We start from the raw sequence: 144,179 nt of genomic DNA on the forward strand, positions 1-144,179 counted from the left end.
AGTGAAATATGAGCTCCGTAGATCAATTCCAATAGGCGTGACTTGTCCTTGAAAACACTGAAAATTAAGCCTTTTTTGACCGTAAAGAATATCAACATTCTTTTGAATATTTATTAAATTTCAATGTCAGATGCAAAGGTGTTAATTATAATGAAAAGAATAATAATGATGATGATAAGAATAATAATGATGATAAGAATAATAAGTGTTATTATTATTATCATTATCAGCATTATTATTATTATCATTTATTTTCCAGTTTATTCCAATTTTGTCCCAATACATGCGACTTCGTCATCTGATTATTCATCACCAATATACTATTTTTCACTTTGAATGGAATTTGAACAATGGTTACAATTTATATACCGATATATCTGTTAACTTGTAACTGTAAAGCCTTATAGTATAGTGACAGCAGCGTTGTTACTTGTATAACCTTATTAACTATATGCAAACAAGAGTGGCCTCTGAAGTTGTTTACTAGTGCAACTCTGCTGGTTAGGCACAATCCGTCATGGTTTATATTACACTGACAAGCTGAGAATTCCGGTTACTGCTTACAGTGACAACAAACCTCTGTCTTTAAATGTTTGTTGAAAGAAGGAGTGCCGGTTTTGAAAGGTGGACAGTGGATTGAAACCTTGCTGCTCTACACAACATGGCTAACTATGACATGTCTGAGTCTGGATCTCCTTTGCCCCCCGAGGCCTATTGTCCCCTGTGTGCAGACACGCTGAGGGACCCCGTCACCATACCCTGTGGAGACACCTATTGCCTCGAGTGCATCAAGGTTTTTTGGGACCAGTTCGACCACATGGGGGTGTACAACTGTCCTCAATGCCGTTCCACCTTCACCCCACGCCCTGTCCTGAGAAGAAACGTCCCAGATGTCCACCATGAGCCCAGGAGACAACTGCCTAAGCTCACCCCTTTCCCAGATCTTTATCAGGAATCTTTCTGTGACTTCTGTGTGGGCCGTCGTCAAAAAGCAGTCAAGTCCTGTCTCATGTGTCTGGCGTATTACTGCGAGACCCACGTCAAACCGCATTATGAGTCCTCCACGTTTAAAAGACACAAGCTGGTGGACGAGACAGGGCATCTGGACCGGAAGATCTGCCCTCACCATGAGAAAGGCCTGGAGCTGTTCTGTCGCTCCGACCAAATGTGCATCTGTGTGCTGTGCACGGTCAGAGAGCACCGCGGACACAACATCGCCTCAGCTGAGGAGGAGCGCATCGAGAAACAGGTACAAACCTGAGGCCACCACATAAACCTCAACATTTCATAAAACAAATGTGTACATGTCATTCTCAATTTCGCTGCTGACATTTTGTGAAAAAATAATAGTCCACACACATCAGAGAACTGCCTGCAGAGAAGAGATTGTGGATTAGATATATCTTTATTCATTGTTTCTTTATTTATTTCAATTTTCAAATTTAAAACATAGAACAACATGAACATCAAAACAAGACCAGATTTGAGAACCAAAAGAGAGAGAAGACAGCCAACTAAAACCAAAAATAAGGCACAAAAATGAACATCCCATTTAGTCCAAAGTCGGGCAAATTTGTTTTAAAATTAAGTCCAAATGTGTTTTATTTTATTTTTTGGTCTGTCCAGTCCTCAATCGTCGGCGCAGTTTGTGTAATTAATTTCTTTGCGATGGCCTTTTATCCTGCTTCCAGAAGTATATTCAAAAAACATCCATTTATTGTATGTATGGTAGGGTTTTTTTTGGCCAAAATACATAGTTCTGATATTGAGTGGGATGGCGATGTCAAAAACAGTCTGCAGTACCTTGTTCATTTCAGACCAATATTGACTGGATTGTCCCAGATCACATGGCATTGGTGTGCCTCCTGGCAACCACAATTTCTCCAACATTTAGCATGTCCGTGTGAATAGTGAGCGCTCTGACATGGTGTTATGTAAATGTGGTGCAGGCCGCAGCGTCGAGAGTTCGATTTCAGCTCCGACCATGGCCATGGTTTTGTTTAATTTCTTGGTTATAATAACTCCTTATTTGTAAAGATCTAAACAAAACAAAAATTATTCTTTCAACATACAAAATATTTTTATTTGATAATCTTTTTCAACTTAAAACAATATATATATAATATACATATTGTTTTAAGTTGAAAAAGATTATCAATATATATATATATATATATATATATATATATATATATATATATATACCTTTTGTTATCAAATAGTCAGTGCTATTTGGTACATCTTTGTAGTCTAGTTGATTAAATAAAGTTTTAAAAAAAAATGTCCTCCAGATGATTCAGCCGTTTGTCATCTGCCAGAGGCCTGTACAGGGACCTCCAGCATCACGTTGCATTAAATATTTTTCCATTGACCTTCATATTCTGAATCACACCAGTACAGCAGTGCTTTGATTTGAGCTGAAATAAAATTATTTTTCACACAAAGTAAACCCCAACCTCCTTTTGCTTTCGGTAACTATAACATTTATATACACATTATATAATGTTCTTGTTTTCCTTGCATTGATCCACTTCCTTTTACAGTGTGATTAAATCTCCTGTTAAAAATAACCAGCTGCCTCTTACATTGTTTCGTCATTAGAAAACACTGGTTGTGACTCAGACTCAGGTTCAGCATCTGATGCAAGAGAGAGCAAAAGAGCTACAGGAGCTGAAACACAACGTGGATCTTCTCAAAGTAAGCTTTAAAACGTGGTTGAAGGCAGTTGAATTTCTCAATAAGTACTAATGGACTAAGTGTTCTGTCTGAGACATACATCTGTGGCTCCCTCTGTTGGTATAAAGTCACATTGCCTCCTGTGTTCAGAGCACAGCACAGCGGGCCCAGACAGAGAGCGATAAGACTTTCCATGAGATGCTGCAGGCAGTGGAGCGCTGGAAGTCAGAGATAAACCAGATGATCATGTCCAACATGCAGGCGGCCATGTTACAGGCCGACAGCTACTTGGAGCGACTGGAGCAAGAGATCATGGAGCTGCAGAGGAGGGACGCTGAGCTAAGGCACATTCTGGAGACTGAAGACAATATACACTTTCTACAGGTACAAACTAACTCATCTCATAATCAAAGCATTATTATTGGCCTACCATACAACAATATGATTCAAATTGTGTTGGTTCTGCACAGAACTTCCCCACTCTGTGTGTTGCCCCTGAACCCATGGTGCCAAAGGTTCTCATGAACCCACAGTTCTCTTTTGGGGACATCAGTAAAACTGCCATGGACATGAAGGAACAACTGGACGACATCTGCAAGAAGGAGCTCAGCAAGATCTCAAAAACAGGTCTGAGGTCTTTTCAGAGAACCAGCAATAGTGGGCCAATATTATACAACGTGTTTAATGCAAACATTGTTATGTAGAGTTATTGCTGATTGTTGCTACTATTGACACTTGGCATTGCATATTTTATAACTTCTGTACATTAGTGACAATTGTTCTCTCTATACTATCAACAGTTAGCGAAACTCCAGTGTATATTCTGCTGCCACGAAATGGAGAAAAAAGAGTAAAAAGTAAGTGAAATAAATATATGTTTTTTCAAATATATTGTCTATATTAAATACAGTGTAGGATAAGAAAATACAAAAACAAATATATATAACAATAAATAATATTCACTGCTCTCAGGTCCCTCAAAAGTGGACTTCCAGGAGCCAAAGACAAGAAATGACTTTTTAAGATGTGAGTAACGTAGCCTTTCGTGTAATGTCCAGTCAGAGTACCTAACCTGGTGATTACGTATTTGCGTTGTCCCCGTAGACTCCTGCCGGCTGACCTTTGACCCCAACACAGCATACAAAGAGCTGGTGTTATCGGAGGGGAACCGTCGCATCACCAGGAAGAAAACAGCTCCGTTCTACCCTGACCACACCGAGCGCTTTGATGGCTTCTCCCAGGTCCTGTGTAAAGAACCTCTGAGCGGGTTCAGGTTCTACTGGGAGGTCGAGTGGAGCGGCGAGTTCTCTGTGGGCGTGGCCTATCGCAGCATCAGCCGTAAGGGCAAGAACTCCCACAGCCTGCTGGGATACAACGACAAGTCCTGGAGCCTCCTGTGCTCGGACAATGGATATTCCGCCTGGCACAATAAAGTGGATCGAGACCTCCTCAATGCCCCCCGGGCCAGTAGGATTGGGGTTTACCTGGACTATGCGGGCAATACTGTTTCCTTCTACGCAGTGTCCGAATCTATGGAGCCCATACACAAGTTCAAAGCAGCGTTCTCAGATCCGCTGTTTGCTGGCTTTGGAGTGGGGTCGTCAGTGTGGCTTTGTCAGCTTAAGAATACTTCATACTGAGCTAACGTGATGTCAGGGTAATTACAGTGAAAGACACCATGAATATTTTTATTTTTTTATTTGAAGAGGTTTAGTTACTCTAAGATGGCCTAAATTGTATGATAAGATTATTCAGTTAAAGCTGGGGTGCAATCGTTTCTGGATCTCGTCCTTTGCTTGGCTTTAGAACAGCTTTTTCAGACGACACAAAGTAAAGATGTTGCACCACCCAAGCTCCGCCAATTAGACATGCTGCATGTGACACCTTCGGACTCAGTGTTGCAAAATATTATGGGTAACTAGTGTAACATTGTAAAAATAAAGATTCAGTTGTACTCGTCTGGACAAAGTTTTTTTTTTTTTAAACAAGATGTTTCGACTCTCATCCAAGAGTCATTCTGAATCTGCTGATCAAGTCTGAGAACTCTGATATTTATCCTACTCCGAGCTGCGTAAACCCTGCCCACTGAGCAGATACCCGGTCCTGTTTATCTATTTGTTTGTACTGTTTTCAAATGTTCTCTGAAAGTAATCTTCTTTGTTACAGCCCTGTATTGGCCATAGAAATACGATTGTTTGCTGCAGCTCCCTCTTCACTGATGAGTTCCTAATTAGCATCTGAATGGCTAGAGCTGATGCCGTCTCATGGCTTCAAAATGCGGCTGTATTCGGGGAACTTTAAACCTCCATTTGTGTTTACTGTAACCTACCAAAAGACAGTAGTACTCAACTTGGTCGTGCTAAAGACAAGCGTACCAACAGTAATGCAATGTAATAATGATTATAATGTTGACTACATGTGACAGGTGTTGACATGGTTCAGTAAATTAAGTTTTGAATCACAAATTACTCTTTGGTAGTTATCTAAGTTTAGAAATAGAAGCAACCCAGTGACTGGCTGTGTTCATGGTCCGTTTTAGGCTAAACTCCATGTAAAGGAAGTTTGTCTTTGTAAAAACGTCCTTCACAGTAAAGACAAAATATTAGGCAAGGCAAGTTTATTTGTAGAGCACAATTCATACACAAGGCAATTCAAAGTGCTTCACACAACAGGAAAAAAATGCATTAAAATCACAACGACATGACGGTACTCACAAAACAGTTTAAGAAATAAAAGAGGAGAGTGCAAATAAAAACGTTTCAGTCACACGCAAACAAAACTGTTTAGATTTGAACATTGTCAGTGTGGATTGGTGTATTGTATGTATGTGGTTCTTTGGTAAGAAGGTATCTTGTTACATTGATTCCACATTATCCATCCATCCATCTTCTACCGCTTTATCCGGGGCCGGGTCGCGGGGGCAGCAGTCTAAGCAGGGACTCCCGGACTTCCGTCTCCCCAGACACTTCCTCCAACTCCTCCGGGGGGATCCTGAGGCGTTCCCAGGCCAGCTGAGAGACATAGTCCCTCCAGTGTGTCCTGGGTCTTCCCCGGGCCCCGAGATACTTGAACTCCTCCACTTGGACAAGGACTCCCCACCCACCTGGATTTCCGGTTGAGAACCATGACCTCGGATTTGGAGGTGCTGATTCTCATCCCAGATTCCACATTATTCTAAGTATTATTGAACAGGACAGTACAAAGTGCTGAATGTGTTTACCACCAACAGAACAAACTTCATCCTCTAAGAGTAATAACTCACTATAAAGCCAGAGATATGACACTCTATTCCAGGATATTTGAATAGTGTATTTAGAATGTGTCTGTATTAGCAGCATCTGCACTTTGTTGTTTTGGAGTATTTGAATAGGCAAAACAGTCATTTACAGGTGCCACTTGGCACAACCTCGCACCACACCGGTCATTCAGCTGGAAAACATTGTTCAAGAGCCTAAAGCTTTGGAGATACAAGGTAACTGGAACACAGGTAATTATTTAAATTTGATGAGACTTGTTTCATTCCCTTCTGAAATTGTTGTTGTTCTGGTTACAGAAAACAATGAATTTCACTGAATCGATTGATATCATTTTAATTGAGACTTTTAACTCATTCAACTTGATGACGCTGCCCCTGAACTGCTACATCATCTGGCTGATGTGCACTGGAACAAAGAGGACCATGGCATCAGATATGTTCTCCCTCAATTTGGCTTTGTCTGACATTTTCTTTAGTTCCAGCTTAATATGGATTTTTGTCAACTTTCAGACCGGCAAGTTTGAACACTTTAAACCCTATCTGTTTTCACTGGGTTTCCTGTTCACTGCCAGACCGCTTTTCCAAACCTGCATCTGTGTGGACTACTACCTTGGCGTTATTCACCCTGTGTATTTTCTGAAGTATAAACCGCTTCATTACAGAATGGCTTTTTGTTGTGTTGCTTGGCTCGCCATCTTTGCCTCCTGCATTTATTGTTTTTTTTGCTTCCTAGATAGAGTTTCTCATTTTTTATTTTTCATTCAGAATATGCTCTTTCTGGCCACTGTTGTTTTCTGCTGTCTTTCCGTTCTCAGGGCACTGAAAAAGCCAGGGCCTGGGGAGAACATTGCAAACCAAAGCAAGAGCAACAAGCCAAAACAAAAAGCCTTTCGGATTATATTTTTGATCCTTATTTCCATGATAATTGGTTTTGTTTTTTCTGTTGTCCCGATCCCGTTCCAGTGTCTCATGAGTTATGCTAAATACATCCAGGTGATAACCATTTGTATAGCATTGTCTTTGACCAGTGGGATTATGCAACCACTCCTGTACCTGCACAGGGTCAACAAACTCTCCTGCTTTAAGAGGCCTTGACTTTGCATATTACTCATTGATTATACCATTTTGATTTTCATATACCACTTTATCTGTCATTTATTTTCTTGTTGAAATACATGTTTCTATTCTGCCGTTTATGAACTGTGCATTGGAATCCTGGGATCGTGGGACAAATACATGTTTTCATATCTAATAGGAACAGACTAATTTATACTCATATTGATGTGTCCATTACATAATCATACAATCGACAAATACATTCACATTCTTTTCACAAATATCTTAGCTTTTAATGTATGGCGTGTTCTTGTGGTTTATATTTATATATCTAGAGAATAAAAACATTTTTTGTTTAATATTTTAAGAAAAAGGTTTTTGTTTTAATACATTTATGGTGTGAGTTATAATTTAATTTTGTATCCACAAGAAAAGTACTGTCTATTTAAGTATATTCAATAAAGGGAACTGAAAATGATATTTGTCTGAATCGTTTTATTTTGAAAAATGTTTTCTACTGAACTTATTCTACAGTGAACAGTTGTACGTAAGCTTGAAGACTAAGATAGAATTAAACTCACGACATCAAATCAAGTGCACAGTTCAGTTTGGAAAGTACACCGGTGCTGCTCAGCACGTAGACAACCTGACACGGAAGACGCTTGTTCTCCGATCGTTTCTTCATCTGTGTTATTTTGAAAACCTCGTACGGCGGAACGAGCACTTCCCTCTCCGCGTCTGCGAGTTTGGAGTAAATGGAGATGTCTGCTCCTAAACACGTGGTGATCTCGAAACAACTGGAGTCCCCAAACCGCGCCGCACTGGGATACCGCCCCATGGACGTGGAGGTGAAGGAGCCGAAGCGCACCGGCTTGTTCAGAGCGTCCCGGCTGAACAGCGCCCCCACCCGGCGGTACACGGTCATGCAGCGCGCTGGCTCGTCCCTGCGCGCGCTCAGTTTCTGCACGGCGACTGTCAGAAAGTAGTGAAGTGCGTGGTATTTGAAAGAGCTCTTGTACTTCGGCCCCTGCGTGCGCACTGCTTTGTTAAAATCTAAATAAACATTAGGTTTGTCCAGGGTATAAACGTAAATAGACATGATCTGTTCTTTGCCGAGGGAAGTTGATGGTCTTTTTCCCCGTTTGTGACCCCACATTTTGTTGTAGAATTTCTCAGCCTCGCGCCAAGCAACAGTAAAATTATTTTGTACGAGTTTTTTCTCAATTGGCAGGTATTGCTTTCTAATTGTAGAGTCCATTTTGTCTTTGCAGCCGCTGTACATGTCGTCCACAGCGTCAAGACTCATGTCCAAAAGGAAGGAATCAGGTTGAGATGGTTTCTGTAACAGTTTAATGAAGCGATCAGGTTTCAGAATCAGAACAAGGTTTATTTCCATTTGTCAATGAACAAAACTCAAACATAGGAACTTGTCCTGGTGATTCGGTGCAACACAAACAACAAAACATTGAACAATGAATAAAAAACAGCTACCAGATATATAAAAAAAATAAGTAAAGTAAAGTTAAATTAAGGTTAGAAATAGGCATGATATGTACATCATACATTACATTAAGTGTAAAGATGGACCAGAAATTACCTGTGCAAATCCCGTTATAGTTTTGTGGGACAAAAGTAAGGCTGCAAACAGTGACCACATCTTCAAAGTCTCCAATATCTGCACTCAAACAACTTCCAACCATTGTTAACTAGAGGTGTACAGTCAACAAACGGGTGTAGTTACAGATTTAGACGTGTGGGGGGAAAAGGTATAGCTTAAAGGCAAAATATTTAAAAATGAATGTTACCAGTAGCCTGCAGACAAAAGCAAACAATCATAACTATTGGAGCTTATGTGAATGTCATGATTATGTTCAGTCACATACTATCTTATCAGTAGTATTTAAATATAATGTCAGTAGTTTCCTCACCTCACAGTTGAGCCCATGTGCTGCAGTGTGAATCAGCTGAAGGTCCTCACCAATCATCCATCAGTCCTCCCAAAAACAAACCTGCAAAGAGAGAATCATTATCAAGTGTTTTCTCACGTCTAAATCATTTACGCCTCAATGTCATTTTCTGTGGATTTTCTAGTCATCAGTGTTCGCCTGTATTTTGTTTGTATTAAAACTCTATCATAAAAACTCAAATAAAGTGCACTAAACTTTATAATGACTTTTAAATAATAAAATTACTACAACAACAACAAAAAAAGAATACTTAATGAGGATAAAAAAGTTAAATTAAATTTTATATATATATATATATAAAATTTATTACATATATATATATATATATATATATATATATGTAATACAAGAAGATAGAATAAAAAAACAACATAATAAAATAAGATAAAATAAAAATAATAATACCAAATGAAATAAGATAATTATACTTGATATTTAATTTTAGTTTCTGATGACATATTTCTGCTGGTCAGAGTCATGTCTGTGACTAAATAATTTCCACTTAATCAGTAAGTAATTCTGATTCGGATTATGTGAAATTGTCGTCTTTTATAAAGATTTGGTTCCAAACGGGTGATTTTTGTGCCCAAAAGATATGACAGACCTTTGATCATTTGCTTTTGTGACTCCAAATGGGGAAAACCAATGGACAAAAAATGTTTACCATACAAATAAGTGAATTGTGTTTATATAATTTATACTTTAAGTCTATAAATTGTAATTGAAGTTCCGTATCTTATTTCCCTTCTTATGGTTCCCTGGTTTCAGTCTTGTTGAGGTTCACGTCTTGGAGCAGCTCTAAAATGGCCACAGGCAGTTCCATAGTGTTCCTGGTGGCGGTCATGGTCGTGTGGGACAGTGCTCACAGCTTCTTGCCCCTCTTCTCTCTGAACGGGAACTCCACCACTCACCGGGACATCACCAGACAGGCCGTCCTGAGGAAGACCGCAGAAGTGTGCAAGGACATCGCAGCATCTGAGGGTCGACCCTTCAGCCTCTCAGTTAAAACACTTATTTTATCATTTTGCATTTTACTTTATGCTTTGTTCAATTTTTGCTTTTGCTGAAAGTGTTGACAAACTGAGCTTGCAGTAATCTCTTCTGTAAATCAATAACTAATAACAATTTATGGAAGGAAAATATATCTTCCAGTAGCTTTGTAAAAACATATAGATAGTAAGTAGTAAGTTCTTATCAACTATAGATATTTTAAAAAGTGGTCATTTTCTGGGGTCTTGATAAATATAATTATATAAATATATATATAACTAAGATCACATAATAACATTGAATAAACTGCAATAATGTATTCAGAATTATATTCACTTGTGATTGGTTAAATCAACTGCCTCTCAAAGTTTGACAGAGGCTGACCAATAGGAGTGGATGTGGAAAAAGTAACTATTGTGTTTAGGTCAGGTTTTTATTTTTGAGTGTATGCAACGAGCTCTGATAAGATGTGTGACATGTTGTTTTTTCAGATTGACAATGCTCTGACAGTGGAAAAAGTACAATCTGCGTGTTCAGGAGACTCCACATCAGTCCTGTCCACAGTCATGTACCACACGTCCATATCCTCCATGTACTTCAGTAACGCGCTGGTGGACCTGGCCTATGCACTCAGCGAGGAGCATCACTTTGATGACGAGACATTCAAGGGAGGAAGAGAGGTCCTCACCTCAGGTTTATAGTTGAAACCATTTCAGAATCATTCAACCATCTACTGTGTAATAAGAATCTAATCATGTTGTTTTTATGTCGATAGATGTGTCTGCAGTCAAAGCGAGTGTGAAGGAGGAGAACTTCATAGCTGGGAGGTTTGCTTTGGGACGAGCATGTCACACTCTTCAGGTACAAACTTTAATTAATAGGCCACAGAATTAGTTTAGCTGCCCCCGAAGAAACAGACAGAGAAGAATGTATTATACCACCTATAGTAAAGCTGTATTTTGTACATTGAATACTTTCATTTACAATCTACAATATACATATTTATTTTAGTATTCTATATACGCTCATTAATCACAGCTTGTCTTTGCTTGTGAAGGAATTCTACAGTCACAGTAACTGGGTGGAACTGGGAAAGACGTCTACCTACAGAGCTCTCATCGCACCAGACCAGAGCCTGGAGAACCTGGCAGGTGAAGCTTATGAAAACATGTCACTGTGACTGACACATTCTGTCATCATTTCATGCCCTGATGCACGTGCAAAGTACAACGACTTTAATAACAAGTGGCTGCAGTGGCTGCACAGTGGCTGCGCAGTGGCTGCACAGTGGCTGCACAGTGGTTGCACAGTGGCTGCAGTGGCTGCACAGTGGCTGCAGTGGTTGCAGTGGCTGCAGTGGCTGCAGTGGCTGCAGTGGCTGCAGTGGCAGTGTCCTTGAATGAATTCACATGCATTTGGACGCCCTTAATATACACATAAAAATCAATCATCTTTTTTTCAATTACACTTAACTGTAGGACCAAATGTGGCCACATGTCGAAACTGTACAAATGGGGATTGTGCCAACAACCTCTTGCCCGATCTTCTGCAACAAGGCCTACTCACATCTGGATACTTCAATATCTTCTCCTCAGAAAAACCTGCCGGTACTTTCACTTCTCCTTAAGAGTTAATTGGCTCATCAGCATTTTTGCTCAATGTTTTCACTGTGTGGTTGTAGGTAAATGCAGTCACGGCGGGTCCTTTGATAAAACCAGTAAAACAGACCCCACAGGAGGCATCAGTAAGGACACAGTGGACTCCAGTCATGGCAGTCTCCATCAAAAAGCTGCAGATCTGGCTGTGAATGCCACTATCGAGCTGCTGGAGGACATCAGGGTGGCTGTGGGAGACAAAGACTTTCTCAGGTTCAAATTTTATTTACAAAAAGAGTAAAGACATGAGGAGTAGGTTGTATTTATGTCACTAGTTGTAGAAAACCATGTTATGGAATGCGTAAATATACTTAACTCTTTTGGTTTTGATTTAACCTTTTGAGATTTGAAATTTGTTGTCATGGCAGGTTGATGGGCCTCTCCCAGTCCACCGTTCTGTGCTTCGTCATCGACACCACTGGCAGTATGTCTGACGACATTGCAGAAGCAATAAAGGTGTCTTTTGAAATCATCGACAGTAAAAGAGGAACGCAACAGGAGCCGTCTGCTTACATACTGGTGCCATTCAATGACCCAGGTATGACAGCGGCTGATTTTCCTCATTACACACTCAAATCAGACTCTTTCTACTCAAATCAGCTGTTTAATTTACTGGTGTGTGATTGAACGATCCCCACAGGGGGTGAGGTAAAATATAATTTTTTTGTCAATATTCTACCAACATCAAACATATATTCTCTCAAATGCATAAATTGGATGCGTGTAGTCTGCAGCCTCTGATTCGAGTGTGTTAGTGTGGCCCAGGACCACAGTTTGGTCTGAATCCACCATGGATTTGATTTACCATCTTCAGATTTTGCACCACCAGCTCCTTTCTGAAGGATACGTTAGAAAAACCTGCCCCGAGTCCCCACTGCCCCACCCACATGTGGCCTGTGACGCCTGTGACACTGATCTGTTGACATTGGACAGTGTAAACTTGTACCTGAGCCCAGGTGGAAGTGTCTATGAAAGGTTTGGATGTGTTTTCTAGAGCCTGATCAGAGAGTGGGAAGTCTGAAAGTCTGAGTAGTCCATATGCAATTTTAAACATTCTTCTTACTGGTTTTCCAACACCAGAGGAAATACCTGTGTTTTTCATGGGGGGAACATTAAAGGGTTTTTAACAGTTAAGCACAGTATTCTAACTTTACATACAGTATCTTTGAAACATCCATGTCAGAATCAGAAAAGGTGTATTGCCATCGCTAAAGAACATAATTCACAAACATAGGAACTTGCTTTGGTGATTTGGTGCAACATAAAACAATGAAGAATGATAAAACAACCTATATAAAATCAAAAAGGGCATGCATTAAAGAAAAACAACATAAATCTGCTCTAGGATGAAAATAAAAATAGGCTTACTATGTACACACAATGTACAGTTGAATTTACAGATGTAGTGCAGAAAGTGAACAGTGCAGTGTGTGAGTGAGTGATTAAATCAGTTATATTATATTATGAATAATTATATATCCCCTCCCACCTCTGATAAAGCAAAGTTCAGCCTGGAAGACTTCTCCTGCTGCCTGAAACCTGCCTCTGACGCCCTGCTCTGCTCTGAACTGTTACCGCTCGTGTTAAACTCACCTGGTCCATTCAGCAGTTCGACTCGCACAGCCTAGCATCACATTTAAAGTCACATTTTCAGCACCACCAGAGTCCGCTGCACCACCTGCTCACCGTTCCCTGCCGGGGTCTAAGCGCCAAACCTAATGTATTTATCATTTTATATTACGTTATATCATTCTCAGTTGTATTTCATGCATTATTTTCCAAAGCATATCATCTTCATTTGAGTCTCTCCGGGTTGACATGTGAATTGTGAAACTATTTCATGGTTATACAAAAGTGGTGATAATTCCTTTTTATCCTTTAAAAATAAAAACAGCCATCATGTATTAAATACCTTTATTCATATCAGTCTATTTTGAAACCACAGTGGAGCTTTTACTATTGCCACCCAGATGGTGTTTACCTTCTTGCATTTGTCTCCTCCAGGTGACCTTCATGTTGACAGATGTGCGGGCCTCGCGCCGGCGCAGGAGCGTGCAGACCAGAGCGTCCCGGGCCATGAGCCAGGCGGACGCTCAGCTGTATCGGGACCTGGCCAAAGCATCCGGAGGTCAGGCCATCGAGGTCACCAAGTCTGACCTGTCTGCTGCCACTACAGTCATAAAGGACTCATCTGCCAGTGCAGTGGTGAGCTGCCTTCGACCTGCAGGGGAAGAACATGGACACATACATGACAACATCCCACATAGGGTTGGGTGATATGCCTAAAGAACAATACCACAAATTCTTAAAGCTAGGTCACAATTTCGATTATATCACGATTTGTGTATGTATATAGTGCCTTTAACAGCTAACTCAAGTCGTGCTCACTCTTCACTTGTGATTGGTTAAACCCTCTGCCTCTCAAAGTATGACAGAGGCTGACCAATAGGAGTGGGTGTGGAAAAAGTAACTATTTGTGAGTACAGTACTGCATTAAACAGATAATTACAGATAATTACTGAACCACAATATGACGATATTGACATTGACACACATTGACCAAAGTGCGACAATAATAACATAAAAACTATAAAAACAACACTGTCAACATCTCAAACTGTGTCAAAAGGGCCAAAATGAACACGCAATGATTCAAAATACAGCTACAAGAGGCTTAATGCTAGACAGTATGTTCTGGAGGTTTGATGATCTGCCGGGATCGATCATTTGAAGCATTAGAAACATGGTCAAGTTTAAAGTAAGGGTTTAAAGTTTAAGAATTGAGCCGTCACGTCCGTGCCTCTCAAGCAGATGATCCTTTGTTTCCTTTTATGGCAATATTAGAGAAAAGCTTATGACAAGCGAAACGTGAGATACAAATCATTTAAACATGTTTTGTATGGTAATGTTTTTGTGTGCGTGGGTGCTTCCAGGTTAATGTGTTCCAAGTGGTGAGCAATCCCGGAAAGCCGAATAAATTTAACTTCACCGTGGATGGGTCGACAAAAAACCTGACCCTCTACATCACTGGCACCTCATCTCTCACCTTCAGTATCTTCAGCCCGTCAGGTAAACGCCGCTTGGTCAAGTCATTAGGAAATGTCAAGCAAATCATTAAAAAGTTGACAGCTTTTCTGACACTGTAGGTGCGTCTCAGAGTTCCAGCGTCTCCAGTGGGCCTCTGGCGTCAATGACCACAGCCGGGAACCTCCGCCGCTTGAGCCTCAACGCTGACAACCAGACGGGATTGTGGGAAATTGATGTCAACTCCAACAACCCCTATTCTGTTAAGGTCATAGGTCAGTAAATGTGACTGATGATGAAATGCAGAGGGGAAAGCTGGGTCCCAGGATCAGAGACGTTCACTTTAAAAATGTGTTTTCGTGTTTCACTAAATTACTTTCTGTTAATTAAACTGTTTAACTGTAACTGTAGAGTAACTTGATGTGTTTGCTTTGGATCGACAGAAAATCAGATTAGAAAAATATTACATCAAATCTTTATTTAAAGGCCCTTACTAAATACACATAAACAATGCACGTTTTCTTTCACCAGGTCAGAGCTCAGTGAACTTTATTTATAACTTGGTTGAACCCCACGAGGGAAGACACGGAGACTACAGCTTGAAGGAGGGCCGCCCGCTCACTGGTACGAAGCCAACATTATATCCCATTTTCTGCATCTTCACATCTTCGTTTTGTCTTTCTATATTGGTAGTGAACCTCAGCTGTCTTTAGGTTTCATATTGTGGAAAAACACTGTATAAACGGCTTGGTTCAGGTTCAACTATCACACAATATGCTGTAGAAGGAACAATACAATGCATCTTCGACAATTTGCGTGTTTGTCTCTTCATAGGCGGTAATGCTACAGTGTTGGTGACAGTCACCAGTGACGCAGTGAAAATCACAGAGGTCAGACTGTTCGACAGCTCTGGGCCCACGGAGGTCAATGGGACACTGCAGGCATGTTCAAAAAGAATCCAGTAATCCACAATGAGATCATTCAAAATCACGGTCTGATTGTTCAGTTCAATCCACAGCCGCAGAGCGATGGGAACATCCTTGTGACCTTCAGTAACATCCCAGCTGGAGACTTTGTGCTTCTTATAAAAGGAGAGAACAGCACCACCACCAGGGCAACACCGACTGGCTTTCAGCGACAAGCATCCACTCAGATAAAGTCTTCTAGCATCTCAGTCACAGTAAGTTTAGGGTTAGATATGCACAAATCACAATTTCAAATCCAGTGAGTTTTGATTGTGCTTCTTAACATAAATAGTCTAAATGTTTTGCACTCATTTGTTATTTCTGCTGTGTTATATCAAGGCCCAAGTGAACAGCACCTCCATTGAACCAGGCTCCTCGCTCTCCATCCCTTTCACCGTGGCCTCTATGTCCAATGGGGCAGTAAATCCAAATGCTTCCGGGACGTTCACGGTCAAGGCCCAAAATGACCACAGCTACACCTCCAGTTCACCCTCCTCTGTCACCGTAAGCGAGGGCAGGGCCAATGGCACGGTCACTATTACTGCCCCGTCCAGCGCTTCATCAGGCACAGACGTGACCCTGACCATCACCGCTCAAGACTCTTCTGCCACCGACATCAACTTCACGGTGCTCAGGTTTTCTGTGGCTGTAAAGGTAGGAACATCTTCTGTCAATGTTTTAAGTCCTCCAGCAGTCATTCTGTGTCGTACAGAAGGCAACGTTAAGCTCATTTTTATACCACACAATTCATGGGTTTTGTGCAAATTCTTTTCTGATTTGAAGGACTTTGTGAGGACAATTCCCCATTCAAAAGATGTATTATTTTTGATTTGAAGTGTGTTATTTTGCCTTTGTATGACAAGTCCTCCTGGTCCTCCAACAGTCCTTGACATGCAAACTCTCCTTATACCTGAAACCCATGAATACTTCCAGAATATTCATGTTTACAGCTTCCTGCTATATGTATGCAACATTTTGAGGACATTCAAAAGATACATTTTGTTATGTTAAATCTTCATGGCAACAATCCTAATTTTTCATCATTCATCAGCTGAAAGCCATGTTCAGGTGAACTGAGACATGTTTGTAAAATGTGTAAATAGCTTATTTGTCCATCCAATTGTGTGCTAATAGATTGTCAAGAGTTGAACTAAAACCTGGTATGATTCATAGTGCGCAGAATAGTTTTATCAGAGTAGCCCGCTCTATTGTTACTATTCAATTATTTAAAACTATTATTCTGTTAAAAAGCACGAACACTGGAAATGTGAATAAAATAGCTCGACTATGTTGTATTATTTTTGTTTTACATTTAGGTCTCCTAATACAATTATTCAATAAAAATATATATATATACATGAAGACTATAGACCCATGGTTCTCAAACTGTGGTGCATGAGCTTGTTGTGGTGGTACTCAGACTTCAGTTCAGTTCAGTTCAGTTCACATAGACTCAGCCGTGCAGGTATAATGTTTTAAGAGTGAAGACGTTTTGCCATCCAAGTCACTTCTTCAGTTCCTCTAGCTTCAGTGTAGTCAGCGCCTCCACTTCAGACATATATCAGGCAGTGACCAGTTCTTCAATTCAAGTTATTTTTGTAGCGGGCGGTTCTCTGTCAGAGGAACTGAAGAAGCTACTTGGATCACTCTTTACACTTTTATTCCAGTTAACAGAATGCAACTTTTTTTTTACTTTTTCTTGTGCTACTAATTTAGAGTTGTTGTTTTTTCTCCCTTCTTTGTAGTAGATCCGTTAAAGACCTGGTTTAAATCTGGTGGTACTCGGATAAGGCTCTTATGTCCTTAGCTGATACTTGCTGTGAAAAGTTTAATAACTGCTCTGTTATAGATTCGTTTGAACTCTCTTGTAACCCTCCACACGTGCCTTTGCCTCGTCCAGGTGACAGACGTGACCCGGCCGGTGTGTTCTGTGGTCAGCACGACGGGGAACTGCTCCTCCTCTGTGTGCTCCTCCTCCCAATGGGGGCTCACCGCCAACATCAGCGACGGCGTGAATGGCACGGGCGTAGACAGCGTGATCGTGCGCCAGGGCAATGGGACCCTGAACACCAGCGCCTCCTCGCCGGGGGGCGTGAACATCATCGTGGCCACGTACAGCGCCTCCTGCTGTTCAGAGCGTATAGCTGCGGATTCTGGATAAAGTCGGGAACGTGCAGCTGTGTACCGGACGGCCCAAAGCGGCGACGACGACGACAGCAGCCCCGGCGACCAGCACGCCAACAAAAACTACGACAAACTCTACAGCCATTGGTTTGCATTCAGTGAGTGTCAGGCACTCTCTGTGGGTCAGTCTGCTGCTGTCTGTAGTTTGGTGGCTTTAAAAGAATTGATAAAAAGGAAATAATCTAAAATGTTTTGTCAATTTACAGATTTATGTATATCACTTGAATCAGGGGATGTGATCTGTCTGAATACACAAGTTCTGCAGCCTTTAAGCAAGGTTCATATTTCTCAATTTGAGGGTGAATGGTTCTCCAAATTGTTGTATTTGATTGTACCTTTATTACCATGCGATGAAAGATTATTTTGTATGTCACGCCACTGCTCTGTGAACTTTATCCACGACCGTACCAGTCTTAATAAACCTAGAGCCGATCTTCCATTGTCAAAGATGTTTTAATGGGTATTGGGTACAAAGATTAAATGAAGTTTATACACTTGCAATCAATAATTTTCAAAACAAAGTGATGGAATAACAAACTTTAATTTCTCCATTTCCAAAAACATGAGAACCATAAACAACGAAGGAGCAGTAAAAATATAACCAATAATCTGTGGAAGAACTCAGAACAGCTTCCAGCAGCCAACAAGAATGGTACTTTTGAGAACCAAGCAGACTTTTTACAGAACAAGATCCAGCAAAGCAACAGCCGTGGGAAGATAAAGGGCAAGGTCAAATCAAATCTTGGTCCTTTCATTGGGGAAAAAAATACAATCAAATTATCTATTTAACAAGACAGGCAATCACAAAATCAAAACTACAAAATAGGAATTTAAAAACCTGATTGTTTCTACATAATTAACCGGTTAACACTAAAAACAGCCACCTTACTGTAAAGAAACACTTTTAGAAACACTACTAGAGGATTTTTGCCACGCAAGGTCGCCAGGGTCAAAGTGCATCACTACGATGAGAAGAGGTTTGAGAAGAGCCAAACTTCATAGATACAGACACTTCATTCTACATCAGAGTCAAATAATTGTTCTTTCTTTTCTTGCACACATTCATGTCACAGGTATGCAACACGTTTCATAGTAAGAAACCTACAATAGTAATCATTAACGATTTGTACAATACTGTGTTACTCTTTTAAACAGAGCAGTGCTTATACTGTACACAGCTAGATCATTTGCATGAGTTAATAGCCTGTGTAAGAGTATTTCTGTGTTCCTGACAACAGAAATAATCAGCACTTCAGTTCATCTGCAAAGTTAATAGTAGCAGACCAGTAGACAAACATTATAACCACCTATGATGCCATGCACGGTCATTTAAATCTGTCCATAATTCAGACAATTGAGTGTTGAATGCAATCCCTGAACTCTGATCATTGTAGAAGGAAATATACTGATACTAATATCACTTCTTTTTGCCAGTTGTGACAGAGACAGTTGGAGACGCCGTTGCTTCTTTGATTAAATGAAATACTCCATGATCTGCTTATGCATTTACCTGTCAGTGGTTATAATGTTTTGCCTGAGTGATGTATAGGGGCCATCAACCAATTATACATATGTTATGGTAATGAAAAAAGCTACAGTCAGAGAGTAAACAGCTACAGGTTTTGTTTTAAGCAAAAGCACGTGAGAAACTGTACAAAATATGAACAGTATTGATTATGGCGAGACTCATTAAGTGGCTATCATCTGACATAGGATATTGTTCCAACAGAACTGTACGCTGACACATTCCTTCATTGTCAAATAAGGTGTCTGGAAACGAGTGGAAAAAGTGCAAAATGCATTTAAGTTCAAATGGAGGAACTCATGCGTTTACATGAACTGAAGTAGTAAAAGTTAGCCCTGTTGCTTGACAGCCTGATGATGTGATATGATTGATTTGAGGAGTATTTTGTTGAGGGGTATTTTGGTAATCGAATGTAAATGAGTTAAATGCATTTGACTTTTCAGTTCCTACACTAAAACTGATTTGGTTTTTCTGTGTGGACGTTATGATACACAGTTGCATGCAGAGGCACAGAGTTGAGCTTGTAGGTCTAAGGTTACAGTATATTGTCTGGACATGCTTACAGTTAAGTTCACTTTCCTATCAGGCTATAGACAATATAGAAGGAACTTGCAAAGTTGGCATTCACTTCTTCATACTGTAGCACTAAATACTGTACCAGTCCATCCAATTTACAGTATATACACAATTATCATGGAAAATAGCTTTGATTCCATGCAACACTATTGTTAAGAGTTTGTTGTCTCAATATTACACACATAGTTTATGTGGTTACTGTAAATATACAGTTAAAGTCAGCTCATGACCACTGAAATTTAAGTCATCTTTCACTACTAAGGACAACGCGCCAGAGAATGCCCTTCCACCTGTTCGTGAACATTTAGGCAATTTTTAATTTTTGTAGAATGACATCAAATAATACTTGCCCAGTATTCAGTTCAGAAAACACTGTATAAAACATTAAAACAACTCAATCTACATAAAATTGAACGGCCATGCTATAACCACAAATGAAGATTAGCCTCACAGTTGTGATCTACTGATAAACAAATGTTCCAACTTTACTAATGTATAAACATTCAAGTGTTAATCTGACTGAACTGGGTTAACTGATGAGGTATAAAATGCAAAAGATACATCAGTATCCCTGCCTTTTCAAACGTAAGACAGCTAGTTGGGGATACCTGAGGATTTATTAAGGATTGTAATAATATTGCATCCTTTTATGTCACTGATTTCAGATTCAAAATTGCAATCTGATCAGTTGCCCTGGTTAAATGGCAAAAATAGCAGGTAACTTGGCTGTACTCCAATAATTGATCTAAGACTACAAAACTGTACTACCATCCTATTCTATTCAGTATCACCAATTTCAACACAGTCTTCATATACCGGTAGTAACCACTGACTGAAAAGGGACCATGCTTAACAGTCATAGATTTGGGCACATTGTCAGCAAATGTGTTAATAAGAGTGCCACTGTCTCTGTGGCATTAAGGCAACTACTTCATAGTTTAAAAGCTATAATGGTAATTAATAGCTCAGAAGGGGATGTTACATAAAATAAAATATAATAGGCTGGACTAAAAGGAAAGCAGCCACATGAGGGCAGCTAGATTTGCAGCTGCCAATGGATTAAAAGACAAAGATGAAGACTTTTGAAGAGGTTATCTTCTGGATGGAGACACATTTAAGAAGAAGACTTTGAGCACTGGTGTGTTAAGTTGGTCTCATGAAGCTACAAAAAGAAAGGGCTAATTAATGATGAAGAAGACTCAAGTCTTATTTTACTCGCTCATTTCAGCCAGCTCACAGCTGGAGGACGGAGGTGTGGATGGCTGGACGTGGTTTGAAACGGAGTTGGGAGCCAGAGCGGAGACTTGAGGGACACTAGACGGGACAGGATCAGGCAGGGTCAGTGTTTCTGGAGCTGACTTTTTGCGTGGCCGATCCTTGGGCACAGAAAGGGACTCGGGTGCGTCCGTGCACATGGGGGTGGTGGGGGCACTGGCCGGGCCAGTCAGGGCGCAGGACGACAAAGGAGTCTCACTGATGGATATCGATGGTGGAAATATCCCGATTTTCTGGTTGGTGGCCTCCTGAATGGTACGCTCAAACTCTCGGACCTCATCCATCGTCATGTCTAGGGTGAAAAGACAAGCAAAAAGGTGGAGGTTTTGTACCATTTAGATACATTTACAAGTTCAAAATTTACAAAAAAAACTGTACACAATAAATAAATACAATAAAACATGAGAGAATGTATACATGCGTTCAGCTGCTTCCTTCTACCGTAACTATATCTTGACTATCAAATTTAATGCCATCTTCAAATCATTCACTCTAGGAATATTTGATATACTTTTTGGAGCCACGTTTTAATCACATGTAAGAAATTGTTGAAGAGTAACAAGACGGATGAGGATGATGAAAAGTTACACAATCGCTGTAACACTGGGACTCCCATAATTAAAACAATTTAAAATACCCTATAAAATCACTTCAACATGGACATATTTTCTCCAAAACGGCCTGAAGTAATGGCAAAAAAGACAAAATGAAATGACATACGCTTGCTTTGTCATGGATCTCTATCTCATCCAGTGAAGATGTGTTTGATGTGGAATGCTCTTGCTGTTCAAGGCAAACTTTAATGTTGGTTTTCTCGTGCATTTGTCTCTCGTAATCCCGAACGTCATCCAAAGTCATATCTGGAAGAACGGGCAGGTGTGGAATGGGGGTTGAGATTTTGAAACCGTCATACTTTTTTTCAATTTAGGGAAAAGGAGGGGTCACAATCAAGGTTAATCCATGCGTTGATATATAGGTTTGGCTCTACGGAAAGTTAAATCCAATGAAAGAGTGACAGATCCAAACCGCAGAAGTGAGAACACCCATGTATTAATAAAAGGACACTAAGAATCAGAACGGTGCATAGAAAATGTGCCCACTGTGCCCATAGAAGAACATAAGCTTCAGATTAAGAAGCCAGTCGATGAGCAGAAAATAGTAGAGCCATTTGGAGAGAGAAAAAGAGAAGAGGGAAAAGAGGATGTGATCTCAGCTCAAGCTCTCAAGTCCTAACTGTAAGTGATCTTGACACATGCTTTTTTCCTTCTCGGGTTGAAATCATGCTCTGATTATTCTCTTGATTTCTGCTTGAGGTCAGTTATAAACACATTAGTTTGAAGAATTGTTAAGGCGTGGCTGTGAATGCTGGCATGCTCAATGAAGGTGGTGAGGAGGACGGACGCAGACGAACGGATGGAGTGATTTCATGCCAATTCACAATGAGTACAAAAGAATATTCACTTTCTCTTTCGGTTCATACTGAATAAGTTAGAAAATACTCACCAATCCATTCGTCCACCCAAGCAAAGGCCTGTCTGTGACCCAGGAGCAGCACATCTCTCACCACCTACAGGCGACACACAAAGTATTTTCTAATTATTTCATTGTTTTTCCCGGTTGTGCAAGTTTGCAGTAGTAGTAGTTGTAGAAGTAGTTATTAGTAAGTTGTAGTAGTAGTAGTTATTAGTAAGTAGTAGTAGTAGTAGTAGTTATTAGTAAGTAGTAGTAGTAGTTATTAGTAAGTAGTAGTAGTAGTAGTAGTAGTAGTAGTTATTAGTAAGTAGTAGTAGTAGTAGTAGTAGTAGTTATTAGTAAGTAGTAGTAGTAGTAGTAGTAGTAGTTATTAGTAAGTAAGTAGTAGTAGTAGTAGTAGTAGTAGTAGTAGTAGTTATTAGTAAGTAAGTAGTAGTAGTAGTAGTAGTAGTAGTAGTAGTAGTTATTAGTAAGTAGTAGTAGTAGTAGTAGTAGTAGTTATTAGTAAGTAGTAGTAGTAGTAGTAGTAGTAGTAGTTATTAGTAAGTAGTAGTAGTAGTAGTAGTTATTAGTAAGTAGTAGTAGTAGTAGTAGTAGTTATTAGTAAGTAGTAGTAGTAGTAGTAGTAGTAGTAGTAGTAGTTATTAGTAAGTAGTAGTAGTAGTAGTAGTAGTAGTTATTAGTAAGTAGTAGTAGTAGTTATTAGTAAGTAGTAGTAGTAGTAGTAGTAGTAGTTATTAGTAAGTAGTAGTAGTTATTAGTAAGTAGTAGTAGTTATTAGTAAGTAGTAGTAGTAGTTATTAGTAAGTAGTAGTAGTAAGTAGTAGTAGTAGTAGTAGTAGTAGTAGTAGTTATTAGTAAGTAGTAGTAGTAGTAGTAGTTATTAGTAAGTAGTAGTAGTAGTTATTAGTAAGTAGTAGTAGTAGTTATTAGTAAGTAGTAGTAGTAGTTATTAGTAAGTAGTAGTAGTAGTAGTAGTAGTAGTAGTAGTAGTAGTAGTAGTAGTAGTAGTAGTAGTAGTAGTAGTAGTAGTAGTAGTAATTATTATTAGTTAGTAGTAGTAGTAGTAGTAGTAGTAGTAGTAGTAGTAGTAGTAGTAGTAGTAGTAGTAGTAGTTATTATTATTAGTAAGTAGTAGTAAGTAGTAGTAGTAGTAGTAGTTGTAGTTATTATTATCAGTAAGTAGTAGTAAGTAGTAGTAGTAGTTATTATTATTAGTAAGTAGTAGTAGTAGTAGTAGTTATTATTATTAGTAAGTAGTAGTAGTAAGTAGTAGTAGTAGTAGTAGTAGTTATTATTATTAGTAAGTAGTAGTAGTAGTAGTAGTTATTATTATTAGTAAGTAGTAGTAGTAGTAGTAGTAGTAGTAGTAGTAGTAGTTATTATTATTAGTAAGTAGTAGTAGTAGTAGTAGTAGTAGTAGTAGTAGTAGTAGTAGTAATTATTATTAGTAAGTAGTAGTAGTAGTAGTAGTAGTAGTAGTAGTAGTAGTAGTAGTAGTAGTAGTAGTAGTAGTAATTATTATTAGTAAGTAGTAGTAAGTAGTAGTAGTAGTAGTAGTAGTAGTAGTAGTAGTAGTTGTAGTAGTAGTAGTTATTATTATCAGTAAGTAGTAGTAAGTAGTAATAGTAGTAGTAGTAGTTATTATTATTAGTAAGTAGTAGTAGTAGTAGTTATTATTATTAGTAAGTAGTAGTAGTAGTAGTAAGTAGTAGTAGTAGTAGTAGTTATTATTATTAGTAAGTAGTAGTAGTAGTAGTAGTAGTAGTAGTAGTAGTAGTAGTAGTAGTAGTAGTAGTAGTAGTAGTAGTAGTAGTAGTAGTAGTAGTAGTAGTAGTAGTTATTATTATTAGTAAGTAGTAGTAGTAGTAGTAGTAGTAGTAGTAGTAGTAGTAGTAGTAGTAGTAGTAGTAGTAGTAGTAGTAGTAGTTGTTATTATTATTAGTAAGTAGTAGTAGTAGTAGTAGTAGTAGTAGTAGTAGTAGTAGTTATTATTATTAGTAAGTAGTAGTAGTAGTAGTAGTAGTAAGTAGTAGTAGTTATTATTATTAGTAAGTAGTAGTAAGTAGTAGTAAGTAGTAGTAAGTAGTAGTAGTTGTTGTTATTATTATTAGTAAGTAGTAGTAGTAGTAGTAGTAGTAGTAGTAGTAGTTATTATTATTAGTAAGTAGTAGTAGTAGTAGTTATTATTATTAGTAAGTAGTAGTAGTAGTAGTAGTAAGTAGTAGTAGTAGTAGTAGTAGTAGTTGTAGTAGTAGTTATTATTATTAGTAAGTAGTAGTAAGTAGTAGTAGTAGTAGTTATTATTATTAGTAAGTAGTAGTAGTAGTAGTAGTAGTAGTAGTAGTAGTAGTAGTAGTAGTAGTAGTAGTTATTATTATTAGTAAGTAGTAGTAAGTAGTAGTAAGTAGTAGTAGTAGTAGTAGTAGTAGTAGTAGTAGTAGTAGTTGTAGTAGTAGTTATTATTATTAGTAAGTAGTAGTAAGTAGTAGTAGTTGTTATTATTATTATTAGTAAGTAGTAGTAGTAGTAGTAGTAGTAGTTATTAGTAGTAAGTAGTAGTAGTAGTAGTAGTAGTTATTAGTAGTAAGTAGTTGTAGTAGTAGTAGTAGTAGTAGTAGTAGTAGTAGTAGTTATTAGTAGTAAGTAGTAGTAGTAGTAGTAGTAGTTATTAGTAGTAAGTAGTAGTAGTAGTAGTAGTAGTTATTAGTAGTAAGTAGTTGTAGTAGTAGTAGTAGTAGTAGTAGTAGTAGTAGTTATTAGTAGTAAGTAGTAGTAGTAGTAGTAGTAGTAGTTATTAGTAGTAAGTAGTAGTAGTAGTACAGAAGAGTTTAAAGATTTTTTTTTTTTAATTGGTCAAATAATAACCACTTAGTTACAGTGTGGTTGCTATGTAACATTTATGGCGTGACCTTTATAGCCCTGTCCAACCAGGACGTACAATTATGAAGTTCACCAAAATTATCAAATAAGAGAAAACGAGTCTTAAAATATAATTATGTTAACTATGTTTAAGTAACATTTGTAGATTAAACTCTCAAATGCACTTTAAGCTATACATGTATATATTGTGATTATAGAAGTAGTATATAATATAATGTTGTATTCTTCTCCCTGACCTTGTGCACAAACTGCTCCACCCGTGTCTGCAGACCCCACACTTCAAACTTGACCGTGACCAGTTTATATGAACACATGATGGGCTCCTGAGTGTCCCTCCAGCCCTCCTGGAGAATGCCCCGTGACGTCTTCTCCGATTTGAAGTAACGCAAATCCTACAACGAACAGCAGAAATGTCTTGCAGTTCGTTTACACATAGTTATTGTTTGTCAAACTGTCTCCCAAAGCGTACGTATTGAATTACACAATTTCACCAGGACAACTGAAAACCTGCATATAGATATAACGTTTTAGTGTCAAGAATATCGTTAGAAGAATCACCATTTTGACTGAACAGTGAAACCCTTAATTGTCTTTATTTCACCAGTCCAGCTTTATGAAATCAAACTTTCTGAATGACAAAGTAACAATCTTAACAAACACTTAAATAAATACTTGACATGTAGTCTAATTTTTTTGAAGGTTTGACTGAACTGAAATTACTCATTGTTGCTTCCTACAATTAACATGATAATAATGTTGAGTTCTTAGTTACATTATGAATCACAATTATCGACTAAATGGATAATTTTGACATCCCTACCTGCATAGTTCCTTAAACAATACCTCAAACGTAGTAGAGATGAGAGACGCTTACCTCAGAGTCTTTGTAGTAGCGCTCTGGGATCTCATCATATGCAATGTCAACAAAACAAATCTCCCTGTCTTGGTCCTTCAACTCTGTGTCGAAGATCTGCAAAACAATTTTAAAAATCAACATTTGTCTTGGTGAGCGTCAAAAATAAATCTCTTTACAACCAGCAGAGGGCACTCTAAGCCAATTCGTTTCATCTGTTAGCACACTTTGATAAGAAGCTACTTTACAGAATTTGTAAACGTAAAGATCCATTACAACGGAAACCTGCCCCACACAATGTACTTAAAGTTGTGAACAGTGTTGGATAATGATCTTGAATATTCACCCCGCGCACACACACAGCGTCAAGGACATAGACCACGTGTGTAATAGCAGTGTCAGAGGCGCCTAGATTTATGAAGCATTAACTGTTATAGCAAAGGCAGTCCCAGGGAGATAAGTCGCCTTTTTATCAGATTTTTGCGGCATAATATTTCTGTGTTAAATTGCACGCGGTAGATATTGGAAGAAAAATGTAACACACAAAGAGAAAGCATTATAGAGTTACAATTAATAGGCTTATTGTTGCACAGGGCGTTATTTTCCTGCTGACCTTGTCTACACATCAGAATGCAAACAGCATAACATTCATGCAAGTAATTCATGGTCAATTAAATTACAGCAAGGCCACAGTATATTGTGTTTAGGAGATGCTTATTTAGTGTTTTGCTTGGACTGAAATCGTTGCTGTAATTTTGAAATGAACAAATCTAATGCATGCAAAAGCCTTTGTTGTGGTACGATCTAATTTTGGTGTCTGTGCATTTTAATATCTTCTACTTTTCCCATGTGTTTTATAATGCAGAAGCAATGCACTGGCTGGTGCAATGAGGTGACATGTCAGTGCATATAAGAGCAGGAAATCGAAAGAGTGAGTCGTGAGAGCTGCAGAGAGAAAGAGAGAGAGACAGAGAGAGAAAGAGAAAGAGAGAGAGAAAGAGAGAGAGAAAGAGAGAGAAAGAGAAAGAGAGAGAGAGAGAGAGGCACAAGTGGAGGAGGTAAACGCTGACAAGCAGCAGATAAGGCGTGACAGAGAGGGGGACTGTGGGTATGTGTGTGTGTGTGCGCGCGCGTGCGTGCGTGTGCGCGCTTATACAAAGCAAGAACACGATGTCACAATGTAGAAAAAACATGATGACGACAACACTATAACATTAAAAGTATATTAATGGGAGAAAATAAGCACAGACAACTGGGTGAATGTCGATGACATTTTGATGAAAGATTGTACACTGCTTCTAAAGCAGTCTTGAGAGGACATGGGCACATTATAGCCATAGTCTCTGAAAAAAGAAAAAAGGGAGAAAAAGCTAAAAGATCTGCAACAAAAAATGTAATTGTTGGAGGAAAACCATGTCAAGTGTGTCCTAAAATGCTACAAGATATAAAAAGATAAGAGGAGAAATTAATGATGAAGAAAATGCTATTTACCAAACAAAGATATGAGAGTGGATCAAAACGTTCTAGTACTAAGACTATAAAACAACTTTTTTTTTTTAAATTCCAGACGATATTAAAAGAAGATGATATAAATTCCTTTCTGGACACACTCAATTTGCCTGTTATGTCAGAAGAATGAAATAAAAAATCAAGAGCTAAAATTACTGATTTTGAAGGCGCAATCAAAAGATTAAAGAACAATAAATCCCTGGGGAGTGATGGGTTCACCTCAGAGTGGTATAAAGCTTTAAAAGACACACTTACTCCTTTCCTTTTGGCACCTTTTAACTGGGCACTTAAGAAAACTCAGACCGAAGCCATTATGTCTCTGATACCAAAAGAAGGGAAGGACCGAATGGATTGTGCCTCATATAGACCCCGTGTCACACTTACACGCAGAAAAATAGAACAGGTCGGATATATATTTTTTTTCATTTCTATCGTCCTTGAGTTAATGATACATTTTAATTTGTTGATAGATTGATGATGATCATGATATATGTTTAAACTCCCTGGCAGTGTCCTTTCAGATCCTTATCTTCACAGTCTCTGGACTGAATTACCTCATATGATTGAGAGTACGCCAGCAGAAACATAAAGTGAGTAATTGATTAATTAATTGCTTCATTTGTAATGCTACAATCATCATCAGTTTATATACAGGCTATGCAGCCTTTACTTCTTGAATTTCAACACATTCAAAGAAGCCTTAGTTGATGAAACATTTTCTCATTTTTTTCAATTTTTTAGATGGATATTAATATATCACCTTGTCTTCTCTTGTGTTATATGCATCTATCATAACGTCCCAGTGATTCACCGAGGCAGTCTTTCCATCCGTTTTTACATGACTTTGTGATGAGACACTTGTGCAGGGCACACAGAGGGATCTTATAGAACTGGCACAGCCCTGGCACTCTGACATTTCCCTGATATTACACACTATTATACACTAATGTGTTGGTCTCATGCCTTGATACATTTCAAGCCATTTGTCTACCACGCACAACTATTTTTTATACTGGGGCAATGGCAATGCAGCCTTTCATTGGATGACTAATGTCCATATAAACTGCAGAGTGTAATAAAATATAGCCAACTGCCTAAATTAAATTAGTCTATCCAACAAGTGGAGAAACTTTTGGCAGGAGCGCAAAGCTTCTGCATAGCTGGCTGTATCCCTGTATTTCTGTTAGGTCTAGTTGCCAAATGGTGTTATTCATGAAGCATCAGCGTTTTACTTGGTGCCATACGTTAAAATAAGCAATTAGAAATGGCATGTTCTATATAAAAAATAAAAGGTTTCACAATTTAATGCAATAACGCTTACGAAAGCACATGGATACTTACATTGTCGTTACTGCCTTTGTTGTCTTCATATTTGGTCTCTATGTGGATGGAAAACTTGGGTAAAAATGAGCACTGCAAAAAAGGTTAAAAAAAAAACAAAAAAGTCATGACTACAAACATGTACAAGATGTACACTTGTGACTAATCCTTGCATGAAATAAAGTGAGTCATTTTAGCTCCCACATAAAAATGGTGACAATAAGACATTCCACTGCTGTCACAACACTGCCATCCCATCCTTTTATTTGCAGTGATTCACATACATTTGTGACGGACAAATTAAACACAAAAAGATATACTCACCGTGTATTCTTCCAGTTGAGATGTAAATGAATAACAAAACAATAACAAGTTTAGTTAAAACTGTGCCCTCAACATCAGATAGCACATTTAAAGGAGGAGAATGATGTCTGTGGCAAGAGGTGACACTGACCTGTGATGGTGTAAGGGTAGTAGTTCCAGGCTTTCTCCGTCACATAAAAGATTTTGGGCACCACGGCTCGAGCCCAGCTGGGTAATTTACTGCAGAGGTGCACAGACAGACACAGAAGAGAGAAAAGAAGGTGAAGAGGAGGATAAGATGACTTTGGCTTGAGCTTCTACAATCAATGGATGGGCGTTTTCACATGTAAAAGGAAAAATCTGCTCTCAGGGATGAATTGTGAGGATGAAGTGTAGAGCGGTTTGATTCATGGAGAGATGGCCCCGAGTACAGATGGTATTGTACAATCCAATTCCTAAAAAGATACTAGAACTAGGGCTGGGCAAGATGGCAAAAGAATTACTCTTTCCCATGTATTGTTGGATCAAATGTTGATTTTAGTCGTCGTTGAAATTTCAAAACTGCTTTTACTAGAAATTGAATGAACATACTAATGCCATTAAATAAAAAAAATCTAAATAATTCTTCTGAACTCTGCTCCAAATAACATACCAATACTGGCAAGGAATATGCTTTAGATCTGTTGATTATAAAACCCAAGCTGATTACACCCATTTGAATATGATTTGATTGATTATTTGCACAGCCTTAGAGGACATCGTGGGTCTCACAAACTCCAAACTACTGTATTTATGTACTCGGTAGGAAGGGATGGGCAACGATATTGACAAAAATGAATATCTCAATATTTTTGGGGAGTTTCCCGCTAATGATATTCAGGCGATATTATGTCAATCCAACAGAAATGTGTTAAAATGTCTTGTAGCGCATTAGTTGGGGTTTAATATTAGACAGATATGAAATATTTGTAAAATGAATCACACAATTGTAGAAATATCCCCTTATACTTATTTGAAAGTAGAATGTTTTACTATAAACCATATAAAACATAAATAAAACGAATGCACAACAAATCCAACGTTCAAGTCCCTTTTACCAGAACCAAAGTTGATCAAATTTGTCAATTTCCGAAAGAACTTTAACTTAATTCAACTTGAATTAATTCAATATTTTCCATTCGTCTCATGTCTGATGAAATGTCCTTGACCGTTGGTGAGGTTTGAACAGGTGGTTATAACGACACTGAAGGATAAGAAAAATCTGTAGACAGTTCATTTTCAGACCATCGAAACCTCACTGTCGGCTGTTGAATCTTCATCAAATCTGCAGGCTTTGACTGACAGGCCAAACGGTTTCCTGATCTGGACAGAAGTGGCACGCCCAGCATGAGGGCCGAGTAAAAACAGTCTTGGGCGTTGTGTTGGGTCTTTCTCTAGTTCGCCCTATTCCTCCTTTTCCACCTCTTCTCTCGCTCTCGATTTCCCTCTATCCCTCAACAAAAGACATCGACATTCCACCCACACTTCCATCTGCTGATTCCTGTGCTTGTTCCCTCCTTGTTCTTTTAAAAGATCTCCGCCACAAAGCTGCTGTGATGGAGCCCACGTTGCCAAATGTGCAAGCTAAGTGGGCGGCAGCTCAGCATTTTCACACAAGCCTATGTTAGCATTTGGTATTAAAAAAGTAGTACACATGGTAATTGCGTCCAAGTCATCACCATCATGCCATATCCAATCTCGAATCGCTCAATGATGCTGATACTGTGTGACTAGAGGGAATGGGCAGGTTTTTACAGAGAAAATGAGTCTGGACGTTGGCAGACTGTGAGCATGTCCAGCCCGAGTCCCTGATGGTTGATTCAAACGTGTAGCATTCCCATAGACAGATGGACTCTCATTGAACAGCTCTGCGTGGTGTTTGGAATGAAAAAAGTATATTTCTTTAGTTTAGCATTTGGTTCAACTGTTAGTTTTTTTGTTGAACCATTGCAAAAGTTAAGAGCACAGAAAAAAGGGTTGATAAGGGAGAAGATTTTCTACTTTAGATGCAAAATTAACTCATTATCAACATACAAAAATCAGTGTTGAGATAAAATTCCAATTGTTGATATAATGTGTACGCAAATTTTAACCATGCTCAAAAGCAATTCATGGGTTTCAGACATTAGATTTCTTCCTGAATTTAATATGTATAGCAACGGTCCTCTGTTAGTACAACACAATATTTTGGGGTGGCTGTAGCTCAGTGATCGAGTGCTCTTCAGCCTTGTAGAGTCAGATCTACCAGGAGAGTGGACCCACAGGTGCGATCGCAGCTGCCTCAGGTGAATACTGCCGTTGTGTCCTTCGCCCATAGTGTCTGGTGTGTGAATGGGTTCCTTGATGTAAAGCGCTATGAGTGCCTTGACGGTAGAACGGATATATACATGTAACAGTTTTTATTAATAACACAATTCAAATCAAAATATGATATATTTTGAATGGGGAAAGGTTCTCACAAAATGATTACAATCAGGAAGGAATCATTTTCCTGAAACCCACAAATAGAATGATATTAGTAAGTCAACAAGCTTTACAAAAAAAATTAAAATGCAATAGTTTCCTTGCTCACTCTGCTCCACTGCAGAGCACATTTGTGCTGACTCACTAGAATTGGTTTTGAGTCGAGCGAGTGCTGACGCAGGTATTTGTGCTCAAATGATCTTCGACATTTCTACATCCATACTTTTCTTTTTAACACCGTTCCGTCAAATCCTGTTGCAGTCACGCATTGTTACTTTGTGCTTGACCTTGTGTCTTTGATTCGCAGAGTTTTTAAAATGAAGGTCATATTACAGAAAAATGCAACTTTCTGGTGATAAAATATAGGACACATCCAACATAACAATTTCTGAACAATAAGACAAGGCCTTTCTATCATAGGTTATTTTGTCTGAAAAAAACAGGATATACCCCTGAACTGGAAGTAACTCAACAAACACAAATGGACCAATGCTTTTGACAAACTGAGGGTGATGTGAGTGGAGCTGGCTGACCTGTTGAGGTAGACCCGTTTCTCTGTGAACTGTCCTTGGCCGTGGACTGGATCCTCAAAGGGCTCGTTCTGCACCACCTCCACACCTTCTCCTCTGTCACTCTGCTCGTGACTGTGTTTGCTGATCATGTACAGCTGACCGATCCGGTACTGAAACACAAAACAGACACATACATTTACTTTAAAAACGATAAAGACAAGTTTAATATCACAAAATGTATTTAGTCATTTCCTCAATTCAAGTCCTCAATTCAAAACAATGCATACAATATTACAGACAAATGCATCTACAGCGCAAAATCACAAAAATAAATAATTCTATGGTCATCAAAACCATAGTTTCTTATGCACAAGCTGTAGTTCAGTCATGTCCCATGGGTTATTTCATGTGTAACATAATTAGATAATCTTTGGTGTGTTTACAGTGGAAAGTAAAAGGCCCAATTGCTGGAACAAGCCTTTTGATGAAATGTGTAATTGGAGCTCAAGTTGATTAATGTTTATTAATTAATGTCCATATAATAACATTGTCTTCATTTGACGCAATAGAAAGGTCTATTTAGTCCGTAATCTTCACAGGATCTGGTGCACAGTCTGTGAAGAGCAGGAAGAAACACATGCTAAATAATGAAAGTTGTCAAAGGAGAAGGGATCAAGGGCTTTTAGAGATGGGAAAGGTGAGTAACAACGACTGATTAGAAAAAGAAATTAATAATTTCCACTTGGACCACTTCAGCCAAATTCATGTTATAAAATACTGTCATACCTTTGAACAATGTAGTTTTTTGTATAAATCCAACATCTCAGCTGACTGAAAAGATTGGGACTGATAATTGAGCATGTGTACCATTTATGACAAAGTATATATCATAGCAGACAGTAAAAACTGGGCTAGTTCTGATGCTTGAGAAGTTAAGGTTTTTATTGTTGGAGTTTGATTGTTTTTTATTATCGGCCAGATACAATATGGTGTATTTGTCACATCACTGTCAAAAACTGTACGCAATAAAATTGCATACACATCATTATACATTGTCGGTGTAATCCCTCATTCGTCCAGGCGTGTTCCATAGTAGAAAAAGCTTCAGTTGTAGTCATCTGGACTCAGTTAGAAAAAATAGACGTTTCGACTCTCATCCAAGAGTCATTGTCAATAAAAGAATTTAGATCGAGAACTCCGATATTAATACTGTTCTGTGGTAAGACCCGCCCATTGGGCGGAGCCTTCCTGAAGTAGCAAGAGTTGTTTGTTTCAACAGAAACTCCCCTCTTGTATCTACCGAGCTAGCCTATTCAGAATTTTAATGGGCTATTAGAATCCTCTTTGTCTTTGTGAGACCCTGGCTCAACCACCCTGAGTACCTGATTAGCATCTAAATGTCTTTGTCCTGGTCCTCTACCTTTCCAGGGGTTCAGTATCCCATTATGTATACCAGGAAGATTGAATCTTAGCCCTCCATTTCTGTTTAAAGAAGGTCTTTCTTTTTTAACAAAAATAGCTTCCTTGACTCCTCTTTCAAACCATCTTTTCTCCCTGCTTAAAACCTTCACCTCACCGTCTTCAAACGAGTGATTAGAGGCTTCAAGATGGAGATGCACGGCACTCTGAGGTCCTGAACTTGTATTTCTTCTGTGCTGATAGAGCCTCTTGTGTAGAGGCTGTTTCGTCTCACCTATGTAACGTACTTTACAGCTTTCTTCACTGCATTGGATCGAGTAAACTACATTGCTCTGTTTTTGAGTCGGCAACTTGTCCTTAGGGTGAACCAGTTTTTGTCTTAAAGTGTTGCCTGGTTTAAAATAAACAGGGACTTTGTGTTGTCTAAAAATTCTCTGCAGTTTTTCCGACAGTCCAGACACATAAGGGATAGAAACACCCTTCCTTCTCTGTTCAGTTTCCCTTTTGTCCTGCTTCTTTGTTCTCTTCACTCTGTTGAGGGCCCAAGCGGGGTAACCACAGGCTGAGAGGGCATTTCGGACATGTTTTTCCTCTTTCTTCTTGCCCTCTGAGCTGGTGGGCACACCTTGAGCTCTGTGTTGTAGGGTTCTGATCACTCCCAGCTTGTGCTGTAGTGGATTTAGTTCGGGAACTCGAATCTGTAGCCAGGAAACTAGCAGACAACAGGAATCACTTGAGGTTCAATCTTAGATGCAGACAGAACAACATGATCCCGAAGAGCCTGCAGATCAAATCACCGGTCAGAGGACACAGAGCAGAGAAGATTTGGAGAAGGAGCCTTATGCAGATGCTCAGTGAAAGGATCCAGGAAAACAACGTCAGAATTGATAAATTGAAAGACAGAACTGGAACTTTACAGGAGAAATTAACCAGCATACTCCCTGAAGAAGTTTTCAAAAGAGTGCTGAATTTTACACAGACAGCACAAGAAGCACAGCACAAGAAGAGCAAGGAACGCCAGATCAAGAAGTTCAACATTCTTTTGAACAAAAAGAATGCAGGTGAGGTCGAGCTAGACATTAGAACTGAGACAGACAAATTAGCGACCAGCAAAAACAATTGGATTAAGAACCTATCAGATCGTGTTCTGACACAGGCAGAAAAGGAGGTGCTCTCTAAAGGGCTCAACTTTTCTGTCACCTCTAAACACATCCCTACAGAGGACTACATCACAGCCACTGAAACGGCAATTAGGAACAACAAAATGACTGAATCGGAGGCTGCAGACCTGAGGTTACGTGTCACAGCGACTCTGAAGTGTGCCAAACCACCTCCTTCAAATATCACATCTGAAGAGAGAAAAGCACTTTCAGCACTAGAAAAAGATCATAGCATCAACATCCTCCCAGCAGACAAGGGACGTTGCACTGTGATTCTCAACGCAGCTGATTACGAAGCCAAAGTCCACACCCTCCTCGAGGACACGACCACATACGAGCGCTTGAAAAGAGATCCGACCAGTGGCTACAAGAAGAAAGTGATAGACTGTTTACAAAGGCTGGAAAAAGAGGAAGCGATAGACCGGCCTCTGTATTACAGACTGTATCCTGGTGAAGCCATGCCCTGCATTTATGGCCTTCCAAAAATACACAAAAAGGATGTTCCACTCAGACCCATAGTGTGCAGCACAGATTCTATCACTTACAATGTGGCCAAGCATTTAACAACTATATTGGCTCCGCTGGTGGGGAATTCGGAACATCATGTGGAAAACACGCACAACTTTGTGAATAAAGTGAAACAGCTCCAACTGGACCCAGATGACCTCATGGTTTCATATGATGTTGTGTCCCTGTTCACCTGCATCCCGACCTCTGATGCAGTAGCAGCGGTGAGGATCAGACTGCAGGAAGACACCACCCTACAGGAAAGGACCAAACTGACACCTGAACACATATGCAAACTGTTGGACATCTGTCTGAACACCACTTACTTTCAATTCCGGGGACAATTTTACAGACAGATTCATGGCTGTGCCATGGGCTCGCCCGTCTCTCCCATAGTGGCCAACCTGTACATGGAGCACTTTGAGAAGAAGGCACTGGCCTCATTCTCAGGCATAGCCCCAAAACTGTGGCTCCGCTATGTCGATGATACGTTTGTAACAATCAAGAAACAAGAGCTGGAAACCTTCTCTGATCACATCAATGCTGTGGACCCACATATCAGGTTTACAAGAGAAGACGCTAAGGAGAATCGCTTGGCCTTTCTTGATTGTTCCACGATCAGAGGAGAGGACGGGAAACTCCAAATAGAAGTATATAGGAAACCTACACACACGGACCAGTATCTGCTCTTTGGTTCCAACCACCCACTACAGCACAAGCTGGGAGTGATCAGAACCCTACAACACAGAGCTCAAGGTGTGCCCACCAGCTCAGAGGGCAAGAAGAAAGAGGAAAAACATGTCCGAAATGCCCTCTCAGCCTGTGGTTACCCCGCTTGGGCCCTCAACAGAGTGAAGAGAACCAAGAAGCAGGACAAAATGGAAACTGAACAGAGAAGGAAGGGTGTTTCTATCCCTTATGTGTCTGGACTGTCGGAAAAACTGCAGAGAATTTTTAGACAACACGGAGTCCCTGTTTATTTTAAACCAGGAAACACTTTAAGACAAAAACTGGTTCACCCTAAGGACAAGTTGCAGACTCAAAAACAGAGCAATGTAGTTTACTCAATCCAATGCAGTGAAGAAAGCTGTAAAGAACGTTACATAGGTGAGACTAAACAGCCTCTACACAAGAGGCTTTATCAGCACAGAAGAAATACTAGTTCAGGACCTCAGAGTGCCGTGCATCTCCATCTTGAAGCCTCTAATCACTCGTTTGAAGACGGTGAGGTGAAGGTTTTAAGGAGGGAGAAAAGATGGTTTGAAAGAGGAGTCAAGGAAGCTATTTTTGTTAAAAAAGAAAGACCTTCTTTAAACAGAAATGGAGGGCTAAGATTCAATCTTCCTGGTATCTATAATGGGATACTGAACCCCTGGAAAGGTAGAGGACCAGGACAAGGACATTTAGATGCTAATCAGGTACTCAGGGTGGGTGAGCCAGGGTCTCACAAAGACAAAGAGGATTCTAATAGCCCATTAAAATTCTGAATAGGCTAGCTCGGTAGATACAACTCTTGCTACTTCAGGAAGGCTCCTCCCAATGGGCGGGTCTTACCACAGAACAGTATTAATATCGGAGTTCTCGATCTAAATTCTTTTATTGACAATGACTCTTGGATGATAGTCGAAACGTCTATTTTTTCAAACTGAGTCCAGATGACTACAACTGAAGCTTTTTCTACTATCATTATACATTGTACTTTCGGTCCCGTCCTTGCTTGTCTTTTGATCATTTTACAGCTTTTCAGTGTTAAATCTGTGACATGGTGTGACAATGGTAATGAATCTGAGCTCAGCGATGGTCGTATTCTCCAGGAGTCCACACGTTTGCACTGTCTGACCTTTATCAGAGCTGCTTCCCGAGCTGGCAGCGGCTGTCAGAGGGGGTGAGGGGCTGGTTTGTATTGTTCACATATGCAGCTGTACTGTACTTTATTAGTGAGATTAAAATAATTGCACTTGGAATGGACCTCTGTTGACCACAGCAGAATTGAACACCTGTTCAACCGGTGTTCAACCAGAATTAAACACTGATTTTGGGCGTTACAAAAATAAATAGAATTGAAATTGAATTGAAACACCTCACAAAAGCAGAACTGCAATCTACAAATACTCTGAGCCATCACACAGTCATCGAAGAATGTCTTCTTTGGTTAGTGGTCAAAATGTGCAAGGCTGATTGGAGTTATTCAAAAATGCATTGGTAAAATAACTTGAAATGTTGCAAGAATAAATGGTGATTGCTTTGTGGCAGTGTACACTCTCCAATTGCCGAGTTCAAAGTGTGTTTATAATTGTTGACTTGCTCAGTCATTATGGAGCTGGACAGAGGGCATGCCTGTTCTGGAAGGACAAGGGCCCAATCATGTGTGTGATTACACTCTGGAGCTGCACTCAAGAGGCAGAACGTGCCACAGATCAGCACCAAATCAGAGCAGCTTTTGATTAACAACATGAATCAAGCAAATGTGGCTTGATTATGTTCTTTCCATAAGCCACATCTTACATTTGATCACTGAAGTAATTAAGAGTAACTCGTGACTGTTGCAGCCTTGTAAAATGTCTTTACTTAACCTGTTACCACCCACCTATTTTCGCCCTGTGCACAATGGTTGGACATACCCAAATGGCATTGCTTATTAAAAGAGGATCTTATGTTCCACATGCAAGTGTGATGCATCATTAGAAAGCTTAGGCCTTCTAGTTTCTGCAGATGTGCACATGAACACTGTCAGGGCTTCAGAACTTACACTACAGAGGCCCAAACATAAACAAAACATCCTTTTTTAGTCTCGCCTGAATATTGTCAATTTGTAATGGTCCTGAGCATGACATATTTCATTGTGTGCATATGCTGTTCACTGTACATGATGTTTATCTTGTTGACAACAACTGTGTAAAGTTTCAGATCTCTAGGAACAGGCATTTTGGTGCTGTTGACCTTTTTGTATCAAAAAGTATATTCGGAACAAGTGATCCAAATATGTGCCAACTGTGCCAAACTGTTGTATTACAATTTTAGCACCTCTATGATCATAAAACATACATTTTGATGTTTTATAGGCCACTAATAGCAATTATAACCGCTAAAAAAAGAATATGTGAAAATGTGTAAATATGAGTTTACCCATGAATTTCCCATATAGAGGTTAAAAAAAAAAAAAATTATAATATTTTTATTTTATTTTTGTATTGGTATAATAATACATATATCTAACAAAATGCACGTCCAAAAGGCTAATAAACTCAGAAAACGTTATGCGCAAAATCCTGCCGAGAAATCTGGCTCTTTACAGCCTTCCCGGAGCCTTACGCACGAGAACAGGGAGAATTCTGTGTAAATAAACCCTTTGTCCCGCCTATCAGGAAAAAGGTCTCCTGATTGGCTAGAATAATATGTCACTCAAAGTCTCCTGCGTGCCTGTTAGCAGAAGCTAAGGGCTAAAAACAAAGATGGACGCGCGCTTCGGAAGCGCCGAATTTTTTTCCTCCGGAGGCTGTAGCAAACAAACCCGGTGACAGAAAAATTCGTGGATGGTCTCATTCTGTAGGTAACAGTCTAAGGAAGAGATCGATGTCAAACACTATCGTATAAGTCAAACAGGTCATTTGTTATGGACGGAGAAATGCGGCGGACAAGCGCATTCTCGTCCGGCGAGAAACGAAGAAAAGTTTGTTTACTTGACAATATCTCGAAATCGGATAACTTCAGGAAAAATACAAGTGGATATTGTTTTTCAATGGTTCCTTACGGACAGACTGAGTACAAGGATGTACAGAATTAAAGCCGTTTCGTCCGTCATAAACAGCAAACAGGTAGGACATGCGTTTGTAAAAGTTGAGACTTTCTCACAAACTATTGGCAATTGCTTCTTGGGGCATATTATTCAATGTAAATCAATGACATATTCGTTTTGTTGAGAAAATAAGCTTTAAAATGATGTATGGCTTGCTGGTATTGACCACGGAAATAAAAGTGATGATGTAAGAGAATATTTGAGATATAGAAAATGTTCGCCGGCGGACAGGTGGGTGGTAACAGGTTTTAAAGCAAAGACAATCTCCCTCTTGCCCTTGAAGTTTAGATGAAAGTGAAAATTACACTGAACATGTCATATTCAAAGCAAATGAATGGCAGGACTTTACATTGTGCATAATAATTAGGGCGAAGCGATATGAGAAAAAATGAAAGCCCATTTCCCCCCTTTAATTTTGTCTTTTAAGTACTATAAATGGCTTTAAATATAAATTATTTGAACATAAACAATACATAATTTTAATATTTGCCATTTGACCCCCATAACAAAATCTAAATCTAATCTAAAGTCTGAATTCTGTTTAAAATCTTTACGAACAGAGAATTGGTAGAACTAAGACTATATCGGTAGTATCATCACCGTAATATTAGTAATTAAGTCATACTTTAAAAGAAAATCCTTGAAATTTGATCTTGAAATTATTGTGTCCAAAGTTTATTAAAATATCGCAATAACATCTATACTGTGATTGTGGATCGATACGTTGCCTATTGCAAATATTTCAAATATTGTGCAGCCCTATCACTGTCAATTTGAAATACCGGTAACTGAATCATGATTCAAATGGGATGAAGTTGCACAGCTCTAACACTAATGCTTGGTGGACTTGATGTTAATTCAGTAAATCACCAACAACATTTGACTATGTTATGTTAAGAAATTCAAACCAAAGTTTCAATGTTTCCATGAATAGTTACTGTGACATTCAACCACAACCGCTTTCTAAATACTGCATTTCTAAATGGATACAGTGTCGTCATTTCACACGCATCAGTTCGTCCTTTATAAAGCTTTCATAATCTCTTTTATTAATACCTTTTCAGTGACATTTCAGGAGCTTTGCCTGTGCCTCTACAAACAGCTCTCCACGCAGAGTGCTGCTGAAGCCACTGTAAATAATGCACGCGCTCTCATCATCATACACTGTAACCATGAGTTGAGGGGGGGAAACAAAGTGGTCTGAATGAAAAGAAAAGCACAGGACTAAAGGGGCTGTATCCACTTAAAATCACTGCCAAACAAATGTCTTTGCCCATTTTAATCCTCATCACAGGCTCAAGTGATCAGGGCTAAAAATATTGAGGACTTGCCTCTCTGCCTTGTGTGTGCAATCACTGGAAAACTCGATGTGAGTGGACAGTAACAAAATTCTTACTAGGCAAGGTTAGGTAACAACAAATAAAAGCCTGCACTGACTGGTGTGCTGTGTCGTTTCCTGGACATGAGCAAAACAAGAAATTACTTGACAAAAGAGCTCTTGCAGCGGTGCTCAATGGACACACACTTTGGTTTGAAGATGGGCATTGATTAAAAACAAAAATGACAAAGTATGTGTTCTTCAAGGCCAAACGATGCCAAACCCATTTTTAAATTAGAGGTGGGCGATACTGAATTTAAAGAAATTACATAAAAATAAAGATTACACGGCATATTTGTTTCTACTTGTTTCACTTTTGTCTCTTGTTTATTATAGAGTGCACTCAATATTCACCTTTCAAACCAAACTGATATATACAGTATAGTTACAGAGATAGAGACATACATGGGTTTCAGTCATGTGACTTGTTTGTCGTCACCGCCATGTTGAAGACGTCACCGCAGGCTGTGGCCCATCTCTGCTGTTAGTTGGTCACGAAAGACAGTGCATTGAATTGAAAATGAAAACAGTTGATACTTGAAGACAGAAGTTACTGTTATGACACCTAAAAAGCGTGCGACATGCGGCTTTCATCCTCATGATGGCAGTAGCATGAGTGCCACTTACACATTAGATACACGAGATACACGAGATACACGAGATACACGAGATACACGAGATACACATAGATACGCATAGATACACACAGATAGACATAGATACACACAGAGACAGAGACAGAGACAGAGACAGAGACAGAGACAGAGACAGAGACAGAGAGACAGACAGACAGACACACTCGTGTATGCATTGTGGTCTGGCCGTTTTTGAAAGCTTTATCATCAGTGAAACATGAGATGACAAAACAGAGGAAACCATTTAAATCAATATGTGGTCTATGGAAAGTCCCTCTCATTTCTCTGTACTCAATATTGCTACAAAAGTTGAATTTTGAGAAGACAACATGAGTAAAATGCAGTGTTTAGAGCGAGAAGAGGCCCGAGGATTATTGCAGAGCACCGTGGTGTATCAGGCCTCATGCCCAAATGACACGGAGAGCGCAGTTAAATAAATGAGAGTAATAAAGCAAGTCAGGCGTGAACGGACAGCGAACGAGCACAATCATTTTCTGTCTACAGCTATGATCGTCGCCCCGTTACATGCGCTCTATCATCAGAGCGGCGACCATGCTGCGCTGGTCTTGGTGCAAACACTTGGACGTAGGATGGTATTGGTATAAAAAGAGCCTATATGTTTATTTGATTTAACCTTAATTTATCGAGGTCAATTGAGAAATTATTCTCATTTCCAACAACGACCTGGTATCTTCTGCAACTGAATAATTTGTACCTTTACTGATCCCCTGTGGTTGGAGTTAATACTTGTACCATCACTCAATAATGCTCCAATAAACGTGTGCACCCACTTTATCTTTAGTGGTAGAAGCTCAGGGTTGAAGTACATGATGAAAAGCAAAGTAAGAATGTCAATATAACAAATACTTTGAGAAATTGACCCCAAATCTAGGGAGTGGAATAGAAAGCAAGACATTATAATGTAATGGCTATTTCATTTTAAACAGCACCTGTATGTTAGGAATAAATAAGTTTCATACTTGTTCAGAATAATTAAAGACAATGGGCCAAATGGGCCAAATAAAGTATCTAAATCTGGGAGAGTGCAGCCTGTGAAGACCCAGGTCACACACCTCTTGGCCTCCATGTGTGCTACACTAATAGAAACACTAATCACTGGGTTCTGCAGCAGTCGGCCATTGTAATGACCCCTGGGAGCCGAACAGCACAGAGATTTGGGCTCACCACGATCCAAACGTCATGACCTGAGGCAACCCCACAGGTCATGTGGTGAAAGAAACAAACAGCAACATTTGCCTAATAATCTTTCACTTGCCAACAATATAAGAAAATATTTGAAATTTGAACAGATGGGTATCTCTGAAACTGTGTTAGAAAAGAAAACCATCTTCAATAATCAGGGTGACCTTAGCTTTACAGCTGACATTGATATATATTCTGCAAGTCAGGGCGACGTGTGATATATAGGGACAAGCTTTATGTATATGTATCAGAAATGACCAATCAATCTGTTATTTCTCTGAATATAACTTTGATGAAATGCTTTGACTTTGCCGTCTTCACCATTACAATAATGACAGTACTAATTCAGATTACAAACACTGTGGGCAAAGGTCAATTGAGAAAAGGTCCAATATCAATACTTCTTCAAATGAGTATTTATCAATATTAGTTTTCGTGTCCATGTATTTTTGACAACCCTTAAGGGAGGGTAAATGTAAAGGCTGAAGTAGTGACAAAGCAAATAAGATGTCTGCAAATGTCTAAATTGTGTGTGTTTTGATGTTAACCATGTAAATGTTATGCCTCGCAGTTTGTGTTATTTTTCCGTCTTGTTCTGAAAAAAAAAAACGACACATTATGCAAAAAAACTATTTTTAAGCGCTTTTAACCATAGCATAGTTGTCCTCCCTTGTTATTAACCACTTGAAGTTGTATTTAGAGTGATCCATACACATATGAGCATAATCCTTTCTTTTCCTGTGGACAAGACGCCAAATGCTCCTTCCGTCCAGCCCTTCGCCGCTCCCTGTGCCACGCCCACCTTTCTTTACTTACATTGTGCAGCTATTTTATTGTCGTAAATGGTGACACACAAAATGGTTTTATTTAAAATGAACATTGATCCACAGGCATTGTATAAAGAAGACAAAAGCCAAATAGGTCTTCTTTAATTATAAAAATATGGTAACCAACCTAAATCTGTAAAGTAGGCCTGTAGTCGATTAAAGTCATTCTTGGTCGACTAATGACCTGTCCTGTGCAACTAAACTAAAAGGGGGTTTGGAATGTTGGAAGATCTTGCGCAATTGCACATTCCCTGTATAAAAAACATTTTATACATACTTTCTTATCAAGCTTATCTTGGCTTCTATACTCGATATGCCAATCACGAAAACTCTCCTGCTTTTGTTTTTGTTAACATAACACAATTTTGACTATACTAAGACGCTGCTGAATTATACAGTATATGCTGAGGTGCCACTGCAGTTTCATTTGCCCTTATGGCTCACCCTCCCTCCACTATACAATCTTCTTCTTCTATTGTGGGCACATTTAATCAACTGGGCCGCATTGTGGAGTGCAATGCAGAGCTGTTCCAGGAAGATACTACGGCTGCAGCGACATAATCCCGACAGTCAACAAGTGGAGCGGCAGTGTAATCAGAGTGTGTATATGAAGAGGAGGGCAAAGCATGAAGACAATAATCAAGGTGTGTGTCATATGCCAGAGACACCTTAAAGATCAGAAATCAATGTACAGAATTAGTCAGGCCTTGCCTCCAGTGAGGAAACAAATATACTGAAGTTACAGCTGGGCGATATGGCAAAACGAATACGAATAAAGAAAACCAAGATAAATAAATAATAATAATAGGCACGTGTTGCAAGTTTAGCCTTTAGTAGCTAAGTACATCCAGTGGCTCTCTGGCCACTGAACATGCGAGCCTGCACTCCCGCATGAACGTTTTAACAAATCAGAGCCAGAGTTGCTATTTCTAAGAAAACCAACCATTTTGAAGCATGAAAAAGTTTCTGATTTGAAAACAGGCAAAAAGCACCGCAAAATTTGACCTTTGTAAAAGCTGTAAGAGGCCTGTCAGCCGAACACACAGGTTTAAGCTAGCAATGCTCTCTCCAGTTATTTTAGATCCATGGATCACTCATTTTAACAACACTTTATTAAGACATTTGTTCATGTCAAACAAACTTTTAACAAGTAAGAGAGGGGAAATAACACTGAGAAACGGCACAGATTTCTGCAGAATTAACAGGCGACTCATTGAAATCTTATAGAAGAGATGGGACACAACTTTCACAAAACAAGATGAGATACGAGATTGGGTCTACGACACAGGTCAGTAATGTGCGGACTCCGGTCCGGATACAGACCTGAACCTCTGACACCAAACAGCATAAGCCCCTCATTCATGGAGAACAAGCAGTGCAGCCTCCCCTTGAGTTGATGATGAGCGGGTTTTAAGAAATGATTTCAAATGAACTGGGAGTCTGCGTCTTCACGTCTCCTCTCTCTCTCTCTCTGTATCGCTCCAAACACACAGGAGCCCGACCCGCACCATGAGGCCGGGTCCTGCGCTTCACCGTGTGCCAGATCACAGCGCGGCATGAGGAAGCTTTAACTGCGCGGGAGCTCAGTGATGTCTGTTTTAACACTTTTCTAGAGCCGTGAAGTTCCAGACCTCGGCGGAAATGTTCTCAAATTGGACCACGGTGAAAGTTTATTAGTGACCCTTGGTCTACAAGAAGAAAATAAAATGCTATTTTGATATCATTATAAATAAATTGTCAGTTTCCAACATTGGCCTCACACATTATTTATTCAATTACATATTTTTGCTATCATTGTAGCACTGCTTTTTAACTACTGCTTCTCAAAAAGTGTAACATTTTTGGATTAACACTTTCTTTGTCCAAGCTAAATGTAAAGTTATGGGACAAAAATCTCACAAGATAATTTTCCACTTGTGCACAGTCTTGCAGATATTTAATCACCCAAGATCTTACGTCAAAAAGCTATTCCAGACCGTCTTGCATTTGAACAGATAATGTTTGTGCATGCATTGTATGATGTACTGCTCATGCACAGCAATAAGACGCTACAACTGGATTTCACTAAAACCGGATTGCGATAAAATTTGATAACCCATAAAACTAGAATGAGCACAAAAACAACATCACCTACAAAGAGAATAGCAGTTATTTTTAGACTGAGTCACGTAGAATACAATACATTTGTTTTATAGAGACAGGTGGGATTGAAATAAACTGCTGAGGTTGCCACATGTGATGTGATATCTGTCAGATTTCAGGATCTGTCAGTGGAGGTAACAGGGCAGGCCAGCTGAGGCATACAGGCACACGCCATTAGCATTCATCACATCATCACACACAGGTGCAGTCTGAACACAAATGCAGACTAAACACAGGCTACATGACAGGTAGAAGGATGTTTATCTGAAAATAGGCACTGGAATATAGCTTGATGAATACAGGTTTATTTTAGATGACAATAGCAAACACATGACATAAATTACAGTAAAATGGACATTTAAAGACAAAATAATAGTTAATATCTGGTCTTATAGTGGTTTTTATATGGATCAAGACCATTTTAAAACAATTCAAGAAAGTGATTTCATTTTTTTCAGTATTGATACTTGATCAAATGAGCATGTAGTTTTAGTATTGGTCAGTTGCATTGTTACTTTTGACACACCTAATCTGTAGAGTAAGACCACATGATATTATCACAGAAACTACTTTTTAGTTTATGTTGAAAATTGCATGAATTTTAATGAAAATAATTCTAATACATAGTCCGGCTCCGTACCCAAGCACCGCCTTGTGCTGAATCTCTGACGCAAAACTTTTGAGTTAACTAATTAGCCACATAAGCCCTTCAGTGCAGCCTCCCCGTGTTAGACATGTGAGACAGGAAGAGCACAGCAGACGGGGAGAAAAATGAGCCTGATGAGGAAATGAAATAGATGTACATAAATGCAAAGGTGCATGTACTGTGGCCACTGTCAGCCTTTTATGAACAGGCCCAAATCGTGTTGCTATGAAAGGTTCCTTTCTTTGCCTGAGATGCACCCTGCATCGTTCAGATTGCAGCGTGGCTGGAGAGCACTTTTGCCTTCAGGCCTGTCTGACTAAATAAGAAAGTAGCACTGCGCAGACAGATGTTGCAACACTCATCTTTTCCCCTTCCGCAAGTGCAACATAAAGGTTGAAAAGGTTTTGGCATGTAACACAATGCAGCCAATCGCAGTCCAGTGTGTGATGTTCTGATGTTCTGATGTGCTTGACCTCATGTCAGCTTTACATTCTACCTCAAATCAACTTTTAAAAACAGATATTAAATTAATTTGCATCATTAGGCCATTTGATATCAAATGTAATTAATTGGTAGGTTTCATTTCGAAAAATAACGACCTATTATACTACTCTTTTTGGCTAAAATATAAAAGTGGCATTAAAGACACGCTGTTAAGTTCCAGGAAATGTCTCTTTTATGTTTAACTTATTTTTTCATTATTGCTATAGAAATGTTGCATTTGGAGATCTTTACATTCCTTTGCAAAAATTCAAAAGTGTTTAGAATAAAGGTGAACAGTGTATATACATTTAGATAATATTATTGAATACAAAAATGCTTAAAATGAGCCAAATAAAAATGTGTATATATATATTTTGCCAATATTGCCACTCCTAGTTTAGAATAGGAAAGAGTTGGCCATAATCCCTGCTAACCTGGCTATCTGCAATGAGGTGAAGGTCAGCCTGTGTGTGCTGCTATGAATTGCAGATCTGTCCGCAGCTGCTGCCTGTGCCACAAGAGGATGGTGTGAAGTGCACTATACTATGCAGCATAGCGCACGTGTGACTTTGTGTGTGGTTTTCAAAGCAGGAGGACCATATGCTCAATGCTTGGCTTGTCACCCACTTTGCATCCCAGAGTTGCCGCATGTACAGATGGTGACTGAGGCGGTTTGCTGTTGGTACACACAGTGGTCACAATTATATGAGTGTTCTTCCATAATATCTTAATATCCAACACCAACCAGTCCTTGTGCCCTCTGACTTTAAAATCTACTCCTCCGCAATAACACAATCTCTGACAACTCTACTCTATACTCATTCATTACTCATTTATTTAGTATTCAAAACTATTATTTTTTTCTCCCCCACTTTGGCAGAAAATAGTGTCAATCACATCTAAAAGCTTTTTTGAAAAGGTTGATGCCATTACCTGTCAGGCATTTTCATTTTGAAGTGACATTTTAATCTAAATTTGGTGTATTTAGCTCAATTCAGAAATCAGTGCGGCAAAAAATTAAACTTGAAAAGATCATCCAAAGGCAAATGTAACATCAGCTCAGTAGTTTGTAGCGACCTGCAGATGACCTCAAAGCATTGCCAGACATTTGGAGTTGTATGATGTCTCTGGCACAAGCGGAGGCTGAATAATAAACTTTTCCTAAAATGCTTTCAATTTGAAACTGGATTAAAATGAAGTCTCAGACATTTTCTCTCCCAAGTATAGAGCTAAAACTCAGCTAAAAGACTATGCCGTTTTATTACAGAATTGTAAATATTGTTTGCATTGATTTGTAACCGTCTTGTGGATGTTTAATCTGTGTAATTTAGTAACATGGTGACAAGCATACTCTTCATCAGAGTTACCAATGGCTGAAGCTGACTGAGTGCACTAGGATGTGTTCCGATTGGCTGAACATTGGCGGAGAAATCCAAGGGGCCAGTTTGGTTGAAACGCACAACACAGGCCATCCCAGTCAGGCCATCAAACTCTAAGCAGTTCCATCCAAGACGTCCAAGAAGAAGGATGAAGAGAGAAACTCTCTCCCCTGGTTTAAGCCAAGCTAGCTAAGCTAAGACAAGACAAAAGACATTCTAGAGAGGAATCAAGGAGGCTGACTTTACCTTCTCCTTATAAGTAATTCTGTGCCCGTCTTTGGACGTTTTATGGCGTGTCAGTTGACGCGACTTCCGGACCACACAACTACGAGATGTAGCTAGCCGTTAAAGGCGAAGTGGTGACATGCGCTAGCAAGCACGCCCCATTGACTTGAATGGACTCCATCTTGCTCCCTCGGGGCTTGCCACAGCCCCGCTGAATCAGACCACACAGAGCTGCTCCAGGGCCCGGCTGATAATTTATGGTTGGACAGAGTAAGGTGTGAACATGCAGCACTATATAAAAGAGACGATGTTAACAAAGAACTTGAGCCAACCAGAAAACTAAACAACATCTTGTGCAAAATGAACTGGTTGAATTAAATAAATGTCATTGTGCAGTAAAAACTGAAAAATATGAAAGGGCAGTAATTAGAGTAGTATAGCCACAGCAAAAGCAACAGGAAGCAGAGACAATGCCACAGATAGCACCTCCCATCCTTCTCTTGACACTAAAAGAAGAAACAAGCTATATAATCTGCAGCTTAAAAGTGTGATTGATAAAACTATGTTTAAAATAAGAACAACATTAACTCTAGTCTGACAGTGTTAATCAAAGTGGCCCTTTATCGTTTGAGATGTTTACTTAACTTTGCACTGTCCACAATACACCATAAGCTTACGGTAACTCCAGCTCTCATCATCGTGTCCATTGACGGTAATGTCTGATAAAAGCACTATAAAAGCCATGCGAGTGAACTAAATGTAGCATGACTGAATGAGTAGGAAATGAATAAAGCATGTGAAAGTGTTGGATGCATTGAGTCTGTGAATAAGAGTGCAGTTGGGCTTAAATGAAAACATCACGATAGGTCAAGGCAGCTTTGATGGGAATCCCCACTAGGATTTGTGTGTGTGCAGAGGCAGCAGGGGCACTGAGCTATATTTAGATGAAGCTGGTTGGAGTTTGACTTTATTGTCGGTGACTCGGAGGACCACATTTTCTCCTCTCTGTTCTTCCTCTCTGTCCTCTCTCTACTGCACTGCCTCTCTGTCTCTCACTGTAGCAGAGTTTAACCACTGTGACAAAAGCAAAAACATGATGGATCTAACGGCCGCAATTTCATAAGCAGCATTTAACCTCTTTAAAAAGGGAATACGTGCTGCAATTTTTAGAGCAATATATGTGCTGGGGGAAAAAAAAAGTCTAAAAACGTATTAAAATCAAGAACCAACCTTTAGCACAGTTACAACAAAGATTTTAAATTGAATCATTTCCAACAAAGTTTGTAACAGTTAAGAGATGGTAATGGGGAGTTGTGGAAAGTAACAAAGTACAAAAGTAATAGTAATGTATAGGGCTGGGTATTGCCAAGACCCTTGGTCACGATACGATATGTATCCCGATACTTGTATATCCTGATACAATTCCCTCATTACGATACGTATCACGATACATTTTTTAAAAAATTACCAAATGGGTAATGTTTTTACTCTAAATAAGAAAATGTATACATTTGTGGATAAACATGAACATTCATACATCTATTATGCTCTAATAACGTCATATATCCAACCAACTGATCCAAACAGAAATATAAGGAACACATTCTAGTAAAGTATTGCATGTTTCATGGTCTGAACTTGCTGCAGCAGCATTTTCTGCACAGATCAACTTCTGATCAGGTCCACAGCTCCTTCTCACCTCGGCCCAGAGGAGCGCAAAGAGCAGATCAAAAGTACTATTCCACCTCGTCCGAGTCCGTGACTAAATATTACCGTATAGATTTTTTGAACACAACCCTAGTACTGCACTTACTCATTACATTTTCTGGGACTTAAGTCATTTTTAGAGTGGATCCTTTTTACTTCTACTTCACTACATTTGAGAGCAGGTATCTGTACTTTCTACTCTACTACACAAAAATATACACAGGCTAAGCAAAATAATATGTCTGTTTGCCGTAACCCGACCGACCCGCTATGAAACAAGCCGACTGAAATAAAAATATCAGCATTTTGTTGAAAAAAACATAAAAATCTTTTATTTTTCAATAATTTCGCCGACTCACCGACCAGACCTTTCTAAACCGCCGTGTTGAACATTTTGCCCGCGCTGTTAAACCTGTCTTTCATCTCAAAGGACTGAGAACGCACCACGCAACACAAGCGCGTCTCCATTTTCAGTCCTCCACATGCGTCTGAAACAAAACAGAACGTGTGTAGGGGACGTCATATTGCTTTGAACAAGTTGGTTTGCGTTGTTGTTGTTGTTGTTTTATGGCGGTTGGCATCCAATTGTTGCATTACCGCCAGACTTTATTCCTCAGACTTTTCGTAGTTGACCACCGTCAGTCAGTCAGAGGCATCTTGTTCTATTTATTGAAATAGGCTTCCATCATTTAGATAAATGTGGATAAATTATACTTTTTGCAAACCATATAATTTTATTTGGTTAGATTAGCCTTTATTGTCCCTGTAGGGAGAATTTGCCCTCTGCATTTGACCCATCCTTCTGTGCCGCTGGAGCATCAGGAGCAAGAACCCAGATCTTGAGCACAACTTGTTTAGGGTTACCTTCGCTGGAGTGATGTAAACCATGACATAAAAAGCACTTTACATTTAGGTCTACTTTTTTGGAGTGCAGATTGATTTGAAATTACTTCATTTTTATCCAGAGTATTTGTTCTTAGTTCATACAATTACAACAATGTGACCTGAAAAATCACGATTATCAATTAACTGAATAATCTTGACATCCTTTTTTGAGTGGGTGTCATTTCAGCGCCACGGACGGCTCCATTTTAACCAAATGGGGTAACACGGCATCATTCATTTTTGTCAAACATATTTAACTATGAATGCACTGAATCTCTACATCCTTGTATTTCGCTCTTGAATGCACTCACTTTAGCACATTTTTAATGGCCAAGCTGACAAAGCACAACAAAGTTTCAAGTAGTGTAATAGGCCACGCTGCATAGGTAATTAGAAGAGAACAAGCCGCCATTGTGAACATAATCTTGTTTCGATTGGACTCAAGCGGATGGTCTCAGGTTTGTGAGGGCAATACTCAACTGGTGAACATGGAAAAATGTAGAACTGCAATCTGCAATCTGAGAGAAAAACACAACATAAAATAAGTGATAATGAAATAAGGGATACAGCAAAGGGACACTGTGATTATATTGTGCAGTTTGTTCCATCTTTGACATAGTATATGGTTAGAAACAAAACTTTAATAATAAAAAGTAGCTGTCCTCATGAGGGTTGATGCGTCAATGTGTGAGTAAGTGTTAGTAGGTTTAAAAATCTTAAACATGGGTCATCATTCATCAGCTGCATATATGTATGCTCAGTATAGAATTTCACAAGGTGTAAGCCACAGCTGACATGAACGAGAACATTTCTCAAAGATACCAGGTTGAGTCTCTGTGGACAGATCATTTAGAATCTAAGGTCATTTGGAAGGAAATGGCAACAATGAAAGAGCACAGAAGAGCATTCTGGAAAACGCATTTGTCCACTTTCTCATGCCAACGTTCAAGTAACATACAGTATGCTTCCACCAGCCCTTTTACCATTCTCTGTGCTACCATTAAACATGGAACTTTTTAACACTCAACAGGTCAGGTGCCGACATGACTGTTCAGAGTGCTAGTGGTATTCATGGTTACCGCAAAGTCTCCATGGATATCAGTTGGTTTTGAGCATTTTCATAGCCCTGTCACAATAATTACTACAAATATTGACTTATCATTCACTACAATTTAATTTGATTTGTGGAGAACTTTAAGCTACAGAAAGTGAGTAAGTCACTTCAATGACTTATTATCGACATTAACTAACTATTGAAGTGTTTTGATGCACTATTCATTTATTATAGCTCAGGTTTTTAACAATATTGTTAAAAAGATCTCAATGGGTTCATACCTGGTTAAATAAAGTGACAGTGTCATTCACATGTGGAGCAGTAGAGCCAGCTAACACACCTGACATCTGGGGCACAGAGTTATTCAGCCTGTAATGTGATCTGCTTTACCTGACCACCCGCACAGAGATCAATATACTCCTACTTATTGAGGCCTGCCTGCCTGCCTGCCTGCCTGCCTGCCTGCCCGCCCGCCCGCCCGCCCATCTAACTTTACCGTCCACAAATGCACAAAGCACTCTATGTGCCATTTTATTTTTTTATTTTTAAATAGTCTTACCACTAGTATTTAGTATTTCCACTAAAGCAGGGCGTCACACATCCACCTGTGCTGCCATGTTTGCTTTAGCTTGTTTGGCGCTTCTGCCCAAATCTGCCCTGTGATTGTTCTGAACCAGTGGTGGTTCAGCCAACTGAGTTTATGAACTCCTAAATATCATGTGAAGTTGGCCAGGTGAGGCCATTTCAGCCTGGGTTTTAATCTGTCTTGAGCTCTGAAAGCAAAAAACTGAGGTGATACTCAGTAAGAAAAGTTTGAGAACCACCGTTTCAAACTGATTTCAGAATCTACAATACACAACTGAAAAGGAAACAGCATGGTAACTATGTACAAATGTGTAAAATATTCCACACAACAAACGCACATGTGGCTAAACTAGTCCAAGAGAGATTTTTGATTGTCCTTGACCCACACCTCCATGACTGTGTTGTGCTGATTCTACCTAACCATGTTCCCATAACAAAGATGAACAGGGGATTACTCTCTCACAAAAAGACAGGCAGGTTGTCAAAACAAAAGTTCATGTACGGTAAATACAAGGGACCTGTAACACAGCCGTGTGGTTTGACATTTATACAGCAGTTTGTTGGGTCAATATGGTTAACACTGGAGTCAGCATGTAAACTGAGATATAGACAGTGATGGTTCTCTTGGTTTCCTAAATGGGTAAATGGGAGAGAATCTGCACAAACATGTCTTCGTCCTGTTAGGTTTGACTATAAAATATTGTCATAGTTTTGTTCCACAAGGTTTTGAAATGGATACAAGTCTAATTAAATCAAAATACCTTAAACAATTATAAATCCAACAAAGAGTGCAAATGAATCGAGCCAGGGCTCCCACATGTATTATTATTAATGAAGCAGGGAACTTTGTTTATTCTAGCCCTACGTCCTAGAGGTGAATTCCTCTGGTCTTTCAGTGTGCCTCTGTATTGAGTGCAGTGGAGCTACACAGCAGAGGAAGGGGGGAGGTAAACAAGCTCAGAGTTTGGCCGCAGCAGACGCTTCAGCTGGAGCGCTGCCCTCTCCCCTGACCAGATGCTTGCGTCATCCATTTGCAAACATTTGGAAGTTTCTCCCTGTACAGCCACATACAAGACAGACGTTTTTCAGGACCATGTGCAAAAAAAATCCCACAGATACTGGTTAAGAAAAGCAAACATAGATGAAATCAAATTGATTTTTGGAAACATTTACATATTTTATGCTTTGAAATAACAAACCCGCTCCTTTTGTTCACTTGGTTCAGTCCGTGTGTGCGGTAAATGGCCCCTCCAGCTGCAGCGCTGCGGCTTCAACGATTAAACTGGTGTTTGAGCGGTTTATCCGCCCCACAATGATTTAAAAGGTAGTGTATTGAAATGCAGTGTCATTTGGACAATGGTATTGATTTAAGATAAGATAAGATAAGATATTCCTTTATTGTCCCACATGGGGAAATTTCATTGGTGCAACGCAGGTAGATACAGAGGTAGATACTGAAAACGTACATAAAAACTCCAACTGTTGACAGGATCTGTAGGATCTGCACCTGAACAAAGACATTAGCACGACTAATAATCATTTAAAAAGGAACTGGGAGTTTGCGTCGGTCTTTCTCATCCTCACTCACTTGCTCAGTAAAAGCCCAGGAGCAGAGCCAGGCCAGGGGAAATCAGTCTTATATTCACAGAAAAATTAGTCTACTGAGGAACTGAATTTAGACGTGTCCAAATGCAAAGATACATGCGATACTACGGTCAGTATTTTATAACCCACCCAGTAATGAAATGAGAATTTCTTGACCCTACAGGTCAGAAGACAACCCACGCATCACTAGTGCTCTCTGCCTCCTCTGTCTCTCCTCATCAAGTGTTTGTTCTGTCTGTGACCAGAGGCTTAAGGTTGTTCGTGCACAGAGAGCAGGTTTTACAAAAACAATGGAGCAAAACGGTCACGCTCGGTCCAGTTTGTGTGAGCTCAAAAACAAAATTCCTGTTGTGTGAAGCACTTTGAATTGTCTTGTGTATGAATTGTGCTCTACAAATGGGCCTATTTATAATGGCTTATTAGTAGTAGTAGTATTAGTAGCAGTAGTCGTCCATCACCACCACCACCACCATCGCCTTTGCTTTGATAATCCCACATTATCCTTGTATCACAGCTACACCGTGATACACATAGGATTCAGCAGCGTAGCGTCACCATCTTGTCATGGATGAAAAAAATCTGCTCCTGCACAAGAAATACATGCTTGTGACTAAATTGATTGTTTTGTTTCTGCCCTCGATGGGAAAATCAATACAAATCACTAGAGCAACAGGAATCATTCTTAAATTATGCTTTCATTGTGGTCATAGATTTAAACAGTAAAACCTGTTTCCTTCTCTTTGCCTCTTTGATTTATATGGGGCAGGAGCCAAAGAAGTAAAAAGCAAAGAGTTTGTTGTCAAGACCTCCAGAGCAAAATATATGCACTTCATCCACTTGTGCTTTCCAATGATGTCAAAGGCCTGATAACATCAAATCAGCCAAAGTAATGTTCTCTCCCTAATTCAAGAGTTTTTTTCACTCTAAAATAACAGCTCTTTTGTCGATACTGGCCAGCATGTGAGGCTATGGTGACATCAGTGGGGAGCAAAGGGGAAGGAAGTTGGAAGGAGTTTTGGAGTCAATAACAGATCTAACATGGTGTTTGTGAGGTTGAACTGGCACAGGTAGCACATCGGCTTGCGCCGCAGTGTGCTCCTGCCAAAACTCACTAAGCGGACAAAATAACAATTGTAGGCTCCTCACGCTGAGTGTAACTCATGGTTCACTCGCGCTTTTGGGGATCACCATGTAAGAAGTCCACATCTCAGACATCTTCTCTTCATTCTAAAGTGTGGCAACATGCCCATATTCCTGACAGGAGTAAAACCGGAGTGGAGCTCTTTCAAAGGGCCGGCCTGGATATCTTACATAATCCAGGTACATTTTCGTCTGTAATGACTCGCCAAAAAAATTCATGCAAATTGACTCACTTTCCTCTTTCATTCCATTCACAAATCGAGACAACCTTTTAACCTCAGACATTAGGCCACAGTTATTGTATTACTTGGTTTACGGATCCGCCGCACTTAGATTATTGATTTCTGATTTTAAAATAAAATATTTTTTTTCCCTATTTTTGTATAAAGTACCACCGACAACGCAAAATAGCATTGAATGAAATATAAAAAGTGGTATAAAGTCAAAAGATAAGAGAGCGTGAAGCAATTTTTCGCCAAAATCCTGGAGTCATTTATTTTGGAAAGCATTGTACTGACGCTATGTGTGTATGCGCAATGCATCATGGGTATTTAAAATGGCGACACCAAAGTGGCCAGCGCTCGGCGCTCTATGGGCCAGTGTGGTTTTGCATAACCACCGTGTCATTAACCCGTCCCGATTCCCTATATAAGATATGACCTTGTGCCGACCATAACCCTACTTTCTGGAGGCCATATCATCTTGAAAAAATATGCAAGTGGTGACCGGGATGATACAGTTGGAGATACACTAAACAGACACCTGCCCGACCGCAACGTCATGGAAATCACCTGCAGCAGCAGCGATGACAGACTCTGGACTCCTCCAAAGTGAATGCTGTTGAAATGTCAACTCCGCACTTCGTACTCAGAGACTTCGGTGCCAAATTCAACAAATGTTCAAGTGTTCAAGAAAACGCCGCATACAGATGGTGATACCCAAACCTCATCCAGTGGAGATTCAGCGCTTGCTGTCCTGATGAAGATGGGCCGGGAGTACAACAAATTGTTGTCTAAAAGGTAGTTTATAAAATACTGATATGGTCTATAAAATTCAAAACACTTTTTGAGATTGCTCACGACTTGCCTGGTATTCCATTTCTTCAGGCCTGATGGAAATGCCCCAAATCGGTTATTCAATCAACTTTTGACTTCCTTGGTGACAGTGGGCTTTAGGTCAACTTGAGTTGTAAAACTCTTTTGAAATTTAAATTATATTTATATTTAGTCCGCCTGTTCAATATATTTTATTTAAAAATCCATAAACCAAGTAAAAAAATAACTGCGGCCTTAGCAACACTACAAAAACATCTTTTCATCCAACGAGGTACAGAGACCACTTATTACACCATTCATTCTTGTCTTTCCATCCAGATCAAAACACCTCAAACTAGCAGTTCCATATATCTTCAGGGTGATATATCTCTAATTTCTAGTAGTACAGTCAATAATACCCATTCCACTTCTTGTAATCTTGATCGAATACACATCTCCCACAACTCAACCCAGAAATCTTCCCACCTACTGTAGTGTGAAACATTGAAAACGCTGTCTTCTATCGTCATGCAATCATTGGAACCACATGATTTTCATCACAATTCACATTTTTACACGCTCCTTGGAAGATTTCTCTTTTCTTTTCCAAAAATCCTCAATTCCCCTTTCAGTTTCACGCAAACACTCTGACTCCATTTCTTTCCTCCACGTAACTTCGACATCCGTCTTCCTTCCATACAGCAGGACAGGTCACACTGGCTGCGCACAGATCAATTTAAGACACAGTAAACGTGCTATCTGCTCATTAAACACACATAGTGGTCAGGGTTAGTACTGCAACCTAACATGGTAAATACACCATTACAGTCATGCCTTTATAACAATGTTTTTAATGAAGGGTTGTTAAATTGATCTGTACCTGAAGAAAACAATGTTTGAAGGCACTCTTAGACAACAGATATTTATCACTGATAGTAAAAGATAAAGCCTGTGGATCCATTGGGAAAACATGGTTAGGGATGAGCATTTATGGGGGGGGGGGGATGTCCAACAATTATATAGTATTCCAACCTTTGCCTTGTAATCTTGAATATTTTCTGTAATTTGGTAACATTTGAGCTCTGGTGCCATGTTGTCAACAACATGTTCCTGTTAGGCGCCGTGGGTGACTGGAGTCCAGTGACTTAGGCGAGGTACAACCTGGAAAGGGGCAGGCTTGTCACAGACTGCTTTTATTGATGTCCAAGAAAGCTTTTTATTTCCGCTGGCATTCAGACTGAAGTTGCATTCTAAATGTACTGATACATATCGGATTTATTTCCACATACGACGTTCCTTGAAGTACTACAGACTGACAGATATAAAAATGACCTGTCAATCAAAAACTTGTTTTGTAAAATGTGACTGCATCCCTCTTCACATGAGCTTCATTACTCAGAGGCACCCAAAGCATGAAAGCCTGTTTAAATCTCTTCTTGCATGTGTCTCTTTATACACGTCTCTTTTGAGGCAGAGTCGTGTGTGCACCAGGATTTAATTTGACATCCCCCCTCGGTAAAGTCTGAGATCTTGGCTTTGAAAAGCCTGAGGAATGAAAAGAAAAGCGGGGGGAAATGATTCATAGGCACACACATAGAAAATGTGTGGGAAGTGATCAGCAACATGTTAGCCACAAACAAACTGTATATTTGGAGTCAGAAAACAACATGGCAGTGAGGAGATAATAAACATGCTGGCATTGATTTTCTGGGTGAATCATGTCAGTGAATCTTCAGATGTTTCAGAATTGAAGCGCTTCAATAAAAAGTCATTTTGAAGAGAAAAGAAAAGATCTTAGCTAAGGAATAAACAAATCCTTTGAAATTAAAATAACAGGAGAACAATCGATAATTTGGAGAATACAGAAGCAACAGTTAAAAAAAAAAAATACAAAAGTGCATTCAATTATGTTTTATTCCAGACCATAAAAATATATCATCACCTGCATATTGTTGGCAGGATAAATTGAAGTTTTACTTGAATAATATCAACAAATATAACAGCCGGCATAAGTGACAGCATGCATGGTGATTGGTCAATATTATGCAAAAAAGGCATATTGAAAAATGCCTGGCATCTGCTCACAGCTCATTCTCATGTCAAGTTTTACTTTTGTTACACGCATAAACGGCACGATGCACAACTTATGCTTTTACTACACGTTTATGGATAGAGGAGGATTATGGCGGATTGGATAATCTTTTTGTTTTGGCTGAACTTTACGTGGACTCCGTTTGGCTGCATCTTATCACTAACCACACCGCATTTACTTGTGGTTTACACGTTTACCCTGGCCGAGGAGGAGGATGATTACATGTTTTCAAATAGTGACGTGGATTTAGCACTAACAGTATTTTTGGGTGGATATAAGGGCAACTCTGGACTTTTGTGGAGACCTGTCTGTGCTGTGTATTTATTGACTTATTGACGAGATTCATTTAAAGCCAAGATGAGACTCGAGCAGAGTCTGGGCTAGTACACGGGGAAAGGCAGAGGATGTGAAAACATGGAATAATTCATTATTGCACAGTTAAATTGTGCCAGGCATGTGTGCGAACATTCATTAAAATGTAAAATACAGTTACGGTGGTCACTTGAGCCCTTTTGCGGTTTTGGTGATCAGATCACAGTACTGCAATATTGTGGTTCTCCGTTTACAAACAAGAATTAGGAAGTTATGAAATGCGAACCAATAACTGATTAACATACTGTTCAAGTACAACTGACTAAGAAACTTTCCATGTATGATGAGATTTTGAGCTTCCAGGGCTTACATTGATAACCATCTCTGCCTGTTATAAATTGATGAAAAGCCATGGAAAAGCCAGTTGATAGATACAATACAGGTGTGAATGCACTGAATCGGTGCTGACTGCAACCCTGTTTGATGTTAGTTAAGTAACAAACACATGTCTCTGCGAACATGCTAAAAACCCTGAGCCTTAAACGCCGGCATTAAGTCCTGAGCTTATGGCAAAGTATGTCTCATTATTTGACAGTTTTCCCATGGATAGCCTTACGCTACAATCACTGTAATCCACTCTATGGCTATGGGCTAATGGCAGGGATGCATGACACCCGTAACCATGGAAACGCTCCACCATAATGAAGCGTGCTGGCATATACAGCTATCTATAGTCAGTCTAATTTGTGTGGGTTTGTGTGTGTGTGAGTTGGGCCAAAGTCTCCTTGCACCTGTGTGTGGGCTGAAGGCTAGCAGCACAGCATGATGGCCACAGACAGTATTCTGAACTCGGGTGTAAAAATTAAGTAACCCAACGGTAACACAACAAAGCGGAGTAGATCTTGTAGAAACTTTGTGGCAGGAAGCAGAAAATGGCTGCACTTTTTCCTTTTGATGTGACCACGCAGCCACTGACGCAAAAGGCTGGAAAAAAAAGGGCTCTATATCAAGACGTGTGGAAAAATAACTCTCTTTCTCAGAATTCAAACCAAATGCTATCAGATGCTGATACAGTACTTACTAAGCACAGTTTACTGAACTACACAAGTTTGGATTTCAAACTTCAAACGGCCAATTCTAATTAGTGAAAAGATTGATCAGTTAGATCAAGAGATCAATGTGAATTTCAAATATCTATTTCCTTCCTAGTAAAACACCACATAGATACATGCTAATGATTCTAGCAGTTCATATTGTCTAGAGCTGGGTTTCGATTCAAATTCGAAGAATTGATTCGATTCCGATTTTTACGTTTCAAAATCGTTTTTTTCCGATTTCTCAGATCCCATCTGATTCGCTCCGATTTCGATCTGATTTTCGATTCGATCCGATTTCGATTCGATCCAGGGGTTAATGTTATTAAAAATGAAAAATGTTTTTGAACCGTTTCCTTCACTTCATGACTGTGTAGAGAAGCAACATATTAAAACTAGTATTATATCAATATTAAACAGCAAATCTTACAAGTATTGTAATTATTATTATTATAATTATTTCAACCCAGCTCTAATATTGTCACAAATGGTATGATTTAAAAAGTGAACTTTGAAGTGCACTGAATTTAAATCTATCTTGTATCTAATTGTATTTTTTAATGATTCCCCCCATGTTTCAGTGCATCTTACAATATTGCAAAGTGCAATTTTATTCGCAAATGAAAAATTATTTTAAATGATCTCCAAATTTAGGCTTGGCTACTCTGACTAAATCAATTCTAGTAGCATAGTTTGTGAGCTTGTGTCAGAAAGGCCAAGAACATGCACAAAATAAACCATACATACTTTCAGAGTATCACCGATTATAATGCTTATATAAAACAGCATTAACATACAGCTAGGGCCGTCACAATATAACATTTTAGAGTCACAGAAATATTGTGATTTTACGATTAATCACGATTATCAGCAAAAAGGAAAGACTGACATTGTAATATTTTAAATTTCAACTTTCAAATTTTTTTTCACATCACCCAGCCCTATTAAAAGGTAGGATTACACTATGGCATTACCTGCCTCCTCCTCTTTTCCTCAATGTCTCTCCTCCTTCGAGCTTCTGTGGCTCCACTTTCATCTTGCGCCGAGCGCTTCAGTTGCGGTGCAGTGCCTTGCTCTTCCCCGTGTAAACACTCCAAGCCCCGGGGGAACAACATGGCGGTCAATTCAAGTCAATGGCGTGTGCTCATTGGCGCATGTCACCAAAAAAAATCTCTATTCGGCGTTACTTCCTGGTTGTGGAGCTAGCTCTGGGCCTTTCCCCAGCACACGCCAACAGCAGATTACCGTAAACTATTCACGGTGACGTCAAAAATGTAATCTTTAGGATTTCAGATATAGTGAAAGAATGATATTAATTTTATTTATTTTTTTAGACTAAAAAGAACTGCAAAAACTGCGACTGTGGCGATTGTAGCGACAGTGGTGCTAGTACATGCATGCATGCAGCCTCAGCCCCGCAATCTCTCTAAGTGTATTCTGCCTTTGATAAACAAACTAAATCACGTGTTTAGTTTCAAAAACAGAGCTGTGAGAATTAGGGCTGAACGATTAATTGCATTTGCAATTAAATCGCGATGTGATCAAACGCGATTTGCTAATCGCAACGTACGCGATTAGAATGTAGAATGTGGTAGAATGTGGGCGCTAGCACCGGCAAAGCAAACCGCGGAGCTAACCGTAATTTAGAAAATTACATATGTACATTTTTCAAAAATGAATTACATGGGAGTAGAGCAGGGCAATATGTGGGGAAAATCATTTTTTTGTTGTATTGATCAATCTCGATTTCATTTTTAAAAATCCCATGTATATAAACTATACAGGCTTTTAAATTGTGCCATTTAACACGATATCAAAATTTCTTCCGCAAGAGTGACCTCTACTCAAAACCACATGTTTTTACTGAGAGAGGATTGACCGTGGACCTCTTTATTCAAAAACTCTACCCAAATAATTGAGGATTTCCCATGATTTGATCTCGATCTGTTGATCTTTTGATTAATTGCCTAACCACATATGGGAGAGATTTGATCTACTATTTAGATATTCGTTAATTAATGACTTCAATTAATTACTTAATTGTATAGCGAGTCAGTGAGAAGATCAGGGAGGGACACTGTCAGAGGAGGGGACACGTCCCACTGTGATTTTCGCAATATCCCATACCTACAGCTGACGTCTTGTTCAGCTTGTCACATTCCGTTCATAGTGTTGCTGCACACGTCCATTGCCTCTGTCTCCTTGTTTTGTCTCTCCCATTTTCCATTTGCATCTACTTTATATCGAGCACCTGATATGAAAGAATCTGCTTCTCCTTTTAAATACGGCCGTGGCTGCAGAGCCGCGGCGCGGTCAAATGGCCCAGCAGTTTCAGGAACCGCGGCACTGCCTAATAGCCTCATGGCTAACCTTAACCTTAACCTTAACCTTAACCTTAACCTTAACCTTAACCTTAACCTTAACCTTAACCTTAACCTTAACCTTAACCTTAACCTTAACCTTAACCTTAACCTTAACCTTAACCTTAACCTTAACCTTAACCTTAACCTTAACCTTAACCTTAACCCTAACCCTAACCCTAACTCTAACTCTAACCCTAACCCTAACCCTAACCCTAACCCTAACCCTAACCCGGTCTAAAACGGCACGGTCAAATAGCGCAGCAGTTTCAGGAGCCGCGGCACAAAATAACATGGCAGTTTTGGCCGCGCGCCGCGGCTCTGTAGACACTCCCTTTAAATACAGCAAATTTGTCACCATAAATCTTGGGAGAGATCTTTTTGAGCTCTTCACAAAATAGACAGAAAACTATTGCAAATAGAAATGCTAATTTGATATTTCCACCCTGTTTTATAAATTATTTTAACAGTTTTCCAAATCATAATTTTTTTCTATGAAGTTTAGAAATTAGGAACAAATTCATACAATTGTATTTGGTCAGATGACATATTGTCTCCAACCATGAACCTGCAGCAGGTCTAGTCAGAGTCCAGACTCAGTACATTGTGGTTTGCTGCCCACTGATACTGTGGTCAAATAAACACGAGGCCACTTTAAAGGGTGCTTTCACACTCGGGTGATACCATTATCTATGCAACATTTGCTATAGTAATGGAGATACTATAAGCCTGAACCAAGCCTTTGTGCGGTCTTCAGAGCAAGGTTAGTCAGTGTTCACATTAAAGATTAAAAGGCAGAGATGCAGGCCATTAGAGAACTACAAGATCTATAACCAGAAGAAAAAATATGGTGTAAAATAGGTTAGGGACAAATCTATTGTATATTATTCATATGAATAATACTGTTAATAATGTTAATAATAATCACAATCGTAATAATATTATTGGCTCGAGCCATTCCATGGAATGGAATGCGACGAGTCTTTGTTCTTGCCAGGTTTCTTTTCTTATTATTATTCTTTCATGGTCATTTTGCCACAACTCGGGCATTTTTGCCCCCCTGAACATTGATGAAAGTCACAAATGGGGACAGATGCGATCGGCTCGGCCCGAACACAAATAAAAGGGAGGTTGCGTTTTTAGGGTCTGATTGGAAATAATTAATACCCATGTAACAAATTTACTCTATAGCGCGCCCTATCCATTGTGTGAAAAACTCAACATTGTTTGATTTGTTTGAAACGCATGGATTATATTCTCCTCCAGACGCCATGAAAAAAGTGCACTGCAGATATTGTGTAATTTTACAATTGGCCAGCAGGGGCGCAATTAATGCCTTCACTTCCTCTTCCTCTTTTATTTTGATGGAACATTTCCTCTCTTGCCGTGGTCTTAGCATTAGTGTTAGCATCAGTATTAGCGGCGGGTCTCTGTTGCTAGGTGACGGGGGTACAGGGAGGAGGGGGTTTAAAGAATAAAGTCTAACGAATAAAGTCTAAAGAATAAAGCCTAAGAGAATGCAGTGTCGGGGCAATCGCAATTATTATTATTAGTCATGGGCTTTGTACTTCCAAAGCACCGAACGTCAAAGAGGGCGAGGAAGGTGAAGAAGAGTCTCCCTGGAATAAAGCCGGTTGGTCTCTGACACAACAACTATTCTAGTCACAAAAACACATCATGACCTCATGGGCTTTGTAACGCCAAAGCGATGGGAGGAGTACTTTTACGGACTACGACAGAGTCTGAGGACTACGAAACGTCTGAGGAATAAAGTCTGGCGGTAATGCAACACTCGGATGCCAACCGCCATAAAACAACAACAACAACAACATTAACAACATTATTATTATTATTATTATTATTATTATTATTATTATTATTATTATTATTATTATTATTATTATTATTATTATTATTATTATTATTATTATTATTATTATTATTATTATTATTATTATTATTATTATTATTATTATTATTATTATTATTATTATTATTATTATTATTATTATTGTTCACTGCCTGTATAGGGTGGAAATTGCAACTTCAGAAAATCAAGTAGCTTACAATCAGACCACTGTAACCTAAAACAATGCACGACTGCAAGATACAAGCAACAGTAGAGTTGCTAAATATTCACAAAGGAGCTGCTTAAGACCACTTTATCTATGCTCAGAGCTATAACTAGTATTCCACAGTATAGGAAAAAAATGGAGACAAGCAAGTGATGCCACAGGTCAGATGTGTGGAGAGGTGAACCTACTCTCAGTAAGATTACAAGGTATTTTTGAGCAATAAAAACACCTGTGATTCAGTTAAGTTGAATGCCATAATGTGGAACATTCCAGCCAAAGTAATGACGTCGCAATGAATACAATCAGGTGATGGATCTTGGATCTTGAAAGTTACGCAGTGCATCTTTAAAAAGTAGATTTTCTTTTTTAAAGCAACTTTGCTCTGCAGCTCTAGAACTCCCTCCTAACCTCCTAACCCTATAGACTCTCTACCCATGTTCTAAACCAGACTCAAAACCAATCTGCTAATGATTGCCTTTTCCCTTTGATTTCACTTTTATTTTCTGTATTGCTGTTTAATGTGTTACTATTAGTCTTTTTTAATCGTCTGCAAAGTGTCTTTGAATAACAAGAAGGGCACTGTTAAATAAGGTTGTTTTCACACGTTAGTGGACTCTGTGGAGCGGCCCCAGTGCACAATAGATTTAGTTTTGTTCACTTCACTTTTGGTTTGGTCCCGTTCACATGTGCCGCCCCAAACCATGAGCCACGCGGGATGTGATCAGCTGACCGCTGCACTTATTTCCATGACAACGGGCTTCAAGCTAACAGAGCGGAGTCTTTTGATAAATGCACCGTGAAAGTGCGATTGTCAGGCGCTATTTTACCCTTATTGTGGACTGTGTGGTGACATTTAGGTCGGCCCAAGATTGCCTGCTTTTACACCACTCGCCCCACACCAGAATGCAGGAGAAGCCGCTCCGAGACCACCTATTGTTAGGTGTGGAGCGGCTGCGCTTTACTGCGCTGCAGACTGCGGTTGTTACATTCACACTGGGACAACCTAAAATGCATTACTATGAATAATATGATTATAATAATATGATGATGATAACAATAATAATAATAATATGACGATAATAATAATATGACGATAATGATAATAATATGACGACGATGATAATAATATGACGACGATGATAATAATATGACGACGATGATAATAATATGACGACGATGATAATAATATGACGACGACGACGACGACGACGACGACGACGACGACGACGATGATGATAACGATAATAATAATATGATGATGATGATAACGATAATAATAATATGATGATGACGATGATGATGATGATGATGATGATGACGATAATAATAATATGATGATGACGATAATAATAATATGATGATGATGATGATGACGATAATAATATGATATTGATGATGACGATAATAATATGATGATGATGATGATGACGATAACAATATGATGATGATGATGACGATAAGATGATGATAACGATAAGATGATGATAACGATAAGATGATGATAACGATAAGATGATGATGACGATAAGATGATGATGACGATAAGATGATGATGACGATAAGATGACGATGATGATGATGATCATCATTATCATGACGTCAAGTTTTTCTATTTGTGTCTGTTGTCTTTTTAGCGGTTAAACACCACACTGGTCACCACCTGGTCAAGCTGTAGAAAGTGGAAAATGTTGACGAAATTACTCTCATTACTTACATTTATTGTTTAATTAATTGAGAGAGAATACAAAAAAAAAAAATTGTTGCCACCCTTCCTTCATTTTTACAAAAGAAAAGAAACCCTGGAGGATGCCGGTTCAGACATATAACCAAATGCTCTGCTTTAATGAATTAACATAATTTAATGAAAAGAACAATACTTATACCCAAAAGGGGAGTTGACATGCTGTTCTGACTCTGACATTCTGTCATAAGCTGCAGTGCCATTACAGTGTATATATTGCCTACTCATTGTGTCCCCTAAGGAAAAACACTCTCATGATCTGTGTTATCCCATGTCTACCAGCCATAACTCACAAGACCACACATTAGTTTCATCCTTTGGTCGCAAAAGATTTACCCAAGCCATATTGATTGACTATTCTGCACTGTTAAAAACACAAACCAATACATTATCAAGTATGTGTGATTATAAAGAAAGCTTTCTCCTAAATCTACAGAGAAATCATCATAATGAGTTTTGTCACCAGGGATCCCATATTTGACTTTTTTTTTAAGACAAAAACTGTATTTTTCAGTATTCAGTATTAAAGTAAGAGATTATTACTTTTTGTGTAAATCTGGTGTGGTTGTACTACTATGTTTGATGGGATAACTTTCTCCTATTAGACCGAAATAGCTGATTTATTCCCTGAGAGTGGATGTCCAAAATGTCAGGGAAGCTTGGTGGTCTTGTGCCCCATGTTATAAATCAACATTTGGACTGATTAAATACACATTTGGAAACACACACAGGGCCACTGAGGAAATGAGACCAGCATCATCCGTGGATAATGGACCATCACCAGCCATGATGGTTTCCTCCACACAAATAGATGGTAGTAAATAGGATGTTGATTGAATCACATCATTGCCATGTATACCAGATGGCAAAGGCGTGGCACCTTACCATGACGCCAAATAAACAAACAGTGATTTACAGGGATAATTTCCTACAAAAACAGGGGGGGAGAGGACAACAATGCTTGATCTGATGTAAGGGTCCTCTTAAAGGTCATCATAAACATTGGCTTTCAGATTACATAATGCAAAAAAAATTACAATACCCAGGGTCTGAAAACTCCTAACATGGACATAATGAATGGATACCTTTGGAGCATGCCCTTGGCAGCAGGAAAGAAGTTCATCACAAAAAAATCACCGACACAAACTAAGTAAGTACTGAACAAAAATTATATTGGACCAGTGTTCTCGCTGGGCTGAGGTTGAAGGATGGCGATGGGACAAACCATGCGGGCGCTCAATAGTGTGCGCGCCGTAGGCGGCGCGAGCGAAAAGTACTGCGGCGCTTGCTCGCACCGTAGTACTTTAAGATCCCCGTGTGATCTTGCGATCAGCGAGAACACTGTTGGACATTTGCAAAATGGAAAAAAAAATACATTCAGAATGAATATGAAAATCGACAATTTAGATAGACTTTGGACTAGAGCTGGGTTGAAAAAATCGATTTTCCGATTTTTAATCGATTTGCATTTTAATGACAGATTTTTTTATTTTTTTATATATATGTATTTTTTTAATATATATATATATATATATATATATATATATATATATATATATATATATATATATTTTTTTTTTAATTAAAATTATTTTGTACATTTCCCTCAGTGAACTTCAATCTACCTTCAAGAAAGATAATTCAGGACTCCTGGATTATCTTTCTTGAAGGTAGATTGACCCTTAACCTTTTCATCAGTCTTCCAGCCATCAGTAACTACCAATACTTGTAAGATTTGCTGTTTAATATTGATATAATACTAGTTTTAAAATGTTGCTTCTCTACACAGTCATGAAGTGAAGGAAACGGTTCAAATACATTTTTCATTTTTAATAACATTAACCCCCGGATCGAATCGAAATCGGATCGAATCGGAAATCAGATTGAAATCGGAGAGAATCGGATGGGATCTGAGAAATCGGAAAAAATCGATATTGTGAAATGTAAAAATCTGAATCGAATCGATTCTTGAAATTTGAATCGAAACCCAGCTCTACTTTGGACCAAATGGCACAATTACTATTTGGACTATGCAAATGTGTTTGCATGTTCTCTCTCTGGGTTGCGTTTCTGTTCTATGTATTTGTTCAAAAACTGAAACAAATTAGTTTAAGTAAAAATCCAGGGCAGTGACGCAGTAATACCACAAGTGAGCTAACGAAAGTCCAACAAGATGGTGTAATCAGTGAAGTGTTCCAAATGAAAAACCCACTCATCAACTTTAGCGCCTTAATGTTGGCCTCCAATTCTGTCATGAAACAAGATCCATTAAAGAATGCAGTGCTTTTAAGTGCTTTGCCAAAATGTTGTTGTTGTTGTTTTATGGCGGTTGGCATCCGAGTGTTGCATTACCGCCAGACTGTATTCCTTAGACTGTTGTTGCTGTTGTTATTGTTTTATGGCAGTCGACGCCGAGTGTTGCATTACCGCCAGACTGTATTCCTTAGACTGTTGTTGCTGTTGTTATTGTTTTATGGCAGTCGACGCCGAGTGTCGCATCACCGCCAGACTTTATTCCCCAGACTTTGTCGTAGTCTTAAAAGTTGTTCTTCCAGTGCTTTGACCTCCAGTGCTTTGACAAAGCCCAAGAGGTCATGAGATGCCTTTGTCATTGTATCCTATAGAAGTTCTTCCTCCCCTCAGACTTTGTCGTAGTCCTTAAAAATTCTTATTCCATTGCTTTGGAAGTACAAATCCCATGAGGTCATGGGACGTCTTTGTTGTTTTACAAAGCCCATGAGGTCATGGGACGTCTTTGTCGTTTTATCCTTTAGAAGTCCTTCTTCCATCACTTTGGCGTTTCTAGGCCCATGAAGTCCAAGCGCGTTAGAACATCCTCTTGCTCCTCATCTTCGGCTCAGTCTCCAACACCCCCCACCTCTATAAACGTTTACCCAGCCCTGTGCTACATAAGTAAGCAACCACAGCCTGACACAAACCCTGTGACTGGATCGCCAGAACGTTCCGCAGATTGAACTCCCGCCCATTATTCCGAAACCACAAGGCCAACCCGGCCCTTTCTCTGCGTTGCACCAATGAAATTTCCCCATGTGGGACAATAAAGGATTATCTTATCTTATCTTAAGCCTCACAGCAAATCAGCACATGCTCGACAGTCTCTGGCACCCGACAGTGACCACACAGACCGGTCGGATGGTTGCCTATCCTACTCAGTGACCAATTGAGTCCAGTATGGCCAATCCTCATGTGGGCGAAGGCCCTTTCCTCCCACGCGTTCCTGCCCATAGACCCGCAAGGACCCACACTACCCTGTATGTGATAGAGATGCCGTCCAGTAACACAGTGGCTCCAAAATTCCTGCCAAAGGCCGACCACATGACTCTTGATAACGAGCTTGATTTCAGATTTGCTTAACTCAACCGCCACATCAATTGATGGCCGCCTAAGGGAACGTTTAGCCAGTGTATCAGCCATTTCGTTACCATCCACCCCCACATGCGCAGGGACCCAAATGAAGGAAACCCTCACATCCTTCCTGGACAGGGAGAGCATTAGACAGAAGATGCCATTCAACACATCCTGTCTGCAATCCGATTTCCCAGATTTAATCCTTTGCAATGCAGAAAGGCTGTCAGAGGCCACCACAATGCCGCAACAGTGCAAAGCAGATTCCGCCCATTCCAATGCCAACCGTATCGCTATGAGTTCCGACGTGAAAACAGAAAGGAGATCTGTCAACCTCTTCTTGACCGCCAGCCCCAGGTCAGGCACAAAATAAGCGGCGCCAGTACGCCCACTCTCAGGATCCCTAGACCCGTCGGTATACATAAACACATCACCTGAGTGCTTATCGATGAGCGCTTGAACGGCAAGCTGCGGTGCCCTCCCAGCGACTCCTCTAAGCTTGCCATGCAAGCTAACTTCAACAGGAGCCGGGACAAACTTCCACGGAGCTATAGCAGACAAAGCCACCGACGGGCTCACACGCAGATCACCAACCCCAGCAAGCCGCGCCTTCGCATTTCCTACCTGGCTAAAAACCATACTGCCAGCCTCATTCTGCCCCCCATCAACCCTGAGAAAGTCCCTCACCGGGTGAGAGCTCGTATGACTTTGCACATTCACCCAGTAAGCCAACAGAAGTTCTAGCCTCCGGAGCCGTAACGGCAATTCCCCCAACTCAACCTGCAGCGCCGAGACAGGGGAGGTCCTAAAAGCCCTACAGCAGATGCGCAAGGCCTGGGCTTGCTCCACATCAAGCTTCTTTAAGTTAGTCTCAGCCGTAGACATGTAGGCTATACAGCCATAATCAATAGCCGCCCTCATGACGGCCCGATAGATACCCAGGAGCAACCTTCTGCTGGCCCCCCAGTCCTGGCCGGATAGACAACGAAGCAAGTTATTCACCCTTTTGCATTTACCACTGACCTCATCAATGTGCTGACGCCAACTAAGCCTCTCGTCAAAGGTGACCCCCAAGAACCTCACCTCCCTGACCTGTTCGAGCACCTGCCCATGCAGTCGAAGGGAGATGTCCCTATGCCCATTGAAGAAACAGATCACTTGAGACTTCCGTACAGACAGTTTAAACCCCCACTTCAGGGTCCTCTGCTCCACCTGCTGTACTGCCCTTTGCAGTTTCGCCTCGTAAAACCGGAGATTCCTCCCTCTCACCCATAGAGCACCATCATCAGCATAAAGGCTCCTCCCAACAGACCCATCCACGTCGTCAAAGATGTCCTTAATCATGACATTGAACAAGATAGGGCTACACACACTCCCCTGCGGGATCCCATTCTCTACCTCATAGACCCCAGAGTAAGCAGCGCCCACTCTGGTTTGGATACGCCGGCCAGACAGAAAGCTCCGGACCCAGTTAAACAGTTTACCCTTCACACCACACTTCCGCAGCTTAATGAGGAGCCCATCCTTCCAAACCATATCGTACGCCTTCTCCACATCAAAGAGCACCGCAATAACCTTTTCTTTCTGAGCCCTGGCCAGCTGGATATCAGATTCCAAACACAACACGGAATCCATGGTGTTCCTGCCCCTACGGAAACCACTCTGGTGCGCGGGAAGCAAACCCTGACTCTCCAAGAAGTAATCCAACCGCTCGGTAACCATGCGCTCCATCGATTTCCCGAGCTGCGACGTCAAGGCAATCGGCCTATAACTTGAAGGGTCAGACGCTGGCCTACCCGGCTTCAGAACCGGCACCACCGTAGACTGTTTCCACGCAGATGAAACACAACCTGAATCCCAAACATGGTTGAAAAGACCCAGGACTAGCCCAAGCGTGTCATCAGTCAAATGAGAGAGCATGTCATAGCACACCTCATCTTTACCCGGGGCTGTCTGTTTCGCCTTAGAAAGTGCTCTCCTTAGCTCAAACAAACTAAACGGAAGGTCAAGGTCATCTTGAGTCGAAGGCTGGTGCCCAATCAGCTCAGAATTCTGGGCCAAAGTACTCTCCCTGTAGTGCCTTTCCGCAGGTGAGAGATTGTCAGAGCTGTGCACCGACACAAAGGTGCTGGCCAACAGTTCAGCTTTGTCAACGTCGCTGACTGCTTCAACACCATTCTGCATTAGGACCGGGGTCCCGTGACGGCGCTCAACCCCATGCATCCGCTTAATCATCCCCCAAACATCCCCGAGACGCGTTTCTCTCCAAATTTCGGAACAATACCGCCTCCAACAGGCACTCTTGGCCGTTCTTACAGTTTTACGCACAACAGCGCGGGCCCTCTTGTAGTCAATGAGGGCACCCTCAGTGTGGGTAACCCTTAGCCGGCGAAACGCCGCATTTTTCGCCCTAACAGCATAACCACATGCTTCATTCCACCACGGCACCCGCTTCCTATGTCCACTACCACCACTCTTAGGAATCGTGCCTACCGCTGACTGCGTGATGAGCGAGACAATTGCACTATTGAGATCATCCACCTGAGTCAATCCTCCTTCCTGCAGAACCCTAGAACCATCATCAGCTTTCCTCAGGAAAGCCCCCCAGTTCGCCCTTGCCAACTGCCACCTCTGGATCCTCGTCCCCCTGACCACACAGCTCCCAAAGCCAATCTCGGTGCGGACTAGATAGTGATCGCTACCAAAAGAAAGATTACCAAGAACCTCCCAACTACAAACACCAGCTAACTCCTTGGACACAAGCGTAAGATCTATTGCACTTTCCGTACCGGTCCCCATATCATAGCGGGTCCCACTCCCATCATTCAGACAAACCAACTCCCTTTGATTGATAAAACCCTCTACCACCTGCCCATACCCATCGGTACCACTACCGCCCCACAAAGCGCTATGCGCATTAAAATCCCCACACCACATGGCCTTTCCCCGAACATCCTTACCGATACTATATAAGGACTCTAACGTTAACTCACCACACGGATTATAAAGGTTAACCACAGTAACATCTTCACCACCCAGCCAGACCCTCACCGCCAGAGCCTCCGGCGCTTTACTCACACTGACAACAACGTAATTTAGGTCATCTCGGACAAACACAGCCACACCTCCGCCTCTACCCTGCTCCCTATCATTCCTAACACACACATACCCTTGTATCCCAAAAACCCACCTAGGTTGAAACCAAGTCTCCTGCACGCACATAACGTGAGGCTTGTTCAACAAGGTAGAGACAAAATGCTTAAATTCCTGGCCATTAGCACGAAGACTACGCGCATTCCATTGCAAGACAACCACCGCCATTATGAGCCCCCGGAACCTGACGGCGCATCGGGAGCCCCCCCACTCCCACTGCCAGAATGGGGCAGGGTGCCTTCCCGCAGCGCATCCTCTATCTCCGTCCACTCGGGACCCCCAGCTCCAAAGTACTTCCCTGCAGCCTTAGCGATGATCCTAGTCTTTTCGGATCTCTTCTTGGTTTGCCCAGTACAGTTAATCACTTCCACCATAAAGAGGAAGAAATCTTTCCTCTTCACAACCAGTACATCCTCCGCACCCACAGGGCCTCTGCCCGTGGAAGCCACACTCACAGGGATCCCAGTGGGGACCTCCCCCTGGCCGCGGGCAACGCTGCCCCCTCCCCTGTCGCCTAGGTCACCAGCAGCACTGGCAGCCCGCACTGCATCCACCTTCACCTGACTACCAGACACCTTCTTGACCGCATCCGCGTAGGATATGCCTTGAGAGGCTCTAACTTTTTGCACCTCAGCAGCCCTCTTGCTGAACACGCATCCCCCGTAGGCAGAGCTATGCTCTCCCCCACAGTTACAGCACTTGAGTTTTGCTCCTTCGTCACACTTCCCATACTCGTGGTCTCCTGCACATTTACCACACCTCCACCACCACCTGAGCCACGTCCTTGCACACGACCAGCAGCGAGCCATCCCTAAGGACACTCGCATGCTTGACCACTCCCACAGCTACAGTCAGGCTCCTTGTCAACACCATCGGATCCCACCCCTTAAAGGACGCATTACCCTGCGCGAGCTTTATGAACACCTTACACTCTGAACTCACATCCCCGACATCTGCAACCCCCCCGCCCTGCTCCTCACTGAGAGAGCCCTCCATAGACGAGCAAGAAGACGCCCTACGCTGCACAGGATCAGTGGCTCCAGGGGAGTCCTCCCCGCTGTTCATATCGTCACCGACCAGGTCACGCCTCCTCTATGTTGCCGTAATGTCCAAACAACGCTCAATAATCCACCGTCAGCTCTTCTCTCTCTGCACTTTTGTGTGAGTTGTGCAGTGCCAAAATGTCATTTGGAAGTAAAGACCTTTTTGGTCACAGCATACTACAAAGCTCTCTAGGTATGTGAAAGAGTTACTGCCGTCATGGAAACATAGCCGTGGATTGAACAATGCCGACCAATCTTGCTAAAGAACTCTTAAAAAAAGGAGTCCTAACAGCTTGTTGCATAAAGTAAGAGGGGAAAGGGACACCATTAGCACCCTTGAATCTCTTTATACAAGGGTTTCACAATAATTAAAAATTAGCACTGTTGAGATAGTAGTTATGATTTCCAAACAAAACACGACATCTTTTTAACAGAAAAAAAGAAACAGTAAACAGAAAACTGGCATTTAGTACAAGTTTAAGAGAAGTTACAAACAATTTACTTTCAATTTAATTATTTTTTGTTCAGTTTCCAAAAATATTATTTTTCTCTTGATTTTGTTGTACAATTGATTTTTCGCTAATGCAAACATACAATTGCCAAAACATTTTTCCAGGTGGTACTAGTCAATCCTTGCGTTTCCATTTGGTATCATAACTCAAGGATATAGCATCACATGTGTATTTAAAAAGTTAATAAATATAGAGCAGGCTCTCTCTCACACACACCACACACAAGGATGGTTAGGTTTGTATTTCTAATTCCAATAGTGCATAGTACATATTCAAATTAGGAAAGATAATATTTTCAGTTCATTATTTTAATAACTGATCATTTCTGATTGGTTGATAAGAGTTTACCATAGTTTATAAGTTAGCCAGGTTTTGTATAGTGTAATCAAAGCATTTAGTGGCAATGGTAAATACTCAGACAACATAAAAGTCCTAAATCCAATTAACAGTCCCGTTCTTTCATGCAGGTTTAACTGGGCAGTGAGAAATCTTCAGAGGAGCAAAAGGTCTTTAGCTTGATATCTTCAACAATGTGCAAAAATATTACTGTTATCTTCTCACTAAATACAGACTTTCACAATACTTTTAATAAAAAGGAGGCTGCTTTCCACAATATTTTCTCATTTTGCTTATAGTTTTTAGATCATTGTGATCCTGGATATTCTGTGGTTTCACCTTGGTGCTCACCTTACTCCACAGATAATACTCCAAGATATGAAAGGCATGGAAAAAGTGCTGAAAACTCCAAATCTATCAAACAAGGCTGATCGTGTTAAGAGATTCTGAGAGGCTCCTGCTTTAGAGGACGTTTGTCTGATGTCAGCGTTTTGGATGGGGTTTGGGTGGAGGTGTGAGACGCTGCAGAGGAAGACCCACATCCATCTACTTCTGCTGCTACCACACAAACAATCTGGTGTAGAGGAGGTGAACAAGTATAGTGCTGATAAATGAGCCAGCCCAGCTCACAGCTAAAAAGAGTCCAATGTTATCCCTGAGGCGCAGCAGGAAAGAGAAAGTGATTACGACTTTGCACAGTGTTTCAATTTCAGTCAAATGTCATCTCAAATGTTCTTTTCTCACAAATATCTTTTCAAGTGTGGTTAAACTGTACACATTAGTATCAAATAAAGTCAAAGATGTTGGGTTCATCATTGTAGTATTTCTAGCCTCTTGTGATATTTTTTCTCTCCTTATTCTTAGAGATATCCATGATCTATGAGCCTAAAGCAGGGTATGACCCGGATAATGACTATGCTCTTACTTGCATTCCTTGTAAACAATTTATATTCACATTCATACATTCATGTACCTAGAATGGTGTCATAGAGAGTGTGAGGAAAGAGAACCCAAGCAATAACAAACACACAATCTTATTCAGACGGGAACATGCCATGTAGGGGGCGTGGTCTGTCAAAATAAGGGAAACTATTTCCCTCTTTTTTTAAATCCTTAAACTTGAATAACTAATTCAAGTCGAGTGAAAATATAGTCTTAACAGATGTTGTTGAAAGGGGCGTTACCCCTGAAAAGTAGCATTCCATTAATATTCTTGGGTAATTATACAAATTTGGGCCATTGGACTAATTTAGTTTTCTTCATATGCCCTTATTTGGCACAATTTCAAGTCTACGTCTGCTCTTGTAGTTGTTGAACAGTGGGTGAGAGCAGCTCTTCTACATTAAAATGACTGGTTTGCTTTATCGCACGTTCCATATGTGGGTGTTCCCGGCCTACTACATTAAGCAGAAAGTATTTTTTATGAGGCTTAATTAAATGAGACAAAATTAAAACGCACATGAGCAAAAATTAGTTTTTGAATCAAAGCAAGTACAAAACCACATAAAGGTCATGGACCCATTTGCCTCCCCCATAACCACAGAATTGGAAAATACCCCCAACAAAAAACCTTCACCCGTACTTAAAGGCTTATTGGAAAAGGGAAAAAACCTATGACTAACCTCAGGAACTCACATCAGACAGCTCACAGAGCAAATATCCTCCTCAATATTTCCACATAGTTTAGCGTCTGTTGTGTACAACATTTGTCAAAGTTGTACAAACATCTGTAGGAGAGTATAGCTTTGTGATATAACACAGCAAAACAGCAGACTGCAATCTTCTCCCACAGACAAGTTACACGAGAGACGTGACCTCAAGTGACATTTCGACTCCAAATCTGAGTGAACATATTAGCCTACAACCCCAGGGTAAGTAAATATCCGATGGCCTCCTACTAACCCGAGTTTCTTTCCATTTTCAGAATCATACTCCATTACTGTCAAACCCATTTTCACTGCTCTTTGTCCCTGCCAGTTCTGTGATGATCGCCCACACTGTATTTTTGGTGTGTTTCCAGTAACATGAAAAAAACATCCAGGTCGGAATTTTTATTTAATTTTTTTATATATTTATCCTCGCACAGGTTTTGCAGACAGTTTCTTTTCTCAGAAGTGAGCGCTTCGCATTGGTGTGGCCGTATTGGATGCAGATATTGAATAAAATTGTTCTCTACATCTATACTAGTCCAACCACAGGAAAAGAGCCATTAGCAGACAACCTTTTAGTAATTACCGCTCTGTTGTGGTTTGTGCCGTAGTTGGCGCGTCCGCGGCGCTGTTGCCCTGCGTGCGAGTTCGGTGAGCTCTCACTATTTTTCTTATTGTCACTTGATGATGTGAGCACTTTTCTACAGTCAGGCCAAATAACTTCACAGCTGAAACACCATGGAACATGGATCTATTATATTATCATGGCATGGCTGCGGTCTGCACGCTGCCCAAATCTATGCGCCCATAGGTAAAACAAAACCTATCAAAAGTGCGACAATTTTCATATCTTACGATCCCCACAGATGATTTTTTTCCCCGCAGCTTTTGGATTTGCTCTCACAATTTGACATTCTCGAAACGTACGGCCAGTAAAATTATGCAATAAAATGTTTAAGGTCGGGTTTTCATTATTTTCAAATCCAGCTCGGTTGAGTTACTGGAAACACACATTTTTTTCTTCTTGGCCTTATGACATGTTAACATTTTCCTATGGAAAGGCAAGAAACGAAGGGATGTTTCGTAGCTCAGCGTGTTACCCATAATCAAATAAAACACAGCAACCTCAATTTCCCTCCATCTGTTCAGTTCACAAGACTAATAGCACTGTTCTACAGATGTTCTTCTAAATTGGACCGCAAGAATGCTAGGAGTGATAGATAAAAGTAAATATGACAATAACTCTAACTGTCTAAACTGAATAGACTGAATGTATTAGTTGCTTAAGGTTATAGGTCATAGTGAAGGGGCTGACAAAGAATGGGGGTGTGTATATATGAAATTGTGGTTGCAAAGATGCATTACCTGGTTTTTTGGGGGAGAGGGGAAAAAAAGCATCCAGACGTTAAAAACTGACCTATTCGACAGCTTTTGGACAAAATGGGTTTTAAATGTTGGAAAATGTATGTGGCAAGTTTCTCTTCATTCTCCTCCTTCATTATTACCCGTTTCTCTCTCTCTCTGTGTGTGTGTGTGTGTGTGTGTGTGTGTGTGTGTGTGTGTGTGTGTGTGTGTGTGTGTGTGTGTGTGTGTGTGTGTGTGTGTGTGTGTGTGTGTGTGTGTGTGTGTGTGTGTGTGTTGTGTGTGTGTTTTATGTTCTGTTGTTTTAAATAAAAAAATAAAAAATGGCATACGTTTGTTGTTACAGTCAATTACAGTGTTGCAGTGTTTGTTATACAGTCAGTTACACACCTTGTTGGAATAACCATGCAAAACAGAAAGAGAAAATGCATAAAGACTGGAAATGCCCACATGATACATTTTCACAAACAATCCTATGGAATTCATGTTGCATCCTTGCAGATTTCTTTCCAACTCTATGCCAATGTCTGACAAATGCAAGTTTTGTAAACCATAATCTTGATTTACCGGTTTCACATGGATCTAAATTGAAGATCAAGTTACAAGTTAGAGCAAATAGAATGCCTTTTTGACACCCCACAGAGGTATCCCTAAAATGTGATCATGCATGAATACATGATAATATACAACCATCTATGGGAAGTGATTGTACAACGTTGCCTGGATATGACAATGCCTAAACTTTTGAGTGGTCACTCTTTGCAAATTAGCCTGCTGCTTTGCATTGTTTGACATAAAGCATTCCTAATTGGCAGGGACAATGTGTAGAAACGAGGTACATGTATGTTCAATAAAATGCACAAGGAACTCCAACGTTGCTGCTGGCGTCGCTACGTGACAACCCTAAAGCATGGGTCCGCTCCATGGATGTCCTCAAAGATCACACAGGAAGCTGTAATACTGAGCAAATAAAGAGTGCTTTGGATGGCCTAGTTCCCGGCACATTACGCTATAACAACAAATATCACTGATCACACAAAGCGATCACACAAAGAAAAAAGCGCAAGACAAATAGTTTAGAACTCACCTCCTCCACCGTGAGCGGCATGCATATCCTGTACTCCTTCAGCAACATCTTCCACCACCTCGGGGCTCAACTGTTTGCGGCGCTTAAGTGTTTTCAACAAAGTGTCACAAAAAAAACAACCAGCCCCAGTGCCGCACGTAGTAGTAATAAGACGTCTGTCCGCCGTCCCGGGAGATGTGGAGCGCTGCGGACGGTTCAGCGCACGCGGAGCAGCTTTGTCCCGGGCTTGGAAACACGACACGAGTTGGGCTTAACTTGTCTCATCGGAACCAGGAGTCACCCTCGCAGTCTCGGGACGCCACACGGCAGCAGTGAGCTCCGTCCGTCCTGCGGTCATCGCCTCCTTTCCACACGCGTGCGTCAAGCGTACGTCAGTGTCAGAGCGTCACGGGCGGCGAGGCGGGGCTGTGTCAAAATACGCGAGGAGGAAAAAACGTTCGCGAGCCTAAATAAAGCGGTGGACATTGTGGTTTCGTTTCGCGCTCGATTAAGTGAGGCCAAAGAAGTTGTGTTTTGTGATCGTGTGACGCTTCGCCTGTGTATAGTTTCACTTTTAAGCCGTCCGGTAAATACATTTATGACGAAAACCGGATGTGCTTTTATTACTGCATATCAACACTTATAGTCAGCGCAGCAAACTGCCGCAATAACGTTCAATTGTGTTTTTTGTAGGATTTTTTTTCTTTTTTATGTATGCTCAATTATCTACAATAATTGTATGTGTCGTTTGATTACACTTCGAAGTTGCTGCTACAATGTTTGGTCATTGTATTGCTTTATTTTTCAGTTTTTCCTCCACTTGGGGCAATTGAAAACATATTCTGTATCGTTTTTAGCAAACCCAAGACTGGGCTGCACCCTCTCTCTCGCTCTCCCTCTGTGCTACAGTTGAAATATCTGCATTAGAAGTTCGCAACGCATTTCCTCACTCACACGCAAAAGGCCTTTCGTTAATGTCAGACTAGACTTTCGATCATGAAGAGGCCTAATGACTAATAATGACCACAGTCATACAGCCAGGTCAGGTCTTTATGTTCTGACTCATATAAGCCTGTAGAGACTGGAAAACAGGCCTGTTAAAATGTGGATTCATAGATTATGATATACAATAGGGTAACATTAAAGAGCATGAATCACAGACAAAAATAACCCTAAAAATAAAACAAGGAATGGCATGTAAGGACCAGACAGATTGTCAAGCATGCATGATAATGAGATATGTAGCAAACAAGGACTTCTATTAAACAATAGGTGGCTGGACCAAGGATGTAGAACTTTCAAATAAGTTGCCAAAGACATTCTCATTTACGCTCTTTAATATCAGCTTGTGTTTATTTCATCATGATTGATTTGTATAACCTCTCCTTTGAGTCCTCTTTGTATAGACCTAAGCAACAGATTTGAACTGTTCCAAACCCATGTTTGTCAAAGAGGGTTTTGTTGAACAGACTCGTGTCATCCAAACTCACAAATATTTTCAAGCACAAAAGCTTTTAGGCAGACATTGCTCACACTGTGCTCAGACTTCCACAGTTAATACTCATAGGTGCGCAAAGAGCAGTATTTCTTGTAAAGCAAAGCAAGTTTTTTGTACAGCACAATTCATACACAGGGCAAGTCACACAACAGGAAAGAAAAGCATTAAAATCACAAAGACATGACAGAAATCACATTGTATGGTGTGTGATGTGATTGTTTAATGTAAGCTTATACGAATCAGAATCAGAAAAGGTTTATTGTTCACAGTTGTAATTTGGTAAATAGGGGTTCAAGATAAGTGTTTTCCATCTCCTCCAGTGATCACCCTATTGTGTATAATTCCATAATTACGTTTGTGTCTTTTAGCAAGACATTTTCTGATTCATGAAATTGTTATGTCTACTCTAAACCTGCGCTGTAGACTACAACAACCTTTCTTGGCAACAAGCAAAACCAATGTCAGTTTAAATTATGGGGGGAATGCCAACTGTGTGTGCACGCGAAAGCAAAATCAGACACCGACTGACAGCATCCAGAGAGCATCACCTGTATCTGTGATTATGATTATATTATTATTATTATTATTATTATTATTATTAAGCCTAATTAATAATGCACCCATTTAAATGCATTAGCTAATAGGCTGCAACTAACATGGGCTAAAAACTGTATCTCTACAATTGCATGTTTGAAGAAAGAAAAACTGTGTGTCAGACCATCTGATCTATGACATAAAATAGCCTCTTCCGCACTCTAAGCATCTGTCTCCCCCTACAGGTAGACCTATATGATTGCAATCTTACTGGTAGTATATCAGATTAAGCAAGATGCCAAAATATAAAAATGTAATTAAGTATTTCAAGGCTGAACTGCTTCAACAGAAAGTCCAATGATATGCTCTAGCACATAATCATATAAGATATAGATCTATGTCATGATCTATGTGTTTTTTCGTTTTTTTTCCTTGGGTCCTTCAGGCGCGTAGGACAGCTGCTAGCTCCTCTCTGATTGGGCGCTTTCTCATCCATTCGTCTGACAAGCAAAATAGTGAAAAGAAGCTAAGTTAGCCTTGCAAAAGAAGCAGACGTCAAATCGTCAATAACCGAAATCAAACATGACCGAGGAACGAGCTGAACGATCTGATGGAAAGATTGTAAAAATGGAAGTTGATTACAGTTCAACTGTAGACCAGCGACTGCCTGAATGCGAGAAAATGGCCAAAGTAAGCGGAGAGTGGAGACGTGCTCCCGGCTGAGTCATGATGGTGCATGGGAGCGTTAGCATCCACAGTAGCATTCACTGGTGTCGCTTTATTCTAGTTTCTTTGTTTTGGTTTACTGCGTTGTATCACTCGTATCTGTAAAACCATGTGTTAGTTAGGAAACACTCCTAACTACACTATTGATAATTTCCTCACCTATGGTTTACTTGAATATTTTTAATATTCGATTAATGACGATGCTAATGCTAAAAGTATTTAGCCTAGTCAGCCACACTCCGACAATCACACTCTTAATAATCATAATCGTGTATTTATGTTTTAGGATGGGAAACTGCAGGAAGCTGTTGAAAGTTTGCTGTCATTGGAGAAGCAAACACGAACGGTGAGTTATGTGTCTTCATTTGATAACAGACTTTTTTATTTCGTTGACGGAGGATGCTAACCCCTAACTTCTTTCACAGGCTTCAGACATGTTATCCACCTCTAGAATTCTTGTTGCTGTGGTCCAGATGTGCTTTGAGGCCAAGGACTGGGATGCCCTAAACGAGAACATTATGTTACTGTCAAAAAGGCGAAGCCAGCTCAAACAGGTAGGTTTGGTAAGCAACTATAATCCATTATGAAATGTACATTTTAACTAATCTATTTCCCAATGGAAAATCTAGGCTGTTGCCAAGATGGTTCAGGAGTGTTACAAGTATGTGGATACCATCTCTGATTTGACCATCAAGCTTAGGCTCATTGACACACTTCGCACCGTAACAGCTGGAAAGGTCTAACAGCTCTTCTTAACTTTAGAATTTGATATGGTTCTATGCTGGGTTCCTTGTTTTAGTCTGATCTTATTTCCCAAAAATAGATTTATGTAGAGATTGAGCGTGCCAGGCTGACCAAGACTTTAGCTGGAATCAAGGAGCAGAGTGGAGACGTTAAAGAGGCAGCTTCCATCCTTCAAGAGTTGCAGGTATGAACTTCTGGACGGGTAGACTAAATGTTCCTCGTTTTAATACATGATCCAAGTAGAAGTAAACATTGAACCACCTATTTAAGCTGCCATATACGTTTTCTTTTTCTATTTAGGTAGAGACTTATGGCTCAATGGAGAAAAAGGAAAAAGTGGAGTTCATCTTAGAACAAATGAGACTGTGCATTGCTGTTAAAGATTACATTCGCACACAAATCATAAGCAAAAAAATAAACACAAAGTTTTTCCAAGAGGAAGGAACAGAGGTAAGCATAAACAAAAGACAACCTGGGTTGATCTTTTATAACCAACATTTTGCTTGCCACGGAGCCATTTTGAGTATACCTACCATTGATCTTTTGGTCTGTTTTTATGAATCCAGGAGTTGAAACTGAAGTACTACAACCTGATGATTCAAGTTGATCAACATGAGGGTTCATACCTGTCCATTTGTAAACATTATCGTGCCATCTATGACACACCTTGCATTTTGGAGGACAATGGAAAATGGCAGCAGGTATACCATTAGCTTTTTGTTTTATTTATTGTATATCAGGGTTTTATTTGGTTTGTACAGTGCATGTTAATGAAGATGTTTAACTTCTCTATTGCTTTGTTTTTAGGCCCTGAAAAGTGTGGTGCTGTATGTGATTCTCTCTCCCTATGACAATGAACAGTCTGATTTGGTGCACAGAATCAGTACTGACAAGAAACTTGAAGAAATTCCCAAATACAAGTATGTTTTTGATTTTAGAAATGGCAATGCTTGTGATTGTTTATTATAAGGTCGCTGTACCAACGGGACGATGTGCATACCAATATTTTCCCCCTCCTATCCCAGGGACCTTCTGAAGCTGTTCACCACAATGGAGTTGATGCGCTGGGCTGTTCTTGTGGAGGATTATGGGAAAGAGCTGAGAGAGGGCTCTTCCGACCACCCAGCCACAGATGTTTTCTCTTATTCAGAGGATGGAGAGAAAAGGTGGAAAGACCTGAAGAACAGAGTTGTGGAGCATGTAAGTAGTTTATACACATCAAATATCTCTGAAATAAGAATAAATAAATAAATTGTACTTTTTGCAGAACATCAGAATAATGGCTAAATACTACACACGGATCACAATGAAAAGAATGGCAGGACTGCTTGACCTCTCCATAAATGTATGTACTACACATGAATTACCAGGGTTATTCTAAAGAATTGTATTTCAATGGGAACTTATTTCTCCTCTGCATTTACAGGAGTCAGAAGAGTTCTTGTCCAACCTTGTTGTAAACAAGACCATCTATGCCAAGGTAGACCGTCTGGCTGGCATCATTAACTTTCAGAGACCCAAAGATCCTAATGATCTACTTAATGACTGGTCTCATAAGCTCAATTCTCTTATGTCATTGGTCAATAAGACTACACATCTTATTGCCAAGGAGGAGATGATTCACAACCTGCAGTGAATCAGACTACATTATTTTGTATTATCATTTAATTTGTTTTTTGTAAAAATGTTCACTGAATACACACCGGTGACCTCTGGATTTAGCATTGTCTTCTGATGAGATGGTGCGCCACATCAACACCTTGTCTTTCTTTGTTCTGTCAGTTATAAACAAACTAAGATAAACAATTCCTGCTTATTTTGTAATTCTCTTCAAACCTGACTTTGTAATATATTATATTGCATTTATTGTAGTAAATATGGAACTTAATTAAACAAAAAAAATGTACCTACTACTATCCATTGTTTCTTTTGTCTTGTTATTGGGGTTACATTTCATTAACTTCCGGGAAACCAAGAATGCATCTATGACCGTCACTAGTTATTCTGCGCAACCCTACATTAATCAATTGTGGTTTAATGTACCCTTTTAGCTATAGCTGTGTTTAACCCAGCAGGTAAAAGGATCCTGCGATTTTAACAATATTGTAATCGTCTAATTTAAATATTGTTTACGCTGATATAATCGTCTCTCGTTTAATTTTAAATGTAAATGAGAACAATAAGGGACCTATAAACGATCTGCTCAAAGAGCAGCACATTGTACTCCAACAACCTTCAGAGCGCTACATCCCACTATGCTTTGCGATGGGTCTGACAAGTGGATCCAAGATGGCGTAGAAAGTAAAGCTAGGTAAGTGTTGACTTCCCATTTTCAGTTCCACTGGTTGTCTTTTTCGGTGCATCGCTAATGAAGTTGTTTGTCTGTGTAAGTAATAAAGATGTTTACAGATACATTTGGTTTGTGCAAAGATGTCGGTGTGATGTCACAGCAGTTATATGCGCACAAACACCGAGCCAAAACCCTGGGCCCAAATCCCGTTTTGTTTCGATGAGCTATGCTAGTAGCTAGCTTGCTAACATTAACAAACCAGCCAGCTAGCGTTATTCTTGCTGTTAGCATGATACTTTAGTGCTTTTAAAAGCCATATATTGCCAAACGGCTAACACATAACTGCGTATTGCAATCTGTGGTTGATCTATCCATCCAAAGAAATTGTCATCGAAGAGCTCCGTTGTGTTTCTGTATTTCACAAGACAACCGTCACTGCACTGACCCACAGTCGTCCTCAAGTTTCCATCCCAAACACTAAACTTGTTAATCCTGAAACAACAGAGATCATCTACAGTGTTGTTATGTCTGTTTTTGTTCTGTGGCTTTGGAATTGCACTTTAAATCTAGCGATGGTAAATGTGTCTGCCAATCCCCATTATGTGACGGGGGTCATGAAATATATCGCTTTCTTAAATGTTTACCATGACAGATATGAATATGTGCATTAAACATGCCTGGTGCACCCAGTTAGGCCCATCAAAACTTAAGTTAGTGAGTGTTTATGTACTGGGATCTTAGGAATATAAATAGAGGTGTAAAATGCCTTCTTGAATTTGTCAACTGACATATAAACTGTTCTTTAATTGAAGTAAAATGTAACTACATTTAAATATAATTATTGTCCGACATGATTGCTTAACTAAAATGCGTAGTTTATGAGTCTTTAAAATAAACAATTTACAGTATCTATAACATGTTGTTATCACTGTGCTTGTCTTTTGATTATCTTACATTTAACTTGCATTCTAATACAATCATGAAGTAAAAACACAATTTGACGCTGACCATTTTTAAAAAAAATAAAAAATCAAAAAAAAAATCCCGCCTGCAGGGCAAAAACATGATTAAAAACTTGAACAAACATCAGTAGTTTTCCGGTAAAGTTTGGGCCTTTGTGGCTGATATTTTCTGGAGCAGGTCACCCTGTCTTCTATTATATCTTGAACTGTTCTGAATTTGATGCTCTTTCTAATCACTGCTGAATTCTGATAGTCAAGATGAAACTATTCCGTTTTTTTTTTAATCAACACACACATCAGTTTGTTGGAAGAACATGATAGATGAACTACACCATCTGCGATCACCATCTTGTCTACACTGCAAAAGCTACACATTTTCCTCCCTTTCCTATTCCATCAAATTTGTTTCATACTGCTTTTCCTGCAATGTTCCACGGTATGGTATTAATGAGGCAAGCAGGTGATGACACCCGGGCAAGTTACAGATCAAAACTGCAGAGAGGCGTTAACAGTGGAATGTAAGTTGTCTTTATGACAATAAAAACTGATTAGTTTAATGCCATACAAAGCACAAAAGCAATAACAGTTGAAGAAAATGAAGACATGCAGGTGACAGGAGACCTCACTAGAAATGTAAACGTTACATAGTGACCTAAAAAAAAAAACAAAAAAAAATTATATATATATATATATAATTAGAATAATGGCTTATTCTAAAAGTGTTCAAGAAAGGATACTTGCTCAAAAGAGATCTAGTTTGAGTATCAATTAGCATCTGATTTTTTTTTTCTTTTGAGCTGAGAGATTTTATGTATTTTCCAAACTGTGAAGAAAGATTATTTAGTCACTGGTCATAGGAGCAACAATTATAAATATAGAAATTAAAAGGCCATTATTGAAGTATTTGCTAATTCTCAAATCTTGCCTATTTATTTTGTGCAGTTAATTGCACACTAGTAGTATTTTGTGTGGGTGATGGAATAATGTATTGATCAATGGTTAATGCAAAATAGATTAGCAGAGAGAGAGTAGCCCTATAAGTGTTTTTTTTTCTCACTTTATTTCTGCTGATGAGATGTTTTGTGTCCTCCAGGTGGTTTGCCCTAAGTCATGGCGGACAGGAGAGCGGAAAAGTCATGTGAAGAAGCCAGTAAATCGTTAGCCCGGCGGGAGTACGAGGCTGCTGTGAGCCACAGCTCGACTGCTCTGGTGGCACTTGCGCCCCCAACCTCACCAACCGGAGCACCAGAGTCCCCCAGTCCTCCAGCCCTCAGCGCTCCGCTCCGCAGCCGCGCCCTGCTGTATCGCATCGCTGCCTTGCTACAGCTGGTCAGCATACTCTTCTTTTACGTTTTGTACATTTACATAAAGTCTGTGTAAAAAAACAACTACGGACTCTGTTTCTACATTTTCATGAAGATTTACAACCAGCAGTTCCAGTACCAGCAATCCCTTCCTCAATCCCTTCCTCACTGCCCTCCTCACTTCCTTCCTCGCTCCCCTCCTCATTCCCTTCCTCGCTCCCCTCGTTGCTGCCCTCCTTTTTCCTCTCCTCGCTCCCTTCCTTACTCCCCCTCTCGCTGCCCTCCTCGGGCCCCTCACTCCCCTCCTCGCTCCTCTCCTCGCCCCATTCCTCGCTGCCCTTCTCGCGCCCCTCCTTGCTCCCCTCCTTGCTCCCCTCCTCGCTCCCTTCCTCGCTGCCCTCCTCGCTGCCCTCCTAGCGCCCCTCCTCGCTCCCCTCTCACTACCCTCCTCACTCCCCTCCGCGCTCCCCTCCTCACTCCCCTCCGCGCTCCCCTCCTCACTCCCCTCCGCGCTCACCTCCTCACTCCCCTCCGCGCTCCCCTCTCACTGCCTTCTGCGCTCCCCTCTCACTGCCCTCCGCGCTCCCCTCCTCACTCCCCTCCGCGCTCCCCTCTCACTGCCCTCTGCGCTCCCCTCTCACTGCCCTCCGCGCTCCCCTCTCACTCCCCTCCGCGCTCCCCTCTCACTCCCCTCCGCGCTCCTCTCTCACTGCCCTCTGCGCTCCCCTCTCACTGCCCTCCGCGCTCCCCTCCTCACTCCCCTCCGCGCTCCCCTCTCACTGCCCTCTGCGCTCCCCTCTCACTGCCCTCCGCGCTCCCCTCTCACTCCCCTCTCACTCCCCTCCGCGCTCCTCTCTCACTGCCCTCTGCGCTCCCCTCTCACTGCCCTCCGCGCTCCCCTCCTCACTCCCCTCCGCGCTCCCCTCTCACTGCCCTCTGCGCTCCCCTCTCACTGCCCTCCGCGCTCCCCTCTCACTGCCCTCCGCGCTCCCCTCTCACTCCCCTCCGCGCTCCCCTCTCACTCCCCTCCTCGCTCCCCTCTCACTGCCCTCCTCGCTCCCCTCTCACTGCCCTCCTCGCTCCCCTCTCACTGCCCTCCGCGCTCCCCTCTCACTCCCCTCCTCGCTCCCCTCTCACTGCCCTCCTCGCTCCCCTCTCACTGCCCTCCTCGCTCCCCTCTCACTGCCCTCCTCACACATTTAATGTTTCTATGACAGGCTAGACCACACATTTCCCTAACACATAGTGAACACATTTATATTTCAGATTTTACCAAAACATTTTGCTTATTTGTCCCCAGTGTGACAATTTTGGTGAAGTTTATAATTGTACTTCCTGGTTGGACATGGGCAGCAAATATGACGGGTAGAGCGAATTCTACAACTGTTACCAAGCAACCATACGGAAAACAAGAGCCAAAATCCATATAAATTAAACAATATTTATGATTTGACAAACAATAATACCATATAAAACATTTATTTAGTTGTGAAACAGGTGCTATCCTACCTAACTAAGTCATAATTAAAAAAACAAGAGAACCTGTCGTATAGACTTTAAGCCAGGGGTGGCCCTGAGACCAATTTTTGTTGGCCCTCCGGCTTCCTGCTATGTTGGCCCAAACAACAAAAAGTAGTACTTTTTCCTGTAAAATTTGAAAAATTCAAACATGTTTATGTTATTCCAAGCTAATATTAATGTTCCAAGTCTTATTAAAGGTGTGGAGGCATCGAAACAATGTCAAATGCAAATTTTCGAATAGTTCACTTCACTGTTGGGTTGTTTGTGTCCCTCTGCTCTGTATAAGTTTCAAAATTTGTGAAAAGGTTTGGACACCCCTGCTTTAAGCTATCACATAGCTGTGCTTTCTGAAGTTGAATCAATTGATTAAGCTATTCCCCTTATTCTGCAAGCCCGCCTCCTTCTGCCGTCCTCGAGAGAAAAGAAGTTCTACACAATCTAAAAAGCCGTTTTGGGGCCCCCAGGGAATCAGGGCATTGGTGACTTGTTGGTCATATGAACATTGGATATTTTACACTAATCAATATACTTTCTAGCATGTTTCGCAGAAAGACTTGTCCCTCTTTCCCATTTAAACCAATCGAGTTACCGGAAGTGGGATTGCAACGGCAGTGCTGATCACGTGGGAAAAGTTGGCAGGGCGGAATAACGTCATTATTCAATAAAAATTTGAATTAATTATTAAATAGCAAATGGACCTACGCTATTTTTAGGCTTAGATTTTATTCATTGCCAATGTTTTCCAATGAACCAAAACCTCTCCTGTTCTGATAAACACTGTTTTTTGTCATATTCGTGTGTCCGTGCCATAATCTTGTGGTTGAGGCCTCTTGAAACATGAATACTTTGGGGCGTTTCATTCAAATCATCAGTTGTTCATGCGTACATACAGGTTCGTAAATACCACACGCCCTCTGGCGTATGGACATATATACACACACAAACATTCACCATAAATGAGGGCCACTGTGAGCAAATCTGAGGCCAACCAATAGGTGGAGAAATGTGTCTGGAGTTGAGCAAAAATCTACAATTAAGAGAAGCATTGAAATCAGGATTTGATGGCATAGTGTCATAGGAATCTGATTATGATTACATTTTTAGTGCCCAGTGTAGAAATGAGTTGTGCATTTTCTGCCATTATTTGTGTAATAGAGATGGACTAACTTGTTCAATTATATTCTCAAAAACAGAAAAAATATGATGATGCTGATGAAGACTGCAAACATGGTGAGAGAATATTGCTTTGTTTATTTATTTTTATCTTTCTGATTGTTTACATAATCTAAATGTTCCTAACTCGGATCTGTTTGAAATGTGTACTTTAATCATGAATATTGATGTATTTTATTATTATGAGAGTTGCTTGTTAACAAAAGTGTTTTTAATTCTAGTCCTGGCAGAAGATGTGTCCAGGGGAGATGGTTCGCTTCAGGCCAGCCTGCGTGCCATGTTGTCAGATGGCAGCCTGCAGGAGGTGGCCAGCATCCTTTCAAAAGCCTTGTATGGAGAAGCACTGGTATGAATTACCTCCTCTAAAAAAAGTCAACAACAGTAGATGGTATTTTAACTGGATGAAACCAAGGGATATTTTAAACTACAGCACATTTCAATACTCCCCAAGACTGGTGTAGTATTTGATGTTTTGTATGTTTGTAATATATATGTTCATATGTTAATACAACACGGTTTTCTTTTTCAAATGATAATCAAATGCTTTTTTAATTTACAGAATGGTATAGTTTCGAAAGACCTAACACGGTTAAAAATGCTCTTCTCAGAAGTACAGGTTAGTGCTCTTTTTTTTTTTTTTTAATCAAATTGTAGGGTCACCTGTACCATCCATCTGAACTTGCTTCATTCTTGTGTTTAGGCTATAAATACACAGACAGTGTCAGAATACACTGAAGACCAAGATGAAGGTAAATGCTAACATTTAAACCTAAACGATGTATTTAAAGAAGTGTTGAATTGACGTCTTGGCTATGCACTAACAGATCTTGAAGATGGCTGGCAGTTCCGCCCTCCTCCGAGAGGAGTCACCAGCAGTGAGGAGTACACCCTCTGTAAAAGGTAAGGAGCACAAGAAGTCTCAAATTATTGTTTGCTTGGTAAACATATAAAAAAGAATGTATAGACTACCTATGTAAGTGTTTTTATTTTGATCCAGGTACTTGGAGCAGGGTCTATGCAGGTATGGAGCCCAGTGCACATCGGCCCACTCTCAGGAGGAGCTCATGGAGTGGCAGAAGCGCTATGCCTCACGCCTCATCCGCCTCAAACAGCAACAGGAGAGCAAACACTTCACGGAGAACTACATGGAAACACTCATAGAAAAGTGGATGAATTCACTCTCCCCAGAGAAAGTGGTACGTGCGTGAAGACGGGCCAACATTTCTGCTATATACATATGTTGCATGATAAAAGATAAAAAAATAAATACATTGTATAAATAAAAGTATATTAGTGAAGTCTAAATCTTTCCTTTTAAATCCTGTTGTGTTTTCAGCTAAGTGACAGTTTAGAAGGAGTGAATGTACAAACCAGCTCCAGCCTCTCTGTGACTGTCACTTCCAAAAAATCGTCCCACTCCTGGACCTTCTCCTTGTTCTGCAGGGTACTTTAAATTCTAATTTCCATTATGTAAATGCATTATTCAAATTGTATGTTGGATGAAATGTTGTGTAATATTAATGATTTACGAATTTTAGCCTGCAAGAAAGCTACACCGGATCGCCTTGCTCTATGATGCACACCGGCCACACTTCTCTATCACCGGAGTTTCAGCAGGGGATCAGCTTCAGTTGGTCGCCTCCGGCTCCCAAGAGTGGACCCCTGGAGAGGAAGCATCAGGTCTGCTCCATGCTCATATGGACACGCACTCATTCTAATCAGAAGGCTGTAATTATAACATCTATGTTTTCCCAGACAATGGCCTTGACCACTGCATTTACAAAGTGGCAGTTGGTTTTGCTACAGAGATCTTTGGTACCTTTCGACAGACTGTGGTCTTTGACTTTGGGTCAGAACCTGTACTTATGCAGAGAGTAATGGTGGATGCAGCATCAATTGAAGGTAAAAATATTTAAGATTTAAAAATATACGTAACACTTTTGAGCTGAACTCAAAGATATTGTTGAACTTTTTCTATATACTCAAAAGACCTATTCCTCTCAAAATGTTTATAGATTTGTCAACATTTGACTGAGCAATTAACCCTGGAGTAATCACCAAAAAAAAAGTCGTAGATGCTAATCCAGAGCACCCCAAATGTTCAATGTCTATTGTTGTGCCATTCATCCACAACCATCACCTCATAATGCACAGCCCCATGTTGCAAGGATCACAATTCCTGGAAGCTGAAAACATCTCAGTTCTTGCGTGGCTAGCACACTCACCAGTGAGCATATTTGGGACGCTCTGGATCAGCATCTATAACGGCGTGTTGACAACTCTGATTTAAATAAATGTACTTTTCATATATCAGATCTCGAACATCTTATGGTTGCAAGACAACAGCTTCTGATTACTGCAAAGCGCTGGGATGCTTCATGTAAGACCATTGTGGAGTTCACTTCCAATGAGCCCATGGCCGATATAGATCGCAGCTTACTGGCCCGTTACCAGATCCCCCTGTCAGCAGACCAACTCTTCACCCAGTCTGTGCTGGACAAGACTCTCACCAAAGACAACTACCAAGCCCGACTGCATGACCTGCTCTACATAGAGGAGATTGCACAATACAAGGAAGTTAGCAAGTGAGTACATTCACGTCCACAAAGATTTTGTATTCACGTTTTTTTTACTGGTAAGGAAAAAGATGTTTAATGGCATTAGTCTACCACTAGGTGTCACCCTTTCCTTTCTTCTGATTTTGTCTCCTACTTTAATGATGATGGTGCCTCTTAATCTTTGTACATTTACTTAATATTTCTTGCCTAACATTTGTTGCATAAAACTCTGTATACTAAAGGTATATTCCAATGTTTGTCCTTGCAGATTCAACATTAAAGTCAACCTCCAGCTTGTGACCAGCTTTATGCTCACAGGCATTTCAGTTGGAGCAAAGTATGCCCAAAATGGGCAACTTTTTGCACGCTTCAAACTTACAGAAACATTGTCTGAGGTACTACTGTTCAATATTTGCACATCATCACAAATCAAATACGCTTGACTTAATTCCAATTTCAATACTTTTCATTGTCTTTTGTAACTAGGACACATTGGCAGGGCGGCTAGTGATGACTAAGGTGAATTCAGTCCTTGTTTTACCATTGGGTCGTGAACCGCCCGGGGTCAAAGAGCGTGTCTACGAGGCTGTGATTGAGGAGAAGACCAAGGACTACATCTTTCTTAGGATTTGCAAAGACTGTTGTGACGAGCTCGGGCTGATACCAGACAGGGAAATACAGGTGCGTGAGTTTAATTAATGTCTTTCACTCTGTTTTTAAGTACTAAAGGTAGATGTCCTCAGCTCCATCTTCATGGATTTAGTTCAAAAAAAAATCTGGCCGTTAATGATTGCTGATTTTCTTCCCCCAACATTGCAGCGTGTGCTAAAGAAAAAGACTTAACGGTTATCAAAACTGTCACCATGTCATGTAGGGAGTTAATCTTCTTATTCTGCTGCATGTGATCCTCCTTCCATTTCTTTTTCATCCAATTATTTTTTTCTTTTTAGTTTAGAATCAGAATCCAAAAGGGGTTTATAGTCAGAGGTGGGAGAATTAAGTCACATGACTTGACTCAAGTCAGACTCACAATTTTCATGTCTTGAGAGTTACTTGACTAATGGACCACAAAGACTTGTCTTAGCACTTGCCCTTTGAGACTTGAGACTTGACTTGAGCCTAATGATTTGAAATGACTTGAGTTTTACGGGCTTAATTTGTAAATGCCTTTGTGTTTACATGCGCAATGTGCTCTTTATACTTTCGGTTTCACAACCGCAGAGCTTCAAATCACTTCAGGGGAGGTAGGGGATGTCTTTGCATGGCTTAAAACCAGGCCTGCCCATCTGGGGCATAGTCCAGTCCTTCTCATTGTTACTCAAGCTGACCATGGCAAAGCCGACTGGCCAGTGCTGGATGCTGGAGCGCCGGCCACTACACCGTGAGGCAGCTGCTGTAATGAGCCTGGTCAATAACCGCAATCGCTGAAATCATGATATTAATTTACAAGAACACTAGGAGGAGACCATAAAGGCAATCTACATGGTCCAAGCTTCATGCCAGTTTTTATTTTACGTTGATAGACCTCATATTTGTGTTCTGGTTATTTTTAGCTCACATTTCTGACATTATTGTCTATTGTCCTCTAAAGTTACACAAAACATGAGCCTGTGCTCCCTGGTGGTCGAGTGGTTAAGGCACTGCGCATATCCCAGGCTCCAGCCGGCCACAGTGTCGTGAGTTTGAATTCTGACCCCGACAATGTACTGCATGTCTCCCCGTCTCTCTCATCCCCCATTTCACACTTCTCTTTCCTTATCTTTAGCCTTCAGGCCAAAACAATGATTTAAAAAAAACCTGAGCTCAAATGTCTTAAGTCTGAGAAGCCTGTGATGTTTATTGGCCATGTTAGACCACACTCTGCAGGCAGACATCCCAGGGCGTTTTTTACAAGCAAACTCTAGGAGCACTAACAGGGGGACCTCATGGAAACTTATTATATTGTCAGACTTCAATCATATAATATTGTTCTAGCATATCCTTGTTTTACCCCTACTCTTTTCAAGCGGTAAAGTTTAACATATTAAAACGTCATACATAAGTTTAGTCTTTGGATCAAATCCTCCCAGTTACATTATACACAAATGATACGTTTTGGCATAGCATATTTTATTGATGTCAGGATCAAAACATAAATGGTGGTGATGGGGGAGTCTGTGATGGTGAGGGGGGGGCTGGGCGGCTGGGACTTTCCTGAAGTCCATGATCATCTCCAGCCGGGCCACCTCCCTCTGTAGACAGACTCATCTTGAGGGTGGTGTGGTTGTACGTGGTAGTTTTGATGTGTGTTTTATTGGTGCTTTTTTTTCTAAAGTGTTTTATTAATTGACAAATAAGTTTGTTTAAGATATTGTTTTATGTTTACTTATTTGGGTTGCCACACAGAACTTGGCAGTACACTGCTGACTTTAAGATATTTTTACATGCGCTGTATTTAGTTCTTAAAACCACATTTTAAGAAGTGGGTTGACTTGCCACATGATTACAACATTATTCTACGAGTTATTTTAGCTGTTGAACATTGATTTAATATGTTTTTGTTCATTATCTCAGGTGGAGCTTCAGTTCCAGTTGAACAGACTGCCACTGTGTGAAATGCACTATGCTCTGGACCGCATCAAAGACAATACCATTCTGTTTCCTGATGCAAGCCTTGTCCCAACAATCCCCTGGAGCCCCAACAGGTCAGAATCACACCATTCAAGTTCATCTCACACACTCATGCTAACATTGTATTTTGGATAGAATGTAGAAAATGCAAAGTTAATGTGCACTAGAATTTGTTAAAAACATCAGTGAAAGAATAAGCCTGTGGAAGCACATTATAAACCTGAGCATTTGCCTTTGCACACTGAAAAGCTATCAGCTTTTCAAAGCTTCAGATGTGTCTGCATTTGGACAGGTGGGACGGCAAATGCAGAAATCCTTATTCACAAGAGCACAAGTCAAAAATAATCCTCTTGTCATTTTCGCAGCTGTTGCTGCTGCATCCTGCCAGCTCACTTTGATTGTGTGACATTTGTTTGACTTGCATATAAGTAAAAGTGTACTACACCTAATCTACTGCAGGGACAAGTACAAAAAATAAATCCATAATTTATACCAAATAAGTTCATAATTTCATAAAAGGATATATTCAGTCATTTATTGTTAATTGATCATTTATGTATTTTTGTGTTCCTGACTATAAAAGACTATTGCTGTTGATGGCGCCTCTATTCTTTAGGCCTGTGCTGTTGAATTGAGATGTTGTCAGGCAATTTCAGACTTAATTTCTCTTGTTAATGGACCTTTAGTCACTAATTTATCAGGTTAAAATTATGAGGATTTTATTATATTATATTTGTTTGTACTAAAAATACCAAGTAATCGATACAGAAGTACAGACTGAATCCCCCCATTGTCTGAACTTCATAGTTAACAGGAAGGGTCTGGATCAGGACTGACTGTGGCAGTGTTTTTTATACATTGGTGGTTGGCAGCAGGTGCGGGTTAGAACGACACGCTGACTTTCAAATATGCAGGGAACAAATGGGGGATGTAAAAAGAGTGTTGACTTTACCTCAGGCCACAACAGGTGGTCTTTTGGGGTCCATTTTCTTTCTCCCTATAGTGAAACAAGCCAGTTTGTTCCTTTAAAGTTGGAATGGATGATTTTTTTGGCCCAAATTTGAGTCTCATTTCCTCGTGCCTGCCGATTAGTCCTGCCATGTATCAATCATAGAACGCACCTACTGCACAGCTGCAGCCTCGTCGGCTCGTCGCCAGGAGAGCAGCACGTTTCCCTGTGTCTAAGCACATGGCTCTATCATAATGTAGTTCCCTCAGTGTACGGGACAAAATTAAGACAGAGAAAGACAGTTCGAGCTGCTCAGAAGAGACGGAAATCTACGGAGACGAGAGATGCGATGCGATCCGTCACGCTAATAAACGAACGCACGTGTTAGCAGCGAGGCTTTTGTGTACCTCCGCACGGGGGAGTGCGTACCTCCGCTTGAGTTCTCAAATCGGCGAAAAATCGTCAATTACGCTTTTTAACTAAAAAAAAAAATAATGCCAACCCCAACAGTCACGTTCTACAATCCCAGAACAACCATTATTTTTCTATTTTCGCCGTCTTTAATCCTGCGTTAAATCTTGTGAAATTGTAGGCAGTGGGACGAACAGCTGGACCCTCGTCTGAATGCCAAACAGAAAGAAGCTGTCCTGGCCATCACCACACCTGTGTCTGTCTGCCTGCCTCCAATCCTCATCATTGGGCCCTATGGCACAGGCAAGACCTTCACCTTGGCCCAGGCTGTCAAACACATCCTTCGCCAGGACAATTCCAGGTTTGTGTATAGTTTTGTCTGAGAGAACTCGCCTTACACCTTTCTGTGTAATCCCTTGTTCGTCCAGGAATGTTCATTGCAGAAAGATGTAGGTTTAAGTTTCAACACCCATCACCCGGAGGCTCCGCCCTATGGCAGGGCCTACTCAGAGTAGAATAAATATCTGAGTTCCCAGACTCGATCCTCAGAATGAGAATGACTCTTGGATAACAGTCAAAACATATTGTTTTTTCTAAAAACAGTGTCCAGATGGCTAAAACTGAATATTTTTCTACAACTTACACCTTTCTGATTCTCCCCTCTTCCCTGGTTTCGACCCTTGCACTTCATGTGAGCGATAATTTGCCTGTGAGGTCAGATTAAGGGCAAGATTGGATTGCATTTTGCCTCCAGGACACAAGCAGTTGGTTTGACATTTTTAAACTTAGAATTACTGAGTAGCTAAATTGTGTGCAACAGAATGAGCGTTTATTTATGAGATTATGCACAGTTCTACCATTTTCTTTTTGGTCAGTGGATCTGGTTACCATTTGATTACCAACACATTCTGTACTATCATTAATGAGATTTTTCTCAATGTGTAGATGCCCACAGGAATGGTTGTAATTGTTTCAGTTTGAAGAAAAGCAGTGTAGCAGACCCATAAATGGTTCCCTAGTCTTAATGAAAAATGAATGCTTTACATTGTCCCCAGAACCGCACACAGCATTTGTTCTCTATGGAAAGATAGTGTATATGTAACATGTAAAATGTGTCCAAATGCAATATTTATTCCTCATTTCAGTTTACTCAACGGACATTAAATATTTCATTTTAGCAATAAATTATTGATGTGTTAAAAGCTGAGACAAGTGAGATGTTTTCTTCTCACGGTGTAGATTCCAATATGCCTACTTCTATTGCTAATTTTAATTAACGTTTATATTTTAACTTTTTGTAGTTGTATAATATATCTTTTTATGAGAACAAATCAACATTTATTTGGGTTTACTGTCGATATATATTTTGTTTATTTTACTTATTTAACTTATTTATTCAAATGAAAAATTATTTCTTTGTGATCTTCAAAAATAAAACATTATCTTAATACATTTGCTACTTAATGATTGCAGCTGCTGGTGGCATATTATTTAAAGTATCTGCTGTATGGAGTCACTAAATAGTTCCTTGTGTGTATTGCGTGACCTTTGAGTCTTTTGTCTCTACAGGGTCCTCATCTGCACACACTCTAACAGTGCGGCTGACCTTTACATTAAGGACTACCTTCATCCGTATGTTGACGCAGGAAATGCACATGCCAGACCTCTCAGGTAGAGTTTTCTCTTATCTCATCTATAGAACCAAATGCTCACATGGATTTTTTTCAGAAACCACCATTTCCAGAAATGTAGGAGATCTGAGAAATGTTAATCTACGTTTTAGTTTTTTCAAAAAAACTAAAGAAAAAGTAATTGAATTGTTTACATCTTAGTTTAGGAAGGCATTCTTGAACCACTTGCCCTGCCCTTTCCTCACACTCACACTTAAAAATGTCCACAATCCCAAAGGTCACAAACGACAAAAGCTATGCTTGCCTTGACCTGGCATGACGGCTGAGGAAAAAGTACTACCACACTGGTCTGGGAGCCATGGAGTCAGTCACAGAACTTTTTTTATTTCAAAGAAGAGCCCGACTTCTTCCAGAAGTACAATTCTATGAGTGAATTAACCCAGCGACAAAGATCCAAAGCGCAAGAGTCTGTGATGACCAGAATAAACTCCACTCTATTGATCAGAAATCAGAATGGATAATTTGATGCTGTGAACCAGCCAAATCAAAGCATGTTTGAAATATGTGTTTTTTTTAAATAATAAATGTTCTAACGTTTGTTGTTGTGTGGTTTTTCAGGGTATATTTCAAGTACCGTTGGGTGAAGACGGTGCACCCAGTCGTCCAGCAGTACTGTCTCATCTCTGGGACACACCAAATGTTCCAGATGCCCACCAGGGAGGACGTTCTGAGGCACCGCGTGGTGGTGGTCACCCTCAGCACCTCCCAGTACCTCTGCCAGCTTGACCTGGAGCCAGGTCAGTCGCAAGTTCACGGTTTATCAAGTCTGACTGAAATGACATTTTTATGACTGGGTTGCCAAATCAATTACAATTGAACAATATTTGTCAATGTCCTTACCCAGGAAAACCCATAAAGTTTGTTTCCTTCCAAATTCATATTTAGAACGTGTCAATAAATCCTTTATATACATTTGTGTGGTCTTCCCCTGTGAACACTGTCCGGCCGCTGTTGGCAGGTGCCCAGTTTCAAACGGCCTGGAACTCACTTAAGTTTTGTAAAAGGCAAACCAATTTATCAGGGCAGGCTAATAACCAGCTCTAATGTGTCAGCAGAGGGGTTTTTCTGTGTTGCTTGGGAACACCATCTGTCTGAATCTAATGTACCTCGTATCATTAAGCCTCCACTCCATGTTCTGTCTTCTTCTTGCCCATTCTGCACTGGGATTAACAAAGTCTCAGTTGCAAACAAAGAAACGAGTCTTTTCGATAGCCACCGCCAGGATTTAATTGACCTTGTTGTCTGCAAATTGTTGATGGCTGGTTTGGCTTGATAATGAAAATGATAATAATGCACTGATGTCAATGTAGGTACCAACCATTTGTTTTTTGTTGTTTTTTATCTATTAAATGTATTTGTCTTTCTAGAAAATATATGTAAATCTTGGTCATTCCTCTTCTTAAGGTTAATTCCAGGATAAAATTCATAAAGTTCAGACTTGGACTCAGACTGTAAGGCTCTGTAAATGTAAAGTGCTTCGAGTGCTTTCAAGGTAGAAAAGCTCTGTATAAGTGTGACCATTTGATGAATCACATTTGAAACAAAATCACAATTTGAATCACAATGATACATTTTCAGTAGTTTTTTCTGGTGAAGGGGGCTGCACCTATTGTTCTGCTAAGAATATTCCACAGTATGGCATTAATCTAAGCCATCTAGCATGAGCGTATAAACCTTGGGGCTGTGTGCAAAATATCAATATTGTGATATATCGTGATGAACGTCTTAACAATGAACGTATTGATCCAGAGATGCACGTTGCAATACAATTGTGCATGTATCGAGTCTTTCTATTATTATTATTATTATTATTATTATTATTACTTTTATTACTCTTTTCTTTATTGCACTTCTGTTCATGTACCACCAGCGTCATAAGACCAGGAAAAGGTTGTAGCTCAGAAAATGTAATTTGGTTTGGACATGTTTCCGAGGCCCTTCAGCGGCGTCCCAGGTGAAACATTAAGCGCCCTCACATCAGCTGCTCTGAGCTCTATAGACTCTGGCTGTCTCTTTCCAGTCTGTATTTAATGTGTCCTCCACTGCCTGGGGAAACGCACACATTGTGAATGACTCATCAGGATCATTTTAGAATCTCATTTGTTATTCATACGGATCAAAGTGAGCTGCATTCAACAGAGTGCCCAATGCACTTTATAACACGAGTACGAGAAATGCCTCACTGATTAACAGAGATGTACACGACTCATCCCAATTTGTTTTTAAATGGTATAAGTGCTCAGATTATTCAAGCATATAATTCGCTTGCTACTCGTGGCTTTATGGATAGGCTACACTGTCCTGTCTATTTATGCAGTCAGTATAGATCATTAAACATGACTAATATCAGGACAAGAAAATATAGCTTATGTGGGTAGTTTGTGCAATAGTTCACGTTCTGCATATTATCTGGTCTTATTCACCGTATTCCAGACTCCGTTGTAATCCTCTTTCAAGCCTTGAAATTATTTTTACGTCCCTGTCAACATGACAGGTACCGATCATTTGGTACCTGACTCCGCCTCTCTCCTGCGAGGCCATATTGTAGTTGTTTGTTTTGCTCTTTGACGGTCCCGGATTTTATTGAGTTTTTTGCCGTCACATCCCATATCTGCTCTCGCTGGAGAAGGGGTGCTCTAGCTTTGGAGGCTGTTTGCTGGTTGTTATTCCGCCGCTCTCTTCCCCACTCGCTGCGCCCGCACTCATTTGCCATGCTGTTTCATCCCCTCTCACTCTTTTTCAGCTCCATTTGAGCTTTTGAAATCAGGGTTAAGCTACAGTTCCTACAGTACCATTCCTTTCAAAAGCTGCGGCGATTGTACCTATAAAAAGAACTACTAATGTGAATTCTCAGCTAGTCATTTTTCAATGCACATTTTTCAACGACTTACCAGAGACACGACTGAAAATGGACTTTCTTTGCACATTATGATAAATTGATAAGAAGCATTATTTAGACAGTGAGACCCACTCATTTCCCGAGACATAAAGTAGGTTTATCACTTAGACTGAAACAACGCTCAACATATGAAAACAATTGCAGAATTCGTAAATGTTTAAACTCACCACTGGCAATATTTCTTGTTCTGAACTAAATATTGCACTTTTTACCCCTCAGTGTATTCGTTCCTTGTATAAATCTTGATAGTCCTCTGTCAGATTCACCTTTTTAAGAAACTGCTCTGATAGATCTGACTTTATAATGGTTATATAACATGTATTAAATAAACTGTTTTCTCCAGGACTCTTCAGTCATATCCTCCTCGATGAAGCAGCCCAGGCGATGGAGTGTGAGACGATCATGCCTTTTGCTCTAGCTAACAAATCTACTCGCATTGTGTTGGCTGGAGACCACATGCAGGTATGAGCCACAAGTATTTTTACTTTTAAACATTTGTTTGGTGATGTACGCTGCACTAAGCATCTGGTTGCACTCTGAAATGAGAGTGTTGTCGGTGTTTTCACCCGTTTCAAATGCAAAAGCGCAAACAGCAGCTACGGCAGCCACTGATAGAACAAACATATTCAGTCACTCAAGCTCTTCAGCCACAAGGATTAAACTCTAAATTGTCTGCTTCCGGACAGTGCTCTGAATGGCCAATGAGCAGTTGTAGATGAGAAAATGTCAGTCTCTTTTTGCCTGTGTGATTTAACAAAGTACAAGATGTTATTCATGTATACAATGTATACATTGGTGTGTCAAAGTGCAACATATTTGTAATTTAAACAAAGATTACACTAGCTGCATTTCCATCAGCTTATTTTTAATGCAGTTGTGGAAACGCCATTATAGCATTGAGACCCCTTAACTCTAGCAAAAGTGTATACGCTCGCTTGAGGTGGGTTTTGATTGAAGCACATACCAGTTATAGCAAAGTTTTTGAAGGTGATAACGCTTACATTTATGAATCAGATGTTAAAACCCTTGAACCCTCATGCTGGTTGTCTTGCCCAATGAAATAAAGGGTTGCACAACTGAAGCTCAGGCTAAAAGCAAAAAACGGTGAACCAACTAATAACTTATGCATGGGCGCTGTCTCACCTTTTTAAATAGAGGTGAAACTCAGGAAAAGTTCGTGCTTGTCTAGTGTTGCTATTGCGGGACTTAAAGGTGCCATAACATGCTTTTTTCACGTTTCGTAGTCTATCCTAAGTGTATAATTGATAATAATAAGGGTGGTGCAACACCCTTAACATAATAGTTAAGAAATATCACCCATACCTTGGACCCCCTCACCAACCCGGAAATGCAAACGTCTTGGTTTGATATTCGCCACCACCCTTGCGAAGAGCGATCTGGCTCCCCCGCCCAACCCGTGACGTAGGGGGAGGGGGGAGGTGGGATGGTGACGCGTGCCTGGGGTTATGACGCGGTCTTGCACCCACCGCCCGTCAGTTTGGAGATTCGCGGAAAGGAGATAGTCTGTACTATAGCTAAAAACTGCGGGAATCAATCAAAAAAAACACTCTGGGTACTTATATGAAGCACAAATAGCAATGTAAGAAGGTTAAAAGCTCTGAAAAGTCGATTTTGCATGTTATGGGACCTTTAAGCGTTTTTGCGGCACTTTGGGAAAGATAGATGCTGCAGCCTTTTGCTCGGTGGTAAACCGATGCTATTATTAAAGTTTAAACTTTTTGGACCCCACAAAAATAATTGCAGTCAGCTAAGAGCTAAATATAATAAAGGCTTCGGGCTGCTCCTTTATCCAGGTAACAAACACCTAGGTATGCACTTAAACGCTTGGAGGAAAATATGTGCATTTGATACATGTTGACGCGCGAGTATTATGATGAAAGTATAGTTTATTGCCTTTTACTCTGCTTGCTTTTGTGTGCAGCTCAGTCCCTTTGTCTACAGCGAGTTTGCTCGAGAGCGCAATCTTCACGTGTCCCTGTTGGATCGGCTGTATGAGCACTACCCTCTGGAGTTCCCTTGTCGCATCCTTCTGTGTGAAAACTACAGGTCCCATGAAGCCATCATCAAGTAAGTCTGAGCTTCCACCGCTGTTCTATGCCTGTATATTATATTATTGACATCACTCATTAGCACACAGCACAGTTGCTAGCAGTACTAGTCGTGTCGTTTTGCTTCTTTTGCCCCATGTCTCTGAGTTTCCTTCAGTTTATTGCATCAACTTAAAGGCGTAATGGACGATTTTTTGGCGCCAAATCTGAGTCCATTTCCTCGTGGTGTGGACTGCCGATTAGTCCTGCCACGTATCAATCATAGAGCGCACCTACTGCACAGCTGCTCGTCCCCAGCATCGCAGCATGTTTCCCTGTGTCTAAGCACATGGATCTATCCTAATATAGTTCCCTCAGTGTACGGGACAAAATTAAGACAGAGAAAGACAGTTCAAGCTGACTCAGAAGAGACGGAAATCTATGGGAGACGAGAGATGCGATGCGATCAGATCAGTCGCGCTAATAAACAAACGCACGTGTTAGCAACAAGGCTTTTTTGTGCGTCCGCACAGGGGGGAGTGCACCTCCACTTGAGTTCTCAAATCGGCGAAAAATCAACCATTATTCCTTTTAAAACCAGCTCAACAATCACAATCCTAAAGCTAAGGTCGTGTAGCTCGCGCTCCGGAGATGGGCCCCGAGGCGCCGCACTGCCACTGACTGTTTGCACAGCTGCATTGAGGGGGACGGACCAAATGCACCGGACCACTTTCCCTACAGGGATCAATGAAGTGTACTTTTACCAGAAGGTGAACTACCACTATACAGACAGAAAAATAACCGATTCTTTCCCATTTTGTCTGTTTTGCAGCTACACATCAGAATTATTTTATGATGGGAAGTTGATGGCAAGTGGAAAGCAGCCATCGCATAAAGACTTTTACCCGCTGACATTTTTCACAGCCAGAGGAGAGGACGTGCAGGAGAAGAACAGCACTGCCTATTACAATAATGCAGAGGTATTGTACTTTTTAGAAAGAGTTCTATGAAAGACTTTGCTGCAAATGTGAAGGCAGTTTTGTTCCCGTCTGTTCACAGAATAAAAAATGTATTTCTTATTTCTGCTCTCAAAAACTGTACGTCAATGACCACCCTGAACAAAAGTATCTGTAGTTCCTGAGAATTGTTCATTTGTAGTCACATATCTCACTACATATAGTATTTTGTATGTTTTATTGTGGCGTTTCCTTTCAAATTGTTACGAGTTTAATCGGCAAAACGGCCCCAAAGCCACAGAAGGTCATTGCTCACATCTTTCACACGGACCATAATTGAAAAATTAATTTGTAGCCACGACTTCCACTTTTTTGCAGTCCTTTGTTTTGTACAGTTTCTGTTTCTTCTCGCAGGTTTTTGAAATCGTGGAGCGTGTGGAGGAGCTGAGAAGAAAGTGGCCTGTAGCGTGGGGCAAGCTGGACGAGGGCAGCATTGGTGTGGTGTCGCCGTACGCGGACCAGGTGTTTCGCATTCGAGCAGAACTCCGAAAGAAGAGGATGCATGAAGTCAGCGTGGAAAGAGTTCTCAATGTTCAAGGTATTGACAATCGCATCATTTTACTCGAGAAAAAAAGTTATTTTTTTTTCCTTTTGAAGTAAATGGATCGTTAGTGCCTTTAATCAATCAATGACATTTATTTATAGAGCACAATTTGTACAAAGTGCAATTCAAAGTGCTTTACAATGCTAAAACACTACAATACAGTTCATAAAAATATAAAACGCTGTATGTCAAAATTAATAAATGCGAACATAAAAACAAACTAACACGTTATTATTAATCCTAAAATATATTAACGTCTAAACTAACCATAACTATTCAACTATAAAAAATAATGATAAACAATTTGTGGATTTTACTGATAAAGAATATTTAGGAATAAAGTGCATTATCTTGAAGCTTTCAATCACCATATTTCAACCTTGATTTGGTTATCGCATTTTAAGATTCTCAATGTACAATAGAAATAATCCTTTGACTAGTCGACTAATGGCAACATGGCCCTCGTGCTGTCGTCGGGTTTGTTTGTTTTATGTTTGTTTTTGTTGTTTTATGTTAAAGGTGGTATGGACGTTTTTTTTTTCAGCAAATTTTTTATCATATTTCCTCGTGGCGTGGATAAATAATTTGTCCTGCCACGTATCAATCATAAAACGCACCTACCGCTCACCTGCAGCCGCGTCAGGCTCGTCCCCACGTTTCCGCGTGCCTAAGCGCATGGATCTATCATAATATAGTTCCCTCAGTGTACGGGGGAATGCGCATGAGCACTTCCACCTGCGTTCTCAAATCGCCGAAAAATCGTCCATACCGCCTTTAAGAGCATAATTTTTTTTTTTTTATTATAACTATTTTTAACCAATGCACTAGCTTTGAAGGTAGCACAAGGGTTAAAATGTAGTCAGTTGAAGCTCTACTAAAGAATATGTGAGTCAAAATGTTCAGGGATGTGCTGAATAGGGAATTATGCTACTTTGAGAGTTGAGTTTTAAGAAAGAAAAGTTTTGTTCCACCTTTGCCAAAACGGACTTGTGTGAAACCTTGTGTGCAGGTAAACAGTTCCGAGTGCTGTTCCTAAGCACGGTGCGGACCAGACACACCTGCAAACACAAACAGACTGCGATCAAGCGGAAAGAGCAGCTTGTGGAGGATTCAACGGAGGATCTCGACTATGGATTTCTCTCAAACTACAAGCTCCTGAATACAGCCATCACCAGAGCGCAGTCCCTGGTCGCTGTAGTGGGAGACCCCATAGCGTTATGCTCTGTGGGCCGTTGCAGGTAAATAATAGTTTGTTTGAGGTGATTATTAAAGATTGTGAATTATTCTGTTTGCATCAGAATTATGAAAAATATATTTTTGAATGTTGCCTTTACCAGGGAGCTGAACTCCATTCTTACGTTTTGTCAAATTTGTTCTCATGACAAGCATAATATTTATGTATTTATTTTATTGGATAAACAAAATCAACAAATCAAATAGATTAATTTCTTGATTATTCAAGTTTCCATGCAATAGTGTTGAATAAACTAAACACTCATGAGAGCTGGTCTGAATTTACATTGCACAGAGATTACTATTGAGCCCAAACCTGCGTCCTATAAAACTAAAAACATGAATCATTGTCCCCATCAGGGGTCTTGATACGTACATTCAGGGATGGCGCCTAACATGATGAATCAAAATGGCCCGCCATCCGATTTGACATGGGGGAAATAAACCATCCCTAAAACCCAATTTCATCACTTATTTTTGGTAGCGCCATCATTAAAATGCTACTTCAAATAAACAAGTCACTGCGTCAACGCATCCAGTTTACATTCAAAGTCTAGGTGGACGTGCATCTTTGGCGTCCCGCGTTTTTGCAGCACGTTTTGAGCGTTTTTGCGCTGCGAGTCCTGCGTTTTGAGCGTTGTATGTGGCGCCTCTGGGGCGGTTGAGTTGGATGCACATCTGATGCAGAAAACGTGGAATAGCTGAACGTTTTTGCGGCAGACGCGGCGCAGCAACCGATCAGTGATTACACTCTAGTGACGTGCCTATGCACTACCCGGAAGAAGGCCCAAAACAAACCCTGCAGCGATTTTAAAAAAGAAAATCCTCAAGACGTAGTATCTGACTCTGATCTTCTATGATCCTGACTATGAGGCTATGAGGAGTTGATGTGTCTAAATTATTATATTGCTACATTCATCCATTAGCTAAAACTGTACCCATTTTCATTACATACAAAAATTGTGTATTACGATAGTGTTCACTGGTAATACATTTAAATGACTATGTGTGTATGTATATTTATCATTTCCATGATTCCATTAAGTTTGGGGTAGCCAATATTCAAATTTCTTGATGGTGGATAGGCCTATACACCATGTAATAGTGTGTTTAGGGTATGTGTACCTATGAAAATAATGAAGGTACGTTAAACCCATCCTTGGAGGAAAATGCAGCCCCATATGAGGCATATTTACCATCCCTTTAAAAATTCTGGCTGCCTATGCCTATGACGGCCAGTCAATTTAAAATTATAAACACAGAAACGTGTACTGGGCATACATCGTTAAAACGTACATTGTTTATGGATCTATTGCAGAAAGTTCTGGGAGCACTTTGTTTCCATCTGCCACCAAAACTCCAGCCTCCACGGCATCACCTTTGAGCAGATCAAGGCTCAGCTGGAGGCATTGGAGCTGAAGAAGACCTACGTTCTCAACCCATTGGCCCCCGAGTTCATCCCTCGTGCTCTGAGGCCTCTGCAGGGGCACCACTCTGCCCCCCAGCCTCTCCACCCACATCACCACCACCCTCTGCCTGTGTCCAACAAGCAGCAGCTACAGTCACAACACTCGCCTCCTAAGGTACGGCGATTCACACGTACAAAGATGACTTCATTATGTGGCTGGCTCTCCAGTCCCTCCCACTTTCTGTTTAAATGCTGCAGAGTCTGAAGCCAGAGCCTAGAACAACCGTCCACTTTGCAGCACGTTTCTCTCAAATGCAATTTGAATTTCCTCATTATAATTAGATTTAAAACAATTTAGCTCAGATTTACAGATTTGGTTTACTTTAATGCAGAAATATGTGTTGTGTTTTTAACCATCCATTCCCTATTAAGATAGGAGAGGAGTTTTGTTAATAAGAGTTTTTTGTTTTGTTCATAAGAGTTCTATTAAGAGTGTGTTTTTGAACTTCCTATAATCTGTCCTTTCCTCCTGTTTCTACTGCGTTGTAACAACGAAATTTCCCCTTGTGTGGACATTAAAGGATTATTTTATCTTATCTTATGATTATAACGCAAACGGACATGTAGCTTAATCTGCATCTCAATTACGGCCATCCACTATCATAGAGACAAAAGTATTGTAAAAGCGTGTGGCAGTTCAAATGTTTTAAAATTACACTACACTTTTTGTTATCACTCATATCTTGTAATGGACAGATTTGTATTTTTTTTTTTTAATAGACCAGAGCAGGCGGAGGGAAGGCGATTGTGTTTTTGTATTGCTGGGGTTGTGATGTCTTTATGTGCTGTCTGTCCTCGCTGTCTCACCCGAGGTAAAGGTTAACAAAATCACCACAGCTGCCAGCCTCCTGCCATCTCCCACTGGCTTTAATGAGCAGCTCTGCTCCAGTCGGCGCTCCTGACACTTGTCTTTTCCTTTACTATCTCAACCAAATACCACTCGCTACTTGTTTAACACAAAGACTTAGGGGGTATTCCATCAAAGTTTCTTAACAAATCCAGGTTTAACCTGATATCCTGGGCTTAAACTAGCTCCAGCTTAAGCCTCAAGTTGTTATTTAAAAGAATTAGCTTGAGTCAAACCAACAGAAATTCAGGCCTGAGAATTAAGATGTGCTTAATGTGCGCTCCCGTGCTAAAACTAATAATAGATTTTGCCCTCAGAGACAACCGCTGTTATGATTTTGGGCAAAATAAATTAAATTGAATTGAATTATGGGTTACGATCTGAAATGCCCACTGAGGTTCTAGTCATCTTCTGTGACAGAGATCGGGTTTAAGTGTAGATCAGCAGGGCTTTATTTAGGCAGATTATATTTTGTTGTTCAAATGTACTGCTTGCCTCACTTTTTTTCCTTTTATCCCTTTTGTTCTTTTCAGGGAAAGCATTCAAATCATTCAGACCACCTTCCTCCTGATGGATATGGTAAGTGATGACAAAATGACACTGATCATGTGAAATAAACCATTTGTCTCATTTTCAGTGTGTTGCATAGACTAGACTTCTGTTCCTCCTGTATTCCCACACAGAAACTAACTGTTTATCTTCATATATTGATATGAACTAGTCAGATGTAGCCGGTCCAGAAGGAACATGACAGCCCTGGGCTGTTTGGGGGATTAGTGTGTCATTTTAATGCAATGAAGCAAAACAATGTGCTTGCATGCATAAAAGAGAGATGACCAGTGTTTTGATGGACAATTTTTCCTCTTACTGCAGTTCAACCCAATCCAGCCGTGCTCATGGGAAACCCTATCCGAGCGTTTACACCTCCTTTGGGTGCCCCGCAGACTGGTATTGGCAAGTCCCCCAGTCCTGTTCAGAGGATCGACCCTCACACAGGAGCCAGCATCCTTTATGTTCCTGCTGTATATGGAGGGATTATGCCCATGCCTCTGCCTGTGAGTGATGACTTCCTCTAATGCCCGATAATTTTCTGTTTATAGCATTATAAACTGAAACATTTTTTTTATAGCTGCCATGGCCTAGTTATCAGAGCCGCTTTCCTGTGGACCCTCGCATCATGAACCACCCGGCAGCCATGCACGCCTACAACTTAAACCTGTTGCAAGCTCCAAACAGAGGCTCGCCCATCCCATACTCTGGGGTCACCCACCCCTCTCCTTTAGGCATCGGCCAGCCCAGCCCAGACAAGGAAATACAGGCTGAGCCCATCAGAAATGGTTTGTCAAAACAATATTTGGGAATGAATAAGAAGCTTGTTCATGGTTTTGTTATTGGGTTTATTGTGATTTTGTTTTAACTTTATAGGCAAATTGGATAACTGTCCAAAGTCGGAACAAAATCGTCTTCATACACCAGAACGGAAAAGCATCGAAATGAAGGACAAACAGGCAAGTCCCGGCATTTAAATAATACAAATGTTTAGACAAGTATATATATTATATATATATTTTTTTTTACCATTTCAGGGGGATTTGGACGTTAGCCCAAATCGAACCATAGACCCTCAACCAGACGGCCTTGGATTTCACAATGCGATGCTTCAAAGAAAAGACCCCTCCACTGCCCAGAGATCAATGAACTACCATTTGGCTCCGCCCAATGCTGGCTTTGCCTCTCATTCCACCAGCGGGAGGCCGTTTCCCCCACAGTATCTGTCCAGGCTTCCGTACAGAGTCCAGCACCCGGCTCAACAACAGCTCAGTCCTGCTTACACCAGTAACAACCATGGTGCGTCATTCTTCAGTGGGCCCATGGGCGCTCACAGGGTCGTTCATTCCCCCACTGCCGATGGGACAGAGTCTGGAGGTGCAGAAGAGGCTCCCATTAGGACTTCAATGGGATCTGCAGGGGGCCTCCATCCAGGCCTGTCCCACAACCACAGGGTCAACAGTTTTGGAGAGGATGTTCAGGATGGAGAGTCTGTGGGTGAGTTTGGAGCTGTTCTTTTATCTAAACTTGGCCGATGGCTCAAATCCCACTGTAACCAACAAAACACCCTTCCCGCCTTTCAAAAACAAATTTTCTACTGCCTGTGTAATATTTTGAGTCAATTAATGTCCACATCTGTCTCCTCAGATCTCCACAATCCCATGTCTCTAGAGGCACTGAACCAGCAGCAGCAGCAACAACAGCAGCAGGCAGCGCGGTTGGGCCAGTGGGGCGAGGTGGCGGGACCTCTCCTCCAGGGCCCGGTGGCCTTCCCCATTCCCCAGCCTCTCGCTCACCTCCCTCAGCCCGGTTTGGCCCGCATCCCACCTCATTTGCTCCGCACAGCTGGTTGGGGGATAAGTGCCAACACAGAAGATGAGGCTCTTTCTTCTGCTGCCACTGGGCCTCCTTTCAACAGGTTGGAGACATTATCAATGCTTAAGAAAGACTTTTTCATATAACATTTGTAGCAGGTTTCGTTGATCGTTTTCCGATGTGATTTGCTGTGTGCAGGTATCCAGGCCTGTTGAGAGAAATGCCTCCACAAGAGCAGTCCGACTCCAGCGAAGTGTCAGAGCTGCAGCCCCCACCTCAGTCGCGGCTGCTTCAGTACAGACAGTCCCGGGCCTCTGCCGACCCCTCTGCCCATCTGGCCCCTGCTTCAAACCATGTCAACATGTTCCCCTCAGGAGGCTATCCCCACGATGCAGGCCGCGGCCCTCTCAGTGACGCTGTCCTGAACAACCCTCTGCAGCAACAGCAGCTCAATCACCTCTTTAACAGTGAAGGATTTCCTCCTCAGTCACAAACTGTAGATTCCCCACCCGCCCACGTCAAATACCTGATGCAGGACCCTCAGTGGCCCCTGGGCGCAGCTGCTGCCACAAGCCCCCCACAGCACAATAACATGCTGGCTAACCAAGGCCACAGACTTCCCTATGGACTGCCCATGATGGCACACGCCAGCAGACAGGAGCAGATTCATCTGATGCAACTCCACCAACAACAACAACAACAACAACAACAGCAACTACAACAACAACAACAACAACAACAGCAACAACAACAGCAGCAACAACAACAACAGCAACAACAACAACAACAGCAACAACAGCAACAACAACAACAGCAACAACAGCAGCAGCAGCAGCAGCAGCAGCAGCAGCAGCAGAGCCAGAGCCCAGAGCAGGAGTCCTACCACTCACTGTCGCCCCGGACATCAGCGCCCACGGCTCTGCACAGTGTAGACGAGGTGAGCTTCCTTCATACAGAAGGTTAAGTTTGAAAATCTGACGGAGAAAACAAACTGCTTGGACCTGCACCCTTCATTTGCTTTAGGCTTTTCCCAAAGTGTTGTCAGCATTTGGCCATTCATGCATTTACTGTGTACTTGTTTTCACCCGCAGTATGAGCCTCGTGGTCCAGGCCGGCCTCTCTATCAGCGCCGGATCTCTTCAAGTTACCTCGAAGACACCTCTCTGCCGCCACAGCCATGTATTCCTGGCTCCCATGTCCCGCACCTTCAGCACCCACATGAACCCCACCCCTTCCCCTCTCACAAGCCCTGGCCCACCAATGGAGGTGGCCCCGGCCCGTACCAGAATATTCCTTGTAATGGAGCTGGAACACTTGGTCAACATCGGGAGCTTTTAGGTTTGTAGCGTTGACTCGGCAGTTTTATGTTCACTAATAATGATTCTCGCTTAACCCTGAGGTCTTCTTTGTGTTTCTACCCCACAGTGTCAAAATGCCACCGTCCCAGTGAAGAGCAAATGAACGCAGAGGCTGCAGCTCAGACACACCTCCAGCACCTTGGGCAGTTCCCTCCCCTCATGCCTAATAACAAACCCCCACCTTCCCAGGCTCCCATAGAATCAGGGCCAAGTCCTCACCCACACAAACCCCCGACAGGTGAGCTGGGTCAAGGACCCAACCCGAGCAAGGCCCCCACCATGTCGTACGCCAGTGCCCTGCGCGCCCCGCCCAAATCCAGAGCGGCCCGGCCCGAGCTGAAGAAGAACAGTGACCCCTTGTCTCTACTGCAGGAGCTCAGTATAAGAGGCTCCAATAGTAGCAATGGGTACTATTCATACTTCCCCATGTCCGAGTGTCACCTTCCCGCACCAAACAAATAAGTATGAAAAAATAAATATAAAAATCGAAAAAACTTTCTTTAGAAAAATGATTTTTTTTTTGTTTTTGTTTTCAAACAAACAAAATAGTGCATTTATAAAACATTTCTTTCTGTAGTTTTGATTTATAATTTTAGTTGCTTTTTTGTATTCGTCATCCTTCACATATCTGTGACAATTAAAAAAGTATATTAAACGAATGCATTACTAGTATATATATATATACATATATATTATGTATATATGAATATATACTTATTATATTACCCACACTTGTATATGTATGTAATGAAAATATAAGGACAAAATTTATTAAAAAAAGGGAAAAAAATGTATAGACAAAAAAAAGTATAAAATCAGAAAAAGGCCGTTCAGCCTCCCACATCCTCACTGAAGTTTGTTTGCTATAGATTGACTTTTCTTTACATTTTGAGTGGATGTCTGTTTTCATAATACTGTAGCTGTTGAATACAGACTAAAGCTAAATCAGTAACAGCCACTAAAACGTGACAAAGTCATTGATTAAATTTCCTTTAATCTGTACATACACAAAATAACGACTGAATGGTTTTGCTAGAGACATCTCCAGAAACGATCATGCTAGAGCTATGCTTAAATGTTACTTTTTATGTTTGGCTTTGAATTCTTCAAATATCCCATGATTAAATAATCCTTATTTTAAAATTGAATGGACACATTTTCTGATTCACTTTCCGATTCAATAGATTTTATACCATCATTAGCCATTTCTAACTGTTGTGACAGTGGATGGGTCCTTACAGCGGGCGTGGCCTCTAACTGCTGAGCAAATGAAATGTGAAGTGCTTTGTTGATGTTTTTAAAGAAAAGGCCGTACTCTGAACGTATGAGAAAGTTGTTGTGTTGGTGGTTAGGAATTTACACTGCCAAACCAAATGTTACCTTTTTAGTCAAATCTTCATCTGCTCTACAACTTTACTCCCCATTTATAAAACGCTGTCGACACATCCATTCAAATTAAGTTCTTTATTTGTCCTGAACATTTTGCAGATCAGATGGGTGGTCCTGACAGAAATGTTTTTGACCCCAACATACGATAAAAATGATCATTTTGCAGCAGTTGACATTTGACTGAAAAAGTTATGTTCTAAACAAACGGGTCAAAGATGTTGGGCTGAAAAAAAAGGAAAGATGATGTCACTTAAATGGTGTTACGGAGTGTGATAACAATGGGTGCATTTTGAAATTATTTTAAGAATCAAAAGAGTCGGAATATACGATTTTAACCCTCTAATCTAAATGTTTAACACAGTGGTTGAAGCATAGCTTAATCCAGATTTATGACTTGGCTGAAAACAACACCTTGTAAATATACATTTTCTAGACGTCCTGAACTTTGGGAGCGCCTCCATTTTGTAGACATGTTTGAAACAATGGAGCGCTGCCCCTTTTTCAGTATGCAAATTAAGAAAAAGATTCTAGAAGTGGACAACTGTAACCACACTTGTGTTTTTAAAATGGCGTCTGAGACCAGGAGACTTTCTGTTGCACCTGTATGAGTTCCTTCACTGTACAATAGTTATATTTAGGTATCTTTATGGATTTGTCTTGTTTTTGTCTGAAGTTCACGGCTATGAAGCAATCAGTTCTTTTCTTTTTCTTTTTTTAATGCATGTTGAAAATGGCTGGTTTTAAGTTGTTTTATCAGTTTGTATTAATTTGAAAGAAAATATTTTTTTTTGGGGGGGAAACACTTTGATTAAACAGAGTCAAATCTTTTAGTATATTATGTATAAAATCTGTGACATTATCAACTAAACTACTATAGTATTTTACAAATATGTAGAGTATGTACTTGTCTGTATGATTTCTTTCATTTCTGTCATGCAGGGCTAACGCTGAAGTTGCTCCCTGATGTTTTGCAAGAACCACAAAAGCGTGTCATTGGCTAATTTCTGAAGTCGTGCAATACTAATAATACATCGCTTCTTTTTGTATTTATTTTGGAAGCAGAAGAGATTGAGCCAAAGACATTTTAAAGGGATATTTCTCAGCTGTATTTCTACGTTCAGACAGGAGCTGGTGAATTTCAGTTGCCTTTAAAAGTTGATTGGAGAAACTCTGGCAATTAGGGAGCACATTGTTCTGGCCACATCTTTCCCACCCGCTTTATCTATTTCGGTCGGCTCTTCTGTTGCCGTAAAACTATCACTTTCTCCGTTTCTTCATTATTGGGTCACAAAAATGAACCGCTCAGTTTCAATCGGTAGTAGTTATAATAAAGGATTTACTCTGTGTTTCAAAAAGATAATTTTCTTTTTTATTGTTTCTTTATTAAAGTGTTTTTATTGAAAACTGCCTCCGTCTTTTTTCATTCGCCTCCACTGTCGTCCTCCGTCGTGATGAATCGAAGCTCAAACCATCAGCTTTAGCACTCTGCAAGGAATAGTTTATTCATCAACACATTTTTATTGCAAATTCATAGCACAAAACCCACACAGCAAATCCGTCGCAGCGGAAAGCGGCATCTCGTCTATTAAAGCCACCGTTCTGGTCAGTGGGCTCAAATGTCTGTAATTAAAACCTTAGTCTCAAATATAAGAAGCTAAATTGTTGAAGTGATGTGAAGATTCCTTGGTTAATCGATAATTGTGATTATTCACGTCACAATAACGTAATCAATAAAAATAACTATTTGGATTATTCATTTATAGGCAACAACAATGGGTAATTTCAATTCAATCTAAACTTCAAAAACTTTTTTTATCCGGCTGTTTACGTGACTGAGGAATGGTGATGCCGTAAAACGTGAAGAAAAGCAAAAATTAAAAATGTCATTGTTTGATCACAGCACCAACAATCATAAATAATTGTAAAATTGTCAATGTTTGTAACACAAAATGTGATAGTGTGTCATCCCTAGTTTTGTGTATACAACATATACAACAACCTGAAGGTCTAGTGTGTCAGTACAGTACATTGTATTTCAGAATGAGGTTACAAGATTTATAACCTGGCTCTTTCTTCAGAGATTAAATAAACAATTTGTGTTATGTTGATCAAAGCATGGGGCATACAGCACGTCAATCATTTAAACACAAGACAAAATGTGTTCTATCCTCAAATTGTGATGAATTCAGCATTTGGAAAACATCTGGGCTTACAACAAAATGCAACCAAGCTTCTTTTCATGTTGGAAGACCATTTTGTCTGCTCGGTGGGAGGTAAAAATGTCTTTAGTGGTTGTTGAACAGAAAATGTCATTTATAAGCTGTTTACACTGGGGCATTAAAGGACTCAAATTAACCGTATTGGGAAGTTCAGCTGCTTGTACTGAACCAACCACAGCAGATCAGTGTTCGGCTGCTCGGGCTTATGATTTTACTTCACACTTCAAAGTTATAATTAAAGCATACAAAAAAATATGTACAGGATGATATATTATACAGTACTCCTCAATTATTGCAGTCTCTAACAGAGTAGCTGACCGAATAATTGTACACGTTATAAAATATGTCAACAAAAATGATAATAAAAATGCATTTGTCCTTCGATGGTAAAGACCACTGGTTAAATTTAGCCCCTGCATCCCAGATATTTTTGACTGGGCGTTTCAAAGGGATTCACATCTATTTGTAACCCGCAGCTTCTGCTTTACTCCGCCTGATCGGGCTCCGCATCCATGCAGGTCTCCCACGGATTGCGGGGCATTTGGGGCATGGAGAGGATGAGGAGGGCGAAGCCGGTGAGGAAGAGGAGGACGAAGCCCGAGCAGGCGCAGGCGAAGGACCAGCCGTAGTGGTACTCCATCCAAATGGTCTCCTCGCTCTCGATCATGCGCTTGACCGACTGTCGCATCACCTCCAGCGAGATGAACGCACAGAGCCCTGGGGAGAAACGCAACACATGGAGACGTGTGATCACCTGCAGCATGTACGCAGAGGTGGGTAGTACTCGGTTACATGCACTGAAGTAACTTTTGCTGATGCCATCCAAAAATGGTAGTTTTCTGTCCCTATACTTTTACCTCTACTTGAGTAATATATTGTTTGAAGTAATAATGCTCTTATTTGAATAAAAGTGCTGGTTATTTTTCCCACTGTGAGAGGGCAAATTCTTTAGCGACAAAACCTTTATGTTGACAATGTTAAATGATGCGAACATTTGTCACACCTTCAGATATGATTTGGAAATGCAACAATCTGTGCAATATTTACCTTTTTGTTTGTCCATTTGTATGAACACATTGTCATATTTTAAATCAGTGTCATCTCCAAACTCTTACTCAATACTCAAGTAGTTGCTTCTCCAGATACTGTACTTTTATACTTTTACTTGAGTCATTATTTGGGTCGCTATTTTTTCCTTCTACATCATTATTACAACTTTAAAGAAATCTTACTCTTACTTGACAAAATTGTTTTACTCTACCCACCTCTTCTCTGCCTATTATTGTGTCTTGTTGTGTCCTTAAGCAAGACACTTCACCCACCGTTTCTTCAGCGTCTATTGGTTGATAAATGTAGTATGTGTGTATTTTTATTGTTATTGTTGTTGTTGTTTTGTGCTGCTGCAGGACAGTGGATGAAAATGAGTTGGTATACAACCGCCTGTCCAAGGCTTATACTCATTTATGCCGTGTAGATGATTAGATTAAATTAGTTTGTTTGGAAATTGATAGATAAATATAGCCGCCATGTACAAGTGCAACGACATATCAGTTGTGCACACGATCACCGTCCTCTTACCCGCGAATGCAAAGAACATGCCGGCAGGTTTGAGGAGGTAGTCCCGCTTTTTTGCTCCGGTGCACGAGCAGAGCAGAGCCAGAGAGCCCAAGATCATGAAGCCCAGACTGAAGATGGAAATGGCAGCAGCCGAGATGTTGTACTCTGGGGGGAACAAAAGCAGGAATTCATATTTTAGAGACGCACACAGAAAGAATGTGCCAGTCTACACCAAAGCACTATATCTTGGAATGATAAAGTTATGCAGAAGAATCGTATTGAACCTCGGGGGCTTTTATCTTTTATCTCTCTGTCTTCTAAACCAGGGGTGTCCAGACTTTTTCGCATTGAGAGCGGCATATTGAGATATACACGTACCGGATGGACATAGACTGGTTTTAAAGTTCAGTCTCAGAACCTCGAGATCAAGTCTGTCGCCTGCTAAAATGTTAAAATGAAGGTCATAATAGTAAAGGAGTTTAAACTTGCTGTAAAACTACTTCTTGGGATAATGTGGGCCGATACACCAAGAAGTCTGAGGGCAGAAAAATGTGTTTAGGGGCCGTATTTGGACGGCCTTGTTCTAAATTGGAAAGTTAAATGGTAACTAAAAGCTTTAGTTCAGTGTTAAATTGCAACCTATCAAAATTCAGTCAACCGTATATTTGGGATCGAGTCTGGAAACGTGACACGGTTCATACTTTTGGAGCCTGTGGTGCCAGTTCCATAAAAGTATTACAGCTGAATTGGAGAGTGAGAGAGAGAGAGCTGTGAACTGGTGCTGGAGGAGAAACAGGGAGAGCTTGTGTACAGAGATACTGCAATGTAGAGAGCACCTACAACGTTTATATGAAACTGTCCACTTCAATGACACGGACACACCATAAATAAATCGTTCCAGCTAGAGTTACATCATCATTCTTTTGTAATTATGTTCTCGGTAATTTATTTTGTAAAATGCACTTTGGTGTCCTGGCTTATTCATTCAATAATGACTTTTATATTTTTGGAAATAATGAGTACTGCTGGATTATTAACACCCTCAGTGGTGGAAGGAGAAAGGCAAGGCACGTTTATTTGTAGAACACAAGGCAATTCAAAGTGCTTCACACAACAGGAAAAAATAAAAGATAAAATCGCAGAGACAGTATTGGCCTCTTTTATGTACTGCAAAAAACAAAAGAGTGCAAAGAAAATCCTTTCAGTCATATGCACAGCTAAACAAAACTTTAGCTTAGATTTGAACATTGTCAGAGTAGAAGCCTGTCTCACATCTTCAGGAAGACTGTTCCAGATTTTAGCTGCAAAAAACTGAAACGCAGATTCCCCATGTTTAGTCCTGACTCTGGCACCAGCAGGAGGCCGGTCCATGTTTAGTCCTGACTCTGGCACCAGCAGGAGGCCGGTCCATGTTTAGTCCTGACTCTGGCACCAGCAGGAGGCCGGTCCATGTTTAGTCCTGACTCTGGCACCAGCAGGAGGCCGGTCCATGTTTAGTCCTGGGCTCTGGGCACCAGCAGGAGGCTGGTCCATGTTTAGTCCTGACTCTGGCACCAGCAGGAGGCTGGTCCATGTTTAGTCCTGACTCTGGCACCAGCAGGAGGCCGGTCCATGTTTAGTCCTGACTCTGGCACCAGCAGGAGGCCGGTCCATGAGGTCCTCAGAGTCCGAGATGGTTCATATGGCACTAACATGTCCAAGATGTACTTTTGTGCTAGGCCATGGAGAGACTTGTACACAAGCAGAGCTGCTTTAAAGTCTATTCTCTGAGCCACAGGAGCCAGTGCAGAGACCTGAGAACAGGACTAATGTGATCGTACTTCCTGGTTCTAGTACTACACATAATAGATTTTGTTACTTAAGAACAGATACATGCCCTTTTTTATTTTATTGGTTGTTTTATCATTGTTCATTGTTTTATGTTGCACTGAATCACCAAAGTAAGTTCTTATGTTTGTGAAGTCTGTTCATTGGCAATGGAAATAAACTTTTTCTGATTCAAATTAGCACAACAAATCTACTTCAGTAAACGTTTTGAAGTACCAGCTGAAAAGTAAAAAGTAAAAGCATTTCACACTAATAATCACACTAATTAATAACTGGTGATTTTGATAAATGTTCGCTGATCTTTGGTCATCAGGAGCAACTCTTTTTTTCTTTAGATTTAGCATGAAATGGGAGAGAGGGAGGCATTCGGCAAATAGTCATCGAATCTATGTGGCAGCGGTAGCAATCACACATGTGCTACTGATCTCCAGGCAGATTCTCTACCACGTCTTAATTTGACTGAATAGAATGTAATTATTATTGTTTGCTCAAACCACAAAGAAAGTACTTTTTACTTCAGCCAAGTTAAAAAATGTAGTGGCGTGAAAGTACAGACACTACTTCAAGTTTAGTGGAGTGACCTTAAAGCTAAAAGTATGCCATCTTGGTTGTCCTCTTGCACGTGCACAAGAGTAAACATACAGCCTGCTTATTCAACCATATTCACCATTATAACACAGGCAAATGGAGCAAGCGTGAATCATAGCTGGAAGCGTCAGCTCTGGCCGACAGCGCACCTCCAGTAGGCTTTTCATTTACTCGGTTACTCTGAGAAACAGGGGGAGGGGCCCAATGAATGCTGGTATTAAGAAGTGAGGCTGTGGAGGTGTGATCGTATGTGACACTCTTCCACACGTATGTAGGGTTCAAACAACACGCTGAGACTGAACAGGGTCACAGACTGGAGGATGGAAGCGATGGGGGTGTTAAACAGGATAATGTAATGCTGCCTTATAGTGTGTGCTTTAAATAATGAAGAGAATATAGGAATGTGAACTTTGACCCCGCACAATGAGCTGCGAGACGTGTGTAGGGATATGCGTGTTTAATTTATTCTTTTATTCTTTTTTCTTGGTTCCAGGACAGGATGTCGATCAGCCAACTATGGGCGACCTCTTTGAGACACAAAGCCGCAATAACAATACTTAGATAGGACACACTGTAAAAACAAATCAGTCGATGACGTTCATTTTTTAAGATAATACACAGGGTTGTTGTTCTTGAATAATTAAATGTGTATTTCCCTGTTTTGGACTGCATGTAAAATTACAGTAAAATGCAGTAATTAAATGTATGCAAAATTTTATAACCACAATTCATAGTTTCATATTTTATTGGCTAGAGATCAAAATGCATCTGCCAAAATATGTTGTGGGGCAAAGTCAAATTTATGTCCACAGTCAGTTTTCATACCCTTTAAAATACCTTGATCTTTTCCACTAAACGTCACTTCATATTATAGGCTCCTGCCTGGCTTTATGGCTTGATCAACGTCAAAACTACACAAACATGTCCACAAATCCTGCGTTTATATCAGTGCATACCTTTCTGTGTTTTGTACTCGAATATCTCTGCATCCTTTCCCGGAGTGAAGTGTCCGAAGTACGTGCAGTTCTCCTCTGGAAAACACAAAGAGATGGATTTATTACTACTTAAAAGTTCATTGTTTTCATTCGTTTACAAAGGAGCCATTAGCCCTTTGCTCTCCAACGACAAGGCTGTAGCACTTTGAATTTGAAGCACTACATAAAAGTGCACTTGTGTGACTGAGAGCGACTTGAGATGCACTCCAGATGATATTTATGTCAATCCACGGGTTTGAGAAACGCTGCCACAGAGAATAACTATTTCAAACAAATAGAGGCCTTCTATTTCAGGCATAAGGGGTCCTTCCTGATGTGAAGGATTTGACGTTGTCATAGCAATAGTGTAATTAAAATCAAAATATTATGTTATTTGAATGGGGAAGGAATATCTTTTGAATGGGAAAAAAGCCCTCAAGTTGTTGCCAGGACGCTGCAGTCCATAGTTCTGCTGTGTCACTGCCACAGTCAAACTGCTGTAAACTTCAGTCAGTCGAGGTGTGAAAAGGCCTGAGGATGTGAAAGACTATGTCATCAGAAATGTTGACAGTAATTGTTTCCTATGAATTGTTCCAAGACATAAAGGTTTGTAAAGTTCTCTAGTGTGTCATTCTTACCAACCATTTTTCTGTTTTCTACTTATTTATTCCTTATAGTATAAAACTGAGTTGAAGACAGAATTCTATGGTAGAATTTATTGGCAGATTGAAGATGTTTTGACCTGGTTTATGGTTAGTATGTTTGTAATAACTGGGCCTGTTCACCTGATTTTCCACAGTGGATTTGGTGCCATCTTTCAACCCCGAAAGGACTTTAAACCATGAGATTAATATTGCATGAGAGTGAAGCCGATCCCAAACAAATGATTAGCAAATTCAACAACGTTAGGATATTTCCTTTCAAAAATAATAAAGCAAATCTCCCATAGAGTTACAAATAGAGACAACATCAAATTCAAGAATGTGAGCTCAGCCTATCTAATGGATGTTATTGCGTTAAAGTGTGAATATGTCGTTACTATATTAGTTTTTCTTTGTTGCTTTGACCTTTGTTTAACATCTGACCACAAACAGTCCTTGAGAGTCCTGTAAAGTTGCTGCTCACATGAAGAATGTAACACGCTCGGTCCTTCACCGGCGCATGATCTGGACATCTCACAGTCTCCTGCATCTCCACAGCCTCACAGACGGGCGTTCATGTGGGAATGTGAGTTTATGCACATTTTCGTGTCTCACTTAGAGCTCAGTGACCCACGCTGTGCTTCTACATGTGTCTACTGTGTTTTACAAGAGCTGTCTTGTGTGTGTGGCTGCCAATATGAAGGATTTCCAAAATAAATATAATAGTTTTCTTCACTACTTTAGATTTATAACACATACAGAAGCTCAAAGTCTCTTCACATTTGAATACATTATTAAATATTTGCTAGTCGGCAGTGAAAGCTACTTCTGTATTCACCTTATTCCACCTCACCCACTTTTTCCTCTTTCTACTGCTATGTTTCTGCTCTGGATTTACACTCCTGTGTGGGTTAACACCAGGTCGGTCTTCACAGTCTCCTCCTGTTATTCTGTTTTAGTTGATTGAATGTTAAGTTATAGCACTTTTCATCAAAATAATGTTTATCACTGTACATAGATTTAGATGACGCGACAGGTTAAGACTTGTCTATTTGAAATGGTCTCCACCACAGCAGAGGAGTAGCTACTCAACAGGCAAAACAGGCAATTGCTTGGGACCCCTTGATCACCAGGGGCCCCCTGATCGCAGTCCTTGGGTTACCACAACAGGTTCATTACAGTAATTAAAAAGAATTGACAGGTCTTTCTATAGACTGTAGCTATACACTTTGACCACAGCAGATAAATGGCATCAGTGAGCCCAATTTCTTTGACATTCTGTTCTTAGTTGTGGGTTCAGCAACTGCAATAACTGTGGCATTATACTAATATTTATTCACGGCTTATAATTTTTAAAAAGTTCAAAGATAAAGGTGGGTGGAGTTTGTCTGGAAAGACCCTTGTGATGTTTCGAATGGGGCCCCAAGACACCCTTGCAATGCCACTGCACCACAGTCTATTTTGTCTCCTAATTTTATGGCCAGTATTAAGTGATATTATAGCTATAGAATAACTGTTAGCTTGACAACAGTTGTGGGCATGACAGTTGTGACCCCTGAAGCTAAGACTATAGCTGTACAGCCTGTGCTCTGTAAAACAGGGAACTATGGCCTCTGGCCTGGTGCACATTAGGCTTCTGGTCCCAGCTTTCTGCTCTGTGCACTGCATGTTGTGCCATGGAATACTTATATGGAATAATTGGAGGAGTCAGTGTTGTTTGTGGGAGTTGTAATTTAGTAAGCGCCTCTGGGGGAAAAGTTTGCGTGAACAGAGAGCCCCAGAAGTATGTCTGATGTTTGCACACGGCTCTGTCACTCAAAACTACACCGGACTTCAACATTTGACTCTAAGACAGCTGAGTATTTACACCACTTGTATTTATAACTAAAGCAACTGCTTTCAGCTCACTGGTAATAAAATTGGAAGTTTCCCATATTGGTATATTGTGACGCGAGTGTGTCTTGTGTCTTAGCAGGATTCTATTGGCCACAAATGTGTGCCTGCATTATGAGTAGCACAATGCTTTCAGATACTACGTCTCAGCGTATCATATTTTCCACTTGGTCCGGATTCTCCTTGTGTTTAGGACCTGCTTTATATTGAAGGTTGACACAAGTTGGCGGGCCTGTGGTTTGAATAAACATTAACGGGTGTCTCCAAATAAAGGAATTGTCCAAGGACACTGAGGAACCTAAGTGGATTTTCACTTCAAGCATCTAAGACCGTTTAAAACAAGAACACTATGACATACTTTTTAAAGCTCTTAAACCTCTGTGATGAACTGTCGGACCACAATAACCATCAGTCGGTTCAGTCCCACCACAGCCAAATAAAGCCCAAGGAAAGCTTCGTGATCAGAACTTATCTCACACTACATTTGGCTGCGTTCTCTTCATGCCGACGTGGGCTGGGGCCAATTCTGCATACTCGGCACATGTCTGCCACACCCAGACAAATGAGTTAGAGTTAGAGTTACTAGCCCAGCTGCCCTGGGAACAGCTGTCGACAGGCCGGATTCCCCATAGTCTAACAGCATCTATGGAGCCATTCTCTCCTTCAGACAAGTGGAAGCACCTTATTTACTCTTAGCAACACTCTAAAATCCTTTCAGGCCACCTCCGTCGACAATGTTGCTTGACAGTTGACGACATGACCATCAGGTTCTTTGCAGATCAGGCCTCTCATGTTCAAGTGTCTGGATGAAACACTTCTCAGCATTTAATTTCTCTGTGCTTACATGCTCATGTCAGGTTTGTATTCTCATGTTGTGCGGTATGAATCTGAGCCTTAGATAGACCGATAAGCATCCTCTGATAAGATTCTTTACCCTTTCACCAGTGAAGCCAATCTGCTGTCAGAGAGTACTTTTAGCTTCTCAGAGGCTGTAGCAATCATTGCATTAAGATTTAAGACTGAATCTTAGGTGAACATTTTCATTATTGTGTGAGTTATTGTTTGTGTATCCAATTATGCAGGACAAACACGTACAGACAGATACTGAGTCACAATGACCTCACATAAGCACCAGTTCACTTGTAAGAACCAGCCCCTGACCAGCCCAGACAAACCCACAATGTCCATGGTGTGTTTACAGAGCAGCCGACATGTAAAGCCATTTTTAATACCAATGTCGACATGTAAAGCAATTTTTAATACCAATGTCTTTATCTTTTGTTATGTTTAGTGATGTTTAGGTTTTGGGCCTTTGAAGACACAGTTCATGCAAATGCAATTGGAAGAGAAATTTACAACAAACAATAACAATTCTTGCATATAAAAATGTTCATTGGAATAACACATTGTCTGTCTGACAGTGTTTGAGTTCGTAGCCCAAAACAGACAGTGATAAGCAGGGCATCGTGTAAATGAAAATACCTGGCAGACATGTATGTAACATAAGCCTAGTCTGCCTTTGTGCTAATATTAGAATGATGATGATCACATTTTTGCAGCAACATCATCACAATAACCAAGAGATTTGTCCTATTTTGTCATCTTTAACCATAAATAGCAAAGCCACCGCAGTTTATAAAGCAGAAGTTAAAATCTAAAACTCAAGCACCATGTTGTCTGGTTTTAAATAGTGTTTCAGCAGCTGTAGGAAGTATCTTACCCCCAGGCAGGCTGATGGGTCCACAGGCCTTCCCCTCCTGGAAGATATCCTGGCTAATGTACACATGCTTCTTACAGAGTCTCCAGAGGCCAAAGTGGGCCGCCTCACAAGTGGTGTTGGCCGCCTCCACTCTGGGACTGAGCACAGCCCAGTAGTCCGTCACCACCGCCGTGAACATGCACGCCATGCCCACCATCAGGATGAAGATGGCGATCCTGATCTTAGTGCGCTTGTGCATGGTTTTGAATCCTCAACTCAATTTTCTGTGAGAAATAAAATATGGATTCCCTGTGAATGTGTCCTCAGCAGCTGAAGCAGGTTTAACAAAAACAGTCTTCTGTGGTGAGTGTCCTCAGCGTTGAATGTGTGCCTGTAGTTCAGAGGAAAGAAGCCACACTGCTGTGTCCTACTTTTAAGTCCTCACTCACACAGGGTGCTGGTTTAGAAGTACAGCTGTTGACTTAGATCAGGAAAGTTGATGACCAAACCAACTGTCATGGTGGGAAATGGGCGTGTTCAAGTTCTGCTAGGTGATTTTAAAAGGGGTGCTATAAATGTAAGTCATGAGTCAAGCTGGCCAGGCCCAGCACTGATCCAGTTACATCGGGCGGGAGCCTGTAATGTGCCATAAGTGCACTCATATAAACAGTGTCACATCAGAAACAATTTTGGCCCAAGTAGACTTCCGTAGTGGCTGGGGTTTGGATAACATAATCCAGTGATCCCAGGGTAGATTAGACATGTATAAAGTGCATGTGGCTCCCAAACAACAATGTCATGTTATTAATACAGTACATGTATTGTCCAAAGATAGCCACAATGTCAAGAAAGAGACCAATCCGTATGTATAAACAATGTAAAACAAGCAGTGGCTTGAGAAAGTATTTGTACCACCTTTTACAATTCTATCTATTCTAACACATGAATATGTTTTGTTTAAAACCATTCCATTATATCTCTGGCTTTATGTTTACGGTCATTGTTCTATTTGAATGTGAACCCTGTCTCAAGTCTTTTGCACACGCAGGTTTTCTTCCTAGACTGCTCTATACTTGGCTTCATCCATCTTCCCATTAACTCTGAGCAGCTTCTCTGTCTCTGCTGAAGAAAAGCCGCCCCACAGCATGAAGCTTCACCTTCATGTTTGACAGTGAGGATGGTGTGATCAGGGTCATGTGCCATGTTAGTTTTCCACCAAACACAGTATTTTGCTTTTAGGCCAAAAAGTTCAGTTTTGGTCTCGTCACACAAGAGCTGTTTCCCCCACATGCTTCTGTCCAACTGTAAACAGGACTTCTTATGGCTGTTTTTCAACAATGGCTTCCTCTTGTCACTCTTCCATAAAGGACAGATTTGTGTAGTGCACAACTAATAGTTGTCCTGTGGACAGATTGTCCACCTGAGCTGTGGATCTCTGCACCTCTAAACATAAGATAAGATAAGATAATCCTTTAATGTCTACACAAGGGGAAATTTCGTTGTTACAACGCAATAGAACAGGAGGAAAGGACAGATTATAGTAAGTTTCGAAAACACACTCTTAATAGAACAAAACATAAAACTCTTATTAACAAAAACTCCTCTCCTATCTTAATAGGGAATGGAGGGAGAAGAAAATAAAATAGATAAATAAAATAAAAAGATAAAGATAAAAATAAAAATAAGATAACAATAAAATAATGATAATAAAATAAAATAAAGTAAAGTAGAAATAGCTAGCATGAGACTAAATAATACTAATAGTAAGTAAGTAAACAAAATAAAACACTCTTATTTACATCAGTTGTATGCACATGAATATGGTCTAAATAGCTTGTGAGTACGACAGTAATTGCACATGAATATGACGGTATTGCACATGGTTAAATCAGTATTGCACATGTTCAGGGCTAGCAGTGTTTGTTGTAGAGTCTGACAGCAGCAGGAAGGAAAGACCTACGGAACCTTTCCTTCACACAGCGAGGGTGGATCAGTCTCTCACTGAAGCTGCTCTCCAGAGTGGACAGAGTGTCCTGCAGGGGGCGACACTCATGGTCCAGCATAGATGTGAATCTAGCCAGGACCCTTCTGTCCCCCACCTCCTGCACCGAGTCCAGAGCACAGCCCAGGACGGAGCTGGACATCTTGATGACTTTGTCCAGCCTCTTCCTCTCCCTCTCTGTGATGCTGCTGCTCCAGCAGGCCACACCGTACAGGAGGGCCGATGCCACCACAGAGTCGTAGAAGGTCTTCAGGAGTGGCCCTGTCACTCCAAAAGACCTGAGTCTCCTCAGGAGGTAGAGCCGACTCTGGCTCTTCCTGTACAGTGTGTCTGTGTTATGAGTCCAGTCCAGTTTGTGGTTCAGATGAACACCCAGGTACTTGTATGAGTCCACTCTCTCAATGTCCCGTCCCTGGATGTTCACTGGTGAGGGGGCAGTGGGGTGGTGTCTGCGGAAATCCACCACCATCTCCTTGGTCTTCCCCGCGTTGATGAGGAGGTGGTTCCGCTGACACCAGTCCACAAAGTCCTGCGCCAGTCCCCTGTACTCCGCATCATCGTCGACCGTGATGAGTCCGATGATGGCAGAGTCGTCAGCGAACTTCTGCAGGACACAGCTGTCCGTGTCATGTCTGAAGTCTGCAGTGTAGAGGGTGCCTCTTGGCTGCAGCTCTGCTCAGTGCTGTCCTTGTTCGGCCTGTACGTTTTGGTGAACGGTCATGTCTTGATGGGTTTGTCATTGTGCCATACTTTTTCTATTTACTTTTTATAATTTTAATTTTTTCAAAGTATTTTTTGGCCCGTAGACTTCATTACACAGCTGAGAGTGAAATGGGGATGAGAGAGAAGTCAGGACATGCACCAAACAGTCAGAGCTGGGACCCGAACCCACAACACGCAGAGCCCGGCATGTGCCCGACATGTGCCCGCCGCCCCAACCACTCGACCACCGTCCTAACAAAATGAGCAAACGTTCCAGGGGTATGAACACTTTTGCAAGACAACGTATATTTAAATGACATTTGACATGTTTGTCAACACATTTCACTAAAACGTACTTGCTTAAGTTATATGCCTTTTTTATAAGATTTTACTAAAAATAAATGTTGCTTATTTATTTCCCAGTTTGACCATTTTGGTGAAGTTTATAATGTTACTTCCTGGTTAGACATGAGCTGCAGATGTGAGAGGTAGAGGTAATTCCACAACTGTTACCTAGCAACCATATTATAAACAAGGGTTAAAATCAATATGAATTGACATAGTTATGATTTGATAAATAATAATACCTAATTACACCTTTATTTTGTTCAACTAATGTTTAAACAATTATTTTCTTCATATTCTACTTCATTCTTGACTTGTATAAAACTTTGATAACTATCTACCACAGGCAGTATTCCACAAAAAAACATAAAAAATAGAAAAAACATGAATATATACATGTATACACTTTAAGTGAATTTTACAATTTGAGAAATTACAGACATTTGGTTCTTCAGAGTTGCCAAAAACAAGATGCTAGAGAATTCACAGAAATATATCTGTTTAATTTATTTTATACCTTTAGCTTGAAAAAATATATTGCAACAGTAAACTGTATAATTTACATGTAAAACTATCTGTTTCAATATCTTTATTGTTTGTAATATAAATGTATTCTTACTCTACTTACAATAACTACTTTCCTAAACATGTATTGTAAAATGCAATGAATGAAAGAACCCCTTGAAAAAGTGCTTACAATTCAAAGTAAACCCCAACAGGTGTGACAAGCCCTCTCCAATAAAATACTGTGGAGCTTCTCTGTTTTCATGCATCTTTTTAAAGCTTTAAGCCCGGGCACACTTCAGTGTCTTCAAGTGCTGACCCACTTCCCCTTGGGTGAGCTCAGGACAAGTGAAAGTCACAAAGTGCTCAGTGCAACATGAGAAATAATTCTGTAATGAAAACGAAAGCATGGTTAAGTGTACTTAGATGTAAGTGTATAGATATATGCAAGCACAAGCAGACACTTGAACAACTCTGCTGCTAGGCCAAAATAACTTTTACAGCATGAAATTCAGATTGCATTGGATTAAAGTTCATTACAATTTAGGAGGAGGTGCTCCTGGTCCACACACCTCACCTCAATCCAAATGTTTCAAGAATGGCTAAAGGAAGTTTTGTTACTGACATTTATATTGTGACTTTGGGATGGCATTTTGATTCCCAAAGTGGAGTCCCAGATGCATTGGTCCGTGACAAAGCTGATTGTCTATAACGATTTTGTGGATCTTTATTAAGTGTCCAAACTTTGGCCTAAAATAGCAGCATCCACATATTGGCCTCTCCAGGACAATAACCTCTGACCTCTCATCAGTCCTATTGACCTTTGACCTTTCTTACAGATATAAATAACCACACTCATGGGAGTTAGTCTGTCTCCATTGAGACGAGCCAATCCCGGGGACTAATGGTGTGAGCAAACCTTTAACCACTAAGGCACTGATTGACTCTGATGAGACCACTTTCTGTAAACACATTTGAAATCACAGGTGTTGATGTTTAATATACATTTATTTGGTACTTTTACTTTTTAAATGTATGTTTTCAGAAAATAGAATTGCATAAACAAATAGGGAATGCAGTATTTAATAGAAATATTTATGATATATATCATATTGAATGGTATTTATTAACATACTGAAATGTCACGGTCATGCATGCTAACTAATGTAGTGTAGAGACATTTAGAGTGAATGCCATGAACAAATAAAACAACTACAGGGATAATGTTATTGCACTGATTTTTCATGGATGCCAAATTCCAACTGCTATTTTTAAAACATTTCATCTTTAAGTTAATTTTCACAGATTTTGTTTTTCAATCTGGTAAACATAATGCAACACACTGAGCAGCAGCTGCCACCACATATTTTCTCACTACAAGATATGAAAGTGTAATTAGCAGCAAATCTTCTGACAAAAGACACCGTTGTTCAAAAACACTGTGCGAAAACAACAATGGGAATATAATAACTTACACAGGACAGTCTTTGTGTACATTTAACCACAGTTTTCACATCAAAGGCGTAATTATATATATTATTTTTTGTGATTCACCATGAACAATAAAACACAGACAACCATAAAGGACATTTGAAGCGGCAGTTGAATCTTGTTTTAGACTCAGGTTTTCCAGCACAGTGAGACACGCGGTGGAAATAATTGATCAAATGCACACACAGCATTTAGCTTCCACTGAACATCAACATTAATGCAATGGCCTGTGACTCTGCACGGTAAATGTCTGAGCGTAGCATGATGATACACAACAAAGTACTATGCAAAGCTTTCAAGGGAATAAATGACATGCTTTGTGTACATTTCTACTAGAAATGTTGTTAGCATATCATCAATATTTCTTGGATAACTTAAAAAGACCTCTTGAGGTTTTGTGATTGTGTTCATTGCAGCTGATTATGGATGGAAGGGCATCTGGGCGCTTCTGGGGAAAGTGACAGCTGTTGGCAAGGTAACATAACTATCTTGTCTTAAAAAAAAGAACAAACAAAAGTATATTGGGCTTTTGTGTTGCATCGTCAATTACTAAAATATATGACAACAAAACGGGTTGTATGTTTCAAATGATGTGTAATTAACATGTAATTAACATGTAATCATAAAGTTAGTTACCATACATTGTTTAGAGGGAAATGGACTTGTGAACTAGTTTATCTTGTCTCCGATTTTTAATTTTTTGTGCAAAATATCAGACTCCAGATTCCTTCACCAAGCGACCAAAGCAGAGCCAAAATAAGACGGCGTTACATTATTTTATCCACTGCAGTGAGTTTTAGGTACTAACAAGCATGTTGGATGCCTCAGCGGCCACATGGAAACCCTGCCATTTGCCTGTCAATTACCGGGCGAGACATTTCACCGGTGCACAACAGGCCGGGGACACTGGGCTTTATTGTGGATGAAAATATCAGCACGGGTCCCAGGCTTTCACATTCAAATGGCTTAACTGCCCATACAGACAGCAATGGGCCAAACTTTAGGCTGTTATTAACAAAGAGCTTTTTTGCTTCCTAAACTTGGGTGTTTTCTCATTTGGAGTCACGGTGAATTTGTTGGTCTTTACGCTGGATGCCCCACAGCTATTAATGTCTTTTAAACCTGCATTCAGCCAAAAGCCAGCTGGTTATTTATTTGCGGCTTATGTATAAATTGTGTTTCTTTTTTGACAGCATATTTACAAATGCTGCATTGCTCCAGAGCCCTGTTTCCATCCAGGAGTGTTTCGTTAGACAAACTGTTGTCGCATGCACGGGCAAAGCTTGGTCACGGACCTGGAGTTAGAGTCCAGGTCTGGCTACACTGTTGTACTGGTTACCATTGTAAACAGCTTTATTATCACTACGCCATTTCAGGTTCAAACAATGTCAAGAACAGTATGGCCATATCACAGTTATTTTTTTGTCAAGATGGGTTTCTGTCTCAACCACAAGCATTTATATGGCAGTTTAGAGCAAATATACTGAAAATTCTCTTTTTGATGGATGGCCCAGAATGTCAGCTGGACGAGGCCCACGACCCTGAGCTAGACTCTATGTCGAGTTTAAATGCCTGTGGCAACAAAGTGATTCACAAACTGACAACCAAATTAAACCAATCTGCTGCAGCTAAAAATATTCATGTGGAAATAGCACTGCAGATACAGGTCCAGTCGAGCATGATGCCACAGAATGAGTAATGTCCACTAGATCTCACAGACTTCAGGTCAATCAGTCTCAAAATGTTTCACATAAATCCTCTGTAACTAGTGCGAAGCATTGAGAGGCCCTGCTCCAGACAGATGTCCTCAGCAGCCACGAAGGATGGATCACATAAAGAGGACAAACTTCATCACCACAACCTGCCATTGGTCAGTCGCATCTCTTCAAAGACAGCACCAAATGTTTCGAAACAACATGAGTCACTGAGCTGCTTCATGATGTGAGAGAGTAGAAAACAGGAGGAATTATAATACCACTTTATTAAATGCAGAAAATATTAAATCAGACCACTGGTGTAAACCACGTCTCGACCATTAAAGAAAAGTTTGACCATGAAAACAAAAACAAATGAAAGTGCTAATCCTCAAGCATTTTAACAACATACAGATTCTGTCAGTAAAATAAACAATACAAAGCATTTTATTTGAATACCTTGGGTTTTTTGCACTGAATAGATACTTTGAGTATGATGTGAACATAATAAATACAAAGTGTAAACATTGCATCATTATAAACATCTGTATTTTTCTAAGCCACCATCAGGCAAAGGCCTAACTTTGAACACAAAAGCAATGAACACACAAAAAAACATCGAATTAACAGCCACATAGAGTTCTCGCCTTTGTTTTCCACTAACGGTGACAGTCTGGCAAACATTAAATAACATTAAATAAGTGTCTATAAGTGGAGTGATTGGCTTGTTGTTCACCCCTGAGTGTACCACATACTCTCTGTTTTTACAGATAGAAAATGTCCCATTGTGCCAGTCTCAAACAGAACAGACTGACAGTCACACTCATATAGTGCTACACAAACGGCAGGTGAGGAGGTTTAAGACGATCAGAGGTGAAGGACTTAGCACCACTTAGAAGAAGTTCAACAATAACAAAATCACAGTCACTCACTTTTACTTTATATAAAACCCTTGTTGCTCTGAAGAAAACACTGGTACAATATTGTGTGCGCGCGCGCGTGTGTGTGTGTGTGTGTGTGCATGTGTGTGTGTGTGTGTGTGTGTGTGTGTGAGTGTGTGTGTGTGTGTGTGTGTGAGTGTGTGTGTGCGCGCGCGTGTGCATGTGCGTATGTGTATGTGTGTGTGTGTACTATAATACGTGTATTTTTGTTAAATGAGTGCACCTACAGTGTAGTACTTACTAAACTTAGTGTCTTTTCTTTTTAATCCGCGGCACACTTTTGTGGTTGAAAAAGGACTGCGACACACCAGCACTAAAACAAGAAACAACAAACCTAGAGAAAAAAATAACGTCTGTGTCACTGTTCGGCACCAGGGATTTTGTGCTTATTTTTGTGTACTTTAACTTTTAGAAGGTTGCACTCCAAAATGGAAAATTATTACATCAAACGATTGTACGAATCTGTTAATGCAAATTAGATTTTGTTTGGTCAAGGCACACTAGTGTTTCCCAGCCAACAAGTTAAAAATCTGTGACTTTAACGCACAGAACAAAAAATTAGCTTTAGATGTTTTTTCTTAATAATATTTGAATTAATGTTGTCGCAATTTTGTAGGCATTTACAGAATAGTAGTCCGTAAGTATAATCACACGCATTAATACAGAACATAAAAGAGTATGGTAGGCCCAAAAAGAGCCGCTGCTGTGATTTAAACAACATGCTAAATTATTCTCAACACATAAACACAGTAACATTAAAGCAATACTGACAATAAACAATAAAAACATCAGCAGTAATTATTGGTTTGCAAACAGATGTTTAAGTGCATATGACAGGTTGGTAATGAACATGATCATGTTTCAAATTTGACTAAACATTTTTGCTTGGTTGTCCCCAGTTTGACCATTTTTGTAAAGTGTTACCTGGCAACCACACTGAAAAACAAGCGCCAAAGTACATTTCAATGTCACAACAGTTATGATTTGACAATAAATATTACCTGATAACTCCTTTATTTTGTTGAATGATCATTTAAACTGTCAGAAAATTGTATCAGTTAAGTGTAAATTGTCTCTGGATTTTCTCCAAAAACTGGAAATTGACTGAAACTATAATAAATACACAGTTTCTATATCACCAAACAAAGTAGACTTAGATCATATTGTTTAGACATAAGTTGTGCTCCAAAGTTTTAAAGACAGCAATGGTCAGTCTTTTGATTGACCAAATGATGTCTTTCCTCGTTTAAAGGTGCACTATGTAACTTCTGCTTCTCTCCATGGAGATGGTTATTCAGTATCGCCTTAAATGTGTATATCTCCAGTCCAGTTACAGGTCAGATCTGCGGGGCGTTGAGCCTGGTCAAAGTTAGAATCTATGTTTATCAAGATACTTTTAGCAATGAAAATACCTGTAGTTAAAAAATGCAAGATATAAGTTTAATGCCATATTCAAAACATTACGGTCAAAGCGACAATAACATAGGCACGCGGTGTCAGCCTCCAATCTGGAAAGTTACATAGTGCAGCTTTAACTCAGTTGTACAGTTGGTGTTTTCTTAAGCTACAAGCTACAATGTGCTACATTCAAAAGTGTGAACAAAGACGTTGTTTTGTGGATATATATTTAGAGATATTTTGTAAACTTGGGAAAAGGAAACATCACATGTAACATGTAACATGTTACATATTACATGTTACATATTACATGTTACATATTACATGTTACATGAGGCCAGTCCTCCACAGAAGACAAGACTATTTCAGTGAAAATTTCCACAAAAAGTCCACATAAATAAAATCTTAACAGGCATATGACAGGTTCTCTTTCTAATTACGGGTATTACTTAGTTTGGTGAAATAGTAACTGTGGTAAAATTACATGATCCTTTTAAATTTAATTTTTTACAAGAAAAAACAGGAATTAGCATTAGAAACATCACCAAACTCATGTTGCCTGGTGCTCAAGTGGTTAAAGCAGCAGCACACAAGCACAAATCGCAGCTTTGACAGTTTGTTGTATGTCCTCTCTTCACTCATAACCATTTCACACTAAACTGTCCTGTCTAATAAAGCCTCTGGGCCTTTTTTTTTCTTCTTCTTCTAAATTAAACTCTTTAAAATAGAAAACAATCAGTTCTATCATCTGTTTTTAGAAAAACAAAACGTTTCGACATTCTCAATCTCCTGGACAAATGAGGGATTACACCAACTCTTTAAAATAGGCAGAAAAAAGAAAAAAGGTAGTCACTAGTCTAATCTGTCATATGCACTTTAGGACTGTATATTTCTAGTAGCCCATATATTTCCATGAATCACTGCATACAACATTTATGCAGGACATTGTAAGCGCGACTCATACGGGCGTGGTCCGTCTGTTCACTCCGTCTTTGAGGTCTTTCTGGAAGCAGTTGTGCACTTGCAGAAAGCCCCCTCTGTCCCGCTCTGGACTGTAGTTCTTCCCCACTCTCTTGGCTGTGTCCCGGGGCAGTGAATACAGCGATATGTCCCCCATGCCCAGAACGCCTCCTGTCTTCATTCCAACCGGAGACGCGTCACGGGACGGATTGCTGGAGCGGGAGCTTGAGCGGGATCGTCGCCGTCGGTAGCGATAACTTGGGATGCGGGAGTACGGCGAGGAGGAGGAGGTGGCTTTGATGAAGTCGTGTCTGCCTCTGAAGCGAGTCTCTTTGTTTTTCTCGATGTAGATGTTGACTGCCAGCACTCCCACCGACTCGGCCACGATGAAAGACAGCGCCCCAAAGTAAAACGACCAGCCGTAGTTGTACTGGTTCTTCTTGTCCTCGTCCTTTTTGTCGCTGGGGTCGCCGGCGTTACTGGAGATGTACACGATGATGCCAATGATGTTACTCAGACCTGTATGAAGTCAATGAGGGACAGTCAAAGTTAGAACATTCTGACTGATGACGTTCTATAGTAACAGTCACGTTTAAAGGTGCAGTCGCCGTCTTGTTTCCATGGAGATGCTATTGTTTTACCTAGAATGTTTCATAATACGGCATTAAGGCAAGATACAGGTCAGATCTGTGTAAAAGTGACCCTGCTCATACTGAAAAAAATGTCAGATAGATATTTAATGCCATAATGTAAAGCAGGCAGGGCAATAATCTGGATTTGTATTTGAAATTTATAAGAGATTTATAAGAGTTCTTCTATTGAGAGTGTTTTTAAAACTTCCTATAAGTTATCTGTTCTTTTCCTCTGTATCTACCTCTGTGTCTACCTGCGTTGCAACAATGAAATTTCCCCATGTGTGGACAATAAAGGAATATCTTATCTTATCTTATCTTAAATAACTCCTAACTTTACAAAATAATACAAGAATACAACATAATCTGCTCCTCATTTGAGAGTGTGACATTCTACATGTATTATTTAATTAGCATTGCTGAACATCCCTCCCGATAAAACATCCTCCAATTTATCCAGACTTTGATTAAATTAGAACTTAATTGCCGTACTAAATCAATACACTGTAACCAAACAAGTCTAGTTAAGAATTGGACACGAGTCCCGCGATGCAGCCCATAATCACACTTTGGTGTAATCGCCAATCTGATCGCAAATAAATGAGAAATAGCACAACTGGCACTTAATAAAACCTGGATGGCCTCATAAGAGTGTATTCAAGTCACTGGCCCTTCACATTTTAACTCAAGGAACACACTTTGACTGAGATTAGTAAGAACTCCTGAATATTCACACCTTCCCTACAGCCTTTCACCTTCTGTTTTTCCTCTGAATTTTTACTGCGTGTCACTGCCAATTAGTGAAAATAGACTGATGTGGAGAGTGAGAAGGCTGCAAAAAAATGTATGAGTAAAATATAAATAGGAGGTGCAAAACTATGCAGGGAAAGATGCTAATGATGTAATGGTACTTGCAATACTTCAGTACACATATTTAATAAACACACTGGATAAGTACACAGATAAATGCATTTGCAACAATAACAGTCACTCATTCTAAACATCAGCTGAGAGATTGTGGTGCGGTCGTACCTGCAGCGACAAAGAGGATGCCGGCGCTGAGGAGGATGTTGTTTCGTCTGCTGTAGATGCGTCCCACTGCGACACACAGACCGCCCAGCATCAGGAGGATGGTGCTGAGGATGGGGAATAGACTGGAGGCCCGCACGATCCCTGTCCACGCAGGAAACGAACATGAATCCAACGCTAAAGGTGCTGCTCTGTTATGTAAGGGCTGTCTCATTGGGGAACAGATACACAGTAACACAAAAGAGATTTATCCATTGATAAAAAATATATATATATATATATATATATATATATATATATATATATATATATATATTTTTTTTTTTCCATCTTTATCTTTATCTTTATTATTTTTCCCCCTCCATCCCTTGTTAGGAAATGGGAGGTTTTGTCTATAGGAATCTTTGTTTATAAGAGTTCTTCTATTGAGAGTGTTTTTCAAACTTCCTATAAGTTATCTGTTCTTTTCCTCTGTATCTACCTGCGTTGCAACAATGAAATTTCCCCATGTGTAGACAATAAAGGATTATCTTATCTTATCTTATCTTATAAACTATGGGACTTTCAGTTGTAGTTATGAGATAAGTAGAGGCCAAACTAAAAAGATGATGCTTAGGGCTGTCTTGTTTTTTGAAGTTGAACGTTTATTTCTGTTGAGACTTTTTAGACAAACAATTTGAAGCGAATATTTCACCCTGGAGGAGCATTAAGCAAGCTTTATTATGTGGGTTATTTGGCGCTCAGACTTCGTGACAGACAGTGAGATTTTGGGCGTGCCATGATATTAGATGTCTCCCCGAGGTCTGGAGACTGGTGGTCATAGGATATGATGAAGAGGGTAGAGAGGACGATGAGGACGATGAGAGGGATGCAGAGGAGGAGGTGGGGAGGTGGTGGACTGAAAGACAACTGCATGAGGGTTTAAATGGGGCATGCTGTGCATTGATTGGGTGCAGAGGAGGTGCGCTGTGCTACGGGGAGGAGTAACTCGGGTGCGTTTATTGAGGCTGGAGAGCAGGTGGCCCCGGTGTAGCAGTGGACGTAGATTGGGTGGAGTTAGATCTTCAGGCTGAATGGAAACCAGCTTCTTTTGTTGAAATATGGAGACTTAAGGCTTCTAAACAGAGAATAATAAAATAGTGTATAATTGATGATTTTTACATTTTGATGTCATAATAACACTGTCTTTGTTATTAAAAAAAAGGTATTTATGTAGAGTCTCTATCGTCCAGATAACAATTACGATTATCATTTAAGTACGACCATTATTGTTCATAGTCGATTAGTCAAGATTAGACGATTCATTGTTGCAGCTATAATGAGGGAGACGCTGATAGTATGATTCATATAACACTGTTTGAGAATCAGTGGCACCAAAAAGAATCTAACAGAAGGAACTGTAAGCATCAGGCCAAGCTGAAGATTCTCTTTTATGGCTGGTGAAGATGAACCTTTGGACAATAAAACATGGGTGGATACAGAACCACAATGGCGTCCCCGACACAGCCTGTTTAATGATGTCTCACTGAAACACCGGATATGAGACAAAGCCCGAGACAGCCCATTGATAACGAGGCCAGTGTGGGAGGTAATTCAAAGTCAATTTGTTGCCAAGCGGAGAAATAAATGATTTAGTTTGAACTGTAATAACAAGCCTGGCCCACGTAGTTTGGACAATTTTGAAGCGCCAACAATTCTCCCTGATGTATTCATTGAACTCGAGAGCGACACCTCATCCCTTTGTATGACATCAGTGCGGGGGAGGGCCCGGCATGTCACGACACATTAATGGCCTTCGGGATACGTCCATCATCGCGGCGACAGTATTGAAGGGTGCGGAAGTGTCTGCAGATGAACTTACGTAAGATGTACTCCGAGCTGTCCGTGTCGTAGTCATTATCCTCCGGAAAATGGTTGATCCTGAAGCAGCTGCCTTTGTTGATACCTGTCAGCGGGAACACAGACAGAGCGGGGAAAGCAGAGCGTGGACAGAGGTTTGGTGAGGAGAAAAAAAATAAAGGCTAGGTTTTGTTTTATACGACACACTTTCTATGCAGTAAACAAAGACGCTGGAGCTGCTCATATATGTGTTTGGTGTCCCCCAGGCAACATCTGTTCAAAGACCCACTGTTTGCACTGTGTAAAACATTAGGATGATGAATATTGAACCATTTGAAAGTTTTCTTGGTCTTTGTAACTGCAGAGTTGCATTATATGGATGTAAGTGGATAGGTTACACCAATGTGTGGTAAGTCAGTGCTTTTCCTAAATTTCTTTTCAGATGGGACCTCGGTAAAACTTAAAGGTCAAATCAATCAATCAATCAACCTTCATTTATAGAGCCCTTTACAACACTTAAAGTGACCAAAGTGCTTCACAATAAAATCAAGGCAATACAAAATACAGAACTAATAAAAACAAACTGTACAAAATAAAGTGTCATTACATTACAGTGTTAAAAGACAGTCTGAATAAATACGCTGTTTGCCTGGATTTAAAAAGATTAAAGTCAGTGATGGTGCATGTCGGGGGCAGTTTGCTCCAGAGTCTGGGACCAGCAACAGAAAAGGCTCGATCCCCCCAATGTTTAAGTCTGGCTCTGGGGACGTCCAGTAAAAGCTGATTTGTTGATCTTAGAGTCCTGCTTGTGTTACGAGCAGAGAGAAGCTCAGCCAGATAAGGAGCTGCCAGGCCATTTAGAGCTTTAAAAACAAAAAGTAAACATTTAAAATCAATTCTAAAAGAAACAGGAAGCCAGTGAAGATTAAAAATAACTGGGTGATGTGCTGACGTCTGGGTGTGTTGGTTAGAAAACGACACCGACAATTTATTCTTGAGCTGATAAAAGCATGAATAGTCCTTTCAAGGTCGGATCAAGTCATACAGACGTTTCAAAAACAAGTCTCTATGCTTCCAAGACCTATGTTGCCCCGACAACAGGTTGTATTCATGAGGCACGTCTTTACTGCAGTTTGTTTTGTGTTTTTTACTGCTTTATTGTAGAAAAAGAAAAACATTTCGATAGAAGAAGGGTTCGAGCTGAATTAATATTATTTATTATTAATCAATATAAGCTTCAGTGCACGAACCAAAAAGACTCTGACTAAATTTTTACCGATATTGTCGACTCGAACAGAACTAAACACAGACGATGCTCATAATTATTACAATTTAGGGGCAACTGGGGTAAGTTGAACCACCCATTAAACCTCAAAAGGTTTTACATTTTATTGGAATATGAAATAAGTTGAAAGGATACATTCTTAAATAATGTCTAAATAAAACTTAAGTAAATTGGACTGAACATTTTTTTTTTTTTTAATCTCGGGGGAAACTGTTTTGGGGAAAAAACGAGTACTGTAAAAAAGCCAATTCATTTGGAAGCAAACGTTTGTCATGTTGCTATGGTTATTTTGCAAGCTATAAAACATATTCACAGTTTGGTATAGTTATTTGGAAAATATATTGTTAGATGCATTTATTACTTTTTAGGTAAATATATAATGAATTGATTTGATTTGGTGATTCACTTTTCTTTTTAAAAGCCTGTTTCTCTAAAATGATGAGTCTTACCACAGTAATTCTACAAACAGCCAGAGAACATCCTAAAATGTATAGAATGCTTTTTTAAATTCAGATTGTAGTCTCTCCTATCCTATGTCTATTATTTTAAAATAAATAAGAATAGAAATAAAACTAATCTCGTCTGAATAGGGCTTAGAAGATTTGATACATGTGTGGATATTGATCAAATTATTGTCATGTCTGTGTCCTATTTATCATGAGTCAAGACGATCTTGCTGCATATGGGTCACAATGAACTATTCTGTGTATTTTAACTATTCTGTGTATTTTCTAATCATCTGTGGACTAGTCTAAACAATCTTAAAGCGGACGTCATAGCGAAGGTCAGGCCATGTTTATCAGACCCAAGCAACAGCGATATAAAAACACAGCTAAATCTTGTGAAGAGTCGAATCTCAGCTGCAAGACGAACAACACGCTACTGTTTTGACAGTTTTCCATGTTTTCATCAAATAAAGAACTTGAGAACAATCTTCGCCTCTCGCAGTCTGTATAGACTTCGACAGAATTGGTGGAGGATGCGGGTCTCTCATCGTGCTTGGAAAGGAAACATCTGAATTTTGCTCTAAACGATTCTCTTCTGGATGTCGGCTGACGACGCAGAGCGTCCAGTAACGGTTCAGCTGGGAATTATGGGAGAACAAGGACCGAGCCAAAAGAGAGACAAGAGGAGTGGATTGCCAGTTTATTTTTGACTCACAATTGTGACTGGGACGTTCAACAAAAGTAAGGCAGAAAACTCTTGTATTTATTACAAAAATCTGCACATTGAAAATACTAAATTTGCCAAAACTAGACCTAAATTTTGTGAAGTATGAATTTAGTGAATGTTAGCTCATTAGTTTAGACAATCAGTTGGACTGATTTAAAGAGGAGTTGGACTCCAAAACACGTTGGACGTGTAAAAGTACGTACAATCAGTTGGACTGATTTAAAAGGGAGTTGGACTCCGGAAAAAATAAATAAAAATAAAAATAAAACGTGGGACGTGTAGGTAACTAAAGGGAACTAAGAAAGCTATTACTTGGCTTAAAGCATTCTACTGACAAGATTAACTACCCTCTGTGGCTAGGTGGAATTTTTATTTATTTAGTTAATTTTATTTTTTCAAGTTTGCATTCTATTTACATTTTAAATTTTTTTAAATTTAATTAATTTTTTGTTCGATTTTTAATTTTTATTTTAAATCTTTAATTTTAAATTTTAATTTCAATATCATTTTTTCCCTAAACATATTTCATTTCATTATTATTCTTATAATTATTGTTCAAATTATAATAATAATAAAAATAAACCTAATTATTATTAGTTGTATTGTTTTGTTTCTTTTTGAAATACCACTGACTGCCACACTTTTTTATTATCAAATAATAATAATAATCAAACATTTTAAATTAAGATACAGATAAATTAAATAAAATGAACCTTATTCCAGTCAAAATTAATACATTTTTGAAGGATCTTGAAAACACAATCCGTGCAAATGAACAAAACCCAAAGGAAGCAAAAAAGCAAACTACACGAATGAAGAACCTCTTCCAAAAATATGCTGAGAAAAAATTGATTAATCACAGTGATGAAGCTGTGGCTCCTCCCACAGAACAACAATGGAATTGTATTCATGAATATCATCAATCTAAGGTCCTGCATTACAAAACACATCAAATTTGGACAGTGAAAGGAAAAACTGTTGACAAAAAGAAACTGAAAGAACATGAAGAAAAATTATCATTTTCAGTGAAACTACATAAAATGGCAAAAGACATTTTAATCAGAAGAGAGAGACTATTTTTGGCCAATATTCAGGTGAAACCAGAAGAGCATCAAACAATCAGAAAAAACAAAATGAAATAAAAAACAGAGCCAATAAGCGCATCCCTTTTGGCGTGAAAAACAAAGATGAAGACTCTAGAACAGAGGAAGAGAGCGAGCAGACTGGGGTACAAGGTCGATGTCACAGCTATAGCGCCCCCCCACCTCTGGCCAAAGGAGAACTGCAGTGCCCCTCCTCTGGAAACGAACATCATAGCGCATATGCACAACTAGCAAAAGAACTGAAGAAAATTATGACAGAAACGGAACAAGAAAAAACAGCCCCCCACACTTCTACTCCAGCGGTTCCTCCCCTGCAGGGCTCATCCATGGATTTATCTATGATAAAAGGTACAACCAGAACCATACCACTGCTGCCAACGAAACATGCTGTAGTCTCAGGTACTCTAACTATGGTCCCGTCAGAACCCACTCAAGAACAAAGACAGATGCAGGATTTGAAGGAACAGGTGTTGGCTCTGACAACATTGGTTTCCAGCCAAAATCACATCTCCAAATTCATGCTCGAGCAAACAGTGGCTCAAAAAGAACAACTTGCCACCAATGCATGGTCACCACCTGGGTTGGCTTCGGACACAGATGAAGAAAGAAGATTACAACGACTACTGGAAGAAAAGGAACGGGAAGTGGCGGCTGATCTACGCAGGAAACAAAAAGGAAAAAAACTTGGACAAAAGGGGGAAACAGTCCTAGGAACTGGGCTAATAGAAGCTGAAAGTAAGAAGCAAGAACAGCAGAAACTCCACATTCAAAGAGGAGTGGAACAACAGAAGGAAAACGGGTTCAGACCCATTTGTGTCAACACCACATCAATATGTGGTGGGAGAATTCACAGGAATGGTGGATGAGCATGGATACGACAACGCTATCTTGAGTGGAGAACTTCACCCGCTCCCCGTCCACAAGGGTCCCAAGGAGGAAGAGGATGAATTTTCTAGCAATGAAGAGGCTCCTCCTCTTATTGCACCTCTCCGAATGACTGCAAGTAACCAAGAAGTGTACCAACCATTCGCATTGAAAGATCTAGAAGGACTGATGTTAAAACTGCCCGAACTGACACAAGGTGCACCGGCCTTCCTCAGAGCATTGACCACGAATACAGCGGGAGAAACACTTTGCTGGGGAGATGTGTCTGCAATTCTTATAAGAGCAACAGATGAGAATACGGCGGCCAGGATCCGTTCTGAAGTATCCAAACAGATTCATGCTCCAGTTAGAGCATCCACATCATTTGCCACCTTAAAGCCTCAGTTAACTCAGGTACTTAAAGGAATGTATCCCACCTGCCTTCCTGACGCACTGTTGGCTCTGGAAATGAAACATGATGAAGACTACTTTACATATAAGCAAAGAGCTAAAGCACAGTTCCATGATGCAACTGGAGAGCCCATACAACCTGGTACTGGCAACACTCTCATGTTCTTTTCTACTCTGGTGAAAGGACTACCTAAATGTGTCCAGGATCAGTTGGCTGATGTTGTTGGTCTTTCCTCAAAGACAGAAAAAGAGTTTGATGCCAACTGCCAACATCACGTTGCACAAGTACCTGAAGGAAAAAAAAGGACGGAATGAGGATATGGAAAAAATGAAAATGGCAAAGATCAAATTACAACTCAAGAAGCTTCAAGAAGAGGTGAATGATAAAAAGAAGGAAAATAAGTCTGCCAAGGTAATGACTGCGGCAACAGAAGATAATCCAGTGTCAGACAGTGCCCAACAGATTGCTATGGCGGTTAAAATGGTCATGGGACAAGTACAACCCATTATGGCACAACCACAGGCAGTCCCATCCGCCACAGGACCAAAGAACAACACATCTGCTTCAGAAATCATCTACAATCAAGGACGTGAACGTAACACATTCTCTCGTGGAAGAGGCCGTGGGGTAAGAGCAGGAAGAGGACAAAACAGGTTCAGCGTGACTCCTGATCAGTGCTTAAACTGCTTTGGAACTGGACATTGGGTTCGAGACTGCCCCATAGGGCAAACAAAAAGAGGTCAACACCAAATGGCCCCAAACCAACCTGGCCAAATGATGAATATGAGCCCACCCATGTCCAGCCAGAATCATCTACCACCACCCTTGCCCCTTGTGGTCTCCCTGGTTATACCACATCTTTGGGCCTTGGGGTGGCACTGTTTCTGTTTTTCACCATTATTGTTATTGCCTGTGTATTGATTATGATTGGATGCTATGCTGTCTTAGATCACTTATAGAACGCTTGATTGCATCTGCTCTTACTAGACAACCCGCTTATCTTTTGACCCTGATTACACACGCTATTACTCTGCCAAACACGAATCTAACTCTGATAGTGACAAGACTCCTAGACTTTTTCCAGAATCTGATTACTACATCCCACCATGTGTTTACACTAACTGGGGATGCTCCTTGTCTCACACCGTTTTATGTCCATGATGGGTTATGTTTAATAAATGTTTTCTTTTATTGAGTTGCGATATTATACAATGATTTAATATGATTTTTAAACAGTTAGTATGTTTTTGGGGGGTTTACGTTCTATTATTTTGTGAGGTTGCGTCTGGCGCCTCTTGAGTGTGATCACATGTGGATGTGATCAAAAGGGGGAATTGTGGATATTGATCAAATTATTGTCATGTCTGTGTCCTATTTATCATGAGTCAAGACGATCTTGCTGCATATGGGTCACAATGAACTATTCTGTGTATTTTAACTATTCTGTGTATTTTCTAATCATCTGTGGACTAGTCTAAACAATCTTAAAGCGGACGTCATAGCGAAGGTCAGGCCATGTTTATCAGACCCAAGCAACAGCGATATAAAAACACAGCTAAATCTTGTGAAGAGTCGAATCTCAGCTGGAAGACGAGCAACATGCTGCTGTTTTGCCTGTTTTTCCATGTTTTCATCAAATAAAGAACCAAATAAAGAACGATCTTCGCCTCTCGCAGTCTGTATAGACTAAACTTCGACACATGCAGGTTACTGACGGCATTATTTCAGAGGAATGTGTTAACAAAAATGTAAGACTGCATATTCTTTATTAAATATTGTAAGTATACAGCCCGAA

At 40.3% G+C, this 144,179-nt stretch overlaps 7 protein-coding genes and 1 pseudogene across 8 annotated transcripts in view; 4 read left to right on the forward strand and 4 right to left on the reverse strand.

The window, feature by feature from the left end:
• The first annotated feature begins 619 nt into the window (after nucleotides 1–619).
• On the forward strand, nucleotides 620–4,410 carry ftr84 (finTRIM family, member 84). The gene is made up of 7 exons (XM_072463801.1): nucleotides 620–1,249; nucleotides 2,602–2,697; nucleotides 2,827–3,060; nucleotides 3,147–3,303; nucleotides 3,477–3,533; nucleotides 3,649–3,702; nucleotides 3,781–4,410. The coding sequence occupies exons 1-7, from the start codon at nucleotides 662–664 to the stop codon at nucleotides 4,314–4,316; spliced, it is 1,722 nt and encodes a 573-aa protein (XP_072319902.1). The 5' UTR covers nucleotides 620–661; the 3' UTR covers nucleotides 4,317–4,410.
• A 3,155-nt stretch (nucleotides 4,411–7,565) lies between these two features.
• LOC140377685 (NAD(P)(+)--arginine ADP-ribosyltransferase 1-like) lies at nucleotides 7,566–8,659 on the reverse strand. Its single transcript, XM_072463195.1, has 2 exons — nucleotides 8,586–8,659; nucleotides 7,566–8,327 (listed from the first exon to the last, which is right to left on the reverse strand). Exons 1-2 carry the CDS (start codon nucleotides 8,643–8,645, stop codon nucleotides 7,566–7,568), a joined length of 822 nt encoding a protein of 273 aa, XP_072319296.1. The 5' UTR covers nucleotides 8,646–8,659.
• A 1,098-nt stretch (nucleotides 8,660–9,757) lies between these two features.
• LOC140377254 (von Willebrand factor A domain-containing protein 7-like) lies at nucleotides 9,758–19,213 on the forward strand (annotated as a pseudogene).
• On the reverse strand, nucleotides 18,296–78,831 carry LOC140377127 (cytoplasmic phosphatidylinositol transfer protein 1-like). Its single transcript, XM_072462438.1, has 9 exons — nucleotides 78,497–78,831; nucleotides 32,526–32,674; nucleotides 29,642–29,730; nucleotides 29,512–29,519; nucleotides 29,209–29,280; nucleotides 26,380–26,475; nucleotides 25,742–25,897; nucleotides 22,653–22,716; nucleotides 18,296–21,441 (listed from the first exon to the last, which is right to left on the reverse strand). The coding sequence occupies exons 1-9, from the start codon at nucleotides 78,542–78,544 to the stop codon at nucleotides 21,086–21,088; spliced, it is 1,038 nt and encodes a 345-aa protein (XP_072318539.1). The 5' UTR covers nucleotides 78,545–78,831; the 3' UTR covers nucleotides 18,296–21,085.
• Nucleotides 78,832–80,976: 2,145 nt separating this feature from the next.
• Nucleotides 80,977–83,895, forward strand: psmd12 (proteasome 26S subunit, non-ATPase 12). Its single transcript, XM_072462482.1, has 11 exons — nucleotides 80,977–81,197; nucleotides 81,520–81,579; nucleotides 81,659–81,787; nucleotides 81,863–81,970; nucleotides 82,057–82,161; nucleotides 82,278–82,427; nucleotides 82,544–82,678; nucleotides 82,785–82,897; nucleotides 83,003–83,177; nucleotides 83,245–83,322; nucleotides 83,404–83,895. Exons 1-11 carry the CDS (start codon nucleotides 81,090–81,092, stop codon nucleotides 83,611–83,613), a joined length of 1,371 nt encoding a protein of 456 aa, XP_072318583.1. The 5' UTR covers nucleotides 80,977–81,089; the 3' UTR covers nucleotides 83,614–83,895.
• A 309-nt stretch (nucleotides 83,896–84,204) lies between these two features.
• On the forward strand, nucleotides 84,205–113,400 carry helz (helicase with zinc finger). Its single transcript, XM_072463320.1, has 33 exons — nucleotides 84,205–84,288; nucleotides 86,323–86,558; nucleotides 89,248–89,284; nucleotides 89,449–89,573; nucleotides 89,787–89,843; nucleotides 89,928–89,976; nucleotides 90,052–90,127; nucleotides 90,225–90,423; nucleotides 90,564–90,671; nucleotides 90,766–90,907; nucleotides 90,983–91,129; nucleotides 91,542–91,812; nucleotides 92,054–92,180; nucleotides 92,272–92,466; nucleotides 94,339–94,469; nucleotides 95,937–96,116; nucleotides 97,325–97,426; nucleotides 98,005–98,183; nucleotides 100,689–100,807; nucleotides 102,288–102,433; nucleotides 103,226–103,373; nucleotides 103,764–103,947; nucleotides 104,963–105,191; nucleotides 106,505–106,769; nucleotides 108,035–108,080; nucleotides 108,375–108,556; nucleotides 108,631–108,838; nucleotides 108,927–109,009; nucleotides 109,088–109,547; nucleotides 109,698–109,968; nucleotides 110,064–110,802; nucleotides 110,957–111,203; nucleotides 111,291–113,400. The coding sequence occupies exons 2-33, from the start codon at nucleotides 86,340–86,342 to the stop codon at nucleotides 111,683–111,685; spliced, it is 6,066 nt and encodes a 2,021-aa protein (XP_072319421.1). The 5' UTR covers nucleotides 84,205–84,288; nucleotides 86,323–86,339; the 3' UTR covers nucleotides 111,686–113,400.
• A 1,634-nt stretch (nucleotides 113,401–115,034) lies between these two features.
• LOC140377769 (voltage-dependent calcium channel gamma-1 subunit-like) lies at nucleotides 115,035–124,479 on the reverse strand. The gene is made up of 4 exons (XM_072463321.1): nucleotides 124,032–124,479; nucleotides 119,760–119,834; nucleotides 116,410–116,553; nucleotides 115,035–115,548 (listed from the first exon to the last, which is right to left on the reverse strand). Exons 1-4 carry the CDS (start codon nucleotides 124,267–124,269, stop codon nucleotides 115,316–115,318), a joined length of 690 nt encoding a protein of 229 aa, XP_072319422.1. The 5' UTR covers nucleotides 124,270–124,479; the 3' UTR covers nucleotides 115,035–115,315.
• Nucleotides 124,480–133,947: 9,468 nt separating this feature from the next.
• Nucleotides 133,948–144,179, reverse strand: part of LOC140377476 (voltage-dependent calcium channel gamma-4 subunit-like) — a 19,786-nt gene continuing 9,554 nt past the window's right edge. Inside the window, exons 2-4 of one of the 2 annotated variants that reach the window (XM_072462903.1) lie at nucleotides 137,570–137,653; nucleotides 135,712–135,852; nucleotides 133,948–134,566 (exon numbers count right to left, since the gene is read on the reverse strand). In XM_072462903.1, coding sequence (XP_072319004.1) covers nucleotides 134,046–134,566; nucleotides 135,712–135,852; nucleotides 137,570–137,653 — 746 coding nt within the window. In that variant the 3' untranslated portion in view covers nucleotides 133,948–134,045. The remainder of the gene's footprint in view (nucleotides 134,567–135,711; nucleotides 135,853–137,569; nucleotides 137,654–144,179) is intronic. The other variant, XM_072462904.1, reaches the window with a different exon arrangement.

The sequence above is a fragment of the Eucyclogobius newberryi genome, unplaced genomic scaffold (assembly GCF_026437365.1).
Source record: "Eucyclogobius newberryi isolate DKJ021-1_F unplaced genomic scaffold, fEucNew1.0.hap1 SCAF_4, whole genome shotgun sequence".
Taxonomy (NCBI): Eukaryota; Metazoa; Chordata; class Actinopteri; order Gobiiformes; family Gobiidae; genus Eucyclogobius; species Eucyclogobius newberryi.

Bases quoted from the DNA above. Each gene is read 5' to 3' on its own strand.
- ftr84 (XM_072463801.1), top strand. From the start codon at position 662: ATGGCTAACTATGACATGTCTGAGTCTGGATCTCCTTTGCCCCCCGAG. The intron at 1,250-2,601 runs GTACAAACCTGA...TTTCGTCATTAG, and splicing joins AGGAGCGCATCGAGAAACAG to AAAACACTGGTTGTGACTCA. The intron at 3,304-3,476 runs GTCTGAGGTCTT...TACTATCAACAG, and splicing joins CAGCAAGATCTCAAAAACAG to TTAGCGAAACTCCAGTGTAT.
- LOC140377685 (XM_072463195.1), bottom strand. From the start codon at position 8,645: ATGTGGTCACTGTTTGCAGCCTTACTTTTGTCCCACAAAACTATAACG. The intron at 8,328-8,585 runs GTAATTTCTGGT...AAACTGTTACAG, and splicing joins CTATAACGGGATTTGCACAG to AAACCATCTCAACCTGATTC.
- LOC140377127 (XM_072462438.1), bottom strand. From the start codon at position 78,544: ATGTTGCTGAAGGAGTACAGGATATGCATGCCGCTCACGGTGGAGGAG. The intron at 32,675-78,496 runs GTGAGTTCTAAA...TTTGTGTTTCAG, and splicing joins TGCCGCTCACGGTGGAGGAG to TACCGGATCGGTCAGCTGTA. The intron at 22,717-25,741 runs GTCAGGGAGAAG...TGTCGCCTGTAG, and splicing joins TGGAGCAGTTTGTGCACAAG to GTGGTGAGAGATGTGCTGCT.
- psmd12 (XM_072462482.1), top strand. From the start codon at position 81,090: ATGACCGAGGAACGAGCTGAACGATCTGATGGAAAGATTGTAAAAATG. The intron at 81,198-81,519 runs GTAAGCGGAGAG...TTTATGTTTTAG, and splicing joins AATGCGAGAAAATGGCCAAA to GATGGGAAACTGCAGGAAGC. The intron at 82,679-82,784 runs GTATACCATTAG...CTTTGTTTTTAG, and splicing joins ACAATGGAAAATGGCAGCAG to GCCCTGAAAAGTGTGGTGCT.
- helz (XM_072463320.1), top strand. From the start codon at position 86,340: ATGGCGGACAGGAGAGCGGAAAAGTCATGTGAAGAAGCCAGTAAATCG. The intron at 94,470-95,936 runs GTCAGAATCACA...GTGAAATTGTAG, and splicing joins ATCCCCTGGAGCCCCAACAG to GCAGTGGGACGAACAGCTGG. The intron at 105,192-106,504 runs GTAAATAATAGT...GATCTATTGCAG, and splicing joins TGCTCTGTGGGCCGTTGCAG to AAAGTTCTGGGAGCACTTTG.
- LOC140377769 (XM_072463321.1), bottom strand. From the start codon at position 124,269: ATGCACAAGCGCACTAAGATCAGGATCGCCATCTTCATCCTGATGGTG. The intron at 119,835-124,031 runs GTAAGATACTTC...TGTGTTTTCCAG, and splicing joins ACCCATCAGCCTGCCTGGGG to AGGAGAACTGCACGTACTTC. The intron at 116,554-119,759 runs GTATGCACTGAT...TGTTCCCCCCAG, and splicing joins CGAGTACAAAACACAGAAAG to AGTACAACATCTCGGCTGCT.